General features: G+C 46.2%; 2 protein-coding genes, 1 long non-coding RNA gene, 1 other non-coding gene and 1 pseudogene across 6 annotated transcripts in view; 2 read left to right on the forward strand and 3 right to left on the reverse strand.

Annotated features, from left to right (window-relative positions):
- The first annotated feature begins 32,996 nt into the window (after nt 1-32,996).
- TRANK1 (tetratricopeptide repeat and ankyrin repeat containing 1) lies at nt 32,997-98,538 on the forward strand. 2 transcript variants are annotated; one of them, XM_027088177.1, is made up of 24 exons: nt 32,997-33,185; nt 35,410-35,460; nt 37,444-37,570; nt 39,444-39,606; nt 42,226-42,344; nt 44,902-44,985; nt 45,584-45,722; nt 47,475-47,606; nt 49,716-49,886; nt 55,693-55,854; nt 56,400-56,654; nt 58,207-58,383; nt 59,023-61,914; nt 68,547-68,746; nt 69,030-69,167; nt 74,933-75,079; nt 76,386-76,542; nt 79,445-79,533; nt 81,888-81,991; nt 82,097-82,229; nt 88,621-88,766; nt 91,974-95,023; nt 96,099-96,197; nt 97,227-98,538. In XM_027088177.1, exons 1-24 carry the CDS (start codon nt 33,055-33,057, stop codon nt 97,325-97,327), a joined length of 8,967 nt encoding a protein of 2,988 aa, XP_026943978.1. In that variant the 5' UTR covers nt 32,997-33,054; the 3' UTR covers nt 97,328-98,538. The 2 variants fall into 2 exon arrangements, with proteins under 2 accessions (XP_026943978.1, XP_026943979.1); XM_027088178.1 differs by lacking the exon at nt 35,410-35,460.
- On the reverse strand, nt 73,700-73,772 carry TRNAG-UCC (transfer RNA glycine (anticodon UCC)). Its single transcript has one exon. It is a non-coding gene; the product is annotated as a tRNA-Gly (tRNA).
- LOC113610225 (uncharacterized) lies at nt 88,763-93,630 on the reverse strand. Of its 2 annotated transcripts, XR_003429004.1 has the most exons (4): nt 93,520-93,630; nt 91,259-91,341; nt 89,815-89,930; nt 88,763-88,939 (listed from the first exon to the last, which is right to left on the reverse strand). It is a non-coding gene; the product is annotated as an uncharacterized LOC113610225 (long non-coding RNA). The 2 variants fall into 2 exon arrangements; XR_003429005.1 differs by lacking the exon at nt 89,815-89,930 and having other exon boundaries at nt 93,520-93,629.
- Nucleotides 98,539-112,989: 14,451 nt separating the features above from the next.
- On the reverse strand, nt 112,990-115,792 carry LOC113610231 (transportin-1 pseudogene; annotated as a pseudogene).
- A 3,182-nt stretch (nt 115,793-118,974) lies between these two features.
- Nucleotides 118,975-143,008, forward strand: part of DCLK3 (doublecortin like kinase 3) — a 47,676-nt gene continuing 23,642 nt past the window's right edge. The window contains exon 1 of the mRNA XM_027088201.1: nt 118,975-119,389. Within this exon, the coding sequence (XP_026944002.1) occupies nt 119,308-119,389 (82 nt within the window). The 5' untranslated portion in view covers nt 118,975-119,307. The remainder of the gene's footprint in view (nt 119,390-143,008) is intronic.

Genomic DNA, 143,008 nt, shown 5'->3' on the forward strand with positions numbered 1-143,008 from the left:
TTCTAGGTCTTTGTTAAACATTTCTTGCATCTTCTCGATCTTTGCCTCCATTCTTTTTCCGAGGTCCTGGATTATCTTTACTATCCTTATTCTGAATTCTTTTTCTGTAATGTTGCCTATCTCCACTTCATTTAGTTGTTTTTCTGGGGTTTTATCTTGTTCCTTCATCTGGTACATAGCCCTCTGCCTTTTCATCTTGTCTATCTTTCTGTGAATGTGGTTTTTTTCCCACAGGCTGCAGGATTGTAGTTCTTCTTACTTCTGCTGTGTGCGCTCTCATGGATGAGGCTATCTAAGAGGTTTGATGGGAGCGACTGGTGGTGGGTAGAGCTGACTGTTGTTCTGAAAAATGTATATCTTAATGAATTTTTTTATACATTTATTTATTTTATTTTTGCCTGCATTGCGTCTTCATTACTGCGTGCAGGCTTTCTCTAGTTGCGGCGAGTGGGGGCTACTCTTCGTTGCAGTGTGTGGGCTTCTCATTGGGGTGGCTTCTCTTGTTGCGGAGCACGGGCTCTAGGTGTGCGGGCTTCAATAGTTGTGGTGCATGGGCTGTAGAGTGCAGGGTCAGTAGTTGTGGCTCACAGGCTCAGTTGCTCTGCGGCATGTGGCATCTTCCTGGACCAGGGCTAAAACCCATGTCCCCTGCATTGGCAGGAGGATTCTTAACCACTGCGCCACCAGGGAAGCCCCTATCTTAATGAATTGTTATAAAGTAAATACCCATATAACCACCATTCAGGCCATAAAATAAAATTTTGCCAATACCCTAGAAGTCTATACCAACATTCTCACCCCCCAGCTTATACTCCCCTTCCTGATCACAATGCTGCCTTTCCCTCCTAGAGAGATCCATAATTCTGAGTTCTGTGTACATAACTTGCTTTCTTTCAAAAAATAATGTTATCGGGAACTCCCTAGCAGTTCAGTGGTTAGGACCCAGTGCTTTCACTGCCTGGGGCCCAGGTTCAATTCCTGGTTGGGGAACTAAGAGCCCACAAGACGTGTGGCAAAAAAAAAAAAAAAAAGTTATCATTTAAGTATGCATCCCAAAACACAGTCTAGTTTTGCTTATTTTAAGCTTCATATAAATAGAAGAATATAGTATATATTATATCTGACCTCATTTGCTCAATATTATATTTTGAAATTCATGTTGTTGCATGAGGCTGCAGCTCATTCATTTTCATTGCTGTATTCCATCAGATGAATCTAATACAATGTATTTAGCCCTCTACTGCTGATGCATATTTACGTTATTTCCAGTTTTTGCTACTGTGAGTAATGCTGCTATAAAATATCCTTGTCTTGGAGATTTGTAGAAGAATTTTTTATGGGTTACTAGTATAGCATTGTTAAAATCTCCCACCAGCGTTGCAAATTTCTCTTTGAAGAAAAAGTCTGACAACTTTTGCTTTAGACATATGGAGGTAGTTATTTGGTACGTACACATTTAGAATTGTTCACTCATCCTGATGACTTGAACATTTTGTCAGCATGAAGTGGCTGTCTCTAATGCTTTTTGACCTAAATTCTGTTTTTTTGTTTTTTGTTTTGGCTGCATTGGGTCTTCATTGCTGCACCCGGGTTTTCTCTAGTTGCAGTGAGCAGGGGCTACTCTTCATTGCGGCGCACGGGCTTCTCATTGCAGTGGCTTCTCTTTTTGCGGAGCACGGGTTCTAGGTGCGCAGGCTCAGTAGTTGTGGCTCGCGGGCTATAGAGTGCAGGCTCAGTAGTTGTGGCACATGGGCTTAGTTGCTCCGCTGCATGTGGGATCTTCCTGGACCAGGGCTCGAACTCATGTCCCCTGCACTGGCAGGCAGATTCTCAACCACTGCTCCACTAGGGAAGCCCCTAAATTCTGTTCTGTATGATGTTACTAAAGCGAGACCAGCTTTCTTTCTTTCTTCCTTTCTTTTTTCTTTCGGCCATGCCATGCGGCTTGTGGGATCCTACTTCTCCAACCAGGGATCAAACCCGGGCCCATTGCAGTGAAAGCACTGAGTCTCAACCACTGCACTGCCAGGGAATTCCCCTCTTTCATTTTTTAAGTTGTGGTAAAATACACATAATGTAAAGTTTGCACTTTAGCCATTTTAAAATGTACAACTCAGTGGCATAAAGTACATTCACAATCACCACTATCTCATTTCAGAACTTTTTCAATCTTCCAAACAGAAACTCTATACCCATTAAACAACAACTGCCCCTCCCCCTTTCCCCTCAGCCCCTGGTAACCACTATTCTACCTTGTCTTTATGAATTTGAGTGTTCTAGGTACCTCACACAAGTGGAATCATACAACCTTTGTCCTTTGGTGCCTGGCTTATTTCACTTGTTTTTGGAGCTTTAAACAAACTTGCTATAGGACATCATCTTCATATAAATGTACTAAGCAAGAGATTTAAAAAAAAACAAAATAAAACACCCACTGAGCGTAAGGCCCTGTGGTAAAGCAAAGATAAATAAACCACTGTCCCTACAGCGGAGGGCATGATGGATTGTGAGATGAGTGGCGTGTGGTCTTCCTTTTGCTTGACCTCAGCTGCTGTAAAGAGAAGTCTGTGTATGACATTTAGATGCCACTGAAGTTGCATCCCTAAGCGTGCGGGGCCAGAGCTGTTTTCGCTTGATGGAGGTAAATCCCGAGTCCACTGCCCAGGTGTAGTTGCTTGCTGCGGCCTCACGGTGGCGCATTTCCAAAGCAGCAAGGGTGCTCCTACCAGGGGAGGAAACAAACCCCTTCCCAAGTGTGGTGGCCGTGATCAGGATGCTGCAAGAGCTTTCTTCTTCTCATGACGCCACCTCCGTTGTCCCTACACAACCCTCACCCCACAGTCCCCCTTTACACAGTCACTGCCTTTCACCTGCGGTCTTAACATTTCCCCCTGCCATCCTCACCGTCACAGCCCACCAGGGCTGTCCTTTGAGCCCTCAGTTTCATTTCTGGATTGTTCTTCTTTTGCTCCTCCCTCTGCCATATGAGAATCAGTTTCCACATTGAATTGCAAATTTCTTGGCAAAATCCTGCTGAACTTTTTTTGTTTGCCCCACTCCTAAGCTCTTAAGATGAGACACTCGTTGTCACAAATACCAACTTGGAACTATAGTCAGCAGCTTCGAGACGAGGGGCTCGTTACTGACGTGTATTGTTTACTCATTCATTCCACAAGCATTGTGTCACTAAGTGCCAGGGAGCTAGCAGCACAGAACCAACAAGATAAAATCCTAGGGTTCAAGGTATGTGCTGTCCAGGGGTAAATAACAAGTAAACTGTTATAAAACAATGTGGTAAGGGCTGTAAGAGAGAATAAGCGGCAGTGAGCAGGAAGTGCTGAAGACGGGGAGGTGGGGCTGGTGGATGGTCAGCTTAGGCTTCCATGGGAAGCGAGGATGGAGATGAGTCATCCAGAGACTTTGGGAGTTTACCAGATGGAAGAGGGCAGCAAGGCCATATCAGGCTGCAAAAATAGCCCCTGAAAACATTATTTCCTCATGCCTGTCTGGAGTTCAAGAGGTCAGGGCAAACCACGTGTGGGGAGCTCCCTGGTTGCCTCGGCTTGCCAACTGGATCTGGCAGGGGTGTTCAGTTTTATTAGTGATGATAAGTGTGGCTGATCTATCTGGCCCGTATTGCTGCTCTCTCTCAGTAGTTTTCATCTCTTGCGCACTACCAGTTGCCCCGCCGTCCACTCTAGCCTCCAGTTTACATTACTGAGAAATGGTCTGGTACGGAAAATCGCTGTGGTCCCTGTCGGAACAGCTTTCTCACAAGTTGGGCTCAGTGGGAACTGGCCAGTTGGCCATGGCTGCCATTGGGATAGGTGCCTGCCCACCCTTGTCCAAGTAACTGTGTCCAGGGTTGGGATCTTGTTGTACAAACCATGGCCAGTTGTCCCAGAGGAAGCAGCCCCAGCTGGTTTATTAGCAAGTTGCTGAGGGCAGGACAGTTGTCCCCTGCTTCTTCAAAGGCAAGGTTTCCCAGTCTTGGCACTATTGACATTTTGGGCTGTGTAATTCTTTGTCGTGGGGGACTGACCTATGCATTGTAGGATGTTTAGCTGCATCCCTTCCCCCTCTCAATGAGTTACGATAAGTAAAAATGTCTCCTGGGAGAAAACTCATCCCTGGTTGAGAACCACTGTTCTAAGGGGATAGGAGACTTCAGGATTGGTCCTTTCAGGTGGATGTAGTCAGTGGTCAGGACTGTGAGAATGAAGTCTACTGCATATATACCTGCCTCTACAGGGCTGGCTCAGAGGCTGAGAGGAGCAGCTCCTGCTGTGGGCAGGGATCTGAATGGAGCATTGGTGGGTTCAGATGTGAACAGCTATGCTCAGAGTGGGGAAACCAAGACAGAGTATCGTGTGTGTGTGCGCATGTGTGTGTGTGTGTAGCTGCATGGATTTGAATGAGCATGTGCTTTGGTTTACTCTTTGTGTACATATTTCTGAGAATGTGTAGTTCTCAGTGTGGGTGTACGTATATGCATGAGGACATAGATATCTGTGTGTTTCGAGGTTGGACTGTACATAGTCCACACTGCCCCTCCTCCTGTGTTATCAAGATAAATTAGTGTCATATATGAGACTTAATTGGTACTCTCAGTACGCTAAGATTCAGCTCTACTGAAGTTGAAATGAAACTTGGTTTGGAGTGGTTTTTCCTATTGTGTAGACCTCTCTATCTCTAGACATAAGTAATGTGTAATGAATGGGTGTTAACCCCAATGGTCTCCAATGACATCATGCTTCAGCACCAGAATCCAGGGTGGACTGAACTCAGGGTCCAAGAAGCACAGCCAAGTCCATTCTGAGTTCATCTGTGTTCTAGAGACTAGAGTCTCAGCCCTTTGACCAACTGGTTGTACAACAAACCAGTTAACCTTTCATTTCTTTAATTTCCCTTCTTGTAAAGTGGGGTTAATTAATATGCTTCTTAGGGGACTCTCTTGAGAACAACTTACATTATCATAAAGACTTAAAAAAATAGTGCTACATAAATGTTGAGTGAAAATAAATTGTTCTTCCTCATTATATAAGCTCCTCCCTTAAAAAGTCAGCTGACGTTTATTTATGTACTCTGTGTTCCTGCTACTTTATCTAAATATTTGTCTTTCTTTCTTGGTTAGCTATGTGGATTGGGTCTGTATCTTCATTTGGTATAGTGGCCATTGTGGCCACTAGTGACTCAATTGTCATTCGTGTTCCTGATGTTTTTGACAGTGATGATTCTGTCCTGCCTAATTCCCCAGATCATCAATCAATTTGAAATGAGTTCTTGGACACTTTCAAGAGAGAAGAGCTTGTATTCTTTCAACCAACCAACCAACCAACCAACCAACCACATGTGAAAAGCAGAAAGATATGTGGGTCAAGACTCTGGCCCTGAAAACACGGTAGTAAGGGACAAGGCACAGACTTGGAGGAGAGAGACCCATGGATGCTCTTGCCAGGTGACTTTCCTGCTCTTTTAAATTAATACTATTTTTTTTCCCTCCAACTCTATTGAGGTACAATTGACAGATAAAATTGTTTATATTTAAAGTGTACAACATGATGATTTAATATACACATACTTTGTGAAATGATTACCACAATGAACACATCCATCACCTTATGTAGTCACCGTGTGTGTGTGTGTGTGTGTGTGTGTGGTGAAAATGTTTAAGATCTATTCTGTTAGCAAATTTCAAGTGGTCATTGTGGGTTTTCCTTCTTTTCTTTTTTGGCCACACTGCATGGCTTATGGAATCTTAGTTCCCTGAACAGGGATTGAACCCGCGCCCTTGGCGGCAAAAGCTCAGAGTCCTAACCACTGGACCACAAGGGAATTTCCTCAAGTGTTCAGTATAGTATAGTTAGTTATAGTCATCATGCTATACATTGTATCGCCAGAACTTATTCATCTTACTGAGGCTTATATCCCTTGACCATCCTCTCACCATTTCCCCCATCTCTAGCCCCTGGTAACCACCATTCTACTCTCTGTTTCTATGGGATTGGCTTTTTTTACTTTTGATTCCACATATAACTAAGATCATACAGTATTTGTCTTTTTCTGTGAAGCTTATTTCACCTAGCATAATGTCCTCTAGGTTCATCCGTGTTTTTTGCAAATGGTAAGATTTCCTTCTTTCTCATGGCTGAATACTATTCCATTATACTCTATCCACGTATGTATGTATCTATCTATCTCATTTTCTATATCCATTCCCTATCTTGGCTATTGTGAATAATGCTGCAATGAAAATGAGAGTACAGATATCTCCACAACGGACTGATTTCATTCCCTTTGGATAAATATCCAGAAGTGAGACTGCTGGATCATACAGTTCTCTTTTTAAGTTTTTTGAGGAAACTCCATACTGTTTTCCAAGGTGGCTGCACCAGCTTACATTCCCACCAACATTGCACAAGGGTTCCCTTTTCTCCACATCCTTGTCAACACTTGTTATCTCTTGTCTTTCTGATGATAGCTATTCTAACAGGTGAGGGGTGATATCTTACTGTAATTTTGATTTGCATTTCCCTGATGATTATTGACGTTGAGCACCTTTTCACGCACCCATTGGTCATTTGTTCGTGGCTTTTTTCAATAGTAAATACTACTACACTATCTGCAGTTGGTTGAATACGTGGAGGCAGAACCTCGGATATGGAGGAACCTCGGATATGCAGGAACCTCGGATATGAGGGCCAACTATAAGTTATACGTGGATTTTCGACTATGCGGAGGGTCAGTGCCCCTAACACCTGCATTGTTCAAGGGTCAACTGTAGTTATTTATTTGTTTTGGCCGTGCTGCGCGGCACGCAGGATCTTAGTTCCCCAACCAGGGATTGAACCTGCGCCCCCTGCAGTGGAAGTGTAGAGTCTTAACCACTGGACCACCAGCGAAGTCCCCTGTAGTTATTTTTAATATTTTCGTTCTTTAACCTTTATACTAGAATTAAATGATTAACACACCACTATGTTACAGTATTAAAGTATTCTGAATTTGATTATACACTTACTTTTATTTTATATGCTCATATTCCTAAGTAGTATCCTTTCATTTCAGCTTTAGGAATACCTTTCAGCATTTCTTGTAGGGCAGGTCTATTGGCAATGAATGCCCTTGGCTTTTGTGTGCCTGGCAAAGGGTTTATCTTTCCTTTGTTGCTAAAGGACAGGCAGCTTTGCTGGGTAAAGTGTTCTTGGTTGGCAGTTTTTTCTTTCAGCACTTTTATGTATCACCCCACTCTCTCATGGACTGCAAAATTTCTGCTGATAGCCTGTTGAGGGTTCCTTTGTATGTGAGATTCTTTTTTTTCTCTTGCTGCTTTAAAAATTCTCTCTTTGTCTTTGATTTTAGAAAGTTATATTGCAATGTGTCTTGGAGAAGATCTCTTTGGGCTGAATCTGTTTGGGGACCTATGAGCTTCATAAACTTGGATGTCCAAATCTCTCCCTAGATTTGGGAAGTTCTCAGCCATTATTTATTTAAATAAGCTTTCTGCCCCTTTCTCCCTTTCTTCTCCTTTGAGGACTCCAATAACATGTTGTTTTGTCTGATGGTATCCTATAATTCACATAGACTTTCTTCATTTTCATTCCCTGTGATAGCTTCTTTGCTTTCTAGAACAACAAAGTATCCCAGGATCAACCTGTACATTTCTGCCCCCAACATGGAATTAATGATTTTCTTTAAAGAGTCCTGGCTCCTTGTATAGATAGAAAGGAATGGTGTTTAGGGATCACCTCCTGGGTGTCAGGGATGTATGCTGTTATTAAACCCAGCAATAATGCATCACATCAAGGATGAAGAGAATGTACAGAGCCAGACAATAAACTACAAGTTCATACTGATATTTCCAATTTAGTTTTCAGATTATAGAATTTTCCCTAACTTCTTTGATTTTATATTTCTTTTCTCTTACACTGAAAATCTTGATTCTGAATGAATTTACTATAATTGATTATTTGCTTATTCTAACTTATACACATTACTGAGTAATAAAAATATTTCCAAGTAATATCTCTAAATACATGTTTTTAAGAATGTTTGTAAAACATACCAATATTACGTAGTAACAATAAGACTATGAAATTCAAGATTTCTCTGTTCTTTCTTTCCCTTAGGGTATATCCCTTTGGTAAACAAAACTGTGTTTTAAAGTCACGTGAAATAATTTTTGTTTGGTGTGCTACCCACTTGCTATACAGTTAAGTTCATTTGTCTCAGTATGGTTTCAATTTTAGGAACTACTCTTCAGAAATTAGATTTAATTTTTCAATTATATTAAAGGTTCCCATGGTTTCAAAGTCAAAACTATAAAACAAGGTGTATTTAAAGAAGCCTAGCTTCCCTATCTTTCCCCTCTACTCTGTTCCTCCTTATAAGTAACCACTTGTCTTAGTTTTTGGTTTTCCTTCCATTGTTTCAGAAAATATAAGCAAATGCATAAAAACATCCACCTCTTGTTATTACTCTAAAGGTAGCATACTATAAACACTTTTTCCCACTTAATAGTATTTTCTGCCCACTAGCCCATAGTGTTTTATCCTAGTGATCCTCCTCATGACTCAGTGCACAGTTCTCTATGGTGTGAATATATTATGGTTTATTCAATCATTCTCTATTAATGTACATCTGGTTCCCTCATTCTTAATCCTGAGCGGATAACCATCTGAGGAAAATCCATAACAAGGAAAACAAAACAAAAAACAGAAACAGAAAAAGGAACCTGGAAAACAGAGCCTATGTAGAGAAAACAAAAACTACTATATCTGCAGGGAAATTAGAAAAGTTATGTAACCATGGAAAAGAGAACAGGGTACTCCAATGAAGGAATGCTTACAGAATAAGAAAGAGCTCTTGGAAAAATCAAAGTGTGGAATCAGAAATTAAAAAAAATAAAAAACCAAAAACTTCATTAAGAAGGATCAGAAGATAAAGTTGAGGAAAGCTCTCAGAAATTAGAGCAAAAAACCAAAAAACCAAAACCCCATACAGATGGAAAATAGGAGTGAAGTGATTTGAAAATCAGGGGACTACATCATAGAGATCAGTCCTGGAAGTCCAATATTTGAATAATAGGAATTCCTAAAAGAGAGAACAGGGAAAATGGAGGAGAAGAAATAACAAAATTATTTAAGATAACTTCCAAGAACCAAAGAGCTTGAGTTTCAAGACTGAAAGAACTCACTCAGTATACAGTGGATGGATGAATAGGCTTGCATCACAGAATATCATTGTACAACTTCAAAACATTGGGGAGAAAAAGAAGATTTTTTTAGATTTCTTAAAATTAAAAAAAAAAAGAGGTCACATAAGATGAGTAATTGGATGTTTTCAGAATTTGCAACAGCAGAAGTGGAAGCTAGTGGTCATTGGAGTAATAGCCTCAAAGTCCTGAAGGAAAATGATTTCCAACCTAGAATTTTATACCCAGCCAAACTGCATTGAGGGTGAAGGTTTTCAGACAAGCACAATCTAAAAAAACATAAATTACCCGATGATGCATAAAACTGGAAAAAAAACCCCAATAAGAGCAGAATGTTATTTACAGACACAAACACAGCCATCAAAACAATCAGCTAACAGAGGTAAAAGTGGTTGCCCCTGGGAATAGATCATATGGGAGGGGGGAATTCTCTTTCAACTGTGAGAATGAGTAATTTTGATAAAAATAGCAGATAAAAAATATCAGAGAGAGAAGAAACAATTTTTTTAAAAAAGATGACTTTTGAGAACTGTTTTAAGTTGATGTGACTGTTTTGAAGACTATGATAAAAGATACAGAGGAAGAAGTATGACTCTGAGATGTTTATGGAAACTGGTTAAAGCATCAAAGTTTAGAAGCACCTTTTAAACCATCTGCACTCACCAATCTCCTGGCTTGCCCTCCTTTATTTAAGAACCTGACTAGGCCTTCTGGAAAAAGAGACTCCTTTCAGTCGGTAAAAAAAAAAAAAAAAAAAAAAAAACAAGAGAGAGAGAGACATGCTGGAAGAGGTGGCTTGGGTCTTTCCTAAATACAGAACTGGGAGATGTTGGGAAAAACATTGAAGAAAGGATATGTCAACTTTCTTAAAAGTGAAAGGACCAGTGATGCCAGGGAAATGCCAAATAACTCCAATGATTTGGAGAGTAATAGTGTTTCCCAAATTTATTTCATGTTATAATCACCAGGGGAGCCTTTAAAAATCCTGAGGCCCATATCATACCGCATACCAATTAAATCAGACTAAGTAGGAGTAGGGGCCAGACATCAGTATTTTTTTTCTTTTTTTTTTTTGGCCATGCCGGGGGACTTGCAGGATCTTAGTTCCCCCACCTGGGCCCTCAGCAGTGAAAGCATGGAGTCCTAATCACTGGACCACCAGAGAATTCCCCGACATCAGTATTTTTTCAAAGACCCTCAGGTGATTCCTGTGTGCAGTTAAGTTTGGGAACCATTGGGGTAGAGTGTGTGCATGAGGAGGATAAGACTGAAAGGATAGGGTAAAATTGTGAAGGGTCTCAAATGCCCAGCTACTAGAGGGCAATGGAGGTGCCACTGAAAGCTTTTGAACTGGAAGTGATGCAGTGTGGTATATGGGGAGATTAATACATAGAAGAAGTGGGAGGAGGTGAGTTCCAGAAGCACGGAGAACACTGGCTAGACTGATAGTCTAGTTCTTAAAGTCAGAGGAAGCAGCACAGAGAAGTATGCAGGCTGTGTATTGGTGTGTCCACGGGTCACCAAGTCCTCCCTGCCTCATTGGAAACTACTGTTCCTCTCTCTCAAGCTCCATGGGGCCCGTCTGGTGTGGTGGTCCCCCAGATGGGTGGGAAAACCACCAGGAGGCAGTGTCGGCCAAAGCCCGGCCCAAGAGAGGGCGGCGGACTCTGCTCTCTGATTGGGCCAGATCCCCGGCGTGGAAGAAAGTGATCCCCGTCCCGGAGAAGTTGAGGACCAAGCAGGGGCGGTGGGTAAGGAGGCTGTGCAGCTTTTTGCGCCAACAACCGAAGGGGCAATGACAGCCTGAGGTCGTCCTAACTGCCCCCCAACTCCTTAGCTCGTCACTGCCCTTCCTTGCTATTCCCGCCTGCGGTGAGAGGTTCACTCCTCTGCCGGCGCCATGAAAAAGCCAGTAAGGGTCTAGAAGTCGGCGGCCTCGCCGGCCTCTTCCCACTCGAATCCCCAGGACCCCTACAATGGAGGGCCGAACGCACAGTAAGTACTCCATATGCAAGGAAAGACTCAACGGAGGCAAACAGGAAGTGGGAGCTGCTGGGCACGAGGGGCATCGACCCCGGGCTTGTCCCCCTAGTTTCTTTGTTGTCGGGGACGGGAGGCCAGGGGCAGAGGCGGGCCAAGGCCGTGGGCTGACCATTTCCTTAGTCCCCCCGACAATCGCGGCGACCCAGCTAGGGCGAGAAGTCACGGTGACCGAAACCTTTTGGAGGGGGGCTGTATGCTCGCCCGGTCCCTCGTGGTGATCGGCTCGAAGCACTCGTTTTCCAAAGGCGGCCGAGAGCCACCCCACTGGATCGCTCGCCCGCAAGATGGGATACATCGAAACGCCTCTTTTGAACACACGGTGACAAAGACCCCCTCCCACACAGCGGCGACGTGCACGTGACAGTTTTCGGGCCGTCGCAACTACGTGGGAACTTGGAATAGGTCTGCGGCTGCACACAGCCGGGCGCCGGGGTCCCCGCACCCACACCCCGCTCGTCAGGGCCCGGGGTCCGAGCCACTGCGAGCAGGGGACACCCCCTGGGGACCCCCCCCCCGCCGCGTCTGTCCCCCGGGAAGCGGCTCCCGAGGCGGCGGCGCCGGCCATGTGGGACCCGCGGGCAACCAGGTGCGTAGCGGCGCGGGAAGCGCGGGGAGCGCCTCCGCCTTCCGGGCCCCGCGCCTCTTTCCGGAAGGAGGCGGACCCGCGCTGGGGCCGGCTACCCCCGAGGCTGCGGTCGGGCGGGCTGCCCTCGCGCACATCCAGGTGCAGACTCGGGTCTGTTGCGCGGGGTCGGACTCGGGGGGCGGCTACGGCCTTCCAGGCGAAGCGGGACGGGGCGCGCGCTGCGACAGGACTGCGGCGGCGTGCGTCCTGCCTCGTCCCCACCCGGGCACCGAAGATGAGGCTCCCGGGCCCACCTCCCACCTCCTTCCGGGGACCCCGGGGCCGCGAATGAAAAGACCAGGGAACGCGCCCCCGGGGCACGCCTCGGGCTGGCAGGCGCCTGGGCGCAGGGCGGGATTTGTGGGGAACTTGGGAGAGTGCTGGCCACGTCCCGGCCGGAAGAGGTTGGCGATTCCAGCTCCAGGCAGGCCTCTCCCCCAGCCTGCTGGATCGTGAGCTGGGCTTGCCCGAAAGGGGCTTCACGACCCACCGTCCTCGGCTAAACGAGTGGGAGGAGGGGATTGCAGTAGGGGCCCGGGGCTCAGAAGCAGAGTCCCCAGAAGCCCAGGCTTCTGCTTCTGAGCGTTTGCAAACGCGGACTCGGAGCCCGGAGCCTGGGAGGCGCAGTCCACCCCCTCGCCGCGCGCCCACTAGGAGCCCTAGCCGGATGAAATTGTGCCTTTCTGCAGGCCCGCTCCCAGCTGGGGGCGTTTCTGTGAGGCTGCAAGCTTTGGTGCTTCCCAGGGAAAATACTTCGGGAGATGTGCAACTTGAAAAAAAAAATTTAAAGAGGAGAGAGAATGGGGGCCTCTGAGGTCTCTAGTCCCCAGCCCAGTTGCTTGTGGTCTAATCAGTCCATACTCGGGAAGAAAGCAGGGAGCCAAGGGCCTTTTGTTCCCAGCACCCAGGTTCTGCCCCCTGTCTGGTGCTGAGCCTCCAAGGTGGAAGACGCCTTTCTGAAGAAAGGCTGTTACCCGGATGGCTTGGTCTTTTGTAGTTCACACTGTTTTGTGTTTTATAGGAAGTACTACCTTGTAGGAGAGTCAGAAGTTTGTTTCAACTGTTTTGTAGTCAACTCTGTTTTGTAGAATTGCAGGATGGATGCTTGAGTTCTAAGTACCCTGTGCTGGCCCTTGCATCCTCCACAGGGCATGGAGGTGGGATGGGTGTGTGTGGCATTCGTCCCTAGGGTCAGATCCCTCTGCTTCAGGCCTGTGATCTTTTCAGTCTTTTCCTGATCAAGATCCACAGTAGAGAAGCACACCCACCCACATACATCTATAAGTACAAAACCGCAAGAAGAGCTTCACAGGATATTTATTCTCTCTACAGGGAGAGACACAGTGATATTTTCTATCCTATTCTATTTTCTGATTTTTAAGAAAGCTAGTCATAATCTCTTAACTTGATTTGACAACTGACTAACCAATTCTAGGTGGCAAGCTTTCTTTGGGGCACCCCCAGAGGAGCTGAGGAGAGAGCATCAGCATTTCCCTGGGAACTAACTTTGGAAGGGATGAGCTGGTTGATGAGACATGAAGAAGGCTGAGATTCAAACTTGAGTAAGGAAATTCATGCTTGAGTAAGGAGAGTATTATAGGTTGTGGCTGCAAAGGTGGGCTGAAGGGTACTTCTGGTTACTCTGGCTCCATGTGTCTGGCCCCGCCAAGCTGGCCGCCTGCCATAAGCACAGTGAGTGGGGTCTTGTGTGAGTGCTGGGGAGGTAGGGGAGTAATGGCTTCTTGCCATCATGTCTTTTTTCTTTTCTTTTCTTTTCTTTTTTGGAGGAAGAAGGAAGGAGAGTGCTGAAAGGCTGCCACGAGCTCTGGATTCATAAATTCCAAAGGGGACTCTTAAGTCTCTGCACAGAATTTCACAGCAGGGTCAGGAGCAGGGCTGTGAATATTTTATAGATGAGGAGCCTGAGGCCCATCACCTGGTAGTCATTATAGCTAATTAGTGGTAGATCTGGGGTTAGACCAAAAAGAGGCTTTGTCTTTGTGGAATTCTTAAACTTCTCATTGCTGACCAGTCCTGTTTTCCTGCACTTGCTACCAAAGTCTCATGGCTATGCTGTGTACCCTCTTATTACTTTATTTTTGCTTCTTGGGATGAAGATTCTGTTAGCAGGCAAAGTAGAGCTTGCAACCCCATGTTTGGGTGGGGAAGGTAAGTGACCCTGAGGATGTTTTTAAAAACTGAAGTGGGGTTGGGTTGTGGGCCTCTGGTCATTGTCATGGTGTTGGCATTGCTTTTATTGACCTCGAGGAACAAACAAGCTCTCCTCTGCCTTTCCAGATGAAGAAGTGGAGCTGACAAATCAGTGCCCTGCCTCTGGGTTTCTAGTCAGTGACACAGCTGACCTTGGCTCCTGGCTTTTGTAATAAGTTTCCTTGAAGTGTAGCCTGAGGTTCTTAAGGCCAAGAAATCTTTGTTATGAGAAATCTTTACAAGAAAGAAGACTTTGGGGGAAATGGACAGTCTCTTTAGCAAAGATGACACTTTACGTCACTGCTGAGATTGATGGTGCGGACAGTGGCAAGGGTGGGGATAAAATTTGGGTTTAAACTTTATTTTTTATTTTTGGCCGTGACACATGGCTTGTGGGGAGTCTTAGTTCCCCGACCAGGGATTGAACCCGCGCCCTCAGTGAAAGTGTGGCGTCCTAACCACTGGACTGGCAGGGAATTCCCTGTTAGTTTGTTTTTAATATTTGTTTATTTGGTTGCGCCAGGTCTTAGTTGCAGCACGGAGCTCCTTAGTTGGGGCATGCAAACTCTTAGTTGCGGCATGCATGTGGGATCTAGTTCCCTGACCAGGGATCAAACCCGGGCCCCCTGCATTGGGAGCACGGAGTCTTAACCCCTGTACTACCAGGGGAGTTCCTCCCTGGGTTTAAACTTTAAAATAAAGGTATTGAACCAGGTAAACAGACATCTTGTGAACCCCAAAATCTCACAGTACCCAAACCAAGAGCAGTGTTCTTTCTTTGGTTAGTGAGGTTGTCCATTCTGCCTGATCAGACTTTTTTCTTTGTTTCAAATTTCCTAAGTAAGCATTGCCTTGTTTCCTTGATTTTGTGGAAAATCTGGAAGTGTGAATGAGCCTTACCTCTGACCCCCTGACCCAGCTTACCTGATCTACTCCATCTTTCGCCTGGGCGTTGAACATCAGCATCAGTGCCCACCTGCACCCCCGTGGCACATTTGTCTGAGCTTCCGTGAGCCTGGCGAGCTGGTGGGACCTCCTGTGTGTCTGTTGGAGACAAGCCACGTCTGAGTTTAGCTATGTCTATGTTTGAAGTTCCGATGACATCTAGATTGAGATGTTTTTATCTTTTAAGCACTGAGTCCTCCGATCAATGGGGTCAGCACTTGGAAAGGGGGCGGGATTGCTAGCCTTAGAAAATGGTGATGACCTTTTGAAGGTCTGGGGGCAGAAAAATGTTCCCGTCTTCTCTTTTATGTTCTTTGGCTGGTTCTAATAATTAAATTGACATAAGAGAGTAACAGGAAAAAAACAAATTTAATTTCCTGCATATGGGAGCCCCATAAAAACATGAGACTCAAAGCAGTGACCAATACAGGAAGCTTTTATACCTTTTAGGCAAAGAAACAATACATTTGTGAAGCATTGACAAGACAAAGGGGCTTGGGGTAATAAATTGGTGAAAAAGTAACAAGGTTTGTTTACACAGCTCTCTTGGCCCTAAATTCCCTGTCTCTGGTGACAAGGATGCCTTCTACCCTCCCGGTACAGGGAGGGTGCCTTTCACATGGGAAATTTATTTTCTGCTTCCAGGGGAACAAAGGAGGGTCACAGTGTCCTTTTCGCACTGGCTGTTTGTCAAGTACCTTTAATTCGAAATAATCACTATGCCAGAGGGGCATATTATTGGGTGGCATATTCAGAGGAAACCACGCCATTTTGGGGAAAACTGCACAACAACAGAAAATATAGAGAATTATGTGCTCTACTGAGCAGCTGGATTTACTGTGAAAAATACTCTGGATCACAGCCTTGAACTGGGATGACCTTCGTGTCCACCTGCGGCCCCTGGGGCTGTCTCCTTTGGTCACCCTCGGGCCAGCTCATCCTCTGCCATCAGAGTCCACTGCACCTGGAGGCTCCAAAATTGGTGACTTCCAAGGCTTATTGGCGTCTGGGGTCTGAACTCACTGTCCAGGTACTAAGGGTCCCCGTAATCTGGCCTCAGACTTTCTCTCTAATATACCCTTTCTTCCCCTGTCAGTATCTCACCTCTTTTTGCTTTTCTGTTTTCCAAGGCAGTTTCTCTCCTCATATACCTGAGGGCTCGTACTGGCCGATGAAAGGTGTAAACACCCAAGACCTAGGCGCTGCTAACGGGGTCAGAACAGAGGCAGTGCCAGGCAGCCCTGTGAGAAAGAGTGAGTGGACCTGCAGACAAGCCCTCCAGGAGGGTTCCCAGATCCTGAATCCTTCCCAGGACGAAGTCTGGGAGGTCAGCTTTGAGCTGTGCCCGGACAGATGGAGGGCACTTCCAGCAGGCAGATTGAGGGGCGCCAGGAGGGAGAGGGGACATTCCAGGTAAAAGGGGCAGCTTCGGGCTTCCCTGGTGGCACAGTGGTTGGGGGTCCGCCTGCCGATGTAGGGGACACGGGTTCGTGCCCCGGTCTGGGAGGATCCCGCGTGCCGCGGAGCGGCTGGGCCCGTAAGCCATGGACGCTGAGCCTGCGCGTCCGGAGCCTGTGCTCCGCAACGGGAAAGGCCACAACAGTGAGAGGCCCGCGTACCGCAAAAAAAAAAAAAGGAGGGCAGCTTCTTATGAAGAATAATGGCGAGCACCGTTTCCTTACATACAGACTAGAGGTAATAAGACCTTGAGAGCGTGTTTGGAGGTTCTGACTGGGGAGCGAAGCTCCTTTTAAACCCTGACTGAAACGTGGTCCTCCTCTATGGGGGAAGGGCGTCGTCTTCCACCGGGCATGCGCAGGAGGCCGTGAGGGAGGAGCCGCGGCAGATGTCATTTAAGGGTACAATCTTGCAACTACTAGTTTTGGAGACCTAATGCACAGCCTAGTGATTATAGTCAACAGTATTGTATATAAATCTCAAAGTTGCCAGAAGACTAGATCTTAACTGTTCTCACCACAAAAAAGAAATTATACTTGTGTGTCATAATAGAGGTATTAGCTAATGCTATGGTGGTAATCATATGGAAATAGATTAATATCGGGAATTCCCTGGGGATCCAGTGGTTAGGGCTCCATGCTTTCAGTGCAGAGAGCGTGGGTTTGATCCCTGGTCCGGGAACTAAGGTCCCACAAGCTGTGAGGAGGGGCCAAAACAAAAAGATAAATATCAAATCACAGTGTACACCTTAAACTTACAAAAGGTTATATGTCAGTTACATCTCAATAAATTTTTTTTTTTTAAAAGAATAGTGGTGGGCTTCCCTGGTGGCGCAGTGGTTGAGAGTCCGCCTGCCGATGCAGGGGACACGGGTTCGTGTCCCGGTCCGGGAAGATCCCACATGCCGCGGAGTGGCTGGGCCCGTGAGCCATGGCCGCTGAGCCTGCGCGTCCAGAGCCTGTGCTCCGCAACGGGAGAGGCCACAACAGTGAGAGGCCCGCGTACCTCAAAAAAAAAAAAAAAAAAAAAGAATAGTGGTGAGCAAAAGGCCTTATGCGCACCAATATAATAATAATGATAATAATAGTTGACTCTGTGCCAGGCTCTATATTGAGTGTATTTCATATATTTTTATTTAATCCTCGTAAAAATATTATAAGCAATCTCCATTGTACAGGTTTATCTGCACCAGAACGTAAGCTTCATGAGGACAGCAGAGGTTTGGGTCAGTCCTGCTTATTCCCATGTCCCAGCATCCAGCAGAGTGCCTTGCACACAGGAGGTGCTCAATACTTGTTGACTGGCTGAGGAAAGAGGGAGTCCAGTCATGTAGGTGATACTGTCCCTGTTTTGCACTAAGGAAACTGAGGCCCGGGGTTAAGGGAATTGGCTACCTGACACCAGGCCTGGAAGAGGCCCAGTGGAACTGGATCACAGGTTTCTGGACTTTCTCTTCTGTGAGGAGGAGAGAGACACTCCTATCCTCCCCGTGGTGCTGGCTGTGCAAAGGCATGTGCAAAGGCTGTGCAAAGGCATGTGACAGGGAGGGAGCCAGATGAATTTGGGTTCATGTGGTTACAACGTGGAGAAGGCTGGAAAGGGAAGTTGAAAGGTGTGTGTGTGTGTGTGTGTGTGTGTGTGTGTGTGTGTGTGTGTGTGTGTGTGTGTGTGTGTGTGTGTGTGTAACAGCTTTGTATTTTATTTAGAAGGCTGGGAGAGTGGGTGAACCACATCTTTTCAGCCTGACCCAAGTTCGTATTTTTTTCAAGGCCAAGTGCAAAGCCCTGTGTTTCAGGAAACTGTCAGCTGGTGTTAGAACTTGGGCTAGACCTCAGGTCCCCCCAGCACTGCTAAGGGATCTCCCTTCGAGGGCGTGCCCTTCAGGGACACCTGTAGTCTCTTATTTATGGGGAGCTCCTGGGCACCTTTGGATCCTTCCCATGCCCCAGTGGATGGTGTGTCAGGCTCTCCGCTGTGTTTGTCTTGCCTTTCAGACTGAGGGGAAAGCAGGTTGCTGTGGTCTTAGGGGTAGGAGGTGGGACAGAGGCCATTAATCTGCATCTAAAGTATTACAGAGGGGCTTGGGGAGGGATGTGGAGGTGAGCGTGACTGGGCTGCTGTTATCCAACTTGAGTTCTCCTCTGAATGAGGAAGCACCGTTGTTCATGGGCTGTCACAGGGGCAGGGTGGGGGTGGGGCTTATGCCCTTGTAGGGGCTGCTCCAACTTCACAACCATCTGTAGCTCCCAGGTGCTCTGAGGGAGAGCGGGAAGCCTAAATGAAGGGATTGTGGCAGTAGTTGGGCATCCTGGATTTAGCACAGATACTGAGTCAAGACTTACGAGCAGCCTGAGCTGGCCGATGTGTAACTTCCTCATTTGTCTTGGGGCAGAGTGTGGAATGCCAGCTTTTCAGGGTCGCTTTTTTCCAGGTTTGATTTTAATTTTCAAGGCCACCCTTCCTGTTTCCCCCAGTCCCCCTGACTTCTTGTTCACCTCATCTCTCTGGGGTATTGTGAACACAGATTTTGGTATCAGACTTGGCTTTGTGCCTTGTTTGGAGAAGTCCCTTTTCTTGTTTTTTTTTTTTTTTGTCCTTTTTAAAATAAATTTATTTATTTTATTTTTGGCTGCGTTGGGTCTTTGCTGCTGCGTTCGGGCTTTCTCTAGTTGCAGCAAGCGGGGGCTACTCTTCGTTGTGGTGCATGGGCTTCTCCTTGCGGTGGCTTCTCTTGTTGCAGAGCACGGGCTCTAGGTGCGCGGGCTTCAGTAGTTGTGGCTCACGGGCTCAGTAGTTGTGGAGCGTGGGCCTAGTTGCTCTGCGGCATGTGGGATCGTCCCGGACCAGGGCTTGAAGCCGTGTCCCCTGCATTGGCAGGCGGATTCTTAACCACTGCGCCACTAGGGAAGCCCCCCCACCCCTATTCTTTGATTAAACCTGTTTTCTGATCTGTAAAATTGGGATCATAATTATACTTCCCTCACTGGCATTGTCAGGGACATTTGATGAGAAAATGTCCGAGAAGGGCTTAGCATAGGGCCTGGCACATAGTAAGTGCTCCGTGAATGTTACCTGTTATCACGCAGCTGCCTGGGACTACTCTCATTCGAACTGAGCAGTGCAAAAAGGCCAATCTGTGACACCCATGGAGGAGAAATTGCGCCCACCCCCAGCCACCAACTGGGAGGGGGGGCCTCCTTATGGCCTTCCTCTTTGGAGGTCAAGTGATTGAGACTCCACTTCAGAGCCAGGAGTTGAGATGCATCCATCTTGGCCCTTCAGCGATATTTCTTGAGCATCTTCCAGGGACCTGGTGGTTTTAGGTACTTGGAACATCTGCCTTTCAGGGTCCAAACCATCTGCACTCTATCCAAGACTAACATGTGCTGGAAAGCTCTTAGCTCTTCCTTGAGAATGAATTTCTTTAGTCTGAGTTTACATTCTTCCTCCTATTTATTTATTTATTTATTGGAGTTAAAATACTCCTCTTGTGAAATTGTGGGGACAGCAGATGGTACACCTTTATTTATTTCTTTATAAAGATGGTACACTTAAAAAAAAATGTTCTGATTTGGCAAATTAAGGAGTTGGCAACCTTATTTAGATTCCCTTCGATTTCTTTTCTGTGTGTGCAAATGTTACTGTTTGTCAGTTCCAAAAGCCTACCACTGATCTACAGGATTATTCTTTGCTTTTAGCATTTCTGAATCTCTGGGGCTATCATTTCACAGGTGATACGTGGCCCTGTTTGCTGACTGTTGAATTTTCAACAGGTGCTTATAAATTTGAGTAAACATCTTTCTCCTTTGTTTTCTCCAAATTGCCAACAGCTTTGGCAGTTTTATTTTGGTTGGAGTCATCTGGTTGTTTCTGGTTTGTACTTTGTGTGGTTGGCTTTTATTAAATTTGTGTCCTTCTCTGAGGGAACAATTGACATTTCTTGGCTTTCCCCGGAGATGGCCAGAAGGCCAAACCCCCAGTGAAATCGGCTAGTTTAAATGAAACCCCCCCAAACCTTTCTTCCTCTCCCATTTCTCCCGCTTAATCTGTTTTTGATAGGTAAAGAAAGCCAGAGAATCATTTATTCAGGCAACAACGCTGAGTCCTCGGTTGCAGAAATAATAAAACTTAGTAAAACTTAGTTTCTGCCTTAAGGGTTCAGGCTACTGGGGAAAGGCAGAAAAACAGTGTCTAGCATGGAGCTTTTGAGACCTAGCACAAGGCCTGCAATATCGAGGTTATGGGGGAAATACATGTTGAAAGAATGATTAGATCCTAACTCAGAGCGTTAAGTGGTTATAAAAGCTACACACAGGGCCTGACAGAGGCGTTCGGAGCAGCAGTGGTGACTTCAGCTGGGGTGAGCGTGGCAGCTGACAGGTTTGCAGGGATGTAGAGTGTAGGGGAGAAGGGCCACAGAATCTGGAAGTCCTTTGGAACTTTCATGGAACTTGTGCTTGAGAGGAGGTGGGGGTGGAGGAGGCCTCATTCATGATCCTGGAGGCTTTTTTAACCTGCGCACAGCACATGATCTGATGGATCTGGGGAGTCTTGCTGATGGAGTTGAAGAGGCTGAGCGGGAGCTGGGTGAGTGTGGAGCAGGGAGCGCTAATTACAAGGCCGATATGGTAGCAATCCAGGCTGATGGGGGCGATATCTCTGGAGGGTATGTGTGAACCCAGCTTGGGGACACCTGTTCCGGGGCCTGCATGCCTCTTTAGGGGAGACAAAGCTGAGGGTGAGGTGGGGAAAGTGACTTGCTGTAGGACACTTTGGGTGTTCATGCTTGGATGCACAAATTGATTTTGGCCCAAGTCTTTGTTATGCAAACTAGGAGTGGCACACAGGATTCATCTGGGGCATGAAAGTGTGGCCACCTAGAATGAATGTTGCCAAAAGGATTCTGAGGCCTCCTCAGGCCCTGCGGGCATGAGTAATGTGACCAGAGGCATCGGGTGGGAAGGGCAGGACCCTGGATAGGGACGCTTGCCTAGCGGCAAAGTCGGAAGTCGTAGAGAAGGGTGAAATAGGCAAGCCATTCTCACTGCCTTCCTTTCTAGTGAATGAAAGAAAAAACTCCAATGACTTAGGCCAAAGGTGGAAAGTTCTGGAAGGCTGCTGCTGTCTTTGGCAACCAGGGAAGGTGCAGGGCAGCTGCTGGGCCTCAGAGACAGGGGAATGTGGACTTGTGGGGCCCCAGAAGGCCCTCCTTCTGCCTCTCCTCTCTCCAGGTATAGGAACTGTCATCTCTCTCCCAGAGTGGTTTCTTCTCTGGGCTGGGGGTAAGGCCATACACACTCCTCTGGAGCCTCCTACCCGAGCGGCCACCACCAGAGGAACTTTTCCCAAAGTTCCAGTCCAAACCCTCCCAGGAAGGGGGACTCTCTGGCCTGGAGGTCTGGCACCCAGAGCCCAGTCGAGGCCCTGGGCCTGCCTCCACACACTTGGGCCCATCCTTTCAAAGGAGCAATCCCAGTAGAGAAAGATTTGGGGCCATTTTCAGATGTTAACACCGCTGATCCCTCCCACCCTTCATTCAAGGCCTTGAATCACAGATTTTCCTCAGCTGCTTAACTGGTAATTTCAGGGAACCCCTGTGAAAACCGGCAAATCCTAGGGCTGTGGTTTTGCCCCCCCTCCCCTCAGGGCTATGTATATATGTTTGTGTGTGTGTGTGTGTATATATATATATATATATATTTTTTTTTTAATTGGAGTATAGTTGATGTACAATGTTGTGTTAGTTTCTGCTGTACAGCAAAGTGAATCAGTTATACATATATATATCTCCACTCCTTTTTAGATTCTTTTCCCATATAGGTTATTACAGAGTGTTGGGTCAAGTTCCCTGTGCTATCCAGTAAGTCCTTCTTATCAATACTTATCTATTTTAAGCCAGGACATGGAAGCAACCTAAGTGTCCATTGACAGATGAATGGATAAAGAAGATGTGGCACATATATACAATGGAATATTACTCAGCCATAAAAAGAAATGAAATTGAGTTATTTGTAGTGAGGTGGATGGACCTAGAGACTGTCATACAGAGTGAAGTAAGTCAGAAAGAGAAAAACAAATACCGTGTGCTAACACATATATATGGAATCTAAAACAAAAAGAAAAAATGGTTCTGAAGAACTAGGGGCAGGACAGGAATAAAGACGCAGACGTAGAGAATGGAGTTGAGGACACATGGAGGGGGAAGGGTAAGCTGAGACGAAGTGAGAGAGTGGCATGGACATATATACACTACCAAATGTAAAATAGATAGCTAGTGGGAAGCAGCCACATAGCACAGGGAGATCAGCTTGGTGCTTTGTGTCCACTTAGAGGGGTAGAATAGGGAGGGTGGGAGGGAGACGCAAGAGGAGATATGGGGATATATGTATACGTATAGCTGATTCACTTTGTAATACAGCAGAAACTAACACACCATTTTAAAGCAATTATACTCCGATAAAGATGTTAAAAAAATAGTTATCTATTTTATATACAGTAGTGTGTATATGTCAATCTCAATCTTCCAATTTATCCCTTCCCCCCTGGTAACCACAAGATTGTTTTCTACATCTGTAGCTCTATTTCTGTTTTGCAAATAAGTTCATTTGTACTGTTTTTTTAGATTCCACATATAAGCGCTATCATACGATATTTGTCCTTCTCTGTCTGACTTACTTCGCTCTGTATGACCCCAGGGCTATGTTTTTAACAAAATATTTTCTCTTTGCTGGGTAAACAAAGCAAAGGTTCTGTAAATGTTGCAGGGATCACCACAGCCCGTACTGCTAACCTGAACCTTCCTGAACTGGGGGCAAGACCAGGTTCTGGTCCTGGCTTTCCTGCCCACTCACAGGCGGTATGGCCCAGGGTGCTGGGTGGGGGCAGGAGTCAGCCCAGGTCTCACCCCTGGTGCTCACCACAGTGTGACTGTGGTCAGGCCCCCGAATCTCTGAGCCTGGGGTTCCTTGCTCGGGAAAGTTTAGTCCAGCCATCTCACTTTCTGAAATCCTTTCTCTTTATATAATTCTGGGAATATATTCAGAGAGGTGTTGTATTATGTTCCTAGGTCTGCAGGAAGTAATTGTGCAACCACAAACTGGGTGACTTGACAGAAAGGTATACTTTCCTAGTTCAGGAGCATCTTCCCCATTTTTTTCAGATCTGCTCCTCAAAGATCACCACTCTTATTCATTTCTTTTTTTTTTTTTTTTTTTTTGCGGTACGCGGGCCTCTCACTGTTGTGGCCTCTCCCGTTGCAGAGCACAGGCTCCGGACGCGCAGGCTCAGCGGCCATGGCTCACGGGCCCAGCCGCTCCGCGGCATGTGGGATCCTCCCGGTCCGGGGCACTGAACCCGTGTCCCCTGCATCGGCAGGCGGACTCTCAACCGCTGTGCCACCAGGGAAGCCCAGCCTTATATTTTTAACAACTATAGTGTTCTCTACTGAGCTGTCCATTCTTTATGTAAACGTCTCCACTTGTTGGACTTTTGGATTTGTATCCTTTTTGCTTTGACAAAGAATGAGGCAATTAACATCCTCATGTATTTGAACGAAGTAGGTCTGTAGAATAAATTCCGAGCGGCTGTGTGAGAAGTTTGTGCATTTCTGAAGACAGATGCTGCACCACTTAATCTTGCCATTTTAGCTGTATGTGAGAGTGATTCTCCACCCATAATCTTGCTACTTAGGATGTTATTAAACTATTTTCAGGGCTTTTTGATGTACAGAAGTTATAAATTTTTAATGAATTGATGGCTATCACTGTATGGTTTCTGTTTTTGGTATCATTAGAGTGGCCTTCTCAAATGTGAAGATTACATACAATTTTTTCATTGCATTAAAACCTTTTCGAATTTATGTAATTCAAGAATCAAAAAATACAAAAAGGTTACAATGAAAAGGCGGGATTAGGTCTCTCCGCTCCCTCCTCCATCCCATACCCCAATAAAGGTAAATAATTTTATTTCGGGTGCATCCTTCCAGAATTTCTTTATGCATATATAAGCAATTGCAAATATATATTCTTATTCAGCCCTCCCCTCTGTCTTTTAAAAATTTTGCACAAAATAGAACGTAATGTACACACTGTTCTAAATTTGCTTTGTGCAAATATATTTTGCAGATTATCCCAGATCAGTAAATACAAAACATCTTCTTTGGGTTTTTTTCTTTCTTTCTTTTTAAAAACTTGTGTAATACTTCACTGTAGGGGCGGGGGGGCTACGCTATAATTTATTAAACCAGTACTCTGTTGATGGGCATTCAAGCTGGTCCCAGTCTTTTATTATTGTAAACAATTTGACAGTGAATAACATTGTACATCTACCACTTCCTGTGTGTGCAATCGGTCTGTAACATTGTTTCCCAGAAGTGGAACTGCTGGGTCGAAGGTCCTATGTATGTGGCACTTGATTAGATCTGACCAAGTTTCCTCCTGGAGCAGTTGAAGATAATCTAAAATTTGTAGCTATGGTTTCTTTCTCTCAATGCTTTTTTAAAAAGCATTGGTATAAAAAAATGAGATATTTGCAGCTAATAAAAGGCACAGATTTTAAGGGTACTGTTCAGTGAGCTTTAACCAATGTATATACCTGTGTGACCACCATCCCAATCACAGTAGAGAACATTTCCATCCCCCAGAAAGTGCACTCACACCCCCTTTCCAGTCAGTCGTCCTCCCTCCTTCCCTAGGCAACCACTCTTCTGCTTTCTTAGATATGCCAGTTCTAGAGCATCAGCCAAATGGAATCACACAGTATATAGTCTTCTGAGTCTGGCTTCTCTTGCTTAACATAATGTTTTTGAGGTTCTTTACGTTGCTGTGTGTGCCAGCAGTTTCTTTTCATTGCCGTGGTGTCTTTTATTTTTTAAACTTTTTTTTTAAACACTTTAAAAATTTTTATTTATTTTATTCATTTATATTTGGCTGCGTTGGGTCTTCGTTACTGCGTGAGGGCTTTCTCTAGTTGTGGTGAGTGGGGGCTACTCTTGGTTGCGGTGCGTGGGCTTCTCATTGCGGTGGCTTCTTTTGTTGTGGAGCACAGGCTGTAGGCACGCGGGCTTCAGTAGTTGTGGCACACGGGCTCAGTAGTTGTGGCTCATGGGCTCTAGAGCGCAGGCTCAGTAGTTGTGGCGCACGGGCTTAGTTGCTCCGCAGCATGTGGATCTTCCTGGACCAGGGCTCGAACCCATGTCCCCTGCATTGGCAGGTGGATTCTTAACCACTGCACCACTAGGGAAGCCCCTGCCATGGTGTCTTTTTAACAGTAGCAATTTTTTCACTGACTTAAAACAAATTTTGGTATATGATGTGTTAGTTTTCTACCGCTACCATATTAAATGTCCACGAACAGTGGCTGAAAATCATGCAGATTAATTACCTCACAGTCTGTAGGTGAGACATCCGGGCTTGCGCAGCAGGTTTTACAAAGCTGAAATCAAGGTATTGGCTGGCCGGGCTCTTACAGGGAGGGTCTGCCAAGAATCCTCTTCTTCTTCTTCTTTTTTTTTTAATATTTATTTATTTAGTTATTTGGTTGCACCGGGTCTTAGTTGTGGTAGGTGGGCTCCTTAGTTGCAGCATGTGGGCTCCTTAGTGTCAGCACATGGGCTTCTTAGTTGCAGCTTGCTGGCTCCTTAGTTGTGGCAGGCAGGCTCCTTAGTTGCGGCTCACCGGCTCCTTAGTTGTAGCACATGGGCTCCTTAGTTGCCGCAGGTGGGCTCCTTAGTTAAGGCTCCAGGGCTCCTTAGTTGTGGCATACATGTGGGATTTAGTTCCCTGACCAGGGATCAAACCCGGGCCCTTGCATTGGGAGTGCAGAGTCTTATCCACTATACCACCAGGGAAGTCCCCAAGAATCCTCTTCTAAGCTCAGTCGTGTTGTAGGCAGCATCCAGTTCCTTGCAGCTGTAGGACCAAGGTTCCTGTTTCCTGTCACCCAGGAGCCTCTCTCTGTTTCCAAGGCCACCTGCATTCCTCCCCACGATGCCTCCCTCCATCTTCGAGGCACAAAGTGATGGGGCTAGTCTTTCTTGGGTTTCACATCTGCTGCTGCATCTCTCTTGCCTTCCTCTTCCCCAGCATCTTTCTGACTCCAGCCAGAGAAGGTTTCCTGCTTTAGAGGATTCATGTAATTAGATTGGGCTCACCCAATCCAGGATAATAGCCTTGTTTTATAGTCTGTAATCTTGATTACATCTACAAAGGCCCTTTTGCCACACAATGCATTGACAGGTTCTGGAGATTGGGGCATGGGCATCCTTGGGGGAGGGTGTGTGTGTGTGTGTGTGTGTGTGTGTGTGTGTGTGTGTGTGTGTGTGTGTGTGTGTGTGTGTGTCTGTCTATTATTCGGCCTATCAAATAGTATGAATTAGAAATTTGACTTCTTTTCCAGATATTTCACCAGTTGTGTCAATGGATTCATTCTTTCCCTATTTTAAAAGCTACCTTTTTCACACATGGAATTCTTTTATAGTGTATGTTTATTTCTGGATGTTCTGTTTTGTTCCACCGATCTGCTTGCTTTCACGTTAGTATCAAACTTTAAAAATTAGTTAAGTTTTATGAATACATTTTAAAATGTTAGAGAAGGTTTTTCTCTTGATACTTTTCTTTTTGTTAAGAATATCTTGGCTATTCTGTCTTGTGTATTCTGAGATGAATTTGAGAATTCTTGCATTAATTTCTTTAAATATCCTGTTTTTTAATTGGAATTTTGTTGAAAATACATTAATTTAGAGAGGATTTGATATTTTATAATAGTGAATTTCTCCAGACAGAATAATGTTGAGTATTAAAAGTTAAAATTCAAGACTGTTTATTGTTGTGTTTTTTTTGGCAATACGCAGGCCTCTCACTGTTGTGGCCTCTCCCATTGCGAAGCACAGGCTCCGGACGCGCAGGCTCAGTGGCCATGGCTTACGGACCCAGCCGCTCCGCAGCATGTGGGATCTTCCCGGACCAGGGCACAAACCCGTGTCCCCTGTATCGGCAGGCGGACTCTCAACCACTGCGCCACCAGGGAAACCCAAGACTGTTTTTTTGAGTAAAGTTTTATTTGTTTTTTTCCATATCAGTTTTGCAATTTTAAGAGTGCTAGTGGCTATTTTATAAGGAGATTTTTTTTTAAGTTTCTTTGAGAATTTTATGTGTAATATATACTTACATTTTTTTAGTTAAAAGTTTTCTTACTACTCTTTTTTCTTTGAAAATCTGTGTCTGTTCCCTCAGGTTGGACAGATAACAAGGTTTTTGTTTCTGCTTATTTGGGTTTTTTGTTGTTGTTGTTCTGTGTTAATTTAAGCCTGTAAACATCAAATTGTAAAGCAGTGTAAATATAACTGACTTCCCAGGAGTCCTGCTTCTGCTTTTCTGCACATAGTGACATGTTCCATTTGTAATCGAGAATTTAACAAAAAACATGCTTTGAAGTACTGGTTAGTTGCAGGACAGGAATGAGTCAGTCTGAGGTGAATCGAGTCAATATGAATATCAGGGGAAACAGGACTTTCAGTTGGCTGTATTGACAGGTCTGAACAGTAGAGATCAGGCTTGAATAGTGGACTAAAACTATTCTGTCCCCCTCAGACAGAAACCAAGCTGCTTCATGAAATCATGTCAGAACCTTTTCTTCTTTATGTTTGCTTCGCAAGGTCAATAACAGCTTAATTGACTTGTACCTTGCTTTTGCACATCTTTGCTCTGTTTAAGGGAATAAGTAGGATGGAAACTTAAGGTTGTGTATTTATGGGGAAGCTATGGAACAGTGAGCTAGTTTCTAGTTGTACTACTGCGGCCACTAAACGGAGGATATATGGCAACCTGTGACCCCACGTTCTATGCCGAAATGTGGTGCAGAAGTAATTCCATGAGAACTTAGCTCCTGATAGCAGATATTATTCATCCCAATGTGTTAGATGTTGTGTGGGATAGAAAGACAGCACGGTGCTCAGAGGTGGGAATAAGATAGTGCAAGGAGCATGGAAATTGCACCCCTTCCCCCAAGAGAAAAAGAAAGAAAAACAAAGAAAATAAATTGGAGTCCCCAGAATGAGTTCTGACTTTCGATATTTATCCCGGACTGTCTGTACCCACCTTCCTGTGGGGAGCAGGAGGGAGTCGGTTTTAAGAATTGCTGTCTCTGGCCTTGGTCTGGAATTGTCTCTACACCCAGCTTTCCAGAGTTGATCTTGGATCATCCACTAATTTGGGGGTGTTTTGAAAGGATTTTAATAAAAAAAGAAACACCACCACCAGAAACCAAAAAAAGTAAACACATTTGCTGTTAGGATGTCAAGTCGTACCCAGATAAGAGATAGGGGAAAAGCGTCTCTCTGCCCCTTTCAGCTGTCCCGAGCCCACCCCAGTTTTCAGTTTTGCTCCTACAAGTCAGTTATAGAAAACTTCATGTGTATATACACAATGGAACTATAATGGAAAAGAATTGAAAAGAAAAGTATAGATATATACATATGTATGTGTAACCCAATCACTTTACTATACACCTGAAACTAATACAACATTGTAAATCAACTATCCTTCGATAACCTAAACACACACCCACACCCACACCCACACCCACCACACACACACACACACACACAAAACTATAACAACCTGCATCTGCTCTGTTTCAAACTTGCTTGTTTCAGAACCTCCCCCGTGCGTTTGCATTTTTCTTGCATCTACTTCCTCCATTGTTGCCAGGCAGCCCTGGCCACCTCCCAACAACTGGACCTTGAATCCTCCTAGGGACGTAGTGAAACTGAGCAAAAGACAACTCTACCCTGTGAAACTGCCTTTACGTTCTAATCTTTCAGCTTTAGCCCCGCTGACAAAACTGAAAGCGCAGGGGTGTGATCGCTCCGTGCCAGCAAGTGTCACGCTCTGAGGGGTGTGACTGCCTGCTGACCGTTTAGCCTCTGCCTTGGCTCTTCAGGGTGGAGTCGAGCTCCCAAAGTCAGCCCACCTACCTTTGGATTCCAGCACTACCACTGTCCCTGGGACTATGGCAAGGCGCTTACCTCTCCTTGCCTCAGTTTCCCCATATTATGTCAAATGGGGACACAGTCAAGCCTACCTCCTGGGGCTTCTTGTAAGAATGAAATGACGTGATGCTGTAAAGCATGTAGCAGATGCTAACTACATATTCGTTCTCAAGGGTATTGGCATTATGGTAAATTATTACCACTTGTATTTAACGGTTTCATCCTATAAATAGACTGCTCACTTGTTAAAAAGAAGACTCAATAGCTGAGCCCTAAGTATTGAAAGGCAGAGATATAAAGCATTCTCCCCTGCAATGAGGATGTAACTGTAAATAAATCCTACTGAGAAACAAAAAACCTTCCCTGTGGTTGGCAATCTCCCTTTCCCCTGTCACGTGATTGCACCAAGAAAAAATAGAGATGTAAGTGGATGAATACATTTGATGTCTACTCACATAACGTTAAGAGCTCACTCTTGGTTTCTAGAGGAGTATGAAAAAAATTTCTGACGTGAATAATTTTTATTGTATTTGTAAATACAGTGGAAAGGTTTTGTGTTTGAATTCTTCAATTAAGCCCTTAAAGAGTCTCATTTTAATAACATTTATGGTCTGATTATGAAGGTGGAACATTCTTGGGCAACTGGAAATTCAAAAAGCACGAGGAGGAAGATTAAAACCCTACCTAATCCCTATGGTGTGGCTGTTAACATTCTGGCGTGTTTTCAATACATTAGATGTGTTTAAAATTTAATTTGGGATTATACGCCTTTTTATGTAGCCCATATCTTTCATTTACTAACATAGCCTATCATTAAGTGTTCTTTTACAACATGACTTTAAAAATAACTGTGTGGGGCTTCCCTGGTGGCGCAGTGCTTGAGAGTCCGCCTGCCGATGCAGGGGACACGGGTTCGTGCCCCGGTCCGGGAAGATGCCACGTGCCGCGGAGCGGCTGGGCCCGTGAGCCATGGCCGCTGAGCCTGCGCGTCCGGAGCCTGTGCTCCGCAACGGGAGAGGCCACAGCAGTGAGAGGCCCGCGTACCACAAAAAAACAACAACAACTGTGTGCTGTTCTGCCATATGGATATTGTACAACTAATTCAAATCCGTTATACATTATGAAATATTTAGGGTTATTTCTGGTTTTTCACTGTGGCAAACATACATGAGGCTAAAAATATATCAGCGATGTAGTGTATTTACCCTGTAAAAAGGATATGACTGGGGCTTCCCTGGTGGCACAGTGGTTGAGAGTCCGCCTGTCGATGCAGGGTACACGTGTTCGTGCCCCGGTCCGGGAAGATCCCACATGCCGCAGAGCGGCTGGGTCCGTGAGCCATGGCCGCTGAGCCTGCATATCCAGAGCCTGTGCTCCGCAACGGGAGAGGCCACAACAGTGAGAGGCCCGCGTACCACAAAAAAAAAAAACAAAAAAAAAAAGGATATGACTGCTCCCGCCACTTGGGGTCATTCTTTTAAGTATTTCCCAGTGATACCTTGCCATTTTAATTCTTCATTTCTTTGCTTACTAGTGACGGTGGACCTGGGTATCCACTCTCCATGTATTTAGCAATTACTTGTATTCGTTTGTGAATTTTCTGTTTAGGGCCTTACGCGTTTTGGTCAGGGTTGTTGGTCCTTTCTTGCAGTGAAAAGGTATTTATCAAAGAGGGGTATCGGGAATTCCCTGGCTGTCCAGTGGTTAAGACTCAGCGCTTTCACTGCCGTGGGCCTGGGTTCAATCCCTGGTCGGGGAACTAAGATCCCGCAAGCTGAGTGGTGTGGCCAAAAAAAAGGGGTGGGGTATTAACCCTTTGTCAGTTGTTACAGCCATTTCCTTTTTCTAGCTGTCCAAAACTGGCCAGTTTAAGATTATTCATTGGACACACTGGCCTGCAATATTTGAAAGAGAAACATGTTTTTATTCTCTATTCAATCAATTCTTTAAATTTTTTTCATGTTCTACTCTGTCATCTCTGTATAAATGTGAGCCATAAAATTGAGAGATTATCTAATGCAAAGTCTAGGTGGAATTTCATATTCTGACTTGTTTAGCAGTCACGTGCCTCATTCTGGTACAGCTCTGCCTGAGGAACGCAGGAATGCAGTTCAAAAGCCCAATAAGCTCATATGGGTTTAAAATAAGCCACCACTTCTATCTGCTTGAGTCTGCTTCCCCAGCCCCAAAACCCCTGGACAAGATTTGAAATAAGAACAATAAGAATTATTCGCTATCCAAGAATTGTGCTAGTGGAGAAGGCCTTTGGTAATCGTATGACCCCACAGGTACAGGGCCTATGCAGCCACCTGAAGTATCCTCATTTTTAAGACCCTCCCCACTGCCTTGCCTTTGCTGCTGCCATCTTGGGAGGAGAAAATTCTAAGGGGCATCTCTTCTGACCCCTACCTTTTCTTTGGCCACAGCGCGCAGCATGCAGGATCTTAGTTCCCCCAACAGGGATCGAACCTATGCCCCCTGCAATGGAAGCACATAGTCTTAACCACTGGACTGTAGGAATGAAATGACGTGATGGAAGTCCCTGACCCTCACCTGTTCCCTGCCTCGTTGGCAGCTGCTTCTCAGGGCTCTCCAAGGCCTCTCCTCTCCACTACCTTGGTTCAACAAACACTTGCTGAGGCCCATCAGCTGGGCAGGGCTCCAGGCCCTTCTCTCCAACCACCCAGAGACCACACCAGAGAGAATCAGTAACAGACAGCCTGTCTGAGTCTGGCATTCAAATTTATTACACCACAAATATTTAAGTACCCATTCTGTGTTAGGCCATAGCATTACAAAATAAATAAAGCAAGAGTCATGAAAGAGGCAGGTGCTTCCTGGGGGATGCAGACAGGTAAGCAGGCAGTGGCAGTCTCAGAGACAAATACTCCGAGGCTTATTTTACTAGTGTTTTTAGGAAGAGAGGAGGGTGGGAGAGGCAGTGGTGGTGGCCCCGTGTCCTAGCCCCTTGAGGCCTTTAGGACTGTACCTCCCCTCCCCTTTCCCTCCTTCTAAGAGAGTGGAAGGACTGTCAGCTCCTTGTATGAGGAGGTGATGCAGGACAGGGTCAAGGGCAGAAATTTGGAATTGGAGTCAGAATCGGGGAACGCCATTAGCAGATCCTTAGGCAAGTGACTTGAACCCCTTTGAGCCTCAGTTTCCTCATCTGAACAGTGAGGACAGAGCCTCCTTCTGGGCTGCTGTGATGGGTAAATCAGAGAGTAATACTAGTGGCGGTTATGGGAAGAGCTGCCACTACCTACCAGCTTTATGTCGGCTTGTGCATGGAAGCAGCCTCTTTGCTCAGAGCCTAGCTGGTCATTAACACAGAATAAATGGAATCATTCTGGCTGCTGCTCCTGAGGTCAGAAGAGAACTGAGGAAGACACCGTCTCATCAGAGCAGACATCCAGTCTGGTTCCCGGGTGGTGAGGGGTGTGGTCAGGGTGTAACCTAGGCTGGTGGGAGGGGCCAGGATGAACCACCTGCCTCTCCAGACTCAGCGATGCAGATATAGAGGGGAAGGAGACCTGTTCAGGCGGGCAGCCAGCCTTTCCTCCGTCTCCTCACAGGATGGACCCCACAGCTTACGCTGAGCAGTTGAAAGAATTTGGCAACCAGGTTTTTAAGAATGGAAACTTCTCTTTGGCCATCAGAAAGTACGATGAAGCCATCCAGATTCTCCGGCACTTATACCAGTGGGGGTAAGTGTTTGGATTTTCTCCCTGCCTTTTGTTTGTAATTTTTTTAAGTAAAGGGGGACTCACTCTCTTGCTTTTGTTTTCTTCTCATTTGTTGCCACACCACCTAGTTTCTGTTTCCTTTCTCCTCCCACTTTCTGTTTCTCTTCTCTGCAGTGTTAGCTCAGAGACTAGAGGAATTCAGGAAACGGAAAGTGAAACATAGGGGACTGTTGATAAACATTACAAACTTCCCCTTCTTTCTGGTTCCTGGGATGACTGAAGCCCCCAAGCCCCTCACTTGTCGTTCATTTCATCTTGTTTATCCATTCCATCAACCCCCTGGCCACAGGGCACACCACCAGGAACTAAGCCTCACCTCTTCCCCTAACCCTTCAACTTCTAGCAGACCTGTTCCCAAACATTTCAGGATCACGACTGCTTACAGGCAGGACCCCAGAGAGCTTTTGTTGATGTAGTTTGTAACTATCAATAAAGCCTGTATTAGAACTCAAAACTGAGAAACATTTAAAATATGTATTTATTCATCTTTTTTAAAATAGCAGTAATAAACCCATGATATTAACATAAGCAGCGTTTTTATGAGAAATAACTATTTTTCAAAATGAAAAATTTGGTGAGAAGAGTTTTACATTTTCGCAAGTCTCTTTAATGTCTGTCTCAATGGAAGATGTCTGTCTTCTCACATCTGCTTCTGCATTTAGTCTGTTGTGATACCACACGCCAAGTAGCCTCTGGAAAATTCCCCATCCACGTGAGAGAATGAATGTGAAAAAGGCACACACTGTCTTGGTATTATTGTATTAGTTTCCTGTTGCTGCTTTAACAAATGACCACCAATTTAGTTGCTTAAAACAATACCCGTTTATTATCTTACACTTCTGGAGATCAGAGGTCTGAAAGGAGTCTTACAAGGCTAAAATTAAGGTGTCACCAGGGCTGGTTCCTTGTGGAGGAGACTCCATTTCCTTGCCTCTTTTACCCTCGAATGGCTGCCTGTATCCTTGGCTTGTGGTCCCTTCCTGCATCCTCAAAGCGCATCATTCCGGTCTCTACTTCTGTTGTCACATCACCTTCTCCTCTGCTGTGGCCGGCTCTCTCAGTCTCCCTCTTATAAGGACCTTTGTGACTGTATCATAATCCAGGATAATCTCCTTCTCTCAAGATCCTTAAATTAATCCCATCTCCAGAGTTCCTTTTGCCATAAAAGAAAACATTATTTGACATATATACACTAATATGTATTAAATGGATAATTAATAAGAACCTGCTGTATAAAAAAATAAAATTCAAAACAAAAAAAAACGTCATTTGGAAACCATTATTCAGCCAACTACAATTGTGAAGATATTTTGTCCTTGGGAACTACTTGAAATAGTAGTTCCCAAGGGAACTACTGTTGTTCCCTCTGGGGGAACTACCCCCCAGAGTTTCCCAGATCATACTCTGGGGATAGCTGTAGTAGAGGAAGCAGAAGTTGGCATTTGTAGGGTGTATGCAGCCTAAACGTGTACCGAGAAGGGGCACTGACTTGAATTCCCGACACATGGCTCCCACCTCCTCCCTCCTTGGTGTCTACACTCCAGCTGGACTTGAATTGACTGCAATTGGCCTGAGCCTGTGTAGTTCTGTCATTCTGCCCCCTCAGGTCAGACTGGGCCTAGAGCTCCTCATTCGGGGGAAAACATTGACCTTTCTTGAAAAGTTAATGTTGTGTCATGGTTGTGGCCATAGACTGACCACACTGTGAGTACTCAGATCTCAGCACCACCACTTACTAGCTGTGTGACCACTAATGGGACACCTGCCTGCACCCTCACATGTCGCCTGTCATGGGACCTTCCTGACACAGTTCCCCGTGCCCATCACTGCCTTCCTGCTGCTGCCAGCTGACATAGGGGTTTAGGGAATTGTGGTTAACTGAGCAGGTGCTCTCAGGAGAAGGGGACTGAGGGAGAAGCAGGATGGGGCAGGGATGGTGTCTCCACTGGAGTCAGCTGCAGCCTGATCCCCTGGGGAGCTCTGGGGCCCCTGAGATGTACTGCAGAGCTGTCCCACTTTAGGAAAGGAGGCTGACCTTTTAATTCCCATGTCAGTCAGTCACCGGTCATAGGCTGTCTGGCCCCAGGAGTTGTCCTAGGGAGTGGGGCTGGATTAGTCAGCTCAGGCTGCAGTAACAAACTACCACTGACAGGGTGGAATAACAACAGAAATTTATTCCTCACAGTTCTGGAGGCTGGGAAGTCCAAGGTCCAGGTGCCAGCCAATTCAGTCCCTGGTAAGTGCCCCCTTCCTGGTTTGCAGCCAGCCACATTCTCACTACATCCTCACATGGTGGAGAGAGAGAACGGAAACCCTCTGCCATCTCTTATAAGGGCTCTAATCCTATCGTGAGGGACCCACTCTCCTGACTTCATCTAAACCTAATCACCTCCCCAAAGGCACCCTCTCCAAATACCATCACTGTGGGGGCTGGGGCCTCAACGTATGAATTTGTTGGGGGAGGGACACAGTCCATAACGGGGGTGTAACTTTCTGGGGAGAGGGCAGCTCCCATTAGGCTGAGGATAAATCTCTGGAGAACGGGGCATCAGGAGACCCTAGCTGCAGCCAACACTCATTCCTGCTGGGGTCGGCTGCACTGGCCAGGTGTCTGGGCAGGACACGTGGTGACTACTACACTGTGACCACGGCTCCATTGTCAGTTACCCTCTGACAGCCCCAGTGCTTCTGTGCTTCTGGGTCCTCATCCTTCACTAAGAGGGAATGATGGGCAGTGAGAGGAGCCGGATACACCAAGCACTGCGGGTAGGGACATAGTAGAGGAGACTTTTGCTTTGCTTTATTTTTGTGGGTATCTATATTAACTAACTTTTCTGTTTGTATTATTTTTACAGTTAAAGTATTCAATAAAAAAAAAGAAGCATAAGCCTTGCTTTTCCACCTTGTGTGTCTTGAATTCAGCAGTACTTGGGCTTCTGTTGACCTGTTATGGTATATTTTGTGTTTTGCTTCTTGCAGCCTGGTTTCAGCACTAACCTTGCAGCTGTGTGACCCCCTAGACCCAGGCAGGAGGGGCCCTGCCCTGCCAGGCTTTACAGGCCTGCTTTGGCCGTCCTCCAGCTGTACCCTCCCCACAGGTGGGAGTCTGGGGCCACGGGCTTTACCCAGCCAGAGCCCTTGCCTCCTCTTTCGTCCACACTGTGGGTACCAGGCCCCCCTGGAAGTCCTGTCCATGGACCCTGCTCCTAGGGCCTACACAGGCCTCTTACCCGCAGTCCATTCTTTGGAGCGCTGTCCAAGGTCAGGAGTGTGGACAGAGCTTGGGATTGTGTCTTCTGCAGTGCAGGATGAAGGCTGAGATAGAAAGAGAAGAGGGAGTGGGCAGGGGTGCCAGCTTGGCTCACCCTCCCCTGACAGTGCCTGTGTTCTAAATTTGAAGCTTGCCTTTCAGTTATTATAAAGTAGGCGGCTAAAAGATATTTTATTGAACATTTGTAAGCTTGAGTTATGGCCTTCAAATACTTAGACTAGCACTGTCCAATAGGACTTTCTGTGATGATGAAAATGTTCTATAGCAGAGAATTTGGCTATTGAGTACTTAACAGGTGGCTAATACAACTAAGGTACTGAATTTTAAATTTTATTTAATTTTAATTAATTTTAATTTAAATGGCTCCACGTGGCCTGTGGCTACTGTATCAGAAAGAGATTAGCCACATGGTGTGAGGGCCTCCTTTTGCACTCTGGCCCTGGGTTCTGCACGCATTTGGGTGGCCCTGCCTATGTAGTAGAACAGTGTTCATCCTGCATCTTTCGCAGGGCCCGTGGGGACAGTGTGGTCATGTGTTCTGATGAGCTCTGCCTCCGTGCATGTGGGGTGGCTCCCACGGTGTCTGTTCTCTGCGAGGGCTCAGTGGGAACTCCCATCCTCTCCATCTTTTCGCAGCATCTTCTCCAATGGTCTCTAAAGGATAAAAAGACCTGTGGAGATCAGTAGGAGGTAGACCCAAGGTGTTGAGAACATTTGTTGCGAAAAGTTGGGAACAGGATTTGGGAGTGAGGAAGGGAGATTGGGACATCGCAAACATCCCAGGCTTTCCAGGCTATGAGGGTCAGATGTCATAGGCATCATTGGGACGCTTCCTGCTGAAACTCCAGCACGATGGCAGCAACCAGCACCAGAATGGTGGCCTTCGAGCTTCTGTATTTGCAGGACGAAAGAACTATTTACTGACCACCAGTTGGTCCTTTCTCACAGGGTTCCCCGCAGGGACTTGGCTGTGCTGCTGTGCAACAAATCCAATGCGTTTTACAGCCTCGGGAAATGGAACGAGGCCTCCGTGGCCGCCAAGGAGTGTCTCCAGTGGGATCCAACCTACGTGAAGGTATGGTGACCACCAGATGCTGCGGCTGCTGCCTCTTCCTCTTAATCTGCCTCCTTCCCTTCCTTCTTTTTAAAATGGAAATGCTAGGAGTGCTTCTCATTCAACTTTCTCTGCACTTAAGACAGATGTGCACAGAGCACGCGTGCTGTATCTGGAGAAGAGCAAGAAGGTTGGTGGCCAAGTGTTGAAAGGCATTTGCAGGGGAGAGTGGAGCCGGGCCTTTTGGCAGATGGAGTCCAGTGGAGATCCTGGTGGAGCTCATTTTCTTCTGATGTAGTTGCACCAAAATTCATAGTCTGTTCATGTTCTTTGCAGTTTGCAAGTTTCACTGTCTTCTTTGTGGCCATAATAATTCTCCGGGAGAGGGGATTTATGGCAATCTATATTTCTTGGAGTTTTCTGCTTGTAATCAGAGAAGGGAGGCTCCAGGAAGGCTTCTTTCTTTCCTTCTTTCTTTCTTTCTTTCTTTCTTTCCTTCTTTCTTTCTTCCTTCCTTCCTTCCTTCCTTCCTTCCTTCCTTTTCTTTCTCTCTCTCTCTCTCTCTCTCTCTCTCCCTCCCTCCTTTCCTTTCCTTCCTCCCTTCCTCCCTTCCTTCCTTCCTTCCTTCCTTCCTTCCTTCCTTCCTTCCTTCCTTCCTTATTTGGTTGTGCTGGGTCTTTAGTTGCAGCAGGCAGGCTCCTTAGTTGAAGCACATGGGCTCCTTAGTTGTGGCAGGTGGGCTTTTTAGTTGTGGCATGCAAACTCTTAGTTTTGGCATGCATGTGGGATCTAGTTACCTAACCAGGGAATGAGCCCCGGCCCCCTGCATTGGGAGTGTGGAGTCTTAAGCACTGGGCCACCAGGGAAGTCCCAGGAAGGCTTCTTTCTGCATCTGTTGAATCTCAGAGGCCTTCAGCTCAAAAGAATCCTTATGCCAAAGTGTCACATTTTGGGGTGATGTATTCTGATCCCCTTCACCTTCTTCCAAAATAAAAGGTGAAACTTAGAACTGAGGAAGGTAAAGAAATGGGAAATTCTGTACCATCTTGCTTGGTTGGTGGGGGGAACACCTTTTTTTCTTTCCTTTTTCTGATTGTTATCTACTGTTTTAGACTTTTAAATGACGGTGAAAACAAATCAGTAAATAATCAGGGATTTGGTATTTAGTGGAATTTCAGGTGCTTGCTTTTTTATGAACCCAGTTGGTGAACACTTTGTGTTATCTTAGACAGAAAATTGTTTTGGTACCTCTTGATACTGATTCATTTTGATGGTTAAAGTGAGGAAAGCAGTACGAATCATTTTGTTCCTTCTCGAGAGTTTGACAGTTTGTATACAGGCAAAACTGACCATTTTCTTGTATTAATCATTGTAATTTTCCTCCCTCTCCAGAAACCAAAAAAATTTTTTGACCTCTGGTGTATGTTGCCTATAATGTGGGGCTGGGTAAACCTCAGTGCTTGTCATTACCATTGGAAATTGTGTTTACTTTGATTGAAAGGAGCAGGGAACAACTCCTGTGCTGACATGACAATCTCATTCTTCTCCAGAACACTGTATTCGTAGGATTGGTTTCATTCCTCCCTTCTTGGCCAGGCTGCGATTTGAAGCATGAATACATAAACCACACATGTCATTGGAACCAGGCCTGCTCCCTTCTCTCTGGGTCCAATGTTAGATGCTGTACATGTCATGGACTTGAAAGGGATTATTTTCTTGCCAGTTAAAAAATGGCAGGAACAATGTGGAAATCCTGTATCCAGAGCTTGTTAGAAATCTGTATGTACCTAGAAGTCAGACTCCTGCAGTCTGTTTCCTCACAGCCTCAATCTTGCCTTCAGCAGCAGGTCAGAAAAGATGGGTGTGTTAACGGTTTTGCTTTTCTTCGTTGCAGGGATACTACCGAGCTGGTTATTCCTTGCTGCGGTTGCACCAGCCTTATGAAGCTGCTGACATGTTTTTCAAGGGTCTGAGACTCTTGCAAAGCAGAGTGCAAAGCAGCCAGGACCAGACCCAGGTTGCTGATTTCTTGGTGGGAGTCTTCACCACGATGGGCAGTAAGTCAGGACTGGGGGAGGCCCACCCTCTTTCTTTCTTTTAAAGTGCTTGTGATTTCTTTGAAAGCCTCCTGGGGACTCAGGTTTCTGGGGAGATAATTACAGGGTGTTTTTCTTTGTGGCTCATTTATGTAGCTTGAATGAAACTGGTTTTTACACTAGAAAGCACATGGGAAGCTTTGTTGGCTGGGGCCTTTGTGAAAACAACTGGGTCTTTTTGCACAAATCACTTAAAGCTGTCCCAATTTTCCGGTTTTGTTTCAGACTTCTTAAGTTTTCTGTGTTGCTAGCCATAGGGATTTCCCTGCTTATACTACGTGTTTTACGTGATTTTTGCATGTATCTCTCCAGTGTGTCGAGAAAATGTTCCTGTTTGCTATAAAAACAATCTGAAAAGGCTGAGGGAGGGGCCTGTGGAAGCTGACAGTCTACGAGGGACACACCAGGTTGGGCGGGGGGGTGGCGGTTTGCATCACTTATTGGGTTATTAGTCTGAAGACCTGGCCTGTGAGATGGCTTTGTCCGTGGCCTGGAATTGGCAAAAATAGACAATTCTGAAACACAATGTAATATGCTCCCTGCCAGGGACAAAGGAGCTCTTTCCCTGGTTATCACAGCGCAGTCTAAAGTTCTGCCAGTGGTCAGGCTGTTGTTTTCAAATACTGTGTTTGGTCAAATTTAAGATTGCACTAATTTAAGATGCGCCACTAATTTATGTTCTGCCGTTGAGACAGCATCAATAGCAGCACATGCCCCGATTCTACAGATGGTAGAATGTGAACAATGACACATGTTAGAATTGCTGGAAAATGCTCTCAGCTTCAGAAATGGGGAAATTACTGCTGACGATAGATTCAACTGATATAGATCCAGCTCTTCCCATTGCAGTTGTGGGAAAGCAACTTTTGTGCTCTGTGGATGGGATCCTACAGATTTTGGGAAGTTCGGCACAGAGAAGGGGAGAGAGCAGTGTCAGGCAGTGGGTGGGAAGGGGTTAGAGGTGGGCTCAGCTGTGTCTCCTGGCAGAGAAATAGATGTCCAGACAGGTGCTAATGGGTCGCAGCTTTCCCGTCAGCCTTTTGCCGACAGTGACTAAAGCCTGCTTCCCTTTCCTCTGAACCTGATGGCTTGACCCATTCCCTACACTTCCTCATTGTTCTCTGTGTCTTTTAAAAGCCACTGTTCTGTCAGAAGCCAGGCCAGAGTTATGGGAATTCCAGACAACTGTCTCTTGGTGACTGCCCCTCTAAGAAATCTGGATCCTGAGGGGGGCAGTTAACAGGATTTCTTAGGGTAACGCATCCCAGACTTTTCTACCAAAGTATACCTGTTTGGAGGATGAATGTTATGCCCGTGGCCCAATTTCTAAATTTTGAAAAATGTATTTATGAAAATTGTGTATCTTTTTTATACAATATATGTTTTGCTATTTACTCATTTTTGGAAATTGATAATCCTAGAAGAGGTGCCATGTTATTCTGGCCCCTGACCTGTCGCCTTGGATGTTCGCATCCACGAGTTTGCAGGGTCATGAGATGCAAAAGGCCACTAGCTTGAAAGGGTGCAAATTGACCCAAAGAGCTGCTCGACCTGGGTTCCCGTCTTGGTTTTGTCATGAACTAGCTGCACGATAAGCCACGAAGCTTGATCTCATTTCTCATAGTTTCTCACTGTTGGATGAAAATGATATTTGTCACCTTTCTTTCTTTCTTTATTTTTTTTTGCGGTACGCCGGCCTCTCACTGTTGTGGCCTCTCCCGTTGCGGAGCACAGGCTCCGGACGCGCAGGCTCAGCGGCCATGGCTCACGGGCCCAGCCGCTCCGCGGCATGTGGGATCTTCCCGGACCGGGGCACGAACCCACGTCCCCTGCATCGTCAGGCGGACTCTCAACCACTGCGCCACCTGGGAAAGCCCCTGTCACCTTTCTTAAAGGAAGTGAGTTTTATAACTTCCCTTAAGTGCCCATTTCCTCCTCCATATATGGAGGTAATACACTGCCTTATTGGTTTGTTTGAGGGATTAGTATAACACCCATCACTGGGCTTGGCAAATAGAGAAGCTAAGTGAGTGTTAGGTCACATTATGCTGCCTTAGGGGACAGTTTCACCCAAACTTAAAATGATTACCACTTCAATTATATAGGATTTTATATACTTTGAGAAGGCCCTTCTTTTTAAATTTAAAGTTTTAAAAATTTTTATACAGTTTTTAAAGGTTGCTTTCCATTTACAGTTATTACAAAATATTGGCTATATTCCCTATGTTGTACAATACTTCCTTGAGTCTATCTTATACCCAGTAGTTTGTACCTCCCACTCCCCCAACTCCTATATGGCCCCTCCTTTTTTTTTTTTTTTTTTTTTGTTTTTTTGTTTTTTTGGCTGTACTACGCGGCTTGCAGGATCTTAGTTCCCCAACCAGGGATCGAACCCTTGCCCCGTGCAGTGAAAGCATGGAGTCCTAACTCCTGGACCACCAGGGAATTCCCAGTTCTCTTTTCTTTTTGATATCTTAAATTTATCATTTGTCTATGTGTGGTCTTAATTGGAGGACCTTTTCCTAGATGTTCTAGACTTTCTCTAAGTTAAAATTTCTAAATTCTGGAACTTTCTTTCAGGTGACCCTATTGTTTTGCAAAGTTTCTTGCCCTGCTTTGATTATATTTTCACTACTGGATTCTCAACTGAAGTGTGGCAATCTGTAATAGAAAAGTTGGCAAAGAAAGGATTATGGCATGTAAGTGAAAAGAGATCTTGTGGGGAAAGTACATTCTTGCTTAAACGATTTCTTTCTGCTGGCACTGGGGGATTATAATTTAGTACTTGCTTATCTTGATGCCAAAGTAACTTTTAAACTTTAACCTCATTAAAGATGAAAAGCCTCTGAGATATATTGGTTCGCCAGTTTCCATTTTTTAAGCTAGGAAAACAGTTTGTGGCAACCTCACTCTTGGCTGTGTCTCCACTGTCATCAAAGAAGTGTGAAGTCCAGATGCTAAGGGTGATGTGGAATGAGGGAGATAAACAATTGCCTATTCATCTTCATAATCCTCTCTATACGGCATTTGCTAGCCAAGGCCTGATAACGTGCCTGTGCTTCTCAGAGGGTTGCTGTATGATTTCAAGGGACTGTTACCCTCAGGAAGCAGCAAGGCTGTAGGACCTGAATCCAGAGCCGGGAATCCATAGGATGGAGGAGCCCAGTGGACTGTGGAAGCTGGGCTTCACTGCCACACAGGTGCCTCCCTGAATCCAAATCCTCCCCAGTCTAGTCTGGGCTAATTCCTTCCTCTCTGAGCCTCATTTCCTCATTTGGAAGTTGCAGGATATAAACCTTTTCCCTCCCGGTTGAGGTGAGGATTAGAAATAATGGACCAAAAGCACCTGATAATAATGTTCATTGAGGGTTTACAGTGTGCCAGACACTGAGCCAAAGGGGTTTTATAACACCCGGCACCTGTATGCTCAGTGCCCAATGAGTAGTAGCTGTCATTGACGGCAGCCTATAAGCGCTCTTGAGAATGGGCTGGCCCAGGCTGGGAATTTGGTTAGAAAGGGCCTGCAGGCTTTTTAAAGCCAGGCAGTCCAGAAAAGTCTGGACTGCAAGGGCAGCCTGTAAGGACTCTGGACCCAGGAAGGCTGGATGACTGTAGGATACAGGATTCTTCGGTTTTTGAGAAGGTCACGGGTGCTATTGGGAATCTAATGAAATCGATGGGACTCTCTTTGCACACACACATACACACAATTTACGAGTGTAGCTTCAGGGAGTTCATGGGAACCCCCTAAAGTCTGGCCACGGGCTCCCAGAAACACATCCCCATATTACAGTCTCGAGAACATGGCAGTGAGGGGGCGGAAAGCAGGCTGCACTCTTGGGGAACCAGGAATCAGAAATCCGGGGCCCTGTTAACAAGAAATCTGGGATCTTCTCTTTTCCGATAAGATGGGTAAACTAAGAGATCTTTCTAGTTTTATTTTAAAAAGTCCTAAAATTCTGTGATTCCAAGTGTTAGGGTAGATCTGTGAGTGGGAGGGCCTAGGCCTCATTAACAGGAAAGCAGTTCCATTTGCAGCCCCCAGGAAAGAACGTTTTACGTCCCCTCTTCCCCACGTGGGATGAATGTGAATAGAGCTCCGTAGTCTGTGTGGGGAGGGAGGGAGTGGGAACCCAGTAGCTGACGGGCTATCACCTGATGGGCTATCACCCAGCCAGCCATGGAGGCCCAGGAATCCAGCCCAAGTGGTGGTCCCATATCCTACCAGCAGTGGAGCCTAGGCCATTTTCAAACACTGCAGACAGAGGCACCTTATAAAAGCCAGGCCAGCCATCAGGATTGTCAGAGCCCTGAACCTGTCATCTGGGAGTGTCTGGGCAGTGGGATCTGTTTAGGGTGAGCAGTTAAGAGTGGGCATCAAACTGAAAGAAGCTGGAAGCAAGATGTAGCCACAGACTGAGTCCCTGTGGTGCCACGCCCACCGGCAAGAGCATATGTCAGGGATGTGGATTCTGAGACTGGGTCTCCAGTCATGGCCATGCCAAGCCTAGAACTCCTGGACCAGCTGGCGTACCTGGACGATCCCAGTAGGGGCCTCTCAGGATTTGCTCTCTGTGTGACCTAGGGAAAGTTGCTTAACTTCTCTGGGGTTCAGTTTAGGGTCAGTGGTTTAACAACAGACTTTCTGAGGAAAAAAAAAAAAAAAAAGTCCTGATCTGCAGCATTTGCCGCTTCCTGTAGTGTAAATTCTCTCGATTTCAATGGCCAATTTCAAGCTGCTAAGTCGACTGGAGGATTCACATTTGGGAAGAGATGTGCACAGTGAGCTCTCACTGATAGGAGCTGCCCCAGCACACCACTCGATAGGGTCTTGTGGACCCCAAATAGCAGTAATGTGCTAAAGAATTAATTGGGGTGGGCTATTTCAAAAGGATTTGATTCTTCTACTTGCTAAGCTTTAAGAACTTTGCAGGAAATTACTTCTTTACCTCCCTGCCTCTGTACTGTCCCAATGCTGCCCGCCATCGGCTGCTCCTGTCCTCAGCAGACTTTGAGGAAAGGTGGAGAGAGCTTAGCTCTCAGCACCAACAGGAAGTTTGCCAGACAGAGACACTTTGGTTATCATGGCTCAGGCTGAAGAGCTTGGCAGGTGACTTAAACAAAGAGACAGGGCTAGAGGGTGTCTTGTTCTGTTTTTTTGTTTCTGTGTTTTAAAGCTTAAGATTAATTTTGTTCTAATAACCCATGTGGAGACCATTATTGTTCCAGCTTTTTCTGTTTCTCCCCTTTCATCAGTCATTTCTACTTCTGTCAGCGAGAAAAGACCGGCTACCGAGAAATCTCCACGTCCCAAATTTATCACTGAAAAGTCTCTTTGAGGTAAGGTGGCTTCTTGACACATACGGTTTCAAGTCAGGCCACTTCTGGACTGTGGTGTTTGGGACCTTCCCCTTCAGCCACCTCACTGCAAATTTGTTATTTATAGTAATCTTAGGCTGGGGCCACAGCTAATCAGGGTTTTACTGATTCTAAACTTTATGGGTGGGGGGTGGGAGAAGGGGGAATTGGATGAAGGCGGTCAAAAGGTAACCACTTCCAATTATATGATAAATAAGTCCTAGGGGTGTCATGTACAACATGATGAATAGAATGAACACGGCTGTATGTTCTATATGAAAGTTGTTGAGAGAGCAAATCCTGAGCGCTCTCATCACAAAAAGAATTTTTCTTTTTTTAATTTAATGTTGTATCTATATGAGATGATGGATGTTCACTAAACTTATGGTCATCGTTTCACGATGTAGGTAAGCCAGATCATTCTGCTCTACACCTTAAATATATACAGTGCTGTATGTCAAACTATATCTCAATACAACTGGAAGAAAAAGAACCCCAAACTCTATGGAGAAGGAGTTTGAAGTTTCATATCGATAAGGCCACTGCCATAATTCTTCCTGTGTATTTTTTTTTTCTCCAGAAATTTGTCTTCTTCGGATTTCATGAGAAAATGGAACAGGTGCCCAGGCTAGTCCAGTGGCTCATCTCCATAGGTGCGAGCATCGAGACCATAGGACCGTACCCTCTGCACGCCCTCATGCGCCTCTGCATCCAGGCCAGTGAGTTCTCTCCTGACGGTGCGCCCTCCACGCTGTCCTCCAGCTTGGACCTCAGGGACTGTGCTTAGCTCAAGTGAAACCAGAATGTGGAATATTCAGATGATTTGAATAGTTCATGATTTGATCATTCAGATGAATGAAGGCAGCAGGGAAACAGCATCATTTTTCCTTCTCCCGGGACCTCATAGCTAGAGGCCCACACTGAAAGGATGCTGTGTTCTCAGACAGATCCTGGCAGCAGAGTGGAGCCCTGGGATTCAAGGACAGGCCTTGGGACAGACAGCCTTTGCTGGACAGAGCTCTCAGGGAAGCTGTGGAGGGAGTTTCCTCCCGGTGGCAAAGGCAGCCATGGTCTTCTTCCGAGTTCATTTTCTCTCGACTAGAGGACCAACTACTGTGGGGAGTGGGAGGGGGGAAACCCCAAGGGAAACACTGGCTATTGCTGATACAGTTTGCTTGTGGTTCTTTTAAAGGAATCCTATTTTCATAGGTGTATATATAATTTGTCTTTTTTTAGTCTTCACCACCTGGCTATAGGATTTGAATTTTAAAATATTTTTATCATTAAAACACACACATACAATATCCACATTTACACTTTAGATAGAAGTCTGTTTTTCTTTTCTAAGCATATGTAGCTTCACTGTTGGACCCTGACCCACACTATCTTAGAGCCAGAAGGAGCCAAGAGAACTTGTCTACACTGTCTTCCTCTTTTAGGCTGTAGCATCTCCTCAGGATGGGAGTGGGGGTGGCCAGTGGCTTGAAGACCTGAGCCCCCATCTTTGCTTCAGCCACATTTGCCCTATCGTGATACCTTTCATCTGTTGGAGAATCCATAAAAGGTTTCACTCTCATACAGTGGATAAAACATTTAAAAGTATGAAGTCTGACTAAAAGCAATCTGATCCAATCCTCCCAGTTTCAAATTAGGTGTGCCTCTGGGTATGAAAGTCACAATTCCTCTCTGTGTCTACTTTTTAAGTTTGCTCCTGCGGTTAGAGGCAGGTGTGGATGAGATCAAGTCTTCAAGTTTATCCCCGATTTGTCTCTCAGAGGAAAACTGACATGGTGACAAATGGTGTCCACAGAGTTGGCAGAATTATGTGGCTTTCCAGGACTTACAAGGAAGGAGTCTGGGGAAAGAGTTTGAAATCTCTGTCCTGTTGATAGTAAGGTAGTGGGGTAATGATTGTTGCCCTGCCCAGGTCCTCTTTGCGACCAGTGCCCCCAGCCCCACCTGCTGTACCACAGCTGCCTCCTTTGCCAGGGAGCTGCTCTTTGCCAATAGGCACCATGTCCCTCTCTGGAGGCGGTTCTGTAGCTCTGGATTGATTGACACCGGGGTACAAAAGGTGAGCCCCTGCCTCAAGGTGGGTCAGCACTGTAGGGCAGTGCCTGCTCCACAGCTCCCCGTGGGATCAGGCTGAAGCCGACTCAGCTGAGGCCACATCACTGCTTGCCTTCATCCCCTGCCCTGCTTCCCTCCCCGTCTTTCTCCCTCTGTCAATAAATCACACGTACAAGAATCTCTGTCTCAGGCTCTGCTTCTAGGGAATCTGACTTCAGTTTCCTATGAATAACTTTATATGACTCATTCTTTCAATGCACAAACTCTGTGTCTCCACACCTGTTTGTGGCAAGTGACAATGTGTGTTGGATGCCCCTTGGGTTCCCTCGGTGTGGTGCACAGTGATTTGCTTTGCAGCTTTTCTGTGTGTTGAAAATAACATCAGTAACTCATTCCTTCAGAGGAAAACCGTCTTTTCAAGTGGTTAATGGACTACAAGCCCGAGTGGAAAGGTCACATCAACCAGAAGGACGAGGATGGCCGTACCGTCCTGCACGTGGTTGCCGCCCACTCCCCAGGGTACCTCCTCAAGCGTAAGTGGCAGCACCCCTCAGAGCTGTGCTGTGGGTGGAGTGACTTCAGGCGCTAGGGAACCCACACAGCTGACCGCTTTACCCGTGCCATCCCGTGACAGGCTTTAATAGTCAAAAATATCAAATTATGCACTCCTTTTTTTATTGGATCATATTTTCAGTTGGCTTTTCAGAAAGAAGTTTACTCTAATATATTTTATCCTTGAAAGTCTTATCCAGTGATACTCTTCTTGAGCAAAAGTACTTACGTAGCTTTAAATTTTAAAAAAACTTTCTGTGATTTAAGACTCTAAGCATTAATTTTTTTCTGGATTTAATTATTACAAAATTATTATTACTACAGAGATCACCAAAGCAACATAAATATATTAAATTTTCTGTAAGTAATTGGTAAAAAAAATAATTTTGGAGGGAGGTGAGAGAAGGATGTGTCATGGTGCCTTTTAAAAGGGGCTTGACAGCTACTTGATTTTCCCTTAGGTTGATACTCTGGAGGTCACGAGCTTTCACCTCCTTCGGGGCAATACTTTGGTAATTGCATGAGTTCTCTATACTATGTAACCAATCACCGTAAACTTAGTGGCTTAAAATGACACTCTAACTGTAGGTTAGTAGTCTGACATGATATGACTGAGTTTCCTGCTCAGTGTCTCTTGAGACTGTAATCAAGGCACTGGCTGAGGCTGCATTCTCATCTGGAGTTCCAGCCCTTCCTTCGAGCTCACATGATTGTGGCACAATCCGGTTCCTTGTAGTTGTAGGACAGAGGTCCCGTTTTCTTGCTGGCTGTCAGCTTCTACAGATCGCACACATTCTTTGTCCTATGGCCTCCGCTGTCTTCAAAGCCAGCAGGGGAAAACCTCTAAACCTTTGACCTTTAGGGCTCATGTGATCAGGCCAGGATAATCTCCCTATCTTAAGGTCAACTGCTTTGGGACCTTAAATACATTTGCGAAGTCTCATCATAGCAGAGTTTAGATTAGTATTAAATGGGTAACTGGGAGAAGGTGTGTGTACACCAGGGGTTGGGAATCTCAGGGTCTGTCTGAGAATTCTGCCTATCACAGTGAGGTACTTGATGGGTAAGAAGTATGACTTTTTAATTTTGTCTTATTTTTGTAAAATGGGAGAAAAGCAGTTGTGACTGGGGAGATGGGGAAGGAGAGCATCACCAGCAGGACGATACCTGGAGTAGAGGTGCTTTGTTAAGGTGGTGAATTTTAGGAAAGCACGGTATGGAAGCTGGGAATTGGGCATTGATTCCTTTAACCTCTGTGCTCACATAAGTCTTGGTACCTCCAGGGATACACCTGTTACATTCTGAAATCTGTTGCACCTGTGATCACAGAGCCACCTGAATGCTTGGCAAATAGATATGTCAAAGCAGCAAATGGAGGGGCTTCCCTGGTGGCGCAGTGGTTGAGAGTCCGCCTGCCGATGCAGGGGACACGGGTTTGTGCCATGGTCCGGGAGGATCCCACATGCCGCGGAGCGGCTGGGCCCGTGAGCCATGGCCACTGAGCCTGCGCATCCGGAGCCTGTGCTCTGCAGCGGGAGGGGCCACAGCAGTGAGAGGCCCGCGTACTGCCAAAAAAAAAAAAAAAAAAGCAGCAAATGGAGCTGGCAGCCAGAGGTGGGGCTGCAAGGGTTGAAACAGTGACAAGAAGACCCTGATGCAAAAGCAATTGCCACTTTCTTGTCTTGTCTCCAGACAGGTTTTTTTCTGGGAGTATATTCTGTTTCCTCTCTAGGGAATAAAGAAATCTGAAGTCACAGCTTGCTGTCATCCTTACAGCTGTAACTGTTGCCTAGTAACCAGATTCCCCCTCTCCTTGCTTGTTGCCAAGGAGAGGGGAGAAAGGTAGAGAGGAGCACACTTCTGAACCTCTTAAAAGCTATTGTCCTTCCCACTCCACACAGGACTCCTTGCTCTGGGGACTTGGCTGAATTGCCCAAGGCCATCAGTTTCTGTAAGCAGAGAGGGACACTGGTCCCCTTGCCCCAGGCTGCTCAGGCCGGGAACTGGGTGGAAGTGCACTCATGGGGACGTCTCCTTATGGAAGAAACCATGACAAACCCCAACCCGCTTCTCACTTTGGCCTGCTCTAGGACAAACAGATGATGTGCAGATGCTCCTGAGCTTTGGGGCAGACCCCACTCTGCTGGATCGACAGTCCCGGTCCGCCGTGGATGTCCTGAAGAGGAACAAGAACTTCAAAGCCATTGAGAAAATCAACAGTCACTTGGAAAAGCTGGCAGCATGTTCTAAGGACCTCTCAGGTACAGTTTCCAGGGAATTAACTTTTTAGAGGGGGCAAAACTGGTTCTGCGCCATTAGGTACAAATCAGTTTATCTTTTCTTGGTACATGAAGATGGAAGTGAGCACCCCCCCGCCACCAGTCTTTGGAAAACTTGTTTGCTTTTTTTGAAAGATAGAATGAAGCAACTCTTACTGTGAGAGTGTCTACCACTTTCTGGAAACTTGGCAAGTCTACCTTTGGGCAGTAAGGGTGATTTCTTTTTTCCATGCATGCACACAGTAAGAAAGAAAAAATTCAGACAGAACATGAGATAACAAAAATCAAGCCCACTTTTCAGAAACCATAGCTAACAATTAAAACTACACTTATAGCTCTATTTTTTGATCTGTAAGTTTGGGACGGCATATATGGACTAATTGCTGTATAAGGTAAAGTGCAACAAGTCAGCTCTCTGTTGAATTTTGTCTAGTAAAGTTATTTGTGTCATTTACATCCTGTTCCTGAACTCTGGGTTTTCTGTGCTTCATCTATAGATTGATTCTGAACATTGAAAACCATTAAATCACATTTACATGGTAGTATGATTTCTACAAATAGTAGCATAGGTGGACCCATAAAAAAGAATCACCAAATGCCCTGAAAACTTTGCTCTTTAAACGTGATACTCTTTGAGCATCCTGGCTTGATGAAACATATACATACACATATTGTATATGTGTGTGTATATATGTATGTACACACATATATTTTTAGACTTTATTTAGACTTTAACTTAGACGGTAGCCCCAGCACATATATATATTATGCTTCTTTTAGTTCTTGTGCTCATATGTGGCTCTTGTGGCTCACACTGTCTGTCTAGATTTTTCTCTTACTCTGCTAGGTACCAACTCCAGGTACCAATATCATGGAGGAGATATGCATAGTAGACTTATGGTGTTTTTGAAAATGTCTTTATCCTTAGATTGAGAATTGGTCTGCATATAAGCACTGTATTTTATCGGTCCTCAGTTGCACTTTCCCCCCACATTTTGCCACCTTTGAAACGAATGTGTTTCACAATCAGTGACGTGTCCCAGTTTAATGGCAGCGTTTTCTGGTGTGTTTGACAATCTGGGGTCTCTTAGATTTATGAAATACTCTGTAAAACCTCGTTCCTTACAACTTGGTATTCTAGCCTCCGTTACTGATTAGATGTCAGTTTGATTTATTTTCCCTTTTAGAATTTTCTGTCCTTAGGGTTGTGGAATTTCCCTGGGATGTGTCTAGATGTGGGTCCGTATTCATTCTTCTTGTCTGGCACCTGCTGGCCTCTTTCAATCTAACTTTTTTTAGCTCAGAGAACTTATTTTCTATCATTTTGTTCCCTTCCAGCATCTCTTTGCCACCACTTTCACGTGGATGAGCTTCCTGAATCTGTAACATGTCTCTCTACTTTCCCTAATGTCTTCTATCTCCTTTTTTTCTTTCGAGATCTTTAACTAGGACTTTAGCTTTTCCTTTTATAATTCAGCTTGCCTATTGCATTTTTTAATTTGGAAACTCAGTTTTCATTTCTAAGAACTCTTATTGGTTCTCTGTTTCTTATCTGTGACAACTTGTGCTTGATTGACATTTGCCACTTCTCGAATGGCCTTTAAGAATGGTGAGAATTTTTTTAAAGACCGTTGTCCTCTCTTCTGTGAGTTATTTATGTTTTTGGGGGGCTTAGTTGATCCCTCTTCTTGCTTCTCTTTTGTGCTATTGCTTTTCCTATTTTATCTTCTGATCTTTGGATGGTTTGTATTTATGAATGAACAACTAGACTTATTAATACTTAATAGATGGTTAGTGCGCATTTATTGAAGTTATTTGGATGTGTTTCTCCAGAAACACTCCTCCACTGGAATGGGTGAGTAGGCGGCAGGTTGTAGGCAGCACATGGGGTGTGTGTGGTGGGGAGAGTGGGAGGCACCCTGCCAGGCTGGGGATCGTGGCAATTTTCAGGGTCAGGAAGGTTTTATGTGAGGGAGATTGAAGCTGCTTTTCCTTTAACACTGCCCCCTGTTTCCCCATCTATGTTTTAATTTTTATTCATTTATTTAAAATATCTCCTGTTGTTTCTGTGAGAACATGGGAATAAATGTATTTGCAGAGTCCTGTTTTCCTGGGATGTTCTTTTAAAGCTGTGATATGTCATGTTTAGTTTTTAAATGATTTCTCTTTTAAGGAATTGGTGGTGTAATTAATAAATTATTGTGAGAGGCCTCCTGAGAGCTTATACCTGTAACCTCAGTTTCGGGGTGGTTTCTACTGTTTGAGAAATTGAAACTAACCAAACAGATTAGGTTAGTTTGGCCAATGAATTTCAAAGTTTTAAAATAAACTTTTAGAGAAGGACCACCAATGAATGGTAGAAAATGGCTGACGTGCCTGCAAATTTATTGTTCATTAATTCTAATCTTAATGCTTAGAATGCTGTAGACTTTAGTATGTCATGCAGTTTTGTTGTTGTTTTTAAAGTTTTGATTTTTTTCAGTTTCCTGGTATAATAGAATCTTAAATATCTGCTGATTCTGCCTTTCTCACTAGCTGCTGGGGAAAGCCAGAGCCCACAGGGAGTGGGCAGGGTGGGGGTGTGAACCTGAGTGGTCAGGGTTACCTGTCTTTCCCGGCCTCTCACAGCCACCACTAGATGGCAGCATGTCCACCTTCTCCAGCAGCTGATGCTCTACTGTCCTCAGGACCAACAAGATTGGAGTCTTTGTTTTTCTCGCAGTTGTTTGTGATTTTCTCTGATTCACTAGTGCGTGGCCTTTCAGAGTGAGAACGAATCCAGGCCTCTGAAGCCTTTCTCTCTGGTCCTCCCCTGGGCGCCAGCTGCTTTCTGCTCTGTGAAGGCGCCTCTAGCTCTGCACTAAGAGGATGCGGACCTTCTCTGTGTGTCTGTTTCCCGCATAAACGGAGCCTGTGACTCAGAGGCCATGGTGTGTCATCCTCAAATCCTTCAGCACCACACAATGCCCTGTTTTCAGTAAATGCAGATGTGCGGTATTGATGATACTTCTTCCTCTTTATAAAGCAATAGATTCTTTTTTAAAAAAGAAAATTTACAAAATGTAGGAAAGGAAAACAAGAAAATATTAATTCTGCATAAGCCCACCTGCCTGAAAAAATTAGTATAGTTGTGATTTAGTCATTTACTCTTATTCCATGCATTTATAGTTACACATTTTTTATTTTCTTTTATAAAAATGAGATGGTTACATAAATTTCAATTGATAAAATATATGTAATAAAACTTACCAGTTTCACCTTTTTTAGCTCAAAAGGAAGATTTCATGCAAAAACAAAATCTCTTTGAAATGATTTATTTCTATTTTCTAACACTTCTGAGTGCTTGCAGCTTCAGATCTCTTGTAGTTTTAATTTTTAATTTCGAATCTGCTTGTATATATCTACTAAATATGATCATTGTAGAAAATTTGTAAAAATTTCATTTTATATAAAAACAAAAATTTATTGTAATTACACCTTGGCATATTTTTATCCAGTCTTTTGGTTGCTGTTCAGTACTTATGTAGTCATCTTTTTTAAAAACCTGTGATTATCATGTATAAGCAATTCTATATCCTGATGCTTCTTTTCTCTCTTAGTAAGCTTATAGAAAATTTAGAAAAAAAAGAAAAAAACCAGACAAGATCAGAGTAATAAACAAATCACCCGTACCTACCCAGAGATGCTGACCCAGGGCTACCATTGTCAGTGTTTTAGCACCTTTCCTTTTATACTGTTTTATGTTGTTGATATATCACTCTCTGGTTTCTTTTCTGATTTCAGGACCCTTCCCTGATCTGACCGCCTTCTTAATTATTCTGAAGCACACAACCATGCGTTTATTATACAACTGCATCTAATTGTCTCTTTTGTCAAGCTTGGTATATTTCTGTTCAGTTTCAAGTGACTTTTGTACTAAACTAACTGCCCTGGTGGAGGAATGATGCCCTGAGGCATGAGGTAGGGGGACAAGTGGCAGGTTTCCATCTGCCTGGTGGTGAAGGAAGTTCCTCCTTTACCAAGCGTCATATTCTCCTGGTTCGTGAGTTTTCATTGTTTTCTGTGTCTTCATAGGCATTCTAGGATGAAGGTGGGATGCCGAACCCAGGGGTGCTAGTCCGTCATTGTTACACCACACAGTTCATGTTCTTTGCCTCAGAACAGGCAGCTCACTGAGGTGATAATAAGTCTTCCTTTGCCAAGGTTTTCCATTTCCTTTTCTCTGGAGGTTAGTGCTAGGGTTAATGTTAGTTCTTGCTTCCATCTGGCACCAGAAGGTCTCTTGATTAGAGGGCAGTGGGCGTTTGCCCCCGAAGTTGGGGTGTGTGTGTGTGGGTGTGTGTGTTTCTGGTGCTCTGATCTGTTGAAAGGTGATCCAGGTGTGTATCAGAACGCAGGCAGCTGACATCAGAACTCTGCTTGGGTCCCCTGGGTCCTTTCCCATTGTTGTGTGCTCCCTGGTGTGCCTTCACTTTGCAAAGCCAGCACCTAAGGCTCGTTCTCAAGGAGAACAGCCTATGGGCTTATGGAGCCTGTTTTGCTCAGGCTCCTTCAAACCAGAAGTGCCTGGGAATTTACATCCTCCCAAGGCAGTCTGTGGCCGGTGGCAGAAAGAGGTGAGAATCTGAAAGCCCGGTTCCCTTGCCTTGGCTGGCACAGCTCTGAGGTGTGACTCACTCCAGATCCCCCCAGGGGTCAGGCAAGGCACACCCCTACCCTGTGGGACTCAGCCTGAGCTCACACCCTGCCTGGTTCCTCCCTGACCCTGACCTGATTCCCCCACCCTCACTGGTCTCTTCCTTCATAAACTACATGCACACAAATCCTTGCCTCAGGGTCTGCTGTGGGAGACATGGCTGATAATAGGATGCTTTTATTTTTCCATCTCTAAAGTGTTCCTATTCTGTTAGAACATGACATTGAACATGCATTCACCTGTTCATCACATGATAGCACTTATGCTGTGGGCCAGGCCCATCTCATTGGGTGTGAAAACAGATGTCCAGTTATCTGTTCAGTAGGATTCCATTTTAACCAAGAGAGCTTTCTGAGTGTATAATCTGATACCAAATAAAACATTTGCCTTTTTTCAACCTTTCTTCAGTGGTTGATTTCTAATCATGACTACTTTCTCAGTAAATTAAACCAAGGGGATAATGTTTTCCCTCTTATGGCCAGAGAGGTGGCTTCTTACTCTTGGCTTTTTCCACTTGCCAGTTAGATGCATGGGTGGCTGGCATGTAGTTGGATGTTGCTGCTGCAGTAAGCCACCCTCCTGCCATCACTTCCCTGAACTGTTGTATCAGTTATCCATTGCTGCATAACAAACAGCCCTCAAACTTAGTGGCTTAGAGCAACAAGCACTTATTTAGCTCATGATCCTGCAGCTCAGCCATTGAGGCTGGGCAGTTCTCATAGCCTTAACAGAACTCCTTCAAGTGTCTGCTTCTTGCTGATCGTAGCTGGGCTCTTTCACATCTCTGGGGCTCAGTTTGGACAACTGAACTGATTCCTCTTTGTTTTATGATGTTTCTTATCTAGCCTGGATCTGAATAGAACTAAACAAGGCCTCTTGAGGCCCAGGCTCAGAATTGGCACAAAAATCACATCTGCTGCATTCTCCTGGTCACAGCAGGTCATGAAGCCAGGCCAGAGTCAGGGTCGGGGAGGGGAACAGGCACTTCAAAGTCTCCTGGCTCCACAGAGGAGTGGAGAGGTGTGGTCATCCTTGCAATCTACGGGGCTGTGATCTCTGCAGTCACAAGCAGCACTCGGGGGTATTTTGCAGGACTGAGCAATGGCAGGGGACCAGCTAGCGAGGGCGACATTTTCCGGAAGGCCTCTGAGCAGCTAGTGACATACATGAATTCAGGAAGCCGCTTGCTGCAGAAAAACTTTTGGAAGCAAGGAGTGGTTCAGAGGTTCTTGCGCCTCCTTTCTTCTCGGCAAGGTAAGGTTTCTTACAACCTTCAGTAGTGTTCAAAGATGCTCTACGCACCTTAAAACTCTTTTCTACTATCTGTTTAAACATTGATTAAAAAATAAATGCCATGATCTACATGTAAAACATTCAAACAACACAGAACATTCTTCAGTGAAAAGTCGATCATCCACCCCTGAACTTCAGTCTCTAAATCTCATCCACAGAGGCAACCTCTGTTATTAGTTTTTCATGTAGCCTCCTGGAATTTGCATATACTATCTATCCTTATTTAAAATACCACAGATGTTTCTCTTTTCTATTGGCTAGGACTCTACACTCCTTGGGTATTTCCAACCTTCCCAAGAAGCTCACGCACCAGTGCTGACACTGAGGTTCACACGTGGTTGAGTAGCATGACCCAGATAACTAAGTACTTGTTTATGGTTTCCCCACGTCTTAAAGATACTGATCCGTAACTTGGGGTGATGATGTCCCTCTGTGTTGGGTTTTGGCTGGGGACAGAAATCACATGAACCTTTTTCTGGAGTGTGGTGTGTTCTTGTTTTTGAAAGAAATCCCTCCCGACCTGGTCTATGACATTGACCGCGACTGTGCCAACGCCTTCATCAAGTTTTTACTGGAAAAACAGAAATGGCCTGAAGTGCTTCTGCTGCTGACCCGCAAAGTGAGTGGGGAGCCACCGTCCGGGGACTGTCTCATCAAAGACTGTGACCTCTCGAACCTCAGCCTCTGTGCCATCCTCCCCCGCCTCAGCGCCTGGGACCAGCGGAGGACCCTTCTCCTGGGCCACCTGATAGACCACGGAGGTGAGTCCCAGATGCTGAGTCAGCACCGGGAGGACATCCCAGGGGAGTCCAGGTGCCACAGTTCATGGGGCTTTTCGCTTGATTTCAGAGACTCCTTTAAATTCTGCCTCATTCTCTTCCTCCTCCCTATCTTCTCATTGGAAACAGTGATAGGGTCGATGCATTTTTGTGAATTCTTCCCTTTCTCTCGTGTAAGAAACCTCAGGCCTGTGGAGGGGGCCTGGGCCCTGGTGTAGCCACAGCGGTCATTTCCTCCCAACCTCCGACTGGACTTTTCCCTGCACTCAGTATGCCGCATGGGTCCTTGTCAAACGCTGTGACATTCTTTTCTGATCCATGGATTGGGATTTGTGATGCTTGTTTTTTAAAGAAACAGCCAAATAATGGGTGGGTGGAAACATCTGCTGTTTTAATCGGCACAATCAGGCTTGGCTGAATGTATGTCTGGAGTGTGCAGACGTCTTGCTGGATCAGGTTTTATTTTAAAACAAATTTGGAAGCACTAACCTTCTCCTTACGCTCCCCCCACTTAGGCCACTACTAACTGGCCACTGTAACTACTGACGTCTCCTCATTTATAAAATGGGAATGAAACTAATCCCCCTTTCTTAGAGCTGTTTGGAATATTCAATGAGTTCATGGACGCAGACTCTCGGCGGAGCGCCTGGGCTGTGTGGTTTTCCACCTGCCTTGCCGTTTAAGGGGAAATGACCTTCAGAAGGAGTGATGCCACATTGGTCCCAACTCTCAAAGTGACTTACAACGCCTTCAGGCGTTGGCTCTACCCACGGGTTTCAGGAGATAGATGGAAGGCCGCCTGTGGTTTATGTCTTCAAACCCATTCCTTGCATGGAGTGTTACTACCTTTGCCCAGAAACGATGGCGGTTATGGAATTCCTATTTTGTTCCTGATGAAGCAAGCACTTATTGAGGGCCTCCCCGGGGTCAGGTGCCAGGGCACAAGGATGGACAGTGAACATATGGCTGCCGGTGGGTGGCAGTGCAGGAGGGCTGCAGTCCTCAGGGGGTGGAGGTCAGGGAGCTTGCAGCGCAGAGGGGAGGTGTGGACTGAGCTAAAAAGAAGGTGATGTGGCAGTGGGGATGTGTCAGGGAACATGGCAAATGAGGGCCGATGGGCATTCTCGGGAAGAAGCTTCCTAGAAGCAAAGGATGTGGGAAGCACGCTCACGTCCAGGTCACCGAGTGTATGTCCAGGACTGTGTTGGGCAAACACTGGGAGTTCCGTTGTTCATGCCATCCCTACTCCGGTGCTGATGGTGGTCCCGTGGCGGGGTGGGAGGGGGAGATGGAGAGACAGAGGAGGTGAGGCCCAGGGACAGGACACCTGAAGGGGGCAGGCTTTCCCTCCAAGGGCACTGGGAAACCCTTGCCTCCCAGAAAGGGGGCGTGGCAGGAGGCCCTCAGAAGTCAGGTCAGCACCCCCTCTTGATTTGGAATAAAGGGCAGAATCGGTCCCGCCCCCCTCAGGTGGGCCCTGCTGACCTTGGCTCAGGGATGCTGCTCACCGGTCCCTTCTCTCTGCCTCCCCCAGCCTCGCCCGAGGGTCTCCAGGGCAGCCAGGAGCAGCCGCTTGTCATGTGCCTGAAGCACGGGGACTTTGAGCTGGCCTTCGTCCTCTTGACCAAGGGTGCGGACCCCCGTAGCATTTCTCTCACGGAAGGCGACACTCCTTTGCATGCCGCACTCCACATCTTTCTAGATATCGAAGGTAGGCCTTTATTTTGTAAGCAGTCTTTTTCTTGAGGAGGAAGCTGGGTGTTAGAATGGATGCTGTGCTCCTTGGTCTTTCCTACTGGGAAAACTAACCATCTGGAAAAGGCCCATTTCTTGGCCAGGCCTGTATCTCCTGGCCCCTCACCCATAGCTTGATGGGAAGGAGTGACCATCATGGTGAACGGTCAGGGTGGGTTGATGGAGGAGGATTCTTAAGTTCCAAACTTAAGAATCGGCTGTCCATAGCTGCAAATACTTTCCATTTATTTACGCCATTTCAAGGGTCCTGACATAAAGGCTCTTACTGGAATATTTACGGTGATTTCTGGGTTTCTCCACCTTTGACAGTTGGGCAGGGTAAATCCTTTGCTGGGGGGGCTGCCTTGTGTATTGTAGGATATTTACCAGCATCCCTGGCCTCCACCCACTAGATGCCAGTAGCACCTCCTAAATTGTGACAATCAAAAATGTTTCCAGACACGGCCACCTGTCCATTGGGGAGCAAATCGCCCCCAGTTGAGAACCACTGGGTTATCAAATCCTTGGGGAAGTTCAGTGTTCTGAGGACCCCCGGCTGGCGTCTCTGCTCCCCAGAAAAGCCGTTCAGCACTCACAGGATTTTTGTGTCTTTCAGCTGACATCGGTTTTAACTTCCTCAGCCACCTGCTGGATCTGTTCTGGTCCAAGCCCACCGAGTTTGACTACCTCAACCCCAATATCCAGGACAACAGCGGTAACACGCTGATGCACATCCTCTTCCAGAAGGGCATGCTGAAGCGCATGGGGAAGCTGATAGATCTGCTGGTGAAGTTTGACATCAACCTCAACCTGAAGAACAAGGAAGGCAGAGATGCCCGGCACCGAGTGAAGAAGACAGACGCACTGCTCTTGGCCTGGAACAAAGCCCTGCAGGAGAGCAGGCGCCGGGGCCGACAGGATGCTGCCGCCCACCCAGGGAAGCCCCCACGCCGTGCAGCCCCGGCTCACACGGCTCGACTCAAGGGCTCCTCCAAGTCCCTGTCCTGCAGCAGCACTGCAAGAGCCCCACCCAGAAGAGCCGGGGTCCCTGAAAGCTGGGAGACCCTGCCGGATGCCCAGACTACGAGGCCAGAGCCTGGGGCTGCCAGGCCCTGTTCGCAGAGAGACCGCCTTGTGCAGGACATCACGGCTTTGATTCAGCAGGTGGAATTGGATCCGTCCCTCCAGGAGGACTGTCCACAGGACTCCGAGCCTCTGGAGACAGGAGCTGGCACCGTAGGAGAGAAACAGGAGCTACAGGGCACCCCGGGGGCGGAGGGCTCTGACTGCAGTGGGAACAACCCCGCAGTCCTTGAGGCCGCAGAGGGACATGCGCAGGCAGGCCTCGGGACTCCGCAGCTCGTGCCTGCTGATCGCAGGGGGACAGAGGGCAGCGACGACCAGGACGACCAGAACGTGCCGGAGACGGAGGCCTGCCTCCTGGACTTCGAGAACATGACATGGGAGATCGAGTGCACTTCGGAGATGCTGAAGAAGCTGTCCAGCAAGGTCATGACCAAGTTCATGAAGAAGAAAATTATCCTCGCCATCCAGAAGCTCGGCAATGGTGAATGGACCAGGGGCCTGCGGAAGCGGCTAAAGAACTTGAAAGGAAGCATCCAGCTCTTCGAGGCCAAGCTGGACAAAGGGGCCCGGATGCTGTGGGAGCTCGCCATTGACTTCTCCCCGCGGTGCAGCGAGAACCCCGAGAAGATCATGGCTGCGGAGCACAGTGCGCATCCCACCGAGAAGGCGAGGCAGGTCTACACAGAAATCATCCGGATCTGGGACATCATCTTAGATCACAGCAAACTGTCGGACTCCATCAGGGCCATCTGCAGCGCCTACAACCGGGGCCTGTCCTGCATCCTGCGCAAGAAGCTGAAGGGTATCAACAAGCGCCAGGTGTCCGACAGTATGAAAATCCAAAAGCGGATACCCCGCTGCTACGTGGAGGACACAGAGGCCGAGAAGGGCGGGGCACACGTGGATCCTGAGTACTTCCCCCCTGCCAGCGCGGTGGAGACGGAGTATAACATTATGAAGTTCCACAGCTTCAGCACCAGCATGGCCTCCAACATCCTCAGTGACACGACGGCCACGGTGGAGTACCCCTTCCGGGTGGGCGAGCTCGAGTACGCGGTGATCGACCTCAACCCCAGGCCACTGGAAACCATCATCCTCATCGGGCGGAGCGGCACTGGCAAGACGACTTGCTGCTTGTACAGGCTGTGGAAGAAATTCCACGGTTACTGGGAGAAAGCCGAGCAGGCAGGAAGCCCGCTGCTGGCCAGGCAGATCTGGCTGAAGCGAAGGTTGGAACTGGAACCCGGAAAGGAGGGTCCAGGTGGGGAGGAGGAGGACGAAGAGGAGGAGGAAGAAGGACCCACTGAGGTGGTAACAGTGGACAGCCTAGAAGAGGAGCAGGAGAGTGAAGCCTGTGCAGGGGGAGCCAGTGGGGAGCCAGGGGACCCCGAACAAGGGGTGGAAGGACCCACCCCAGAAGAGCCCCACCAGCTGGAGCATCTACATCAGATCTTCGTGACCAAGAACCACGTCCTGTGCCAGGAGGTGCAGAGAAATTTCATTGAGCTCTCCAAGTCTACCAAGGCCACCAGTCACTACAAACCACTGGAACCCAATGTCCACAAACTCCAGGACCTGCGGGATGAGAACTTTCCTCTGTTTGTCACTTCCAAGCAGCTGCTCCTCCTGCTTGATGCTTCTCTGCCCAGACCATTTTTTCTGAGAAACGAAGATGGCAGCTTGAAAAGATCCATCGTAGGATGGTCCATGCAGGAAGAGTTGACCGTCACCAACTGGCAGGAAGATGAGGAGGAGGCCGAGGCAGACGGGGACTATGGTGAGGAGGAAACAACCGTGGAGACACGCCCATGTGACAGTGACCCCCGGGTGTACGTGACATTTGAGGTGTTTGCCAATGAAATATGGCCCAAAATGATCAAAGGGAAAACTTCCTACAACCCTGCCCTGATTTGGAAAGAAATAAAGTCTTTTCTGAAGGGGTCTTTTGAGGCCCTCAGCTGCCCCCAGGGGAGACTCACAGAAGAAGCATATAAGCAATTAGGGCGGAAGCGGTCCCCCAATTTCAAGGAAGACCGGAGTGAGATCTATGGCCTCTTCTGCCTGTATCAGCAGATCAGGTCTCAGAAAGGGTACTTTGATGAAGAGGATGTGCTATACAACCTGTCCCGGAGGCTGTCGAAGCTCAAGGTGCTCCCATGGTCCATCCATGAGCTCTACGGTGATGAGATCCAGGACTTCACCCAAGCGGAGCTGGCGCTGCTGATGAAATGTATCAATGACCCCAACGCCATGTTCCTCACCGGGGACACGGCTCAGAGCATCATGAAGGGCGTGGCCTTCCGCTTCAGTGATCTGCGCTCTCTGTTCCACTACGCCAGCAAGAACACCACGGACAAGCAGTATGCAGTGCGCAAGCCCAAGAAGATCTACCAGCTGCACCAGAACTACAGGTCCCACTCAGGTACGTCCAGGCCTTGGGCTCTCCCTACAGGGGAGGTGCTTGGGCACTGACCTTGGGCTACTTTTGAAGCTGTGGCCTAGCTTTTGTTGGGTTCTTGTAGCTAAGGATAATATTTTGATCTACCCACATGAACAAGAGATCTTATGATTTTTGCCACTACTCATTCTTTTCTCTCTCTCTCTCTTTTTTTTTTTTTTTTTTTTGGCCACTTGGCTTGTGGGATTTTAGTTCCCTGACCAGGGATTGAACCCGAGCCGTCCGCAGTGAGAGCGCAGAGTCCTAACCACTGGACCGCCAGGGAATCCCCCTTTTTTCTCTTTTTTTATTGAAGTATAGTTGATTTACAATGTTGTGTTAGTTTCAGGTGTACAGCAAAGTGATTCAGTTATATATATATGTTCTTTGTCAGATTCTTTTCCCTTATGGATTATTACAAGATGTTGAGTATAGTTCCCTATGCTATACAGTAGGTCCTTGTTGGTCATCTATTTTAATATATAGTAGTGTGTATATGTTAATCCCAAACTCCTAGTTTATCCACTCCTCCTTCCCCCTTTGGTAACCATTAAGTTCAGTAGTCATCGCTACTCATTCTTAGGTTGATGATTTAAGCTGTGGTTGAATGGAAATGAACCTCTAAGTAATTACAGCTTAAGGTGTTGGCCATGACATGAAAACATTTCAGGGGAACATTTAAACTGCTTAAGAACTTTTGTTAAAGCACTTTGGAAGCACCTGCTTCTAAAATGTAAAGTAATACGTCAATTACAAGTCATTAATCCTGAAAGAAAGCAGCTTTTCTTCCGAAGAGAAGCAAGAAAAGATGGCGGTGGGGGGTGGGGGGTGGGGGGTGGGGGGGGGGGGGGGCGGGAGGTTGTGGGAGATAATGCACTCTCAGGTGCTTTTAATTTGTGCCTCACGTGTGCCCCTTCCCTGTGCCAGGCACGATGCCAGGCAGTTGACATAGGTACTGAACCTGGGCCACGGAGGTGAAAGCCCGGAATCCTAACCACTGGGCCACTAGGGAACCCCCATGGGTACCTGTTTTTAAGCCTCCAAAAAACCTTACAAGGTAGACATCATTCCCATTTTACAAAGGAAGAAACTGAGGCACAGAGAATACTTCCTTTGTGGTTTATAGAATGCTCACCAATTCACCTCCTATGTCCTGCATGTGTCCATGAACAACATAGAGTATTATTTCACATGTTTAAAAACTTTGTTTAATGGACTCATACCAGACGTACCTTTCTGCAACTTCGTAATTTTGCTTATAGTAATGTTTTGGGATTTCTGCATGTTGATACCATGGAGCTGCAGTCCATGCATTTCTCAGTGCTGTTAGTAGTCTAATTCATGACTGCACCACACTTTGTTATCCACTTTCCAGACAAAATTATTCTTCCTTTATCCCTCAACAAAAATATTTTCGTTTTTTATACTTCTCTTGCTGACAACGCATATCCTACTTGCTTTACATACTGAAATGCTTCCCTTATCATTTTTACATATTACAGTTTTTAACTTAAAAGACCTTAACAAAACCAAGAAACAAGTAATTGAGCTGTTTGTTTATATCAGCATTTTCTTTTTCTTTTTTTTTTTGTGGTACGCGGGCCTCTCACTGTTGTGGTCTCTCCCGTTGCGGAGCACAGGCTCTGGACGCGCAGGCTCACAGGCCCAGCCGCTCCGCGGCATGTGGGATCTTCCCGGACCGGGGCACAAACCCGTGTCCCCTGCATCGGCAGGCGGACTCTCAACCACTGCGCCACCAGGGAAGCCCTATATCAGCATTTTCTGATTGGCAAGCTTAAGAACATAACCTCTAAAAACATATATTTTTCTCATAGCACAATTTCTTTTTAATGTGGTACAAGATGCTGTTTAAGGAACCCAAACATCTTTTGTAGTTCTGCTAATTAACCCAAGGCTGAAGTCTCAGGCAAAGTGGGCTGTGTTTGTATTTCAAGGACATGATAAGCGTTAATTTCAAGCTTTCTCCTAGGCATATTTTTGTTCTCTCAGGGTCAGAATTCTGAAAACAGTATTTTATCAAGCTAGCTTTCTCTAACTGCATATGCAAAAAAGAACCAGTTTAGAGTGTCAGAAGAGTTTCATCTTAACCAATTTTCTCTGGAGTCTGAAGAATACTGTTGGCCCACAGTGTTAAAAAGAAAATCGTCTTTTTCTTAGTCATAGGTTCATAGCCAAAATTTTTCTTAATGAATTGAACCTGAATTTCCCATTTTACAAAAAGCAACAAGAATACCAATCACACAAATGGAATACACACTCACACACCAGAAGACAGAACTGTCACAAATGCACTGAGAGGATGACCGATACGGAGTCCCAGACAAACACTTCCCAACACAAATGGTCCTCAACGTCAGAAAACACGTCAGAACCAACTGGCAAGATGCCCAGATAGCACCTCATGCTCAAAAGAACATGTGCCTTGTGCTCACCAGTGCCCTTACTCAGGCTTGGAGCTCGTCAGCTCGTCCAGAGATGCATGTTTCCGTTGCACCAAGGAAAAGCATATGTTGGCAGCCAGTGCCGAGCAAGGAAGAAACAGGGAGGATCTCCGAAACCAATGGTTAGGGCAGCTGCTAGGAACGTCCCCCCAAATCTCCCTCCCGAATCCAGTGAGCCACGAGCAATGGGCTCCTCACAGCCATCCCAGTGCTTCTTCATGGCGGCAGCCCTTCCCAAGAAAACCCTGGAAGCCAGATATCGCGAGAGCGCAGCCTCACGTTGGGTGTCAAAAACTTCCCGCAAGTGGGTCCAGGTGCTCGCTGCTCAAAAGCCAATAAAGAGGCAAGGTTGGTGGAAAGGAAAGTTTGCTTTATTTCAGAGACCAGCAACCCGGGGCTGGGGTGTCAGATTCACGTCCCAAGGCCAACTCCCCTTCCCCCCACCCTGCCAATCGGTGGTCAAGAGCTTTTATAGAGGGAGGGAGGAGGCTACATGCAGAAACAGCACAGTCAGCTCTGACAGTCATCTTGAAACTGGTCATCGGTGGTCTGATGATTGTCTTACTTAAATCCTTCTGACCTGGGGTTACGGTAACCTCCTATGTAGTCTTTTAATGGTTTTAAATTGTGCTCCTTATATTTAGGTAGGTGTCAAAATTTAGGTAAATTTAATTAATTCAGTTTAAAATGTATGTGTGGTGTGACATTGTCTTTATTGAAATCATGCTTCTGTGATCTAATTTTCCTTTTTTCCATAGGGATAAACAGTTGTGCTGATGCCATTTACCTCATGGTCCATCCTTTCGCCTCATTTGCAATTCTTGCTTTTCAAATATCTGTGAGTCTGTTTCTGGGCTCACTATTTTTTTTGATTTGTCTAATTTGTCTGTTTTTGTACTATTATCACACTGTCTTTATTTACTGTATTATCAGATTTCTCCATTGACTCTTTGTAATTTTGATTGGAATTGAAGTTCTCACTCTTTGGGAAGAAATCACATCTTTACATTGTAGGGATTTCTGAACCATGACCTTGGCATATTTCTCTGTTCAGATTTTTTTTTTACTGCCTTCAATAATATTTTATAATTTTCCCCAGATATTTTACACAGCTCTTAGATTTGTCCCAGAAACCTTATACTTTTGGTTACTATCATGGCTGCACCTTTTTTCTCTTTTTAAATTTTCTAGCCATGTCTTGCTGGTACAGAGGGATGCTGTTGGTTCTTGTGTGTTGATCTGGTATCTCACAATCTTGCTGAACACTCTTACTACATTTACCATTTTGACATTTTTATGCAGGTAAGGGCAGGTTTGATCTTCTCTTCTATACTTGTCATTTCTTTTTTGTATCATATTTTATTGGTTAGGACCTTAAACAGAAACAGTAACAGGCATCCGTATGTTATTCCTGAAGTTAATGTGAATATTTTTTTAACATTTCACCATTTAAGTCTGGTGCTTATTGTAGGTTTTTGATAGATTCTCTTTTTCTGGATGCATTTCAGGTAGGCTATGGTTTGGTGAAAAGAGAAAACACACACAGACCACACACACATACATACACATACACACACACATTGGTACTCTTAACACCCTTACAGTGTAAAAGTAGATTAACATTCTGATTTGTTTAGCCAAGGATTCAGAAAACAATTAGAAGCCAGGTGGCCTCCCAGAGTGTAGCATACACCACACAGCTCAGCCCAGCTTTCCAGGACTCTCACAGTCTTCCTGATGTTGCCCATCAATTACAGGGTCTGCCTGGGTCTGAGCAGCTCAGCTTCTTGCTCTTCCATGACTTTCTACTTGTGCTGTGCAGGAAAAACTGGCACAAAGAAGTTTATGCTCGAAATACGAGATTTTATCCATTCAGGAAACATATATTGAGCTCCTCCCCTACCTGACACTGTGTGGGGGCTTGGTGACCAAGACGTTCACATTTCTCTGTCCCCAGGGGGTAGCTCCAGACGGCACCCCCTTTTTTGCTGTCGGACTCTGTAGAGGGGACCTGGCATGAGTAGTTGAATGAGCCCCTTATTCTGATGGTGTACATGGGTTCAGCACCACTGGTCTGGGGCAGCAGCCTTTATGATCAGCAAGATAGAGTATGGCAAAGGGCATTGTCCCGTGAGCAGTTGTTTTTTTGTTTTTTTTTTTATGTAGTAGGCAACCCACCCAGATGATCACTACATAAACTCCATTTTCCACCTCCTGTCAGGATAGAGGGAAGACTGTGCGTAAATGTTTCCGTGTATAGAACCAGAAAAAGCCCCAATAATATGTATTAGATTTGAGAGACTTTAGAAAACACATAAAACGTTAAAAAAAAAAAAAATTCAAGCCCCCTGTAAGGCTACTCACTACTCACATTTTGTTTCATTTCCTTCTGATCTCTTTACTGGCCATATACAGATATGCATTTATCACACACATTTATTGATTGATTATGTGTATTTACATAATCAGTGTTATGATTGATTAACATTGTTTAATCAATCATAATTTAGTGACTATTTAGTGAATACTTCCCCCATCTTTTATTCTTTTTTAAATTGAGATTCACATAGCATAACATTCACCTGTTTAAAATGTGCAATTTCGTGGTTTTTTAATATATTCATAAGGTTGTGCAACCATTACCCCTGTCTAATTCCAGAACATTTTTATCACCCCCAAAAGAAACCCCATAACCGTTAGCAGTCACCCTTATCCCCTCCTCACCCCTGTGAACTACCAATCTACTTTCTGTGTCTGTGGGTTTGCCTATTCTGGACATTTCATATAAATGGAATCACAAAATATGTGACCTTTTATGTCTGCCTTCTTTCATTTAGCACAGTGTTTTCAAGGTTCTTCCATATTGTAGCGTGTATCAGTACTTCATTGCTTTTTATAGCTGAACCATCTTTTATTCTTTGAGCATGTTTGTATAAAAAATTTTATCTAGTTCCCTAGAAGGGCATTTAAGTGGATTCCAGTTTTTCACTGAAATGAACACTTCCGTGCTTTTTTCTGATCCTCTCATTAGTGTACATCTCTGAACCACAGTCGCAGCTGATCTGCTTAAATTCAACAGTTTCCACTTGTATTCTTGATTTCTTTATATTGCATAGTGTTAATAATAATAGCATTGGATAGTAACATTTCCCTTTACTATTTGGTAACAGCAATGGGTACACATATGCCCATTTCATAGAATTCTAGCTGGTGTTGGGCAAAGGGCACATGGCCCCTAAGAATAGTGGGAGACCCAGGATGATCCGTATTCAGTCCAGCTTCTTTTGGAGGTGTTTACTAACTTCTCGGACCTTGGAGTCCCTGTTTGTAAAAGTGGGGTTGTCTGGTCTGTCTCACCGGGCTGTTGTGAGAATTAATAAACAGGTTAATCTTTATGAAGGTGCCTCTTGTTTAGTCGACATCACTGTCAGTGTTACTTCAGCGCTTAGACAAAAATGGGACCCAAGGAGAAAGCTCTTTGGAAAATCCTTTATCCAGCTCTGACAATTATTTAGTATACTCCTCTCTTTGCTAGGTATAAACCTTGTGGAAAAGGGCAATGGAAGCCGAGGTTGCTGCCCCACCTAACGTCCAGCTCTTACCATGTAGTGTTGTCTCCAGTGCTCTAAGTACCAACGACAGGGGACAGGATAGTTCTTGTTTTTTAACTGTATATTAGCCCTTGTATTAGCATTCTAACAGCTCTAAGTGTTTAGTTACATTTCTGCCTTGACTCTTCTTCATGAGGTCATTTTCTCTCACATGAATATAGTCCAGGAATGAGATTTACAAAACCTTCTTAGGACAGCAAACACATCTCTGCCTTTGTCTGCGGTACCCGGAGTAATACAGCTCAGAGCCAAAGTGATAATCTAACAGGATCTGGAAATTGGCTGCAATTGTATGTACTCTCAGGACCAATACTGCTTCTCAGGAGAAAAGCAAAACCAAAATAAAAAACCAAAATGCACGGGAGTTCCCTGGCCACCTAGTTGGTTAGGATTCCAGGCTTTCATTGCCATGGCCTGGGTTCAGTCCCTGGTCAAGGACCTGAGATCCCGCGAGCTGTGCAGCGTGGCCAAAAACAAAACAAAACAAAACAAAAACCCCAGCCATGTTGGCGTGTTGTACAGTATCTGACTTTTTTTATCCCAGGAATCCTCAATCTGGCATCTGGAGTGGTAGATTTACTTCAGTTCTATTTCCCGGAATCTTTTGATCGCCTTCCAAGGGATTCTGGCCTCTTTGATGGTCCCAGACCAATTGTCCTGGAGTCCTGTAGTGTAAGTGACTTGGCAATATTGCTTCGAGGCAACAAAAGAAAAACCCAGCCCATTGAATTTGGAGCCCACCAGGTGAGTTTCTTGAGATTGTATGTTTTAAAATAAAAGGCAGTTTGCAGTTGAAAAAAGGTTTGAGAAGCTGAGTTCTTCCACAACGTAGAATTCAGTAGCCCCTGTCCCAGAACAAGGAAGTTTCAGAGATGGGTGAGTGACGAAGTGTTATTAATATTCCCACCACGATGGCCATTCCTCATCAAAGACATTACTTGCCTCCCACAGAAATAGTCTCAGCTTTACTAGATTTCTCTTTGTACAATGTGAAGTTTTTTCTCTTCTATCCCCCTTTGTTTCCTAGGTAATCCTTGTAGCCAATGAAATGGCAAAGGAGAAAATTCCAGAAGAGCTGGGATTAGCGCTTGTGCTAACAGTTTACGAAGCCAAAGGCCTAGAATTTGATGACGTGCTCCTTTACAACTTTTTCACTGATTCTGAGGTATGTCGTACTCAATTCTTCTTCTCACAGCGCATGTGTGTGTAGGAGCTCCACTTCCACTCCAGGAAAGAGAATTTTGGAGCTGAGTAGATGAGAGTTGGTCACAGGTGACCGTTTCCCTTTTGGAGCATCATCCATTTGGTGTGGGGTTTTGTGTGTTTGGATGCGGCTTTCGACAATGTCTGTGGGTTGTTTCATAGTGTGTTGTGGGATGGCTTTCCCCGTGCCTTGCGCTTCCCTGTTTTCTTGTATTCACCTTTTCTGAATGCCTGGTACCCAAGCGCCAGCTTCCGGTTTTCACTAGCTACTGTTAACCTTGACTCCCAAGGATCCTCAAGTTGGAGCAAGGTCTAAGGAGAGCCTTACAAATGAAGGCAAGGTTAGCAATGTCCACCCTATGAGGACAGAACCGGGCAAGGTCATTCATAGGGAGACAACTGCAGGAAGACACGTGAGCCTTGGTTCCTGCCCACAGGATCAGGTAATGCAGGGGACGAGAACAGCCATCCTGCCTGAGCTCCCTCCGGGCATGGCTTTGCCACCACTGCTTGCCACCCTTGCCCACAATGGCAGCAAAAGAGTCCCCAGACTGACCCCCAGTGACCTCTGTGCCAGCCGATTGTCTTGACTTGGCTCCTGAGTCCTTGTGATGGTTTTTCTTCCCAACCTCAGTACATTATAGGTAGAGCCGCCAGCTCAAGGCCATTGTCCTCAGTTTCATAGCAACTGCCTTCTCTTCACCACCGTCTTCGGTGGAGGCTCAGGTTGGCTGCTGACCATGCTGTGGGGTCTCCTTTGGGGACATAGCTGGCTGTACCCTGGTGCCCGTTGCAGACTCCCCGCTGCACACAGTGCATGCTTGAAGGGGCTGTTTTCATACCCAAGTCACGAGCACTGTTAGCTTTGACTCCTTAAAATCTGCTCCAGAACTGACCCTTTAAATGGAGTCCTTTGTTTTTGTTTTGTTTTTTTCTGGTCTTTTTTTAAATGTCACATTTGCCTCGATAATACCTATGACTAATATTGCTATGGATGTTTTACAGTTTATAAAGTGCTTTTTGAAGGCATTGTCTCAGTTTATCCTCCACCAACCCTCTGACGTTGTGTGTATTTTTATTACTCTCATTCTACACATAAGGCTGAGGGTCATGGAAGTTACATAAGTTGCCTGTAGTCGTAATGTAGGTGGCAGAGCTCGGAGATGAACTCAGATGCTTTGAATTCCAAATCTCAAGATCTTTCCACTGTACTCCCTTCCTTTTAATACCCTGCATGCAAATCGGCTTCCAGAACCTTCCACAATGAATATATCATTACCATACCTTAAGTGCACTCCTTTTCTATTGACTTTTCTGATAAAATCAGATGCACGCTCATTAATCCTGGAACCATTTTTAATCTCCGAGGACTAACTTTTTTTTTTCTCATAATACATCCATTGGTCATGGTTGGACCGAGGCTCTCCTAAAAGAGGAAAGGGTAAGACTTTGTTGTTCGTGTCCTTTATTAAGTGCCAGTTGTATGCTTGTGCTAGTAAGAAGCTCCAGGAGCTCTGGACTTACGGATCAGTAACTTGTGGTCGACTCTGTTTGTGAAAGAAAAATCTTAATTCTCTTTCACCCTGACCCTGGAATGGCACAGTCCTGGATCCCTTGACCCTAAGCTCCCACCAATGGATCAGTGAGTTGCATGAAATTAAAACAATCACAAATTAAGTCTTGTGGTAACATCTACGTCGTCCTATACACAGAATGAGAATTCCAAAAAGACTGCTGATGTGATGCTTCCCAATTACCAGGGAATGGAATCGTGCATTCCCCAGCACAAAGCACACCCTCAGTTTATCATTCACAACCACAGGACCAAAAGGCACCAGTCAGCAAATGAGAGGAGATGCTACAATCAAAGGAGAGGAAAAACAGAGGTCACAGAAGTCCCCATGCGTCTGTGGTCTGGCTGCTCACATGGGGTTTCTTTTGGGGGTGATGGGTGAAGGCTGCTGAACAGTACTTGCTGCTTGACATGGGAGACCGTGGAGGACTCCTCTCTCCATCCCTGGCCTCCTCTTCCACCCCCGTTTATGTGTCTGGAAGGTGCTGTGTGTGTGTGTGTGTGTGTGTGTGTGTGTGTGTAGGGGGCTTCTTATTGCCCTGGCTTGTGATTTTTCTCTTCAGAGGATTCACCTGTTCAACCACATGGACACCAGGGTCATCTTCTGAGATGAGAAAGGAACCAAGGAATGGTTATGTCAAGGCCTTCTCTTGTAGGATTTTGCCTCATTTGGGGGAGGGGAAGTCATTCTCTGGTCACCTCCAAACTCTCCTCCTGTGGGGACTTGGAGGGGTGCTTGCCATTGACACTCTGCCCCAGTGGGGAGTCCCTTCCTTCACACTCATGTGTGACCAGGACAGGAGAGGCTTTCAAAACCACAACTTTTTAAGAGTTGCTGAGCTAACCTAGAGAACAGGCGCCACAAAAGAAGCCTTGCTGGTAGAGTCTAAGTCCTTTTCCTTCATAATTATTAATCCCCAGAGAAGAAGTTGGAAGACTTCTAGATGCTTCTTCCTTTTATTGCCGGGAGTGCTGCAGGCCTGTATTCTTGCCGTAAACACACGTGCTCGCTCCTAGGAGGCTCTGTCTTGAGAGTGAAATGTGTTTTATTCATGGAAACAGGTTAATCATGTGCCATACGAGCAGCTTCTGTGTCTCCTTCGAGCAGTTTTAAGATACAGGTGCTTTGGGCTACCCTGGTGGCGCAGTGGTTGAGAGTCCGCCTGCCGATGCAGGGGACACGGGTTCGTGCCCCGGTCCGGGAGGATCCCACATGCCACGGAGCGGCTGGGCCCGTGAGCCGTGGCCGCAGAGCCTGTGCGTCTGGAGCCTGTGCTCCGCAACGGGAGAGGACACAACAGTGAGAGGCCCGTGTGCCGCAAAAAAAAAAAAAGATACAGGTGCTTCACTGGCCTTCCAAGTTCAGGCAGCCTGCACCTCCCGCTGTCTGCCGGACCTCCTCAGATGTTAGCATGCGTGTCTCTTGCCTGCTTTCTTTGGCAAACGATTAAGTTGGGTAAACAGCTTTACGAAGATGAAAAGATAGTCACAGATGTGTCCTGAAGATTTTTTTTTTTTTAACTTTCAACTACTAAAATTGATTACATGACTCACATCTCTTCTCATAACCTGGTGATTAATTCCCTAATTGGTTAGTAGCATAACCACTCTTATTTAATAGATAGTATTTAAAGCATTTAACCTAATGTGTTTTTTTTTAATTAATTTATTTTATTTTATTATTTATTTTTGGCTGCGTTTGGGTCTTCGTTGCTGCATGCGGCCTTTCTCTAGTTGTGGAGAGCGGTTGCTACTCTTTATTGTGGTGCATGGGCTTCTCATTGCTGTGGCTTGTCTTTGTTGCGGAGCCCGGGCTCTAGGCGTGCGGGCTTCAGTAGTTGTGGCATGTGGGCTCAGTAGTTGCAGCTCACCAGCTCTAGAGCGCAGGCTCAGTAGTTGTGGCGCGTGGGCTTAGTTGCTCTGCAGCATGTGGGATCTTCCCGGACCAGGGCTCGAACCCATGCCCCCTGCATTGGCAGGCAGATTCTTAACCACTGAGCCACCAGGGAAGTCCCTAACCTAATGTTTATAGAGTTTACATTATAGAGGAACTGAAGGGAGGTAATGAACTGTATCCACTCCACCTTTCCATCATCCTTGAAAAGATACATAGGTGCCAAGTAGCACCATTTTATTAAAAACTGAAGGATAGGAGAATTGACTAGCTACTCCCCCAAGACACACAATAAAGTATGAAATCTGAAACTTCATGGGAATTCTTCACTATAGATACGGTGTATAATCTGGTCACGTTTGCCTCCCCAGGGTCTGCAAACTATGGCCTGGGGGCTAAACCCAGCTCACTGCCTGTGAGCTAAGAATGGTTTTTACATTTTTAAATGGTTAAAAAAATCAAAAGGAAAATCATATCCTGTGGCATGCGAAAATTTAGTATTAAATTCAATTTTAGTGTCAAAAGATAACGTTTCATTTCATCACACTTGCCCGTTCATTTACTGTTGACTAGAGCTGCTTTTGCTCTACAGTAGCGGAGTAGGGTAGTTGCAATAGAGACCATATAGCCCACAAAGCCAAAAATATTTATCATCTGACCCTTTAGCAAAAAAATTTACAGACCCTGATCTACAAGTCACCGTGGTTTTGTTGTTTGATTTGGGTAAAGGGGAAAATGGCTAAAATGTCAACTCTTTATCGAGCATTGTAGAGACACTTGACATTGATTATCTCCTTTTATTTTTCCAACAATGTGGTTAGTTCTGTCATCCACATTTTACAGAACAGGAAAATGAGACCTAGAAGAGGCATTTGTTCAAGGTCACATAATAAGTGGACAAATCGAGATTTAATCTGTTCCATCTGACCTCAGAGTCCACCTTGCACAGCCTACCCCACGGCTCCTGAATTTCACTCCATCCTTTTTTTGGGGGGACGGGAGGGCCTTGTGGCTTGCGGGATCTTAGTTCCTCAACCAGGGATTGAACCTGGGCCCTCTGCAGTGGAAGTGCAGAGTCCTAACCACTGGACCGCCAAGGAATTCCCGAGCTCCGTCCTTGATTGGATCACCTGGTTAGGAAATTTTGTCACATGTCTTTTTTTTATATCATAAGAAAATAATTTTAATTGTTTATTCTTACATTTCCTAGCATTCATATTTTCAGTGAAAATGTTTCAAATTATTTACACTTTGAATGCAATTACATCTCTTAATCCTGGGCATTTAATATAACACAAATTATGTGAAAATTCGGTTATAACACAACTAGTAATTTTGCTGACATAAGGGCAAGACTCTATTTTATAGAATAGATGTAAAAATAATTTATGAATTATTACATCTTTATTACTCATTTAAACATGGCTAAACTATCCACATGTAACAGCAGTAATTATATTTTTATTATCTTGGTTATTTGTGACTCTTAGTCATATGAAACCCAAAGCTTAACACAAATTATTTTGTATTTATATTTTTTAGACTTATTTTTTATTGAGGCAACACGGGTTTATAACATTATATAAGTCGCTCGTGTACAAGATTGTATTTCTACTTCTATATAGCCTACAGCATGCTTACCACCAAAAATTTAGTTTCTGGGACTTAGGGAACTAAGATCCCACATGCTGCGTGGCATGGCCAAAAAATTGAAGGAAGGAAGGAAGGAAAAATAAAAGGAAAAATAAAACTAAAACTTAAAAAAAAATTTAGTTTCCATTTGTCACCATAGAGTTGATATTTTGCCATTTGTGACAACATGGATGGACACCACGGGTACCACCCTAAGCGTCACTTGTGTCTTAATGACTGACCCTAAGTGGCATTTTTTAAACACATTGTGAAAAGAGGTGAGGATACTGGTTTTCTCTCTCCATTCTGCTTGTGGACATTCTTTCAACAACAGGAACCTCCAGGCCATAAACACTCGTGCTAGAAGTGAGCACATGTGCCTGCTTCTTGGTCGTCTTAGCTGAGCGTCTGGGGGGTCTTCTCGGTAGCTGCCCTGATCCCTGCCTGCACCACCTGGGCCCCGACCCCCACTCTGAGGCCATAGGATGGCCACCTCCTCACGGCTGGTGCTGAAGGCCTGGCCGCCGTGCCAGGCAAAGGGGGCTCAGTTCTCTGTGAGGCCCAGGGAGGCTGGGTGTGCACTGCAGAAGCGTATTCTGCTGGTCTTTCATTTGTCTTTGTTGTTCAGGCTTACAAGGAATGGAAGATCATTTCCTCATTTACCCCTTCATCCTCTGAGTCCAGAGAGGAAAGCCGACAGCTGATTGAGGTGCCCCTAGAGAAATGCAGCTCCTCCCAGGGCCCGGCTTTCATGGTGAATCCGGAAATGTACAAGGTGAGTATCAGCCAGGGATCCGTGAGCTTGCTTGACAGGGAGCCAGTAAGCAGCACTTGGCCAATAAGATGGGGTTAAAGATGGAGCCTGTGCTGTGAGTCTTCCTGTCCGTCAGCACTAGGGGGTGGAGGATGGAAAAGGGAATGTGGTGGACTCAGCACTGGTGACCCCCTCTTCTCAGCAGAGAGCCAGGCTTGATGTGGGGCACCAAAGGGGGAGGGTAGCACCTTCTGTTCGCCTCTGGAGCTCTGTTCAGAAACTCTGACATGGCTGACGGGGAACTCAGAAGTGAAGTCCGTGACTGTAGTCAGTGGAGACCATTGTCTTCCAGCCTTGTCTGTGAAGGGACCCTGTCTCCCTTCCCCTGGGCGTCCCACTACATCACCGAGAAGTAGGCCAGAGCCGAAAAGCTCTGTGGAGTTCTAGACCGACGAAGGCCGACAGAGGCCTCGAGAGTGAGGGCAATACCACAGAAAACCGAACCGGCAAAAACCAAAAGCTTTGGGAGAAACTGCTGTCCTAGTTTTATGTCTCCTACATAGTAGAAAACAAATAAACAGAAGAGCAGTTATCCGGTTATTTCTGTAACTACCTGGAAGGCTCTGCACATAGATGTTAAATCATCGCCGAGCTGTGCAGACCTCTGGGTAGCCACAAATCCGTTGTTTTGAAATGCATGATTTAATCAAGGAGGTCCTCCCTGAGTCTAAGACATAGTCCCCTTATACCCAGAGTCCTCAGTCATGGGGTAGGTCAGGAGTAATATAGTGCTAATAATAGTCACAGTAGCAGCGTGGGACTGCTCCATTTTTTTTATTTTTTTAAATTTTGGCCGCACTGTGCAGCTTGTGGGATCTTAGTTCCCCGACCAGGGATTGAACCCTGGCCCTTGCCAGTGAAAGTGTGGAGTCCTCACCCCTGGACTTCCAGGGAATTCCCACTGCTCCAATTTTTAAAAATAAGTTACAGTAATTGCGTAGGATGTGACTTTTGGGGTAAACTGAGTGAAAGGTACATGGGACCTCTCTGCAATATCTTTGTAACCTCCTAGGGATCTATAATTATTTCAAAGTGGACAAGTACAGCAGATTCAAGGGTGGGCCTGTACTAACACTGCCCCCCTCTCTAGAGTTCGCTTCCCTGTGCTGCGGCCACAGTGGGCTCCCCACGTCCTGCTCAGGCCTGGGCTGTACTTCATAAAACTTACTTTTTGAATATTCCTCCAAAATCAGAATAAGCCCGTTGAAGTGAGACACGTCGTATTGTAGCCTGAAGGCTCATGCCTTGGTCCTCATCTTGTCTTTAGCTCCTGAACGGGGAGCTGAAGCAGCTCTACACGGCCATCACCCGGGCTCGGGTCAACCTCTGGATCTTTGACGAAAACCGAGAGAAACGGGCTCCTGCTTTCAAATATTTCATGAAAAGGAATTTTGTCGAAGTCGTGAAAATGGATGAAAATAAAGGTAAGCGCTCATTAAAATATTCTGGCTGTTGGACAGAAAGCATGTTACTCTCAGCTGCCCTGTGGCCGAGGGTAAAGGGTATCGTTTTTGGAAAACACTTTCTTTCCACATTCTTCTGAGACATGAGTGTTCCTATTTATTGCTAAAGTGTGTGGGAGACTGAAGTTGTAATGAGAGTGGGAGGGTTAACTCCTTCAGGGAAGAACTTTTATTTGTCCTAAAAGGTAAGGATCATGGGCAAAGGATAGACAAAGTAGGCTTTGCTGGGAGAATACAAATTAACTGTGGGCTTTTGGACAGCTGTTTGGCAATATCTATCAAAATAAAAAATGCACCTACCTTTTGACCCGGTAATTCCACTTCTAAGGATCTATCCAGAGATACTCTTTTATACAATCTCTAAGATAACATGCAGGAGAGCGCTCGTTACAGCCCCGTTTGTAATGATAAGAAACTAAAAATGACTTAAGTGTCCGTGAAGGTGAAAGTGTCTGCAGTGGCTCCTCTGGTGCTGGGACCGGTGGGTGTGAGATTGTTAACTAGATGTGGACCTCTTTAACTTTTCACCATTTCTGTGCTGCTTGCAGTGTTTAAAAAAAAAAACAACATCATTATGTATTGTTTTTCATAAGTTACAAAGGCTAGCTAATTAAACAATGGAATGAAGGTCTCCTGATGGGATAACTGGGAGATAAATAATCAGCCCTCAGGAAGAAGAAAATTGTTGTGTTTCTTGGGGGTTAGCTGTTGAGTTGGCTGCTCCAGGCCATGGTGAATTTCTCCAAAGATGGGGGAAAGCCCAGGGCTCTGTGGCTGCAGAGAGGTTTGGTTTCCTGAGCATTTTCCAGCCAGTTTTACGGAGACTGTTTCTGGTTACAGCCAATGGCTCAGTTGGGGACCAGGATTAAAAGCTCTATTCCTGGGACCTGACTGTGGTGCTATAATGTGAAAAGTCTAAGGCTTGGGGTTAACCTGGCTTCTCATTAGAACTTTCCACCTGTGCAGCCATGGGACTTAATTCAGCTACCACTTTCTCCCCCTGGGCCTCCACTTCCTCTACTAAAAGGAAAACGAGTGCGTTGGCCTACCGTGGTGGTTCTTATTCCTCCCTGCAGCTCCGAGTCCTTTTATTCTCACAATATGTTCTGGCAACCCATTATAAGAGATGAAGATTGGCGATTTTTTTTTAATTTAAAAATTCAAAATGAAAAAGGATTACAATTAATATCATCTCTTGTTTGCATTAAGAATGCAAGAAAAAGTCCCGTCTTAATTGTGAATTACGAGTTGCACGTGGTAAAGTCTTTGAGGACATCTGTTCTCCCTGTTCTGGGGAGCTGGGGACGAGTGTGGTGACTTTGCATTTGGGGGTCTCTTCAACGCGGCACCAGTAGAGGTCACCGGCCAGATGCAGAGATACTGTGTGGGGCTTTGCTGTGGGAATGAGATGTCACCTGGACACTCACAGTGCACACAGCACCAGAACAAGATGCTGCAAAGTCAGCTTTGCACACAGTGCGTGCGGGGGGCTGCAAGGATTGGCATGTGTTTTTTTTGTTTTGTTTTGTTTTAATTATTTATTTATTTATGGCTGTGTTGGGTCTTCGTTTCTGTGCGAGGGCTTTCTCCAGTTGTGGCAAGCGGGGGCCGCTTTTCATTGCGGTGCGCGGGCCTCTCACTACTGCGCCCTCTCTTGTTGCGGAGCACAGGCTCCAGACGCGCAGGCTCAGTAGTTGTGGCTCACGGGCCCAGTTGCTCTGCGGCATGTGGGACCTTCCCAGACCAGGGCTCGAACCTGTGTCCCCTGCGTTGGCAGGCAGATTCTCAACCACTGCGCCACCAGGGAAGCCCTGGCCTGTGTTTTTGCACCACCTAAACAAAGCTGGCCTGTCTCCCTGGCCCCTCCGGTTGACGTCTGTTGGCTGAGGGGACTCTGACCTTTCCGGCTCAGATTTGACTTCCGCGTCGTCCTGATATTCAGCCTTTTGTATGTTTCGGAATCCCCAGAGAGTGTCGCCTCCGCCCCCACCACCGCTGGTGGTGCTCGGGGGTCCTCGGCAAGGGGGGCCAGTGCAGTCACCGCCAGCTGCTGAGGCTGACAGACGGGACCAATAGCAGGTGGTGGCAGTGGTCAACGTCCGCCAACCAGAATGTGTCAGATCGCTTGCTGTGATGAGGGCAAAGTCTGCACATTTGGAAATACTGTCACATCCTATCACCTTTTCCCTTGCTAAGGCCCCGGCATGGGAGTTTGCCAAGAGCTACATGGCTTTGGGTTTTCAAGGAGGAACTGGAAATTGCTGTCTGTCTTCTAATTCATATCCCTAGGAAGGGAAGGCAGACCAAAGTTCAAAAATCAAACAGCATCTTTTCTCACCTCCACCGCCTTCTCCCAAAACCCACTACAACCTGTCTTGGTAAGCTACACTCTACCTTACATGAACGCTAGACAGACAACATAGGTGTGTTTGTTTGCTCAGGCCACCATAACAAATACCACAGACTGGGTGGCTTACACAACAGAAATTATTGTCTCAGTTCTGGAGCCTAGAAGTCTAAGATCAATAAAGCTGTCAGTGGTTTGATTTCTTCTGAGGCCTCTCTCCTTGGCTGTAGATGGCCTTTTCTCTGTGTGAGCCCCCTGTGTCTGTTCGTATGTGTTAATCTCCTCTTCTTATAAGGATGCCAGTCACATTGGATCAGGGCCCACCCATATGACCTCATTTGACCTTAATCACCTCTTTAAAGACCCTCGTCTCCAAATACAGTCACATTCCAAGCGACTGGGGGTTAGGACTTCAATACTTGAAATTTTGGGTGTAGGGGAACAAAATAGAGCCCATAACAGGTTTCAGCGAAGGGATCCCCAGAGAAGCAAACCCACGTTTCTCTTTCATTTTAGACCTCGACGATAGCATGTTTGTTAAAACCTCAACCCCTGCGGAGTGGATCGCCCAAGGAGATTACTATGCTAAACACCAGTGCTGGAAGGTAAGGAGAGAGAGGTCTGGGTGACCTGTGGCCTCGTCAAGCCTCACCAGCAGGTTTCTCATCACTGCATTTGTCACCAGGACGGGGAGGGGGTCGGGGTCATGGTACTTGTGCTGCTGCCCCTTCTGTGACATCAGGTCACCCGCCATGCAGAGATCTCCCTGTCCCACTCCCCACCACCCCCATGCGGTCATGACAAGCCTTCCTTTTGGCCAAGTGCCAGCGTGTGATCATAGGAAGAGGAAGGGTCCTGGCCTCTGCCCGCTGAGGAATCCTTCTGTCGGGAGGGATGGGGAACAGGCTGCACTCCCGATGGGGGAAGCTGCAGAGTTGCTCCATAAGGGGGCTAGGATGGATACAGAGAGGGGTGAAGGCCTGTGGTCACCCCTGCCATCAGGTGTAAGGGAGGAGAAAACAGTTTGCACTGTTGTGTGTTTAGTCGTGTCGGGATAGTGTTTCCATAAATATGCAGCTGCAGAAGTTGACTGAGCCCTGCACTGTATTCACTGCCCATCCTTGTTGTAATTGGCAAGGAATACTAAACACCTGGCTGTTGTTATAAAACCAAGATTTTTTTTTTCGGAGAGGGGATAGGGCAGGACAATGTGGGCAGCAGGTGTGGGTATGAAATTAGAAACCTATAAAGTCTTTCCCTTTCTCGCTTCAGAACACAGCTGGTGTTTATATGTATTGCCCGTGGATTTCCAATTCTTTATCCCTTGAAAGATACCTTTTGAATGTTTGAATCCAAAATCTTTTGAGGGGAGTAGCACAGATGAGAATGTTATAAAAAGCCTCCCCCTCACCTGACTTTATTTTGACTCCGCGAAAGGGCTTTGGGACTCAGGAAGTATATTATTTGGGGCTGCATGTCAGTAAGTGTCTCAGAACCACCGTACAAGTGGAAACCCTTGAGATCCATTCATTCAGCGTATCCTGTGGAGCTGTGGGCCCAGCATTGCATTTAGGTCATGGGGATGTGACAGTGGGCAGGACAGGTATACAGAAAAGGGCACAGTGCCAGCGGTTCCCGATGTCACATGTGAATGACAAGCTGCCTCCAGAACCGCCTGTCCTAGACGGTGTGGCCAGAGAAGGCTACTTTGAGTGGGAGCCTTGAGCTGGGACCTGTAGGGTACATGACGTTAAGCAGGCAGAGGAGGGATGGAAGAGCATTTCACTCAGAGGGAAGAGTGTGTGCAAAGGCCCTGTGGCAGAAAGGAGCATTTCGCATGTCACAGGAATGAAAGGAGGCCCACGGGGCTGGGGAGGCTGGAACAGAGAGCCCGGGGGGAGAGATGCCATCCTGCCTGTGTTATCAGTAAGTGCCACTTAGTCCTTCTCTTGCCCACACTGAGGCCTAATCCCTACATGCTGGGCAGAACATGAACTTTCTGCCCTGTAGTCCATACTTGGAGACATGATGTCAGCAACTTTCTGCTGGTAGTCCATACTTGGAGACATGATGTCAGCAACTTTCTGGTGGTGGGGAGCAGCAGGCTGACTCCCCTGGGACACTTGTCTGCCCATCTTCTGTTTGCTACATACAGGTCTGCATGTGCCAAGGATCTGGTCAGTCATCTTCTGGGATGTGTTGGGACACCATCTCTGTCCCCGTTTCTACCATAATAGGTGCACTGCTGCTGCTCTGCCAACACTGCGCACTAGCCTTGGTTGTTACCAACTAGAGGGGACCTATGTTGAGCCCAGAAAAGCCATTGGGCAACCTTGGGCCAGTTTCTCCATGTCCTTGACTTGAGGTTGCTACCAAATAGTGTGGGAAGGATGAAACATCTCACATGCGGCTATTGAAGATCAGATGAGGGTGTTATTATGGTGACCTGTAAAAATATGTCTGATGTGCCTTTTCCATGGCTCCTAGGTTTCCAAAGGGAAGCTTTGAGTCCAGAGTGTTAGCTGGTAACACAATTTGGCTTTATCCTCTGGGGCTGTTTTTTCTTTTCTTTTTTAAAAATTTTTATTGGAGTATAATTGATGTACAGCGTTGTGTTAGTTTCAGGCACACAGCATAGTAAGTTATACACACACATATATCCACTCTTTTTTAGATTCTTTTCTCACGTAGGTCATTACAGAGTATTGAGTAGAGTTCCCTGTGCTATAAGTAGGTCCTTATTAGTTATATCTATTTTACATGTAGCAATGTGTATATGTCAGTCCCAACTGAGGCTGTTTTCTTTAGTGTTTCAGCACCTTCCTGCCCCTCCCTCACGGATTTGGCTGGGGTGAGACTCAGTGCTTTGTCCGTGAAAACATGGAATGCGTGCTTTAACTCTTGTTCCTGTGTCACCTCTGCGACCTTGCTGGAAACAGAAACCTTTGGTCTATTCCAGGTTGCAGCCAAGTGTTTCCAAAAGGGAGGTGCATTGGAAAAGGAGAAGCTGGCTCTGGCCCACAGCACCGCCCTGAACATGAAATCCAAGAAAGTCAGCCCCAAGTAAGAGCCTCGGGGGTCATTTCAGGTTTGCTCTGAGAGAGAGCTGCAGGTTCAGTCTACTGGTATCACATTCCATGGAAACTCTGTTCTATTTCCCCCTCCCAGGGAAAAGCAGGTGGAATATTTGGAACTGGCCAAGACGTATCTGGAGTGCAAGGAGCCAAAGCTGTCCCTTAAGTGTCTGAGCTACGCCAAGGAGTTCCAGCTGTGTGCCCAGCTGTGCGAGAGGCTGGGAAAGGTACGTCTGGCCCACGGCTGCTCCTAGGAGAACTGGGCTCCGTGGGGCAGATGGAAAGGTGGCCCCCAGCCTCCGCCTGTGTCAGGAAGGGCTTCCGTCCTCCCAAGAGGGAGAGGCTGGCCCTGTCGACTCTGTGGGTGGCCCTTCTTCCTCCATCTGCTCGAACATTTAGATGGTTTCAGGGACTCTGTGTGTGTGTGTGTGTGTGTGTGTGTGTGTGTGTGTCCGTCCATGTCTGTGAATGTTTGCGACCCATTATTAACCACAGGGAGACCAAATGTTCACATCAAAGGGAAGATGGGTTTAAGAATATTCCTGCCTTTTCTTTCTCCATGTTCAGTCTGGAGTCAGCCTGGGGGGACGGTCTGGCAGTTACATGGTGTTTTCTCTGTGTCCCAGCAATTACTCTAGATCTGCACTGACCAATCTGGCAGCCACTAGCCACATGTGGCTACTTAATTAAACATTTAGGTTAACTAAAATGTAATAAAGTCAGAAATTCACTTCTGCAGTCTCACGAGCCACATCTCAGGTGCACGTTGTGATAGAACATTTCCATTATTCTAGAAGCGCTAGTGGACAGAGTTGCTGGTCCAGAGCACAGGGCTCACAGTGTGGTCTGCAGGCTGGCACAGGCCACAGACACTTATTATCTGTAACAAGATAAACTCCAAAGAGGAAAGTAGACAGAGATTTTTATGGCAATTTGGCATGGTTGTGACATCCGAGAGGTGATGATTTTCATAGTGATTCATTTTTCTTCTTTTTATTGAGATATAATTGATGTATATAATATCAAATTGGTTTATTGGTTTTAGTTATACAGCATAATGATTCATCATATACATAAATTGCAAAATGATCACCGCAGTGTTTAGTTAATGTCCATCACAACACATAGTGATGATCTTTTTTCTTGTGATGAGAACATTTAAGATCATTTTCATTTACATGTGGAATCTAAAAAATAAAACAAATGAACAAAGATAACAAAACAGGAGCAGACTCACTGATAGAGAGGACATACCAGTGGTTACCAGAGAGGAGTGGAAGTAGGGGCAAAATAAGTGAAGAGGATTAAGAGGTACAAACTACCAGGTGTAAAATAAATAAGTACAGGATGTAATGTACCGCACAGGGAATATAGCCAGTATTTCATAATAACTTTGTATAGCGTGTAATCTATAAAAATATCAAATAACTGTGTTGTATACCTGAAACTAATATAATATTGTAAGTGAACTATACTTTGATAAAAAATAATAAAACAAAAATAAATAAAAATTTTAAAAGATCTACTTTCTTAGCAACTTTCAAATACACGCTACACTGTTATTAACTACAGTCACAATGCTGTACATAAAGCAGTTCATTTTTAAAATTTTAATTAAAAAAATTTTAAATTGAAGTATAGCTGATGTACAGTAATATGTAAGTTACAGGTGTACAATATAGTGGTTCACAATTTCTAAAGGTTATACTCCATTTATAGTTATTATAAAATATTGGCTATATTCCCCATGTTGTACAATATATCCTTGTAGCTTTTTAAAATATATATATATACTTTTTAAATTTTATTATTTAATTTATTTATTTTTGGCTGCATTAGGTCTTTGTTGCTGCCCGTGGGCCTTCTCTAGTTGCAGTGAGCGGGGGCTACTCTTCGTTGCAGTGCGCAGTCTTCTCATTGTGGTCGCTTCTCTTGTTGCAGAGCACAGGCTCTAGGCGCCTGGCCTTCAGCAGTTGTGGCACGAGGGCTCTAGAGCACAGGTTCAGTAGTTGTGGCGCACAGGCTTACTTGTTCCACAGCACGTGGGATCCTCCCAGACCAGGGCTCAAACCCGTGTCCCATGCATTGGCAGGCAGACTCTTAACCACTGCGCCACCAGGGAAGCCCCTATCCTTGAAGCTTATTTATTTATTTATTTATTTTGCGGTACACGGGCCTTTCACTGTTGTGGCCTCTCCCGTTGCGGAGCACAGGCTCCGGACACGCAGGCTCAGCGGCCATGGCTCACAGGCCTAGCCGCTCTGCAGCATGTGAGATCTTCCCGGACCGGGGCACGAACCCGTGTCCCCTGCATCGGCAGGCGGACTGAACCACTGCACCACCAGAGAAGCCCGAAGCTTATTTTTTACCTAATACTTTGTACCTCTTAATCTTCTACTTCTGTCTTGCCCCTCTCCCCCACTGGTAACCACTAGTTTGTTCTCTAAATCTGTGAGTCTCCTCCTTTTATGTTTTGTTCACTAGTTTGTTGTATTTTTTAGATTCCACATACAAGTGATATCATACTGTATTTGTCTTTCTCTGTCTGACTTTTTTCACTCAGCACAGTACTCTCCATCCATGTTACTGCAAATGGCTGAGCAGTATTCTTTTTTATGGCTGAGTAGTATTCCATTGTATATATGTACCACATCTTCTTTATCCATTCCTTTGCTGATGGACACTTAGGTTGCTTCCATATCTTGGCTATCATAAATAATACGAAGCAGTTCATTTTTACCGTATCCGTTGTGGTGGGTTGGATGTGGAACCATCTGGTCCTCACCACGGATGCTGCTGTAGGGTTCCCGGCTGCAGCTACTGCATTTCCTCCTGCGTCAGGTGTTATGACCGTCCAGTAGGGAGGGGGCTGTTCATGTCTGTATGTGAACTGGAGGAACTCCTGGACCCTCAGAGCACCCTGGGCATTGGGCTGGGTGGAGGTGGGACCTCCTGGGAAGTTTGAAGTGTGGCCCCAAGTCAGTGTCAGAGAAGATAAGGCCATCCCAAAGCTGCCCTCCCTGCCCCATGTTTAGTATGGGACGTGACTAGTTAGCATGTGGGAGAAGGGGGTGGAATGGGGATTTCAGCGTGTGAAGGAAGTTTGGGTCATAAGATTCCAGGAACTAAAATGGTTTCTGAACTCTCCATGTTCCTTTGTCCCCCGGCCTCCATCTCCAAGGCACCCCCTTGGGCCCTAAGCAGTGACAGCAACAGGGGACAGGCCTGAACCTGTTGCTTTCCCCTCTTTGCCTGACAGTGCCCATCCCGGCTAAGCCAGAGCCCCCTTCCTTGTCTGCTCACCTTGCCTCCCCGAGGCCCGCCGAGCTCCACCTCTGAAAGCGGGGTGGGGCCCAGCAGGCCAGATGTCCGGCCGCATTCCCTTCTCCAGGACCTCAGAGCCTTCAGGATATGGAGGCCGCCCTGGTCCTGGAGACACAGGCTGCTGGCCTTCCTCACGTCCCCAGGGTTGACCACCGGTGCCAGCTCCTTCCGCCTTCTCTTGCCAGCACATTCCAGTAGCTCTGAGCCCCAGCTGGGGAGGAGTCTGGTCCCTTTCTTTGCTCAGGCCCCTCCCTGGCAGGATTTTCAACCCTCAGACAGCATCAGACCTCTTGTGGTCATCCCACCAAACTAGCCAGCATGATTCAAGTTGACCACCCTTTGCAAAATCCTTAGGCCACACCGCCTCCCTGTTCACAGTCCCCAGACGTGTGCTGACCCTGGGGAGAGGGGTTTGTGAAGTGGCTGTGGGAGCAGAAGGTTTCCTTTCAGGGATTCCTCTGCCTTGCCTGCTTCCTGCCTCTCCAGAGGTCAACACTGGTTTCCCTGGAAACCTCTCAGGGCCCTTGCTCTGGGCGGCAGGAGCCCAGAGACCCGGGGTGGGGGGGCCTGCTTAGAGCCAGCCCTCCTCTCTCTCGACCCAGTTGGGTGCACGCTTGCACCTAAGGGGGCCTGCGTTCACCCTGGGGGTTTTCTTCTGAGTAGTCAGCCTTGTCAAGGAGAGGTAAAGGTGGCTAGGTGTTATGGTTATGGGGTGTGATTGATGTGGGGCAATGGGTCTAGTAGCTCCCTGGTCTGTGAGGTCTCTGGACATAGAAGAACCTCACACCTGGATCTTGTTCCTATTTTGGCATTTCGTGTAGCTTGTCTCGTTAAATAAAACCCAGCTGAGATTTATTAGAGAGTCTGGCATATGCATTTTGTTTTGTTCCATTTTGATTCTGTTTTCTCTTTGGATGTCAGGTGCAGCCAGTCGAGTTAGGAAATGAAATATTCAACAAATAGGTAGCCCCCCGCTGCCCCCCGCAGTGTGTACCAGGCACTGTGGGCACGTGGCAACCAACAGGCAGCAGAGCAGGGGCCTCTGCCTTTGTAGTTTTCCTTTCTAGTGTGGGAGAGAGGTGACAGAGCCAATAGGACAGAAGATGTCAGCGGGGATGAGGGCTGGGGGAGGGGAGAGGGGGTGTCAAGCGTTGCTGTTTTAGGTGCAGGCGGGGTCAGGGAGCTGACTTCTGCAAGGAGACCACGAGAACAGCTGCCTCCGGAGGACATGGCAGATAAAAGCCCCCAAGGTGGGAGCGTACGGGCGAGTTTGAAAACAGCAAGGAAGCCAGTTTGGCCAAAGCAGAGTGAGTGGGGTCGAACTGGTAAAATGAGCCAGAGAGTGTGGCAGAAACAAATCGGGTAGGACCTTGTGGTCCATGGTAGCGACTGGATTTGTTCCGGGGTGAGGGGGAGCCAGTGGAAGGTTTTGATTGGAGGGGTGACATGAAACGAATTATTGGGATGCTCTGTGGAGAGCTCTGTAGGCAGCAAAAGTAGAAGCGGAAAGGCCAGTTCGGAGGGGTGAACAGTGGCTTAGGCTGAGATGCTACGGCTTGGATTGCCTCCATGGTGGTGGAGGGGCTAGGAAGGGGTCCTGTCTGGGAAATGTTGGGAGAGCCAAGCCAACGCGATTAACTGATAAGCTGGGCAGGAAACGTGAGAGGAAGAGGAGTGGAATATACTCTTCTGTTCACGTAAACCCACCATTGTTTTATATTCTTCATCCTCTTCCTCCTCATGGCCATTTCCATTCTCTTCTCATTGGCTGCCATTCCAATGCAGTTAATATATGTCCCCATCCACGTGCATAACCGAAGAATAAATAGTATTGTATTCTCTGTGCATATTTGTTTTAAGCTTATCTAAATAGCATCTTGTTCTGTTTGCTACTTTTTCCACCCTCCGCTATGGTGTTAAGGCCCAGCCAGGTGTCTGACCACTGTTCGTATTCCAGAATGGGCATCCAGTGCGTTTGACTTACCCATTTCCCTCGTGGTGAACATCCAAGTCGCCACCAACTCCCAGCTGCCACACACAAGTATTATGACACAGCACATCCCCTTCCAGTGCTGTGAACTGCTAGGAGTGGTTTTGCTGACCCCAGGGGGCGCATGTGTTTAATTTCACCAAGTGAAAGTTGAAAGCCACTTTGCTTTCCAGAGCAGCTGTACCACTCCGTGCATGAGGGGTCGTTGTGCCCCATATCCATGACCACGTTCAGAGGGTTCTGATTTTCTAATTTTTGCAGACCTCATGGATGTATCTCACTGTGGCTTTAATTTACATTTCTCTGGTTATTAGCAAGGTTGAGCATCTTCATTTATTTGTTAGTCATTTAAGTTCCCCCCACTGCAGACTGCCAGTTCATACCCTTTGCCTAGTTTTCTGGAAGGTCTTTTTCTTGTGTTTGCAGGAATCCATTTTATGTTCTAGACCTGTCCACTCTAGTACAGTAGCCAGTGGCCACATGTGGCAATTTATAATAACATTAACTAAATGAAATCAAAAATACAGTTCCTCGGTTACACTATCCACACATTTCCTGTGCTCACTGTTCCCACGTGGCTAGTGGCTACCATATTGGATAGATAGATACAGAACATTTCCATCTTCACAGAAGGCTCTGTCTGACAGTGCTGGGCTAGATGTTAATGTTTGTCTTCTCTATGTTAACTTTATTTGATGTGCTCTTTGTTGAACAGTTTTGATGTATAGCTGACCCTTGAACAGTGCAGGTATTGGGGCACTGACCCTTCGTGCAGCTGAAAATCCACATATAACTTATAGTTGTCCCTCCATATCCGAGGTTCCTCTGTATCCTTGGTTTCATATCAGGAACTCAACCAACTGCAGACCATGTCACACTGTAGTATTTATTATCGAAAAAAATCCTTGCATAAGTGGACCTGTGCAGGTCAAACCTGTGTTGTTCAAGGGTCGACTGTAATCAGATCCATCAATTTCTCCCCCAAAGTTCATGTGTTTTGAGTTTTGTTGAAGACTTTCTTTACCTCAAGGTCACAAAGATATTCTCATACATTCTCCTCCAATAGCTTTCTCACTTAGACCTTTAACCCATCTGGAGCTTCCATCTGTGTATGGTGAGGTTGGTATTTCACTTTATTTTTCTCCCTATAAAGCAGTAGTTTTCCTAAATTACCTATGTTTTAGTGTTTTTCACTAGATGCTAATAAATCGCAGACATCCTCTTTATTATTCATGGTGTTGGTTTACTTTTAAGATGAAAAGTTATATTATAAATACTCTGAGTAAAATTTTACTCTGTCCTAGATAAGAGATGCCGCCTCCTTCTATAAGCGAAGCCAGTGCTACAAAGATGCTTTCAGATGCTTTGAGCAGATTCAGGAATTTGATCTAGCCCTCAAAATGTACTGCCAAGAGGAACTTTTTGAAGAAGCTGCTGTGGCGGTGGAAAAGTAAGTTGTTTTATTCTCTTCCTTTCTCCCCCCAGATCCCCCCAAGCCCTGCCGTCCTGTTGCTCCTTGAGTAGGTGTTGTCTTGCTCTTCTGAAGTGACTTGACCAAGTCACCCTCCTTCCACTTGGGTGGTGACCTCCGTGCTGAGTCAAGAACTCCTTGAATACAGCGTCCTGGGGAGAGGGGGCAGAAGAAGATGAAGGATGCGTTACGAGTGTCTATAACATGCCCAGCAATTTCGTGCTTAATGATAGTTCTGTCCTCTCCACCTTTACCTGCTGAGTTGACAATTTCACTGATGTGTGGATGGATAGAGGTCAGAGTACTAGTGGGCGGTCAGGATCTGCTTCATCGTGGTTTACTGCCAGATGCCCAGCCAGGCCCTGATACATATGTGTATGATACGTATGATATGTATATACACATGCCCTCAGTTGTAGGACACACAAGTTTCATACATGGCCCGGTAGAGCCTCCTTGAGCCTTCAGCCTAACTGATGTTCCAAAGGTGAAGTGCAGATGGGTGGGGTTAATGGATGACAAGGAATCTAGAAACAGCATGTGGTTGATGCCTGTCGGAGGTCTTCCTGGTGGAGTGTAACAGCTAGAATTGTAGAGTCTGCTGTTCTGTATTTCTGCTCAACAGCTCCTGGAAAAGTAGGCTGTGGCTTAGTTCTGTATTTTCTTTGCTTTCTACCAAATTATACATGTGACAAAATGAACATGATTGACCAGGTGTTTGAAGTTTATATTAAAGTTAGCATTTATTAAAGTATATCATATATTTTTAAAAAGCACGTAATTTTCACAAAGTAAATACACCTGTGTAACCAACACCTAGATAAAGAAATTGAGTTTTATTTTTGGAAATGGAAAAGAAGGTGTCCAGTGTCAAGGTTGGTAATTGAGCATATTCCTTTATCCAGGTCTTTGGTTCCATTATGTGGAAGATATACACAGTGTGTATGTATTAGTCAGCTCAGGCTGCCATAATGAAATGCCATAGATCGGGTGGCTTAAACAACAGAAATTTATTTTATTTTCTCACAGTTTTGGAGGTTAGAAGTCCACGATCAAGGCTCCAGTCAATTGGATTACTGGTGGGAGCTCTCTTCCTGGCTTGCAGACAGCTGCCTTCTTGCTATGTCCTCACGTGGACTTCCCCTGGTGTTTAAGCATGGAGGGAGAGAGAGATTGTGGGCGACAGAGAGCTCCCTCTCTGGTGTCTCTTCTTTTTTTGTTTTTTCTTTTCTTTTTTCTTGTTTGGCCACATTGCGTGGCTTGTGAGATCTTAGTTCCCCGACCAGGGATTGAACCCGGGCCTTGGCAGTGAAAGCACAGAGTCCTAACCACTGGACCACCAGGGAATTCCCTGGTGTCTCTTCTTATTAGGACACTAATCCTATTAGATCAAGGCTCCACCCTTATGACCTCATTTAACCTTAATTACTCCCTTAGAAGCCTCATCTCCAAATACAACCACACTAAGGGTTAGGGCTTCAACATATGAATTTTAGGGGACACAAACTGTCATCCGTAACAGGGTGCCCCCTGTGACATTGATTGGGTGCTGTGTACGCTGAGTAATCAACCAGGCCAATTCCCTTGTGAGGCCATATGACAAAACCACCTGAGAGGGTTTTATTGTACTTTCAATTATTTAGTTAATCTGTTCTCACTTTTCCAGGAGAGCATTGAATAATCATAGATTTTCCCCAGAAACATTTTTTTGGGGTCTCTCATTATTTTGTTTATCTTTATCAGCCTTCCTGAGGTATTCAACTGACTCTTTTTAATGATATGTTGAGTTGAGATCTAATGTCATCAGTACTAATTGGAGCCTCACACTTGATTTTTCTGTGTCTTTTGAATGCTCTATACAGTGTATGTAGAATTCAATTGCTAACTGGCCTGACTCAAAACGTAATGAGGACATTTTAGATTTGAAAAGAAAATACCTAAGTAAATTTTCTTAGTTTAAGATTTTTTTTTTAACATCTTTATTGGGGTATAATTGCTTTACAATGGTGTGTTAGTTTCTGCTTTATAACAAAGTGAATCAGTTATACATATACATATGTTCCCATATGTAGTTTAAGATTTTTTTTTCCTTTGGCCATGCTGCGTGACATGAGGAAAATCTTAGTTCTCTGACCAGGGATCGAACCCAGGCCCCCTGCAGTGGAAGCATGGAGTCTTAACCACTGGACCACCAGGGAGGTCCCAAAAAATTTTTTAACTTGCTGTAAATACCCCCTACTCCATCAGCCAAAACTCACAAGAGAGGCTAATCCTCAGTTACACCCCTTCACAGAGGGCCTGTTATACGAAGGGATCTGATATTTGTGAGATGACCCTGGGGCAGCAGGAGGTCCCTGGGCACCTCTCTGGTTGTGAGGAAATGTGTTTTGTCTCCTGTGAGAGTTCAAAAGTAAGCATGTTTCATTGGATTGGCCCAATGCCTTGAAAATTCATATGTGGGGTATACTCACTTGGATCAGCAGAGTCAAGAGGAGCTTGACTTTGGTGACTTCGGGGCTTCATTCATCTCACACTAACTCAACTGCTTACATTCCTGGCAAAAGAGAAAAGTCACGGGTTGGTTAATAAGAGGAAGATTGATGTAATGGCTCGTGTGTCTGCAGCCCCCATCTCCACTCTTTCTCATTAATCAGGTATCAGACTCAACAGGGTTGTGAACCCAAAGTGATTAGCAAGCTTTTATGCAAGTTTAAGGGATTTTTTTCAAGGATGATTTTGGCTATGCATAATTTCTGCCTTACAGATTGACTTTCCAACATAATTGTTACTTGCCTAGGTTGCAACTCCACTATATTTCTTTTTTTTCTTTTTTGTTTATTTTTTCTTTTTTTGTTTTTTATTCTTTTTTTGGCTTTTGGGAGGGGTTTGTTCTTTTGTGTGTGTGTTTCTTTTTTGTTTTTTTTTTTTAGTATTTTTTCTTTTTCTGCAACTCCACTATATTTCATTAATTAAGCATACTATTGCTTGGTTCCTTCGAGGAATAAAGAATTAATTTTATCAGTGTAAAATGAAGCCTTGATAAAGATGCTGGATAACTTTAGGTCCTATTCTGCAGGTCCTATCTACAAGTGGTCATTTTATGATGAGTTGTTCTGTGCTGCATTTTGTAAAGTTTCTGCTGGGTGGTACTGAGTTGACATTGGTGTTGTCTGTCTGTCATTGCAGGTATGAAGAAATGCTAAGGGCCAAGACCCATCCCATTCCCAAGCTCTCCTATTCAGCCAGCCAGTTTTACTTGGAAGCTGCAGCCAAGTACCTGAGCACGAATAAGATAAAGGAGATGATGGCTGTGCTCTCAAAGCTCGACACGGAAGACCAGCTGGTGTTTCTGAAGTCTCGGAAGCGGCTTGCAGAGGCTGCCGACCTGCTCAACAGGGAAGGTCGGAGGGAAGAGGCCGCCCTGCTGATGAAGCAACATGGCTGCTTCTTAGAGGCTGCCAGGCTCACTGCCGACAAGGACTTCCAGGCCTCATGTCTGCTGGCAGCCGCCCGCCTCAACATGGCCAGGGATTCCGATGTCGACCATACCAAGGCCATCCTCAGAGAAGCCCTGGACCTCTGCCATCAGACCAGTCAGGTGTCCGGCATCGCCGAGGCCCACTTCCTGCAGGGGGTGATCCTGAGAGACTTTCCAAAGCTCAAGGACGCCTTCCTGATGTTTGACACCCTCAACCACTCGGCAGGGGCAGTGGAGGCGCTCTACGAAGCCACCAGCCGCTGTGAGGCCCAGCCCGAGGATGTCCTGGCCCTGGCTCCGGCGGGCCTGGAGGTCCTTCTCAGTCTGGTCAGGGCCCTCAAAAGAGTGACCAACAACGCCGAGAAGGAGATGGTCAAGTCTTGCTTTGAGTTTTTTGGGATTTCGCAGGTGGATGCCAAGTACTGCCAGATAGCTCAGAACAACCCCGGACACATATCAAGAATCATTTCTGACCTGGATTTGAACTTGAGAGAGAAGAAAACGAAAGAGCATTTCTTGATAATGACGGACCAGGTGAAATTAGCCTTAAACAAACACCTTCTGAGCAGGCTGTGTCAGATCACACGGAGCCTGCTTGGGAAGACCTACCTGGGCGTCTGCACGAGGTTTATCGTGGGCTTAAAATGCGAGGATGAACACTGTGAAGATTTCCACAGGCCTTTGCGGCGTCATGAGGCCAAGTGTTTGGTTCAGACAAAAATACACCTGGTGGCGATTAGCGGATTGCTTTTGGAAGCCAAAAAAGTATTCCCTAAAGTCTTAGCTGAAGAACTTGAAGAAATCGATTATATTTTGTCTCCGGATAAATATGGCCTTTGCAAATCCCTGCTGAATGTCCTCTTCCCTAAGCATTTCCATCAGAGAGTATTGTCAGAAAACCCCATGGCATGCAAAGAAGTCCTGAAACCACGTTACAGATCCTTCTGGTCCTACAGGTCTGCCCTGAAAGAGTACATCCATGTCCTATTTCAAAACGAAAGGGCTCGAAGCCGCCGGGAGTCCACAGACCTGTGGCTGAGCGCCATGCAAGCTTTCCTTCTCTCTTCTAGCTACCCTGATGAGCTTGAAAAGCTGCTCCACCAGGAGGAGGACCAGTACAACCGGGAACTCAAAGCCCTCCAGGCTGAAAAAGAGGGAAGGAGCACGGGGAGAAGCAGCAGGATGAAAGGAATAGAAGGGAAATTTGGCATGCTGACGCCCAACAAGGATGATGAGAGCGTGGAGAAGACCCACCTGTGCTTCATCCGGCTGCTGGAGGATTCCATCCACCAGTTCTACGTGTGCAGGAACCCAGAAGACTACAAGAGGCGCTTTTTCCGTTTCATGAACGTCCTTGTCAAGAGGTGCAAAGAGCCACTCATCCCCAGCATTGGGAACACGGTGGCCCTGCTGGAGTTCCAGTTCATCCACTGTGGGGCGGTTCTGGCCCGCCTCTGGAAGAACGCCATCCTGTGCCTCCCTAAGAGCTACATCGCACTGTTGCACTACTGGGAGTTCCTGTTCAGCAAGAAGGACCGGGAGCCTGGGGATGTGTTCGCCATCATTCAGGAATACAGACCCAAGGATGTGACCAGAGCCATTCAGAATTTCCAGTTCCACCTGTCCTACCTCGTCAAGGTGCTCTGCGGCCACGAGAACAAGAACTTCAATGTCCTGCTCGATGCCTTCAGTGAAATTGACTACCTGGTGTCCGGGGAGGCAGAGCGGACCCTGGTGCTGTGCTTGGTGATGCTTGTGAACACTGAGGGGGTGCTGCAGCTGTCATGCAAGCCTCTTCTGTCAAGCCACTTCCAGGAGATCGAGGCCAGGCTGCAGCTGATGAGCAGGGACTTCCCGGGCCAGGTCCCCGAGAGGCTCCTCAGAGCAGTGAATCGGGTGCAGCTGGCGGTCAACGTGAAGTCTGTGGTGGAGGCGCTGCAGGACCTGCTCTTTGAGCGGGATGAAGAATACCTGATGGACTGCCACTGGCAGTGGGACAGCGGGCACACCAAAGGGACCACTGTCCGAGGCCTCTACCACGAGGAGGTCAGACTGAACCGCCTGTTCTCCGAGGACCCCATGGGCTACTTTGTCGAACCCGAGTGCGAGGTAGGTCAGGACGAGATGGAGGAGCTGGCCTTGGAAGACCGGGACCACCTCCTTGCCACCATCCTGTCGCAGAAGCAGCGGAAGGCCTCCATCCAGCGGAAGCTGCGGAGGGCGTACCTGGTGGTGTCCCTGTGCATCAGCTGGAGGAGGAGGATGGGGGCCCAGGCCGAGCACTTCAGAGAGGAGGGCAGGGAACCCGGGGCTGGGAGCTTCAAAAAGGCCGATGTGGACAGGACCCAGTGTGACCTGTGTGGGGTGAAGTTCACCCGTGGGCCCGAGAACTATTTTGGCTCTGATCAGGCATTTGAGGGAGCGGCTCCTGAGGCTGTGGCCCTTTCCGGGGCCGAGCTGGAAGACGAGCAAGGTCGGGAGAGGAGCAGTGAGTCTTACGAGCAGCACATCCGCCTGCAAAGCCACCAGAGGCAGCAAGCGGCCTACCAGAAGTACTCAGACTTTTTCCACAAGAAGGTGGACCCGGCTATTGATGAAGGCAAGCTGGTGGTGCAGGACATGGAGCAGAACGTGTGGGTCCGCAGCCACCTGGGCTCCAAAGAGCACAGCCACATGTTGCAGAGGAAGGTCCAGGAGAACATCAAGAAGGTCTCGGACATGGTGGAGGATCTCTACAGGCGGAAGGCCTGGGCTGGTGGTAAGGGCCCTCAGAAGTGGGGCGCAGATGGTGTCAGAACCTGGGCTTTGAGAACACATGTAGGACTCCAGTCCTTTGTAGTGATGTCTGACCTGGGGATGATGGAATCTTGGCATTAGCAGAAATACAAGTGAGGACCGTGCGTTCTCCAATTACAGCAAAGCCCCATTGTTTGGACCACCCCTCCCACAGTTAACAATGTGTCATCATCTTGGGTCAGGATGGTTTCCCCTGGCACAACAGACAAGAAAAATGTTTGCTAACCAATTCTATGTAGAGCATAGAGGGGGAATGTTTCAAATCTTGAGGAAACTTTTTTTTTTTTTGGTGGTACGCGGGCCCCTCACCGCTGTGGCCTCTCCCGTTGCGGGGCACAGGCTCCGGACGCGCAGGCTCAGTGGCCATGGCTCACGGGCCTAGCCGCTCCGCGGCATGTGGGATCCCCCCGGACCAGCTCACGAACCTGCGTCCCCTGCATCGGCAGGCAGACTCTCAACCACGGCGCCACCAGGGGAGCCCTTGAGGAAACTCTTTAAACGTCCCCTGATTCATTCATTCAGTGATTGTTTCTTGAGCACCTACTATGTGCTGAACTCTTGACTAAGATCTAGAGGTACGTAGCTGGTCTCTTCTTTTAGCAGGGTCCTCACATCATACCCAGTGTGAGCCTTTAATAAGAATTCTTATGTGTTCTGTGAATCAGATTTCCTCTGACATCCTTATTAGCTACATCTTAGCAATGTTGAGTGGAAGTTATGTATAAAATCAGTGAAATTCCATATTTTTAAATCATTCTAGAATTCAGACACTCTGGTTTAAGATAATCACAGTTTGAACAAAAGCTTCCTCGAAAGGCTTGCTACTGGCAGTGTCTCCAGACGGGCAGGACTGGTAATCAGGCTGGCATCTACTTGTGGTTTCTGCTCCTGGTGGCAGACAGTGGCCTTATGCTGCCCCTCTCCACAGGGGAAGCAGAGACGAGCTCCCAGGAGCTGGGGGCTTTGACTCTAGTACTGAGTGTCCTGGTCCCTACAGCCGCCCTTTCACTCAGAGCTCTCGTTCTTTGGTTCCCTAGCGGAGGAGGTCATGGCTCGGCTGATCAACGTCCTGATCCCGTCCTCCAGGGATGCGCGGGAGTGGCTGAGGAAGACAGAGCTGCGCTTGAAGGAAGAAGGTGAGGAGTCCTTCACCCCAGGGTGAGGCTCTGGGTCTTGTGGTCCTTGATTCTGCTGGCTCCCAGGTCAGTCTGAAGTAGGGCCGCCTGTGATGTGAGCAGTCACTGCCCCCAGTGACTCAGGTCAATAGTGATAGAGTGGCTGGGTTCCCCCATCTGACTGTGAGGGCTGTTATTCAGGGCTTGTGCCAGTTGCTTTTCCAAAAACGTTTGCCACTCATGAGCTGTTATCAGTGATGCTCTGTCACTACTCCCATGGTGGGCAAAGTGTTGCAAAGCCATCCCTAGATAAATGTTTGCCTGTGCAAACCATTCATGTAAGTCCATGAATATGTATTGAGTGTCTAGAATGTATCAGTACTGTTCTGGGCTTGGGGATATAAAACAAATTTGTGAACAAAACACATAAAATCATTGGGGAAACTTGCATACATCTTCCTTCAGAGGGTTTAAGGCTGGTGTATAGTGAGTTGGGTTTCTTTCTCGACAGTCAGCCTTATCTTGCCGAGTTCTATTTGATCTGGAAAGTCTCCCCCTCTTGGGGAGACCTTATTTCTTCTTCCTCCCAGTATCTCACCTGCCCCAGATTGCCCTTCTGTGAGTCCTCATAATCCAGAGGCTGCTGGAAAATCCAGACCCCCGAGCTGGGGAAAACTGGAAAGGACTTGACACACATGTCTGTGCCAATAAAAAATCTTTAGATTATAGTCACTTCTGGCACCATGACTTTTGTGATTGTTTCAAACAGGAGAATATAACTGGGATACCAGCTCAAGGCTGAGGTTGATTTTAGGCTTTGTTTGACAGATTTTTCGTTTAAAGGGCCTCTGAAATAAGGCCAGAGGAACTAGCCTGTAAAAGAACATTCTGGAGAAGGGTGTTTACTTTGGCTCTGCCTGGTTTTTTTTTCTTTAATTTAAAACAACGATTACAGAGACATCAGGTTTTACTAGGATGTTATATGTTGCAGTAGAGTGAAAAAGATCACCATTCTGCACTTCATTTCTGTTTTCTTTGCTTTTTAAACAGGTGTCGTTCAAGAAGATGATTACGAAAATGAAGTGGAAGACTTTGGTGAGCTCCGTCCCAGAAGGCGTTTTCGGAAATGTGCAAAGTGGAGAAAGTTGTAACGTCCACCCGGCTGCTGCTTCCTAAACCTTCAGGACGTTCCATCCTGACTTAGAATCCCGAGTGCCGGGGCAGATGAGGAGAAGAAGATACGTTAGCATAAGAAGCGGCGGGAGGGGTCTGACAACGCCTTTGCTTTTCATTCTTGTCATTTCTCTCTCTGTGGTGGCTCAGGGTCTGACTGCTCCCTCAGAGCAGGGGCCTCTTAAGTGTTTTCCAAGTTCAAGTCCAGCAGTACTGGGTCCCCCTAAAAGAGGCTCAGGCGAGAGGAGTCATAGCTGGAGGGAACATTGGGATCCACCCCCCGAGACCCCCGGGTTCTCTGGCTCATGATCACCATGACACTGGTCAGTAAGTAGCAGGGACATCCCTCACCTCAGAGTTACCACTGCCCTGGCCCGGGAACACTGCCCCCGGATCCTCTCATCTCTGTTCATGCTGCTGGCCACCCCCGACCCCAGGCCACACTCTGGTCATCTCTGAGCCCACCTGTGGCTTAATTCCTTCTGTTATATATGTTAGCCTTTTCTCTCGGTGGCAACGTTTCTGCCTGCCTTCCCCCCATTGTTTGAGACCATCCTCAGCTGCCCGTGCAAGTTGCGATTAGACTACCTCAGAACGTAGTCAAGAATTCCCCATTGTCTTCTGGGCGGCCAGCCTCAAGACCAGCCCCCTAGAATGAAAGGCTGGGGGATGTTGCCGGGAGTTCCCAGCCTGTCTCTCCAAGGTTGTCCCAACTCTACCTTGGCTCTGGTGCAGACATTCCAAACAGTGTTTTGTATGTAGCCCTCTACGTCTGGTTTCCTTGGGTCTCCCTGGCAAGTTAGCTGTCCTAGCTTAGCTTGACGTCCCGATGAGTTTTCCCCCACTGAGCTCTCCACGGGAGCACCAGGACCTGCAGAGCTGGAGGTTGGGGACAGATAGAGGAGAAGCCAGCCTTGTGGTGCCCATCCAATAGGATTTGGCCATGAATCACTGCCCTGTGGCCAGCAGGTCTGGGAAGAAGAAGGGGCCGTGGGCCTGTTTGCAGGAGGCCGTGGCTGCCCACTGAGCCTTCGGTATGTCCCTTTCTGGAAGCTCTTCCGCCTCTCTCATGGTCACTTCCCTCCCTGTCCCCCACCCTTCAGCCCGGCCTGGTGCCAGAGGTCAGGCTCACACGGGTCCGTCGCTGTTTCATCGTCACCACAGAACCAGCCTTCTCCCCGTGCTGCTGCTGCTTTGGCTACTCTTTGTTTTTTTCTTCATTGTCTTTCTAAATGACTCTGTTTCCTTGAAATGTATGGTATCTAATTTTTATTAGTTTATAGTTCTAATTTTTATTCCAGGTGTTTTTATAAACTTTACTTGCCAGGAAAAAAAAAACAATCAAATCTTGCTGTATTATCACATTTTTATAAAGTTAAATCATTTCTCTTACATTTCTCTCCACTTGTTTATTTCTCATCTCTACTTAGAGAGTGAAGGGGTAAATCGTGGAGCAGATTCTTTCTGGTCAGCTGGTGAACAGAAGCTTGCCGTGTCTTCCGAAACTGAGAAACCCAGGGGCCCACAGCTGCAGCTGACTGCACCATCTCTTGAGGGCCTGCCTGTGTAAATTATTTCCCTTTGGGTGTTTCCAAGCAGGCAGGGTGTGGACTGGAAGGGGTTTTGTCCGTGCCCCATAACAAGAACATTTCTCTTGGAGACGGGAGACCTGGAATTGAATCCTGGTCCTGCCCCAAGGAGCTGTATAGCCTGGGACAAGTCAGACCCGGTCCACAGTCCCTGAGAGCTAGAATGCGGGACCACCCCCGAGGGACAGGGGATCTGGTGTGGCAGGTTTGGGGCACAATATTTAATAACAACACAGCATTGTGCCTCTTGTGCTGGTCATTTCTCCTCACGCATCTGTCTCCTTCAGGGTTTTTGCAAGATGGGAATCTGGCCTCCATGGGTTCTCCAGCCATGACACCATCTAATCTCAATGCCTAACCTCTCTCTCTCTCTCTCTCTCTCTCTCTCTCTCTCTCTCTCTCTCACACACACACACACACACACACACACACACACTCACTCACTCACTCACTCACTCACTCACTCACACACTCACTCATTTCTCCCTGGCCGTCTCCAGCAGGCTGACTCAGGGTCTGAGTTGCCTGCAGTGTGTTCCCAGATCGATACCATGTAGTTGCCAGAAATCCACTCCTGGGTCGTCCTTAAGTTCCTGATCCAGAGGATGGGTAAATCAACACAGCAGGTAACGTTGCTCTCCCTCTGCCACAAGTATCTTTCCTCAGCCCTGAGACTGTCCCTCTAAACGTGCTTCGGAGATTCTGCCTGTAGAGTGCAAGGCAGGTGGGGACACCAGGAGCCATCTCCCCATCCAGCAGCCCCCTGTAGCAGCCGAGAGGTCGAACGTCCATGGGGGGTCTCCCTGTTGAACTTGACAGACCCGCCCACCTTACCACAGCAGAGACAGCAGGCCTGCCAACAGCAGTATAGAGCTGAGCCTCACTCCCACCCGCCGCCCAGAAAAACTTGTCTCCTCGCCTGCTAAGGGGGAGGGAAAGCCATCAGCCAGGTACTGGGTGTTCTTTAGGTGGGTTGTTGTTGACAGACCTGCCTCCCGGTTCTGCAGAATCCTAACTGTACTCAGAATCCTATGTTCTCTGCTTAAGACACAGCATCTCACCCTCCTCAGTGGTGATGTGACCTGAGCATCTGATAGGACCTTGGTGGGGGGATGGGCTGCACTAAAAGGAGAACTGTCATCACGGGATCTTGGAAGTGAGCCATTAAAATAGAAATTTGGCTTCTTTTACTGGCCATGGGCGTTCAGAGACGTTATTTAAAATCTCTGAGCCCATTTAGGCATTTATAAAATGGAAATAATGACACAAACTTGGAGCTTGCGTGTAATTACATTATCTTCCCTCCTCCCCTGCCTCCCTTCCCTAGTGGGACCAAGAATGCAAAAAAGATTCCAGGCAACTATTTCCGGGGCAGGGAGGGGGTGGTCACGAAGGATGATGAGCTCTGGGGACAGAGCTGGGTCAGCTTCGTGATGCCTGGACGGAGGTGGGGACATTTCTGAGAGGGCTTTGTTCCCAGGGGCCTAAGCTTTTTAGAGACTGAGACTATTTTTAGCCCAAGTTTTTGTGATTCTGCAGGACAGCTGTTTCAGGCATGTATGTCGGCCACCCTGTGGTATTTGGAGTCATTTTAAGGTTAGGGAGTGGGATAGGGGAAGAGAATGAGAATAACTCCCGAGACGTTTCCTTTGTGGCTACTCTGGAGCGTCTGGAGGGGCCGAGCAGGTGAACACCCGACCAGGGGTAGAACCCGTGTCCACTGCAGTGGAAGCAGAGTCTTAACCACTGGACCTCCAGGGAAGTTCCCAGATAAACATCCCTTTTTACACTTCAAGTTGAGAGTCAATGTCTGCCCACTTTTCCATTTTTCTGCCATTCCGTTTGCCAAAATGAAATCATGATGGAGAAAAGATGGTCGACACCCGCCCTGATGAGGCTGTAGGAGGTGGGCTTACCCATGGCAGCGGGAACAAAACCAGGATGGCCTTCCTAGAGGCCATACCGACAGATTCAACTTTGGACCCAGCATTCCTACATTTTGTTTTTTAATTGCTATCATTTTTAATTGTGGTAAAATACACACAACACGCAATTTACTGTCTTCATCATTTTTCAGTGTTAAATACATTCACACTGTTGTGCCCACCATCACCATCCATCTCCAGAACTTTCTTACTTTGCAAAACTGAAACTGTACCCATTGCACAACAACTCCCCACTTCCCCTCCGCCCAGCCTCTGGCACCCTCCATTCCACTGTCTGTGTCTATGATTTTGACCACTCTAGGGACCTCAGGGAAGTGGAATCATACAGTATTCGTCCTTTTATGACTGGCTTATTTCACTCAACACAATGTCTTCGAGGTCCATCCATGATGTTGCATATTGCAGAATATGCTTCCCTTTTAAGGCTGAATAATATTCCATTGTATGTATATTATCAGCATTTTTAATTTCAGGGATTTTTTTTTTTTTTTGGCCGTGGCTCGTGGCCTGCAGAACCTTAGTTCCCCGACCAGGGATCGAACCCATGCCCCCAGCAGTGGAAGTACAAAGCACTAATCACTGGACTGCCAGGGAATTCCCTAGGGATTTCTATTAGTGAAACATTCCTAGAAGTGCCCAAATAAATGTCCACTTCTGGAGCCTCAGGAGAGCACAAAATTGCAGACAACTCAAGTATTCAGCTGGGGTGTGGCTGAACATTGTAAATATTGGTCACGTTTTAGAAAGATGGAAATGCGCTGGCATGGAAATGTGGTGAAGGTCAATTGCTCCCTGAAAACTCAAGCTATGAAGAGGAGGCTCTGTGGTTCAATCCACTTTTGTAAAACAAATAAAAATTTAATTCCAAATTGTTGTTGATGGTGATCTTGAGTACTCTGTAAAACGTGGGATTTTAAAAATAGTTTGGAGTCTACGTGTGGTCACAAAAAACAAAGATATTTATGGAGGTCAAAACGGAGAGGTGCAGGAGGGCAAATATTTGTTGCTCAAAGAAGCAGTCAGAGAAGAACATGCCCCCCATCGACTCAGGTGCTTACAAAGCGGTATTAAGAGGTGATGATAATCCAGTAGGAAAGGATGCTCTTCAAGACACCCCTTGAGGCCTCACAGACCGACTCTGTCCTATGCTTCTCATCCAACTGATCCCATCCAACTGGTGTGCATCTGCAGCCAGCAGTAAATAAGAGGGCACCTCAGCTTCTAAGGTTGTCCATCAATTACACCTTGAACTTGATCACCTGACCCTGCTATGTCCTATTCTTAGTAATCTTGATTCAAGGATACTCCCCGAGAGCATCCTTGCCCTTGTGTCTCCCAAATGATGGCATCTTCCTGCTGCCTTCCCTGGCTTCTTTCCTAAGCTCTAAGGACACACTCACCTAGCTGTGGGGCTTGAGACAGAGCAAACAGCAACAAGAACAGCTGTCGTTTAGTAAGTGAGTACTTCAGTGGTGGCTTATACAGGTACCACCCTAGTGAGTACCCACAGCAACCCCATGAGGGAGACGTCATGATCACACCCATCACAGATGAGAACTGAGGAGCTCCATCTAGCCCTGTCCCTCAGGACTCTCCTCTCCAGCACTAGCCCGTGGGGATCACAGATCTAAGTTTGTTTGAACTGTACACAGATAAAAAGGGTAGAAGTTTTCTTGAAATAAAAACAGTTTTCTTCCATCTTCTATTCCACCAATTTCCTCCTCCCTTTAGTTTTCCTTCATGCAGATGTCATCGTGTTTCCAATTTTCTGGGGTCCTTTGACCATTCTGACTACCGATCTTTCAGGTGCTAATTTGGCATCGGTGGGGGGAGCATCTGGTTTTTGTCACTGCTCACAAAGTCCCTTTCCCTGGGTGAGAGCTTCAGGGCTTCTTTCCCACCATGTCTTTGGTCTCATCGGTCCAGGAGTGGGACCCCGGGGCCAGTACAGGGCTCAGCCACATCCAAGGGAGGGAAAGAGCCTCTCATGTAGAATGTTCCTGACTTACCGAGGAGGAAACAACAGACCTGGTTGCTGACTTTTTCCCTTCTACTCAAAGCTTCTGGGTTAGAGCTAGGGGGAAACACTTTATCCCTCCCTCTGGGGCTGCGAGATGTCTGAACAGCTGGACGAAAGGGAGAAGATGCCGTGTGCCTTCCTCAAGTTTGTGTGCCTGATGCCAAAAGTTGCAATCCTTGCAATCAACCACGGGATGGATGACCTTGATCATCAATTCTCTCAGCTCATCAAAACTCAGCTCTTAAGGACCCAAGTCAGGTTAGAGTTTTTAGGGACACCTGAGTTTGTAATTGAGGCATTTTCTGGAAGAACTCTAATCTTCCTCCTATCAAGGGCTTTCAAATAAAATTTTGAAAGAAGAAGAAATCCTATCAGAATAAAAGTACTCTGGAGATGTTAGTCTGTCAGGCTGTCTGTGCTGCAGGAGGGGAGAATGTGGCCGGGCCCCAAGGGCACAGCTGTGAGTAGGCAGGACACGTGTGTGTGTGTGTGTGCGCGCATGCGCGTGTGTGTGCGTGCACATGTGTATGTGTGCGCGCGCGTGTGTGTGTGTGTGTATAGGGACCAGGACACGGAAGAAGAAGGTGCATGTGGCTGAATTTCTCATCCCTTCTGTTCCTTCTTTGTATTTAACTCAAAGGAAGAAAAAATGCACAGGTTGCCCGGGGGTGTCCAGGTGGAATGAAGCCACCGCAGTTTAGTCCAAGTGAATGGCAATCCGCAAATATATCTGAGAAAGAGTCTTTGCCAAGGGACGAACACTGTTTGTCTACCCTTTTTACAGGAGATATTTTAAAAAGTCAAGTGAGAGCCTGCCATCTGAAGGGTCTACACACCCTTTTTTCACCCTGCACTGATAGGAGTAGGTGTGTGGGGTAGGGTCGTCAGGGAGGGGCAGGGGGAGTTCTGTGCAGTGCGGAGGCGGCTGCCTTTTCTACATATGGAGAGGAGAACTATAGCCCTTCTTGGCTAGGGCTGTCACCCCACTAATGATATCCAGGTATATTAGTCTGTTTATATCAGGCTGCCATAAGAAAGTACCACAGATTGGAGGGCTTAAACAATGAAAATGTATATTCTCACTTCTGGAGGCTCGAAATCTGAGATCAAGGTGTTGACAGTTTGGTCTTTCCTGAGGCCTCTCTCCGTGACTTGTAGACGGCCATCTTCTCCCTGTGTCTACACATGGTCCTCCCTCCGTGCATGTCTGTGTCCAAATTTCCTCTTCTTATAAGGACACCAATCCTACTGGATTAGGGCCCACCCTAATGACCTCATTTAACTTAATCACCTCTTTAAAGACCGTCTCTCTAAACACAGTCACATTCTGAGGTACTGGGGGTTAGGATTTTAACATACAAATCTGGGGGGCGGGGCACAACTTAGCCCATAGACCAGGTTACAGCATCAGCTTTTCTGAGCCACTCGAGGAAGAAGGAGTTTGGTTGAACCATTAGCCTCAGTTGTCAAGTCACAGAGAGCAGAGCCTGGGACAAAAGTTCTGGCTGAGCGAAGGGGACCAAAGGCTTTAGTCATCTGGTCAACTAGGATGCTGCAGGTGCTGGAGGAGCTTGGACAACTGGCTGGCAGGGCCTCAGGAACGGTAATAAATGCTGTCCTTTGAGCTCTGCCTTCTGCCTCCCTTCTGTCTTTTCTGATCTTACTCCCAAACGTCTCCATCACTCCTGGGGCCTCAGTTTCCCTGCTGTGCTCATCACTTCTCAATCAAGTCTTCCTGTCCCAACACCTCTTCCAAAGACCTGCTGATTCCTTCTGAAAGTTCAAGGTGTAGGAGGTGCTATCTTTCTGGGAACCAAGTCTTCTGTCACTGATTATGTGTCATTTGCTTTCATTTTTTAGAGAAAGCCTTCTTTCAACCATATCTTGAATTTTTCATTACCAGTAATTTCCATTTGTACTCTTCAACTTTTGTTTTCCTAAAGACTAAGATAGTGTCTGTTCCTGCAAGGCATTTGATTGATGTTAACCTTGTTTTGCACTAGAGATCTCTAGAGGTCTGAGGCACCAAGTTCTGTAGACACGAAGGAATACGATGAATCCCACCCGTCCCTTTAAACAAAAGTTATCTTGCTGCCAAGGGCTGTGGAATTATATAATTATCAGTTTTGCTTTGTTAGATAATTGTGATATTTAAATGCTTTCCTGAAAATAGCTTTTAAAAAATCTACATTTTTATACCTTCTCTGAAACTTAGGGATCATTTAAGGTTGGTTTTTTGTTTTTTTTAAATTTTTATTTATTTTTGACTGTGGTGGGTCTTTGTTTCTGTGCGTGGGCTTTCTCTAGTTGCGGCAAGCGGGGGCCACTCTTCATCGCGGTGCGCGGGCCTCTCACTGTCGCGGCCTCTCTTGTTGTGGAGCACAAGCTCCAAATGCGCAGGCTCAGTAGTTGTGGCTCAAGGGCCTAGTTGCTCCGCGGCATGTGGGATCTGCCCAGAACAGGGCTCGAACCCGTGTCCCCTGCATTGGCAGGCAGATTCTCAACCACTGCGCCACCAGGGAAGCCCCTAAGGTTGGTTTTTTTTTCCCCAATTTTCTTGTTGCTAAAATGCTGCAAGAAATGACATTATTAATAATGAACCAGAACAAAGTTAGGACATTTTTTTTCCATCCTTATTCTCTTCTCTAACACAGAAGAGGCTCTTTCATTTCCCTGGGTCTCCTGTTCTCCACCTACTCTCAGTGTAAGTGGGATGGTCTAAAGATTCATGGAACACTTGCAAAATTCTTGAAATTTCAGACTGGGAAAGTTCTATGCAAGTGTGGAAAACAAAGAACAGGACTACACACAGAACAATGGCTATCCAGACGCAGCCATGGCTGCCCTGCTTTCATAATGCAAAAATAGCTATGCTGCAGTGGCTTTTTGTTTGTTTTTAATATGCTTACTTGAGAATTTATTCTGTTTTTAAATTTAGACAACTCATGGGAATTTGGATCACACCATTTACCAACTTTAGGTTCAAAAATATCATCACAACTTCCAAATATTACAAAGCATGACATTAAAAACTCAAGATTAATAATAATAGTTTCAGATCACCCAGGAGAAGAGTATTTTTTCCCCCCACTAAGGTATCTGTATCTGCCAGCTTGAATAGTAGGTCATGCTAACTCTCCAGCTGTTTTCTTTTCTAACTCTTTGCTTCTTCTAAATCATAATTTTAGGCACACAGGACACCAGAAGGTGTATTGATAGCTCTGTTAATTGGTTTGGATATTGGAGCAATTTCTTACGGAAGGCTGTACTCCAAGGCTGCTAGGCCGACAGTTACACTGCATTGGGATCCCAGGAGGGTGAATGTTTGAGCCTGGAAGGGAACATTGCCTGCAGTCCTGTTCTGCCCTTGATTGACTTGGCCCAGGAAAGAATTTCTTCATGGTCTGGTACAATGTTTGAATGTGACTTTTTAACAGATTCAGTAATGAATCTTTCTCTGATGAATGAAGAAAATAAATGTTGAGGAAAAAATCCTGCTTGGTGATAGAGTCTTCTGTACCACAGTTCAACCTCCTTGTGAAATTCTGATACCTCTCTTTTTTTTTTTTTTTTTTTGGCCATACCGTACAGCATGTGGGATCTTAGTTCCCCAACCAGAGATCAAACCCGAGCCCCCGGCAGTGGAAGCACGGAGTCCTAACCACTGGACTGCCAGGGAATTCCCCTGCTATCTTATTTTCAATATTTACAATTGTGAGGTTTGCGATTAGAAGCTCAACCGTCTCTAAGCATGTCACTGACACTTGCCCCTTGGAATCACAGAAGAGGTCTTTCTTTACCTTATCAGCGATATGAAAAAACCATTATTATAACCTCATCCTCCTCTCCATAATTTAATGGAAGCACACCTCTTCTTGACTGCTATCATACTTGAGTATGTTTCATATAAATCATGCAAAACAGATTGTTGTTGCCCATTTCTTCTCACAGCATGCCAAGAGGGCAGAGGCTAAGTCGCTGTGATTTGAACATGCTCGTGATTTTCAGTGGCTCCCTTGACATGATACCCCAACCAGATGGCATGTTGATGACCACTGCCTGACCTCTGTCAATAAAGCTATGTATGGACTGGCCTGCAGCAGCAGGCCCTGAACTGTACAGAAATACTCTTTTTTGCTTCAGGTGTGGCTGATGCTCCACTAACCCTGACCCAACACTTGTTTTCTAGTTTACAACAGAGCTGCGCAAACAATCTCTCCTCCTGCTGCATGAAAGTCATTGAGCGCTTCTCCCTTGTGTATGTGCCATGCTTGTGTCAACAGCTAGATTACATTTTGCAGTGTTTTGTCCCAATCTAAGTTGAAGAAACTCTATCATGCACACACACACAATACAGGTTGCTCCTTCCTCTTGTATGTCCCACCGATTTTACGGGACTTCCTATGCTGTCATTTGGTAAGGACTTTTGCCAATAACCATCTCTGCTTTGTCTCTAGGCGTAATTTTGTCCTGACTACTGTGGTTGATTTTACAAGATACTTACTCCTGTTTTTGCTATAAGGAGTTCAAAGTGGAGTGATGCACGAGAGCCTTAGTCTTTCTTTCAGCCATTAATTGTTGGTCAGTTTCACACTGGAATATGTGACTTATTCTGGGGTGAGTGGGGAGGATTTGGTTTACCTGTAACTGTGGTTCTGTCACTGTGCTCAGTTTGAGAATAACAAATGTATAGATAACTTCCTGCCAACTGTGACAGTTTCAAGATAGACAGTTCTTGAGCATTAGGGGTCAGTAGATTGCTGATGCAGTGATGATCAGATTTCACATATTCACTGTTGAGGCTCCTACTTGCTTATTTATTTAAATTTTATTTTATTTTTTGGCTGCACTACCCAGCTTGCAGGGTTTCAGTTCCCAACCAGGGATTGAACCCGGGCCCTCAGCAGCGAAAGCGCCACGTCCTAACCACTGGACTTCCAGGGAATTCCCATCCTACTTGCTTTTTTAAAACAAACAACCTTTCTGACTGTGTGAAACCACATACCAGTCACTTGTTCCAGCACAGATTCACATTTGCTGTTTCTACTGGAATCTTCACTATTTACATATAAAACACTATTTAGAGTTGCAATGTGTATAATACTTTTTTTTTTTTTTACCACTTTGAGGATTCTATGAAAGGCTTCATACAGCTATGAAGATTCAGTGGAAAGAAATAATATAATCATCACTTAAGTAACCAGAGCTGTTGGAAATTAAAGATGCTCTGTCAAGATTGTAAAATGAACTTCCAATATCTTCAGCGTTAGACAAAAAAAAATTGCCCAAGACTACATTGAAGAAATAATGACACCCAAGTTAGAGACTAGGGAATAGTGACTATGTAGGTCATCACTGTCTGGTGGGTACCATGCCAACAGGACACCAGAATTAAGTCTGGTATTGTGGTTAATAGAAATTCAAAGGTAATCTAGATTTTTAAAAACTAAATTGGTTTGAGAAATTGCTTTAATTCATGAGCCAGGCAACTTCTCTGATATGATGTCAACAGTCTATATATTATGCTTATACTTCAGGGTTACAATCTAATTAGTCAACACTAGATCTTTTAGGAAGATACAATCATGGAACTATCTTTCATAAGGATATGGATACTCTTAATTTTTTAAATTAAATTATGGATTGAGGGGATTCTGACCTGTGGAAGGTCACATCAATCTTATTTGAAATGTAACCCTGGTCAATTCCTCTTCATTGTTTTTCGTGATCTTTGTGTCCTCGGGGTTTGACATAATGACTGAACATAGCAGATACCCCCAGAGTGCTCAGTGATTATTCACTGAGTGAATAAATGAATACATTGATCAGGCAGCAAGGTATGGTGGAAGGAGCATGTGCATTGGAATCAGACAGACCTGGATTCCAATTCTGCCTCTGCATATTATTATGCTATTGTGTGACCTTGGCTGAGTTTCTTAAGCTCTCTGATTCTCGGCTTTCTCAAGTGTTTAAAAACAGGAGACAGCCTCAGAAGAATGGCAAAAATGACCCTATCTCACAGAGTTCTGGGTTTTAAAAGAGGGGTCCCTCTGTGGAAGCTCCTGATAGATGGTTCAGAAATGTCCATCTCTCTTCCCATACTGGGCTTCTCCACTTGGTAGAGATTTTAAGAATATTCAGAGAAGGAGTTAAATCTACCAAGTGGGTTGGACGCCAACAGGGTTAGATTAAAGCAAAATGACTGTTGCAAACCTGAGAACGAGAAACTTTAATTTTTTTCCAAAACAGTTCTCATCATTATTCAACACATAAGGAAGTAAAATTTGGTGGCTTGCACTTCTCCATTTCATCCAAAGACAGAACACAGAATGTGCCGACACAACAGCAGGGGTCTGCAAACTTCTTCTGTAAAGGACCAGATAATAAATAGTTTTAGCTTTGTGGGTCATATGGTCTCTGTCACAACTATTCAAAAGCAGCATAGACAATATGTAAATGAATAGGCATGGTTGTATTCCAATAAATCTTTATTTACACAGATTGGCACTGAGCCAGATTTGGCTGCACTGTCTGTATAGTTTGCAGACCCCTGTCCCACAGCAGCAACTTTCAGCTAAATATAAGAATCAGGAAAGGTCTGTCTACCTTGTTTCTGTTTATCTTTGAGGACAGCACTTATATCCAAGATGAACTTCTATCCTTTATATGATACTAAGACGAACAGGAAGAATTTATTTGAGGCCAACTGAATCACTAATGTATTTATTTAAAATTTTTATGTAAGACAATTTGAGCCCTAACTGAGGAATTTCTTTATAACATGCTCAATTTCAGTGTGGCCCATACATAGGCATGAACCATACATCACACTTTGCAAACATGCTTGTGTATATGTACAGCTTTAACTGTGTGCCTATGTGTTTTATTCTGGAATCTTAGGACTGGATATCATTTACTTATTATCTCTTCCTTTTTTTGAGGGCAAGTTTGGTAATTCAAGAGAGATTACACATATTTTTGTACTACAGTCTATCTTTTTCAGACTTAAGCCCAATTTTTCTAGCTTTTATGCCTAATTATAGGCAGTGTTCTGAGAATGTCATGTCCTATGATACTTGAAATCTTGCCCTGAATCTGCTACTATACCGTAAGGGCTGGAGAATATTTCAGACTTACCTTTTATTACCATTCCACATTTGAAGATCATTTAGTAGTTTTGCAAGTGAGTTTGTTTTTATTGCTGTAATACAGAAACAATTATCTGCATCTTGCGTTTTACCGCACCGAGTGCCATATTCTTGGGCATCGGGAGGGCCCAGATGGTAAGTTTAGCAGACATCGGAAATAAACTGATTCGTTTAAAAGCAGGGGCTTGTATCCAGAAAAAGTGGTATCGTATCTTTGATATATTCCTGAAATCATGTATACACACAGCTGACACACAGTTATCTGAACCAGAGTGAGAAGAGTGATCGTATGCATTAATGTCCTCCACAGGAAATCCTTCATTTTATCTTAGGCAAGAGTTTCGACTTCTTCCTTGATTTTTGTTTCTTTGGCCATGCCGCTCGGCTTGCAGGATCTTAGTTCCCTGATCAGGGTTCAAACCTGGGCCCCAGCAGCTGAAAGCAGTGAAAGCGCTGAGTCCTAACCACTGGACCACCAGGGAATTCCCTGACTTCCTTGTTGAAAGAAGTCTACTGGAGTGAGTGGACTTGGGTCAAATGGGATGAGTCTGCTGAAGCCAACGGAGGCATTCTGACTGACTTCAATGTCGATAGGAATCACCGGCTGAATGGAATGTGCCACTGACTGGGTCACTTGTCAGTACTGGAGGGAAACCAGATTGACCATGATGCAGCCATTTCAACACCCTACTTTCCTATCTTCCTGCTGGTAGGGAGTTAGGGCTTGAATCGTGCATTGGCAGTTTACTTAGGGTGAGGAGATGATGACTGAGTAAGGGCTACACGGGGGCAGATGGAGCAGTGGATGGAAACAGATGCTGCCCGAGACAAAGCAAGGAATTTGCACTAGCTGGAGCCCAGAGCATCCCTGGGGGACTGGCAGGAGGTGAGGGCTGAGAGGTAGACAGTGAAACTGAGTCCCCCTAAAACGGAGTTCCCCTGCTAAGTTTCTATCCAAAGCTTTATTCCCTTTCTTCTCCCGCCCCTGTACCCTTCAGGATGGAGGAGTGTTAAAGAAAAGGTGGGCGCGGGTAACACTGAGCAGGTCCCTGTGGGCCCTTTCCAGATACAAAAGTCCACTGGGTCCCCTGTTTCTTGTTTGCAGAAAAAGGCTTTAGTCTCCTAGGCTTTTCCTGAGTTCCAAAGTGGACTCAAGCAATAACTAATTAGGGACGTGAGGGAATGCAGAAACAAAGGAAAAGCCGTCAAGCAAGAAAAGTAAGGATAGCTTAAACAATAGTTCAATGATAAAACAGAGCCCGGGTTCCTCCTCAAGGAATATGCATAATAATCTGACGCATATCTGTTTTTTTTTTTTAACTTAACAACGATTTATTCACAGAAATACATGTAAGTAGAGAAAAATAACAGAAAAGCTAAACAAATGAAGAGGATCCAAACCAACTTTCACTCTGTAGCTTTTTACTTGCACACTGTGTGCATATATCTAGGGCACAGAGGGCCACCAACATGTGCCAGTACAGTGTAGGAACCCTGCCTTACATCCATTAACTTAAACATATCTTTAAGATCCTGCTTTGAACCAAAAAAGAAAGCTTAGAAGGCAATATGTTGAGTGGGAATAAACGCTGAAATATAGCAATCATGTCTTCAACTTCTACAATTGTGTTTATGTGCCAACTAACATTTATGCAGCCTCTTACAGATCCTTTACCATGTAATTTAAGTTTTAGAAGTTTTGATAAAATCACTAGTAGTATATAGCCATGCAGAAAGCACATCACACTGACAGCACAGAGGCAAAGATGTTGCACAGGCATATCAGCTTTCCACATTGTGCAGGTCACACACAATACAATATCAATCTTATTCCTAACAGATCCTAAAAAGATATTTCAAGGCCTAGCTGTAAACTACAGTACTTTATATCTGTATTCTTAATAAAAATAAAATCCACAAATCTTAAAAAGGAATTTTAAATGCAGGGCTATATTGAATTGGTAAACTGCAACACAAACTGGCACAACAGAGGTAACTGAATACCAATCTCGCTCTATGTGATGCAAGCATGCTACTTTCCCACTCATTTAAAGTACTTTCAATCCCTATGAGCCAGAATGCATGCCTGAACCTTAAACTGCACTTTAAAAATGACCTCTTGGTTATAAAGCAGAAACTAACACACCACTGTAATGCAATTATACTCCAATAAAGATGTAAAAAAAAAAAATTCCTTTTAATAAAAGGTTAAAGGCACAGTGAAACAATGAAAAAAAAAATGACCTCTTGGTCGAGAAATTAAATCTAATGAAGTACAACCATCAAATTATATCCACTACATTAACGTCTTAATGCAAAGTCAAGATGTCAATCTTTAGTTTGATATGTCCAACCCCATTTATTCCTCCCTCCCTGCCCATCCCACAGAGGTAAAAAGAGTGACTCATTTGGCATTTCACAGGGTGCTTCATTGTTTAAATTTGTTTTGTTTTATTTCCAACGTTTTGGGGTACCTTAAATTGTAACTTCCAAGAACCTGCTTCTACTATGGGTAGGCAAGCTGCTTTTAACTCTTATTAGCTTTCATTTGTGTAGTTCTTCATCAGTATGCAAGAACAAGTCCCCATCATGTGGGAAATTTTATAAAAACCTTTAAATTAAAAAAAAAAAACTTTACTGTTTTCTAATCCCCATTCTTAGGCTTCCTTTATTGTGCTATAGAATTTTTCCTCTTTCTCATCCCTATGCATCATTTATATGGTTCTTGTTTTGGTACAATTCCCCACAATATTCCAGAATGTATTGTGAGTAGATTGAATAACTTTTTCTTTTTTTTTTTTTGCCTCTTCACATCTAGTGCAGCGTTGTAATTGGAGACAGATTTCCACCCACAAAGGCTCCAGATGTTAAAACGTTTCCCAACAGCGACTTAATACAGTGACGACAACACCTCCCTCCAGCCCCTCCCACTAGGGCTGGGACTGTACTGTATTCCTTACTGGTTTACCCTTCCTCCCTGTAAAGGGTAACATCTTCCCTGGGTGCAGAGGCTCCCTCATAGTCTCCAAGACTGAAGGACCCCTAATTATGGGACTGTAGCATAAGTGTATGAGATTAAACACCATAAAAAGCTGCAAGACGCTCTTTTAAGGGAAGTGGAAACTGGTCAGAGAAATGCCTCCAATTTTCATCCCCAACTTGATTTTTAAATCCATGAAGGATCTTACAGAACATGTCTCGCAGATCATCTTTTGGATTAATCCATGATGCAAGAGCATCACAAAAAGATATAAAATCTTGGATTACTCCACTGGGATTCACACTGATCATGGTACAAATCCCACAAAATGCAGAATCCTTTTCCTCATTGTTCCTTATGTTTCTCAGAGAGGTGCACCAGGGTCTTATAAACTGCTGTAGCATGGGAGCCACCTCTTGAGGACAAATGTAACCAAGATGACCAATTGTTATTGCTGTATTCTCTAACAACGTCTTTGGTGTGTTGGGTCTGGTGCAAAACTGGTGCAACACCATAGGAATATAAGGCTGCATCTCTACGCCCATTTGAATGGAGATTTCTCCAGTTGCCCATGTGGCATTATTGCAGGCTGAAATGAACTCTGGATTTAGGTAGGTTCCCAATATTGTCATGAAATCAGCTATACAAGGCTTAACATGCTGGAAGCAAGCTTTTGTCAGGTCACCTAACAGGGCGAAGGAATTCTGTCTAACCTCTGGCATTTTATCCTGCATGCACTGATACATTAGTGTTAGAATGTTACTTCGGGCTACTAGCTGTTCAATGTTGCCTCCAAGTCCTTCAGCCAGGCCACTGAGTAAATCAAGAGCCACTATCATAAAATCTTTATCTGGAGCCTCATACTGATCTCGTTGAGCACTGTTCAGCATTGCTTGTGCAAGCGTCTTCTGTACTAGGTTTACACAACGCTGATACACAGGTTCACAGTATGGAAGGAAGCCAGACTGCAGGGCTGTGGCAACTGAAGATAGGCACTCAAGTAAAAGGAAGAGATCTTTATCTTCATCCTTTAACATGTTCCATTTCTGGATCAGTGGAGGCATTAGCATCTGAATATATTCAGGTTTGTTTAAGTGACGTCCTACTGAATCTGCTAACGTTCCTGTGGCATCATAAAGAATGAGCAGGTTTTTATGCTGGTATTTACTAAATGCAAAGACCAAGGTATCAAGTATATAAGCAAGGTGAGGAACAAGTTCTGTACAAGCCTCCTCTTCCAGGGTAGCAAAGGCACTGCAGACAGCTTCTTGTACTCTCTTGTTACTATCCAGGATACGTTTTAGCAGTTCTGTCATTAATGGCTTCAGATATGTGTCTGAGGGCTGGCTGACTACCCCGTGGGCATAGCGGCTAAGAGTCCAGCACGTTATGAAACGCACAAGAGACTTTTTATCAGAGAGGCACTGAATAAGGTGAGGAATGAGCTCAGGTCGGTAGGGAATCATGCCCAGCATGCAACCTTCAGCAATTGCTCCTAAAACCAAGATGCCTGATTCTTTAACAACCCATTCATGATGAAAAAGTAATTCTTTCAAAAGGGGCAAAATATGTGGCAAAAGCTCATCACGATACACATTTGCAAGAACATCTAGGGCAACCGCAGAACATTTTCTTAGATTCCAGTCAGAAATTGTATCATCATCATCAATTTCATCGTCATCATCACCTTCCTCTTCAATTCCATCTTTGTCATGCTGCTGAGCCACTGTCCTTGATGGATGAAAACGTGGCCTTGTATCCTGTTCACTATCAGGAATTGTTTCATCTTCTTCAACATCACCCTTAAGTAGGATAATATCTATATCTGAGTACTTCATGCCATTCACTAACACAGGAATCAACTTAGGAAGATGCCTTATGAGTACATCTTTGCATATTGGTTGCTCAGCCAAAGTAAGCCAAAATTCGCAGGCTTCTAAAGCCACATTTTCACCTTGATCTTGGGGCCTCTGTAGCATGTACTCAACTACATTATGCATGTGAGGAGGCAGGCGATCCATTCGAACTTCAAGCAACATCACAAGTGCCTGGCACACATTTTTCTGTACCTCTGGTTCTTCATCACCAGCCAATGCAAAGAGATTCTCAATAAAGGAATCAAAGTGCAACATCACAGCTTGAGTTCCACTGATGATAAACTGATTGACACATGCAACAACATGAGGCCTTATTTTTGGACTACTGTGCTTGAAGAACTGTAAAAATTTAGGAATCATGATGTTGAGAGGAAGATCTAAAACATCACTATCTAAAATCTCAGCAGAATCTTCACAAATCTTCTGAAGGGCACCAAATGCTCCCTCACAAGTGTTGTAATCTTCATAATCCAACAGGCTACAGAGTTTTGGTAGGAGGTCAGGCCAATTCTGCAGTTCTCCCTTGGAGGCTATAGTTGTAATCAAAATGCCTACAGTAGCTCTAATCAGAGGAGAGGAGTCACCAATATTGTTTAAACATTCACTCTTAATAAAGTCTGTTACACCATTTGGGAAATACTGAAAGTGTGCTTTCACGTTATTCTTCAATATGAGACCACTCAATGATCTTGTGGGTTCATCTTCAGATTTTAATTTTGTAAGAACAAAAATCAGGTAGTTGTTAAAGTCTGGATATTGATTGAGTTGTTCCAGTTTCTAGAATGGTTTTCTGGATGGTGGTGTCGGGGGACTGGGACTCCAGCAGCTGCAGGATCTGCTGAAGCCCTTGCTCGTCAGGTTTCCACTCATACTCCATCTTGGTTTGCTGCCTAGGGCGCCCTGAAGGAAGTCTGGGGTGGTGAAACCCAGGGGAACTGATCCTAGCAGCTGGGCCGCTAATGTCTGTTGCTGCTGCCGCCATGGCCACCGAGCACAAGGAAGCAACACATATCTTTAAATTGTTCTGCAGAAACTGAGACCAACTACCCAGATGGAGGATGGTGACTACGTGCTGACCTCAAGCGAGTAGACCCCAGATGGGTTGGAACCAGAAGGTTGATGATTAAGATTCCTGAAACATCACTCTGTTACCTTACCACCAACTAATCAGAAGGAAGTCCACACGCTGCAACCCTCATCCCAAATGTTGCCTTTGAAAACCCTTCCCTAAAAGCCATGGAGGTGTTCAGGTCTTTTGATCATGAGCTGCCCATTCTCCTTGTGTGGTGTCCTGCAATAAACACTGTACTTTCCTTCATCACAATCTGGTGTCAGTAGATTGTCTTTGCTGGGTGGTGGGTGAGCAGACCCTAGTTTGGTTCGGTAACAAAGGGAGGCTAGAAAATCTATTCTTTATTCTAGGTTGCAGTGTGGTCAGCTTAAAATTGGGGTCTTACTAGGTCAGAAAGGGAGAATAGGAGTCGGTAACTAGCATTTTCTTCCAGTGTTGGAGAAGATGTATCATGTTTAGGGACTTCCCTGGCAGTCCAGTGGTTAAGACTCCACACTTCCACTGCAGGGGGCACGGGTTCGATCCCTGGTCAGGGAACTAAGAGTCCACATGCTGCACGGCACGCTGTGGCAAAAAAAAAAAAAAAAAAAAAAAAAGATGTATCACGTTTATCCCTCACTGCTGGGAGGTAATCTGATAACTTGAGCTAAGTTGTTCCTTGTATGTTTAATGTGTATATAATGAACATATAAATGATTATCTAGCCAGTAATTAAACATTGCTGAACTGCTGCTTTTCAAGAAAGAAAATACAAGTCATCTGAATTCTCCTCCATGAGAGTTAAACCTTACCCTAAAACTCAGTTTTTAAAACTTTTGTTTGCTCTTAAATCATAGGGCCAGGAAGAGTAGCTGCAATGGCTTCTAAAAAGGAAATATTTAAGTAGCTGAGGGGCACTTACCTCCAAGAGAAATTTCCAAATAGTTTCTTCCTTCAGGCTTTTGCTCAAATGTCATCTTGTCAGTGAGGTCTTTCCTGTCTGCCCAACTTAAAATAACAACAGTCCCCACTCCCTATTCCCTTCTCCTTCCTTTGTTTTCTCCACACCATTTAGCAACATACTTGCTATTTCATTACCTGCCTCCCCTGACTAGAGGGGAGCGACTGGGAGGCAGGTCCTTTGTCATTTTGTTCACTGTTGGTGAACTGGATTGCTGAAAATGGTCCTTGATGATCACTTTGGGTTGTCTGGCCATCAAATCAGCTGGAAGCAGAAGTTCCTTTGCACACAATGGCTTCCAGAGGTTGTTGCAGCCATTTTGTGGCCCTGAGGCAACAGTCTTGAGTCTGAGGGGAAAAGGCAATATGTTGAAGGGGGCCATGTGGAATCCTGGAAAGAGATTTATTCCTAAGGTTACCCCTGAGATGCTGAACCAGCGCGGAATAGCCTTCTCCTAGACTTCTTGTTATGTGTGAGGAAGAGAAAGACAGACCCTGACATACAGGAGCAGATCTGGCCTCAGTCTTAGTGTTCTGCGGAACGTGAACAATTTCACAGAACACCAACATCAGACAAGCCCACTCTGTGACCTGATGGATCAAGGCAACATCAAGACCATTGCTGTAATCATGTCAGTGGCCATGTGGAGAGGTGGGTGTGGGGGAGAAACAAATTTTCCTCTACCTTCTAGGATCTTCTGGCTGGTCTCAGAATTGACATGAGACAGACTAACAGGAGAAAAATGAAGCTAAGTGTAATAACATGTATACATGAGACAGCCCCAGAAAAACTTGAGTAACTTTCTAAATGGCTGAAGCCCTCACCTTAAACACCATCCTCACCTAAAGACAAAAGAGGATCTTGAGGGTGTAGAGGTTACCATGAAAAGCACAGTAAACAAGGGGAAGGTTGTGATGCAGATTTGTCATCGCTTTCTCCATTGATTAGAATTTCTAGGGAATTCCCTGATGGTCCAGTGGTTAGGACTCCGTGCTTTCACTATCGAGGTCTGGGGTTCAACTAAGATCCCACAAGCCTCGCAGAGTGGACCAAAGGGGGGGGGAAATGTCTTTAAATACCTTTCCTTAGTTCTTGCACATGAACTCTCATTTATTCCTTCTATAGAACCATTTCTTCATGATATATTAATATAACTGTGTGCTCAAATAATTTTGGAAAATAATACTTGCTCTATATCAGGGCCTTTTAAAAATGTTGAGAAATAACAATATATGTTTCATATAATAATAAAAAAAGAAAAACTCAGAAATGAGGTGACAATACTCAGGAAAGACTTAGAAATGAAAGAAAAAAAAAGAATTTTGAGAGATTTGGTCCTTCTCCTCTTCCAGGTACGGTGAAGGAGACACCTAATAAATGGAGATTTCCTTTACAAATGTAAATGTTTCTTACACGGGGGTAACTCCTACTTGGTTTTCGGAGTTTTTCCCACGTCTGCCGTTTCTCAGAAAATAACTAGCTTAAAATAATATCCCAAAGAGACATCGTTTGGGGTGGCAAATTCTGCTCCCCTACATGGGCATGGTCTTCCCTGCATTAATCATCTCTCCCAGGAGAGGCCTGGGAGCTAGTCTTTGAGGAGATGGGACTGTGACTGCAGACATGGGGGATCTATCTGCAAATGGGAGGATTAGACGTGTGGTGGGCTTGGGAGGGGTAGAACAACGCAAGGGGCACTGAGCAGCTTTTAGATGGTACCAGGAAGACGTGAGGCTGGAGGGAGGTTTGCAGGCTGTATCTTTGAGGTCACGGGTGTGGACGGCATGTGAGCAGTTCTCTGAATCTGTGGGGCAAGCAGGATATAGGACGGCTGCAGGGTCAATGTGTGAGCGTAGCGGGGATGGGGTAGGAGGAAGGGATCAGTGCGGGAAGCCTGGTCTCTGAACGAACAGGAGGGGCGAGGACTTCCCGGGTCCTGGGGACGCCTTTGGTCCGCCACCCACAGAGAACGTGGGCGAGGCTCAGTTTCAAAGCCCGACCGCGCCTGGCTCTAGGGCACGCCCTGCGATCTGACAGAGGCGGGCTGCGGAGGGGTCCCCGAGGGCCACCTCGGGCGCTCCCTGGAGAAGACTGGGGGTGTGTGAGCAAGTTCAAAGCGGGCCCCGCCCGGCTCGGCGCGCGGAGCAGGGCGGGGCGGGTGCGGGTGCTGGGAGAAAGGCTGGGCGGCGCGCTGTTGCTAAGCCGGCGCCCCCAGAGACGTTCCCCGTGGCTGTTGCCCGGCGCTGCGCGGCGCGGGGCGGGCGGCGGGAGGGAACGAGGAGAGAGGGCGGAGCGGGTTCCTCGCCGCTTGCGCCGCGCTCGCCCCGCCGTCGAACCGCGGCCCCGCGCCTCCAAGCCCTGCGCCTAGCTCCCGGGCCTCCGAGCCATGCCCGCCGCCTCGCCCGCCCCGCGCCCGCCGCCGCCCCCCGCACGACCCGCCCCCAGCTGCCCTGCTCAGCCCGCCCCGGGTAAGTACCATGCGCTCTGGCGCCCACCAGGTCGGGGCCGCCGCCGGGGTAGGGGAAGCCCTTCTGTCTCCCCAACTCGAGACCCCGCTCCGTGCGCTGTGGGGCCTCAGTGCCGGTCCCGCGGGGGTACCCGGAGCAAGCGCGGTGCGTGTGTGTGTGTGTGTGTGGCCACACCAGCTGAAGCTCGCCTGCTCGGGGTCAGGGTTAACGCTGTCCCCATCTGGGTTCCTGTCCCTCGCTGTCCAGAGGGGCTGGCCTGGGAAACGCGGGGGCATCCTGGGAGGTGCGGTGGGGCTGTCGGAGAGGGAAGGCGCCCGCGAGGGAGCCAGGCTTTATTGAGCATGTCGACATGTCAGGTGCTTTACCTAGAGTTGACCTCATTTCATCCATCTTCTCCACAGACCTGTAAGGAAGGTGGATTTATCCCCATTTGTCAGATGAGAAAGCAGAGGTTCACAAGGTCACATGGCTTAATAGCGACCAAGCTGGGATTTAAACCCAGGTTTCCACAGCTCTTGTGACCCAGCTAAAGGAAAGGAAATTCTCCTTAGAACTAGATAAAGAAACACACAGAAGAACTAAAGACTATAGGGGAAAAGGCTAGAGGCAGAGCGTCTGGGCATAAACAGAAAAAAGAAAATGAGTTCGTGAAATATCCCATCAATAATTTCAAATATAGGACCGCATTTATACTGCCTTGGGTGTCTGGCTCTGGGGGCGAGGTGTTGTGAGGTGGGAAGAAGACTGTGCAGGGCTGGGCAGAGGCGTCTGGAGACACCTTTTCGGGGTATCCGCCTGCTGGGAGTGGGGGTTGAGGAGAAGTTGTGGAGAGAACTCTGCTGTTACTCATTTCCAACATTAGTTCTCCCTCTGTCTTACCCCCTTCCCTGTGGATTCCATCTCCTTTCATTTACTTGCTGTGTTGTCCAAGATCACAGCTGCCAACTTGAAGCTGGGTCCTTCCTTCCTGATTGTCTTGGCATTAGGTGGTCCTGGGCCTTTATGGTTGTGTTAGGAGCTGTGAAGTTAGTCCACGTCACTGCTTACAGAGGTGATCTGTTGGCTAGTGTTGAGCTGACAATCACAATCACAATGAATGGGGCATCTAGAGTAGTAGCCAAGCATTGTGCTTATCCTTAAGGGGCAAGGTAGCAAGAAACAGGGGCCCCAGGAAGAAAGAAAAAAAGGAAAAGGATGTTGGGTTTGCCTGGCAGCCCAACTTCATAAAAGCATTTCAGTTTAATATTTGGATTGCTTTGGGTGGTGCCAGAAAATGCTTCCCTGGAAAAAGAACAGAGAGGCAGAAAACGATATCTGAAAGATGCTCTGTAACTCATTCCATGAAGGTCTGAAAGGTCTTTGAGCCAGGTACATTTATGGTGAGCTCAAAGAAATGTGAGAACCCCGTGAGGCCGCAGAATAGCTGAGATGGAGTCAGCGTTATCATGGTCAGGCTTTGGGCAAAACTTGGAGAAAGGAGTACTGGACCCTGGACTGTCACAGGTACTTCAGTGTGACACAGTGTCCCCTCAGAGCCCTTTGTGCACACTGGTACCCTGGGCGCTTTCACTCCCAGCCGCCAGCCCCTCCCCTTCGTTGGAGGATGACCGTCTTTGTTGGGGCTGCTGGAGTCTGCTTGGTCTGAAGGAGCTGAGAGCAAGGCGGGCCTGGGAGTTGCCATCTCCCCTGGGGGCAGCCCCTAACCAATGCCTGATGGGTGCCCGAGTGTATATAGTCCCGCTCCCTTGCCCTTGATTGGGACACAGCCAGGTGTGACGTACTCTGTCTGTAGAAATCCACTGTGGAGTGGTGTCACATTGATCTCCAGGGGTCATTGCTGGGTTTGCTTCTCTTTCTGGACTCACGTCTTCACTCCCCTACCAGTTTCTTCCTAGGAATACTTCCCAATAAAACACTTTCCTAGGGATTCCTATCTCAGGATCTGATTCTAGGGAACCCAATCAAACATTTCTAGAGTAGGGCTGTATCATCAGCACTGGGTAGCCTGCGCTAGCCTGCAGAGTGCCTTGGTGTGAATTTTCACAAGGTGCCTCCTAGCAGATGGAGCCCTGTGCCCAGGCCATTAACTTCTCATCTGGGTGCCTTCGGCAGTGCCCAATGGGTGGCATGGTGCTTGGGTGTAATGCTCAGAAAAGCAAAACAAAATGGAGAGTTGCTTCATTGTCCCAAGATCTCACTCTTGGCTTCTCTCATCCCTCTTTTAACCAGTTCAAGGGAAATTTCCCTCCTGTGTTTTCCTAAATATTTGAATATTTCAGGCAGGTGTGTTGCTTTTCTCTGGTTACATGTGGAGCTGATTAAATGTCTTAGCTTCTTTCTAAAGACAATAAAGGGAAAGAAAGGGCTGTCTTGATCAGTGGAACCACAATACCACAGACTCCAGGGAGGGTGGGTGTGTCTCCACCAGCCTGGCCTTCCAGGGGGCCTCTGCCTTGACATGGGGTCATTGTGAGGGGCTTGGACGGGCTTCGTTAGTCAGAGGCTCTTGCCTGATGATGTTTCCTTTCCTTGCATCCAGGGGGCTATTGTATCTGGTACCCAGAGTTTCCCACCTTTTCCTTTGGTGGCCTCCTGTTAATGTCTAAATTTGGCCCATCTGGTGGTAACACAGAGCCCCTTTTGAAGATGCATATATGGGGGAGTTCTTTGACAAGGATTTTGTTTTGTTTTGTTTTGTTTATTTTTTGCGGTACGCAGGCCTCTCACTGCCGTGGCTTCTCCCGCCGCGGAGCACAGGCCCCGGACGCGCAGGCTCAGTGGCCACGGCTCACGGGCCCAGCCGCTCCGCGGCACGCGGGATCCTCCCGGACCGGGGCACAAACCCGCGCCCCCCGCATCGTCAGGCGGACTCCCAACCACTGCGCCACCAGGGAAGTCCGACAAGGATGTTTTTAACTGCCTGGTAATGTAGGTCAGAAGAGGGAAATACAGGGAGAGTGGAAGGGGCTGTCCTGGGAGTCAGGGAGTTCAGTTCCATCCTATCCCCAGAGGTCTGAGGCTTCCTGGTGATCTGGTGCAAGTCATTCAGCTTCTCTGGGAACCTCAGTGTCTTCACCTTTCTTTACTTAATAATAATTATCCAGCCATCCTCAGAGGGTTGTCTGATGATGAAGGGGAAATATTTTCATTGACTCATCAAACAATCATTTAGCAAGTCCATAAAATCCTTGCCCAGGGAGAACTGGCAGTGTCTCAGGGACAGTGGTGTATGTGGAGGCATGGTGGTGTTGGAAGTAAGTGATGGAATAGAGGGAAATACTGTCCAGCGGCTGTGTGAAGGGGCACGGAGGTCTCCAGAGCTGGTCTGGAAGGCTAAGTGCTTGTGAATGGCAGGGTGCCGTGTAGTGGGTGGTGATGGGGGTTACAACTCTTGAGTCCAGCAGAACTGCCTTCAAATTCTGACTCTGACTCTTCAAAGCTGTATGATGGTGGGCAAGGTACCCAGACACGTTGAGTCTCAGTTTCCTCATTGGTAAAATGGACATGAGCAAATTGTTCTGAGGATTGAGTAATACAAAGCAGGGGTCCCCAGCCCCCAAGCTGCAGACCAGTACCGGGGCTTGTGAGGGGCTTGGACAGGCTTTGTTAGTCAGAGGCTCTTGCCTGATGATGTTTCCTTACCTTTCATCCAGGGGGCTATCGTATCTGGTACCCAGAGTTTCCCACTTTTTCCTTTGGTAGCCTCCTGTTAATGCCTAAACCATCTGGTGGTAACACAGAGCCTCTTTTGAAGATTCGTATGTGGGGGAGTTCTTTGAAAAGGCTGGTCCGTGGCCTGTTAGGAACTGGGCCGCACTGCAGGAGGTGAGTAGTGGGCCGGGCAAGCAAAGCTTCATCTGCCGCTCCCCATTACTCCCCATCGCTCGCATTGCCGCCTGAACCATCCCCCCCCGGCCCCCCCCCCCGTCTTGTCTTCCATGAAACTGGTCCCTGGTGCCATAAAGGCTGGGGACCGCTGATGTAAAGCACTTTGCAGATATTATTACGAAGAGAAAGTACTGTTATTTTTTTTCATGAGTTTTTTTCTTCTTCCAGTTTTATTGAGATATAATTGCATACATCAGTGTATAGAAGTATTGTTATTAAAGTTACCTTTCAGGTTGGAGAGATTCTGTTTGGGTGCCTTGGGCCAGTGCCTCTCAAATGTTATTGGGCATATGAATCATTTGGGGATCTTGCTAAAATGTGGATTCTGACCCAGGAGTCGGGATGGAACCTGAGGTTCTGCTTTTCTCACTAGCTCCTCAGTTCTTAAGTGTGGACCACACTTTGAGTACAAGGCCCTAGGCTGCTCCCCTCATCCCCCGACCCCGCCACCCCAGGTAAAGTCTGAGTCCTTCCTGGGGGCTGAAGAGCAATGTGTTTGGGGAGATGATGGGGAGGGTTCAGGATTCCTTGGCGTGTCTGGCCTGGGACTGGGGCAGAGACAGCTGAGACTCACTGGTCTTGTTGCTGTTGAGTCAGGTGTTTCCTCCAGGGGCGTGATGGATCTAACTTAACTTCCTTCCAGTGCCTTAGGACCAGCCCCCTGGAGGAAGCTCTTCCTGGCCAAATGGCCAAATGCTGCCTACTTCTGCTGCATGCTGGTCTTGATAGTGTGGAGATGAATAAGCCACTGACCCTGCCACAGTGTGTTTGGAGGTGGGGTAGGGACAGGCATGTAAACGTGTAATTATCACATGGCAAGATAAGCATTCTGTAGAGTTGATGGGTAATGGTGAATGGGGGAAGAGGGTTGGAAAAGGGAGGGAAATGTCCTGGTGGTAATTATATCTGAACCAGGTTTCAAAGGATGAATTACAATGGCAGGATAGGGAAGAGGGCAGAAGAGTGTGGGGAATGACATTCTAGGATTAAGGAACAGCATGTGCAAAGGTAAGGTGGTGCCATGAAACAACTTGATGTGTTCAAGCCATTGAACTAAATGTTGTTTGGAGCCTGGAGTATGATGGGAAGGGCTTGGTCAGTGAGGTAGACTGCTGTTCCTGAAGATGTATTAGTCAGGATAGGCTAAGCTCTGCTGCAGTAACAAATCAACTTCATCATCTAGTAGCTTCACACAACAACAGTTACTTCTCACTTCCACTGTGTGTCCTTCCTAGGTCAGTGGAGGGCCAAGCTGACAGAGCTTTCCCATCTTGCAGCCACACCATTTGGAAAAATTGGCCTATGTGGTCACCAGCGTAGGAAGAGATCGTGGGAGAGTTACTCTCTGGCTCTTCTGTGTTTCAGCCTAGAGCTGATGCATCGTTGCTTATGCCACAGCCCATTGGCCAGAACCAATGGTGAGGGTGCTGGGAAACAATGAGGGGTGTGTGGATGAAAGTTCAGAGAATGTCACTGTCTCTCCCACGTATGCCTTGTTTTGTAGCTTAAACCTCATTCTGAAAGCCCGAGTTTCTCAAATGGGAGTAATATGTGAATTTATTTAAAGGAAAAAGAAATCTTATAGCATCTAGTGGTGGCTTAAATTATTTTTATTATAGTGCAATTCAAATATGTCTAAGCACTTTATATTTAGAGCTCTCATATGACCATAAAACCAAAACAAATATATGAATAAAATATCAACACAGCTACAAATCGAGTAAATTCAGATTAACTCCATGAATTTAATGTGATGGATGAAGTCACTCTTGCTAAAACCAAATCATTGTTTCTGGGTCTAAAAACAGTTGTTCCATTCTTATGGGAGGCTGTGTGCCGTACCACATGGGTTATATGATGGCTTAATTTTCTCATCAGTTTCCTTTGTCTCTATTAAGCCTGACTTGTTTTCTCATTGGCCTGTGACAATTAAAATAATAATAATCATCATATTTCTTATTGCCAACTATACCATAAATGCAGGAATACACACAGTGGAATTATGTGGCAGTACTTGGTCATAACATGCTCATTTGGATGTTCTAGAATAAGTTTCTATTGATATTCTATTAAAAAGATGCTCATTAAAGTGAAAGCACAAAGTTAAACAAAAAATAATTTTGGAGAACTTGTGAACCCCCAGAATGTCTGAGGATCCCGTAGAATTTGAGAAACAGGTGGAAACCCACTGGAGTGTTTAGTTGGGGCAGAGGAAAGATGACCCACTTTATGGTTTAGAGACCTCACTTTGTCCAGGTGTGTGGGTAGGTGAGGGGTAGGAAGAAGAGCCAGAGACAGATGGTCTGGGTCCGATGTCATGGTGGAGGAGGGGCATTCAAGCAGCAAGTAGTTAAGAGAATGGAGAGGAGGTGTCAGATTTGAGAGACATTTAGGAAGTAGAGGGAGTTCCCTGGCGGCCCAGTGGTTAGTACTTGGCACTTCCACTGCTGAGGGCCCAGGTTCAATCCCTGGTAGGGGAACTAAGACCCCGTGAGCCATGTGGCGCGGCCCAAAAAAAAAAAAAAAAAAAAAAGTAAATGGAATCTCCAGGACTTGGAGTGGAGATTGACTGGATGTGGGCAGTGAAGGAAGGGAATGGGAGTCCCAGCTGACTCTTGGTTGAGGGGGGGCAGGGGACAGGGTTGATGGTGCCGCTGCCCAGGGGGAGGAGAGGGAGCACCACACGCATCCACGGGAAGAACAGATGAGCTTTAGGGCAGAGCTTTTTTTTTTTTTTTTTGCGGTACGCGGGCCTCTCACTGCTGTGGCCTCTCCCGTTGCAGAGCACAGGCTCCGGACGCGCAGGCCCAGCGGCCATGGCTCACGGGCCCAGCCACTCCGCGGCATGTGGGATCTTCCCGGACCGGGGTCACGAACCCGTGTCCCCTGCATCGGCAGGCGGACTCTCAACCACTGCACCACCAGGGAAGCCCCTAGGGCAGAGCTTTGTTCAGCCATATCCACCATCCCACCTTTGCTAACTGACTTGAGCCCTCCTGAACCAGTTTCTGAGGAGCTGTTGCATCTTGGGGTATCTGTTCTTTCCTCTCCAGGACATTTAGTTAGGGTTCATTTGGATGCTCTGAGTTAGCCTGTCTCTTGTGAGTGCTGCTTCTGACCCATGGGAGAGGGCTCGGTAACACTTTGCCTAATTAATCACACACTTGTTTTGTCTTCTGTATGTTTGAGGACAGTGAAAAACATTTGAAAAATTGGGGATGGTTTTGAGATTGAAGCTGTCATCCCATATCATGTGAGCTTAGTGATCTGCCTTCAGTATTTTTTTGTTTGTTTGTTTGTGTGTGTGTGTGTGTGTGTGTTTTTGCGGTACATGGGCCTCTCACTGTTGTGGCCTCTCCCGTTGCGGAGCACAGGCTCCGGATGCGCAGGCTCAGCGGCCATGGCTCACGGGCCCAGCCGCTCCGCGGCATGTGGGATCTTCCCGGACCGGGGCACGAACCTGTGTCCCCTGCATCGGCAGGCGGACTCCTAACCACTGCGCCACCAGGGAAGCCCTGCCTTCAGTTTTTAAGAACACCAACGATTCACTTTCCACTCTGTGTTTTTGGACAGAGAAGCTCAAAATTCTTCGAGGAGAGAGCAGGCGTGCTGCCAGGTAAATGGAAGCCTGGAAAAAAAAGAAGTATGGAAATTGCACTTTGTTGAAGCAGAGGGCAGAAAACATGAGGCCACCCAAACACACAAGTAAAAATGTCACAGAAACAAATCTCTGGTGGTTAGAGTGAAATCTTGTGTTAATGAAGGTTTTCAGCATTAATTAATTTAAAAGGTAGCTTGGTATTTCCTCTTTGTGTGAATTACTAACCTAACACACCAACGGGGCCAAGCTGCTGGAAGTGGCTTCCATCCTGCCTGTCCTCACGCCTGACAAATTTCCACTTGTCTCTTGGCGTCTTCGTAGGCATCACCTTCATGGCAGCACCTCCCAGGCCCTCCAGGGATACGTGTGCCCTTCCTCTGCTCCGTCTCTTTGGAACTTGTGATAAATGGTTTGTAAGCAAGTGCTTACCGGTCACCCCCAGAGACCACATACTACTTGTGAACAGGCTTGGAATCCCCCCAAAACTTGTGGAGCATTTTTCCTATCAGCCATCTCCACACCCACAAACTAGTCCAGGGCACCCTTCAAGGAGCATCTTTGGATCTCAGGGCCAATTGGATGAGCAGATCTCCCAGCAATAATAGCCTTGGTTTCAGGAGTATCTTTCCAGGAATGGGTTGAATGAAGCTGGTTGTTCAGTTTCATTCACGTGCTTTGTTGGTTTCGGATCGGCTACAACTAGAATCCTCTGGAGCTTGGGTGTTTATATAGAGACAGCTGGTGCTCTCCAGATATCCACATGCTTCCCTTCTTTAGCAGATGCTAAGTCCCTGCCCACAGTCCTCATTCTGATGCTTCCCCTACAATGCACTGCAATCCTACTGGAGGGCTTTCTCTGGTGGCAGGGGCATGGTTGGACCATTCTTGGGGAAAGCCAGAAGTTCTGGGTAGTTAGTGCTCCTAGAAGCAGCCCTGAACCACTGATAGAGGGGAATGGGTGGATACATATCACAGTTTCCTTGCCCCACTGGTGGGCCAACCCTTGGGCATGCTCTACCTGTTCTCCCCAGAGGTTCCCAGCAGAGCTGAGTCCAGGTTGCTCACAGCAGTAACCTGCTCATTCGTGATGCTGTACTGCCTCATTTCTTTCGCCTCCTCCAGTACATCCCAGGATCACCTCCCCAATCAACCCAAATCCTTTCCCCAGCCTCTGCTTTGGGGAGAGTCCAACCCAAGACCTTTGGGTTGGTTGGGGCCACTGGACTATGGGTGGAAGTGCTGTGTGTCACTTCTCACGAAAGCAGGCACTGCCATTGTGTCTCTCCCACCACTGCGGCAACCCAGGAGGATGTGCTATGGAGGAAGGCTGCTTAGTCCACATGAGATTTCATAGGAGCAAGAACCTTTTATTATCATAGCCACTGAGCTTCTTGGCATTTATCAGTTGAGGCACCTACCTGACACGTAGCATCAGCCCTGTCCCTGTGGGGTGCCAACACTTAAGTTAGCCCATCCTTCATTTCTCCATCCTGTTCTGATAAAGTGTAAAAAGTTACCAAATTAGATTTTAGGAAATCACTGATGATCACCAGGAACCATTCTTTCACTTACCTTTATTTATTTATTTATTTATTTATAATTTTTATTGGAGTGTAGTTGATTTACAATGTTGTGTTAGTTTCAGGTGTACAGCAAAGTGAATCAGTTATACATCTATCCACTCTTTTTTTTTTTTTACATTCTTTTCCCATATAGGCCATCACACAGTATTGAATAGAGTTCCCTGTGCTATACCTCTGGTTCTTATTAGTTATGTATTTTATATATAGTAGTATGTATATGTCAATCCCAATCTCCCTATTTATCCCTCCCCACCCCCATCTCCTGGTAACCATAGTTTGTTTTTTACATCCGTGACTCTACTTCGGTTTTGTAAATAAGTTCATTTGTACCCTTTCTTTTGGCTCACATATATTTATTGAGTGTCTACTATATGCCACTGTGGTAGGCACAGCAATTTTTATTAATTTCAATTTAAATTGAAAATAGCCACATGTAGCTGATGGCTATTGTATCAGAACAGACCTAGAGAGCTGGGGAGACAGATTAAAGCATCTGTAAATGTTGTAGAGCAAAAGCAAATGTTGTAACACCAATAGTGGTAAGTTTCCATGAAGAAGAAGCAAGATGAGTGAAGAAGGAGGTGGAGCCGGTTGAGGGTCTTCATACGTGTTACATAGACATATTCATACATATTGAGAGTGGGTTGAAGGCTTCTTGGAGAAATGATATTAGATCCATTGCAGACCTGAACAAAGGTAAGAACGGTGTGTGAAAGAAATAGCTTGAAGACACTCGAGGCATCTCTGGGTAATTCATTGCCTTTTGTTTTTAATGAAACACAAGAGAAGGAATGCCTTCTACTTACGAATTTGGAAAATGCCACGAAACACAAAAACACTTAGTGTTCATTCTTTTTAAAAAATTTTTTTTTCTTTTTTTTTAATTTAAAGACCTCTTGGGACTTCCCTGGCGGTCTAGTAGTTAGGACTCTGCGCTTTGAATGCAGGGGGTGAGGGTTCCATCCCTGGTTGGGGAAACGAGGATCCCACGTGCTGCTCAGCGTGGCCCCCCGCCAAAATAAAATAATAAAATATGAAGACTTCTCATAATTTGGGGCAGTGGTGTGGGTCTGTGTTCCCTAGAAGCAGAACTTGAGATTGGGATTCTTGTGCATGTGATTTTGGGGGGAGGGCCGGCAGGAGAAGGGGGTAGGGGAGCGAGGTGAGCGGGAGACACAGCTAAGCAAGGATGTGGTCTCAGCTGGGAGTTCTGGGGCTTGCACTGCACCAAGGAGCTGATCTTACCGTGGGCTAAGGAGCCTGTCTTTTGTACCTTTCCTGTCGCCATCAGTCATAAGAGCTGGTGAGTGGCAGCCGCTGCCTGGTAAGAGCATCTGGGTGGGCACCTGCAGGGTCCATGACTGTGCTGACCCCATAGTGTGTTGATGACTGAGTAGCTTTCGATAGATTTGGGGGCAGAAACAGCTGAAAAATCCTGAGTACAGGATTGCTTTGATCACCCGGCACATTCTGAGGATTGTGAACTCAACCACGAGGCTGTTTTCCTGCACGTTATGGATTTACTGGGTTCATTCATGGAATACCTGTTTACGGATGGTCTGCCACACATGCCTGGCATCAGGGCTGGGTGTCTGGAATCTTGCCAAGCAAGGCCCATTTACTTAGTAGACTCCACCCCTGCAAATCATATATTTTGGGGCAAACGCCAAGAGATAGCATTGCAGGGGATCCTGAAGAAGCTTAACCACAGCTAAAGAAGCCAGAGCTGCCAAGGTCTACCCCTATCAAGGCTCGGAAGGCAGCAGTCTTTGTGGAAATATTTGTAAAGGATGCTCTCAAAAAGCCTAGATGCAGCAGTCGGTCTGTTTGAGTGAACCACCTAAGTTTCTGCGCACTGAGATTGGCTTTTTTTTTTTAATTATTAATTAATTGATTTAATTATTTATTTTTGGCTGCGTCAGGTCTTAGTTGCAGCACAGGGTATCTTTCGTTGCAGCGGGCAGGCTCTTCATTGTGGCAGTTGGGCTTCTCTCTAGTTGTGGCACGCGGGCTCCAGAGTGCATGGGCTCAATAGTTGCAGCTCATGGGTTCTGTAGTTGTGGCACACAGGCTCTCTAAGTTGTGGCGCACGGGCTTAGTTGCCCTGAGGCATATGGGATCTTAGTTCCCCAACCAGGGATCGAACCCCTGTCCTCTGCATTGGAAGGCGGATTCTTAACCACTGGACCACCAGGGAAGTCCCTGAGATTGGCTTCTTAATTGAAGAGCCGTAGCCTTGGTGCTGCCGTTGTCAATCTGATTTAACCACGAGGGACTGAATGCTTACTATATGCAGGTGACCTTCTGCCTGTCATCTTGCTATGGTCTTTGTAGCCATCCTGGGAGGTGGGGCTGGTGGTGGCCATGCAGGCTCCCATGGCAGTGAGGACCACCAGGTACTCTGACAGCAGAGGTGTAGGCGAGGCCCCCCTTGACTCTGGCACTCAGGGTGGATATTGGGGCCGCTGGTAGAGCTTTACGGAACCTGTTGGATGCAGTCAGGGTCTTGGCACTGCGATTTCCCCTACTTTCCAATGAGAGGAAAACCAAACCCGGTTTTAATTCCCTAAAGGAAGAAAAGTTTGTACCTTAATCTGCTTTCCCCTAGCATCACTCTTCTTTGTTTGGAATCTTAGTTCACTTCAGGGAGTTGTTTTTTTAGATCATCCTGTCTACGAGGATATCAGGGACGAGCTCACTTGTTTATTGCCAGCTTCAGGAGCACTGGGTGACTTTATTTTGCCAAGTTGGGATGCTGGATGGCTTAATAACTGGAGTAAAGCTAAAGTGAGGCTGCTTTGCGTAGGTATTGTTGCCTGTTGAGGAGTCTGCGTCCGGCTCCATTTCCTCTGGATGATCCCGTGAGCTTTGCTTTATTCCATGGTTACAAATGACTCCCCCAAACCTGTCTGAACCATTGCTCCAAAAGATTCAGGATCTGTGGAAGAATTCTTTCAGTTCTTACTAACTAGCCGTGTGGCCTTGGGCTAATTGCTTACTCTCTCTGATCAGCAGTTGTATCTAAAAATTGAGGGTGTTGGGCTACTGGCCCTTTCAGATCGAACACGCAAAGATTTTCACCCACACAGCCTTTGCGTCCAACACACGGGTCCTTCTTAAGATCCTCCTTTGCATCTTTCTTAGATTGGATCCATGGCATTACTTTTGTTTACAAAGGATGCATATTTCCACGTAAGCAATTTATCGGTAAATCCAATCAGTCATGTAATGACCACGCCTTAAATATTTATGTAAAGTTCTTCCTCAGCCTGGTGTATCTGAACCTCAGATACTTAGGGTATTTATTTCTTCTTGAGTGAACTTTGATAATATGTATCTTCTTGGGATCCATCCATTTCATTAAGTTGTCTTATTTATTGGCTCAAAATTATTCATCATGTTCCTTTATTATTTTACATGAGCAGCCCCAGTGTTTTCCAAATGTGTCACTTCTCCTGAATATGAATGAAAACTATGTATATTTTTGTAACAGTTCCTCTTAAATTGTTTTACTCGCTTGCTATTTAATTATATTGTATGTGGAGGTTGTCTTAACCAAGAAGTCAAAATCGTTTCAAAACCACTTTCTAAAGAATCCACGAGCTCTTTGCCTCCTCTGTCCTTACAATAATGGCAGGGTTTTGTTTTTTGTTTTTTTCCACACCGCACAGCATGGGAGGTCTTAGTTCTCTGACCAGGGATTGAACCTGAGCCCTTGGCAGTGACAGTGCAGAGTCCTAACCACTGGACTGCCAGGGAGGTCCCAATAATGGATAATGGAGCTCTGTGCCTGCCCCTCAGATAAGCATCTGATAATGAGGGGTGAGAGTCTGCAGGGAGGCACTGGCGGATGGTGCAAATATTCCAGGTGCCTTTACATCAATCTAAGATCCGTCCAACCAAAGCACAGAGATGTAGAAATGAATGAGAAGTGCTCATCTCTCTACAAAAAAGATGTTGGAGGAGTTTGCTTTTAGAATGATTTCTGCAGCCTCACCTATAGGGATGGCGTGTGCTACAGCTCTGTCTAGCCCAGTGCTTGAATGTTGTTGTGACACAGTCCCGTGGAGATCAGTAGGCTGGTGAAGGCCTTGGGGTGCAATAATCAGACAGAAGAAGGAAAATAGGAAGCCTTGCAGGCATCAGGTCAGCTGGAGACAGGTCCCAAGGTGGGATGTACTTTAGTGCTCCCTCTCCAAATAAACACACCCCCTTGAGCCTCCCTGAACAGTACTGAGAAAGGCAAAACTCAGCCCACATCAAGGTTATTATGAATCTCTGATCTGTAACAGACAATTGGGATTAAAAGTCCATATCATAGGAAACCACAGCCCGGCCTGGAGCCGTGCTGTCTTGGAATTTTACTGAGTGAGTGGTGACATCCCAGGGATGCGATCGTGGGTGAGTTGGCAACTGTTGGGAGGAAACATTAAACCCAGGGGTCAGACCGAAAGAGAAGCTGTCCCCAGGGGAAGCCTCAGTCAAAGCAAATCGGTATCGGATGTCACAAAGGAGGACAACGTGAGGGACAACAGTGGCACACAGGGCAGCAAAAGCAAAAAGAGGAGCGTGCAGGCTTCGCGTGACGGAATAATCAGAGGGCGGGAGAAGGGTTCACCTGGAGGACCTGCAGTTGGAGAGAAGGTTATTGTCGTGGTCACTGGCATGTCCGAGGCCTCACCAGCCTGGGAGCAAACGAGGCCATGTTAATATTAATGCCCAGCGTGGAGTCCCAGCGGCCCCACCTGCTCTCACAGGACCTCGGCCCAAGTCCTCGGAGTCCCCCGGGGAGGACGTCACCTGCGCTCAGGTGCACCGTGGCTCCTCTTCTTCCTCCAGTCATGATGTCCCTCCTCACTTCCCCTGGTCTTGCTGTCCCCTGGCTGCCAGTGTGTCCCCAGGGCACCGCCTTGCCCCCTCCTGCTGCGCTGGGGAGGCAGGGGGCTGGTTCTCTGCTTACTCTGTTGTACCTCCGCATTTGGGTTCCAGTGCCTCGCACAGGCTTTCAAAACACATCTCCCTCAGCGTCCATCCTTAACTCTGTGTTCCAAGGCTTGGAGGGCAGGGCATAGATTCCAAGCTGTCCCCTCTTTTGTCATTGCCCCCGGGCCTGATCTCCTCCCAGGTGTCCGTTATACCTGGGCACAGAACATCTCCTTTGCCCCCTGCGCCCGCTCCCTTCCTGCCCATTTGGCAGCTGGTGCAAATAGGTCCCAGCCCTGGGCCACTGGCTGCCTTGGATCCCAGTTTGGATTTGGTTGGGTCACACTGCCATGCTCTCGGGGTTAATCAAATGGATATGTACGAGTCCAAGGACCTTCTGATCCCTCCCGTTGTGCTCTGTGTACTTTGGTTCCACTAACTGGTTGGATGAAGTAAGAGACCGTCCAAAGCAGTGCTCCTCAAACTTCAATGTGCATCAGATCATCTGGGGATCTTGTTAAAATGCAGAATCTGATTCTGTAGGTCTGGAGTGGGGTCTGAAATCCTGCATTTCTAATGATCTCCCAGGGGATACCGATGCTGCTGGTCCACTCTGGGTAGTCAAATCCTTCATCGCTCCCTCCCCCCGCTTCTGTTTGCTGTACTTGAAAGAAAACCGTTTGGCAAGGAAATCCTGAGTGGATTTTGTGTTCCACCGCACGGGTGATGTCCTGTTTTGATTACTTATCACACATCGCTTATTCACATTATGAAAATAAAGATACTGTTTGTTGTAACACTACTTTAGGGAATCGTTTATGGGCCGCTTTCAAAATGCTAATGGTTGACCAGCATTCCTGGAAGGATACTTGGAACTTCTCTCTATAGCTTAACTCTATAGCTTTGCTTCTCAAAGCGTGGTCCTTGGGCCTGCAGCATTGTATCACATGGGACCGTGTTAGAGCTGCAGAATCTCAGCCCCACCCTCGACCTGGACTGACTGAATTGGGACCTGCACTTTAACACGGTCCCCAGTGGCGTGTGTGCACATTAGCATTTTAGAAGCCCTGCCCTGTAGAACATGGTATATCGGAAATGGGAGGTGCTGGCTTTGCCACTTTAGCAGGATGCTCAAAGGAGGCAGGTGAGTGACAACAGGGAAAAGTTCATACTTCGGTCGTCAGTCATTTTTGTCTTGGTGTGACCTGGGACATCTGGGGAGAGAGGGGAATACCTTCTGGCTTGCATGGAGTATGAAGATTCTTCAGACAAAATAAAACTAGCAGAGGAGGAAGTGGAAACTGTGATGTGATTATGAGATGGGTAGAATATGCAGGACCAGATCAGGGTGAGCGGAAAACTGAGGGAGGGAGGATGAGAATTATTGAGCGTGGTCAGAGATTAGCTTTGAAAACGAGGAACGACATGTAAGCTGGTTCACTTTAGAATCCCCTTGTAAACAACAGAGGCACTGCATAAAATGCATCACAATTTCAAGGTAGCTGGGACAGTAAAGGTCATCGTTAAATCAGTGAGTAGCTTAGAAAAAATGTATCAGGTATCTGTTGTAACAAGGACTGGCAAACATCCCTCACCGAGAGACCATAGAGGGCTCTTGTGCCAACATGCTGAGAGGCACTTGGGGAATTGGCATGGGAAGGTCAGCAGGTAAAAAACAACCCAAAACTGGGGCACTTCTGAGATGAGAACTGGAAAACGTCTTTTTAATTACTCTGTTTCTGATGGCTTGGTTGATGTCCTCCTGGTAATAAAGAAGATTAGGTAGCAATGACGTTAATTAGAGTGTCATCAGTGATGACAGACAATAAATAGCATGGCATTTCATTTTATTACCTTACCCTTGTTAATTTCCCCAGTTTTGATCAATACAGCCATTGGCCAGGCCTCCCAGTTATGAAACAGTAGCATTTTCGAGGCTTAGTAAAGGGCTGCGTTCCAATTTTTTATTCGTTTAGGAAATCCTCCTTGGGATGTTTGCATAATCAAATATAAGTTCGCAAATGTTTCTCCTGCCTCAGATTTGCATATGAGCAAAATGAGTTTGTTCCCAAACAAAGCCCTGGAAAAAGCCCAGGACAAATGATTACTCAGTGAAAAGGAAAATGATTTCAGCCAGTTCCACTCCATCTCCCACAGAAGAATGGAGGTGAATCGTCTCTTAGCACTGCCTACTGAGGCCATAAGTCTGGTGACACCATTAAGGAATGAAAGGTTGATAAAAGGGAAAGTATTTCAAGTGGAGCTTCCCTGCTAGGAAGGGGGATTACATGTCATTGGATGCATTACATTGACTTTTATTTGCCAGGCATTTTTGTGTTGTTGCATTGCATATTACCAGATGTTTTAAAACACCAATTTCCATTTCTTTTAATACTCAGGATTAGTAATGCTTAAAGAGTGATTATGTATTATTTATATCCTATAGCAATTTGGGTGTGATTCTCCTATTTCTTTTTCTAGCATGTTATTATAGGAGCCAAGGCAAGAATTCCAAAGTGGATGCCGACCTTGGACGTAGTTTTTCTTTGTGGTGTAATTAGGCATATGGGTTATGGTTAAAAAATGACTAGGAAGGGACTTGGCTGGTGGTGCAGTGGTTAAGACTCCACGCCCCCAATGCAGGGGGCCTGAGTTCGATCCCTGGTCAGGGAACTAAATCCCACATGGCATGCCGCAACCAAGTGTTTGCATGCCACAACTAAGGAGGCTGAGTGTCGCAAATAAGGAGCCCGCCTGCTGCAACTAAGACCCAGCACAACCAAATTAAATAAATAAGTGTGTGTGTATATATATATATATATATATATTTAAATGACTAGGAAAATGTACACTTCCTTTGTTCTGATGAAAGAAGATAAGGAAAAGCTTCATTTTAGCAGTATATTTTCATTACTTTGTCTTGACCCTAAACTTGATGATTAGCAGCCTGAACAAAGGAATAATAAATGATTAGAAAAGAAACTGGGTTCATGTGATTTCCAGTCATTTTGGTAGCCTTTTCAGTGGAAAAACATAGAGATGACCGTTGTGAAACTGGGTTATGTTAATTCATCTGAATTGTGGTATCAGATAGGAGGCACAGTTGCTAGGAGCCAAACCCATTAGAGGTAATAACAGCAAAATGCTTATGCAGTAACTGAGCTTATTGGCTCACACCAGTCAGGTAATTCTAGGATCAGTGAACGTGAAGTTTCTCTCCCCACAGGAGCTGTATGCTTAGATCTGCCCAAGTGTTGCTCTTAATATCCTGTCCCTACTGGTTTTCTATTTCAGTCACTACATAAATGACAAATTCACCCTGCTGAGTCACATTTAGCATCGTGTACTCTTTGCCCTTGACATGTACGTGGATTTGGGGGAAAACCAAGGTTACAAGAGGTTGGAGAGGGAGAGGGAAGAAAATAAACACAGTCTGAGTGCCCACTCTGTGCTAAGCAGCAGGCAGGGGTGAGGTACCAAGTTTAGCCCATGTAGAAACTGAGGCTCAGAAATATCACATAATGTTCCCAAGGTCACACAGCTACTTAGAGCCTGGTAGGACCAGGATTTAAATTAGAGCTTCTGACCCCATGTTCACGTTCTTTGTGCAACTCTAAAATGAAGCTTTCACAAAACTCTGAAGAAATACGCTGCTCTTCCCTGCCTGTATTAGCTGTTCTTGACAAATGCTACCTTGGCACATTTACTGGTAGTCAGTGGATGTCTGTGATCGTGTTTTCTGCAACGTTACTTGTTTCATCTAGTTAAGGTCTGTTGTGGGATGTCTACCAATGTGGAAACTAATGACACTCAATTATTTACAAGGAGAGCCAGAAGCCTGAGACATGATATATGTGCTGATGTTAGGACTGAAAACGGGTTTCCCAAATCTCATGTGCTTATCATATGTACTAGGACAGAGGAGGAGAGTTTGCATAATCCACAGTCTCTGCCTTTGGAGAGCCTGAGTTTAGTTGAGAATACTTACACCTTTGAAGATAAAGTAACAGTGAGCTGAGGTGTGCAAAAGGAAGGGTCTCAAGCATTCAAATGAAATGTTTCATGAATGAACAGAGAGTCAGACGAGGGAGCTCTGACTGTGAACTTGTGAAGTCAGGGAGGGTTTGGTGGTGGATACGGGTCTCAGGTCTTACATGATGGTGAGGCTTGGATGAGTGCGAGAGTGACGGTGGAGTCGGGTTGGGATGGGTGAGGGGCCGCTGGATGAGGGAGCGCCTTCCATGTCAAGGGTTTGGCCCTCAAAGCTGCTACTAAGGAGTCACCATAGGCTCTTGAGCAGAGGAGTGGCTTCGTGAAAGTTCTGCTGCATGCATGGCCTTGATGGGTGCTGGGGAAAAACCCTGTAGACATTTGTATTGGGGGCGTTTGAGGCAAAAGCAGCAGTATTGTCAGGTTGAGTCAATTTATGTTGCTGTACGAAATTAACCAAAAAATGATGCTACAAGAGCACCTTTTTCTGTACCCTTTCCTGGAAGCTGCTGGCTAGTGGCTGAGGACTGGGGATTAGGATGTTTAATTTTTACTATCTATACCTCAATTAACTATTTATTGTTGGTGTAGGGACACAGGAGGAGTTATTATCCTAGATCATGTTAGGTTGAGCCATATGAAATTTCCATATGAAAATTCCATATGAAATTTCCATATGAAATTTCCATGGGGGTAATTGGTAGAACTACTGGTAATTTCATATGGTTCCACTTAATTGATTTTGTAAGTTGTTGTTGGAGACGAGTGGACACAGTCAGGTTATCTGGGTAGGTCCTGGGATAGCGCTGCTTACAGCCAGCCCCAGAGGCCTTGAGGGTGCCGTTTTCCTTGGGAGATGGGACTGTTCCTGGAGACTGAGCCCAGGGCCCCAGGGGCGTGCCAGGCTCTTCCTCTCCCTAATATTTGCTCTCCCTGCCTATGGACCAGGCATTCAGAATCTCCTGATTTTTTTTCTAAAGGAGAAAAATTTGCTCTGGACCAAGAACTTTAAAGGAGAAAGGAGGGCTTGTGGAAGAGAGGATAAAAATAATTGCATCTTGGGACTTCCCTGGTGGTCCAGGGATTAAGACTTTGCACTTCCACTGCAGGGTGTGTGGTTGGATGCCTGGTCGCAGAACGAAGATCCCGCAGGCCCTGCAGCACGGCCAAAATAATAATAATAATAATAATAATAATAATTGCATCTTGAGGTTGTGTTTTCCCAGGACTCCCCAGTAGCACAATGCAGACAGAACCAGAAGTGCCATTCCTGTAGCTCCTAATTATGTTGGGAAGGAGAGGGACCGAGTTCTCACTCTGGCCCCAGATTACAGAGGCTTTAAGTGAGTTTGAGAACGCCTGGGCAGTGGGCTGCGCATGCGTGACGGTGGTGATAGAGGCTGAGCAGCACTGTCTTCACATCCTTTGTGTCCGCACCCTGGGATGGGGCCACTCCTGTGGAGCCTCTCCTGGATTCAGGGATGGAGTGTGCCCAGAGTGCTCTCCTAACCGCCGGGAATGAGGACAGCTTCTGAGCTAGGGTCTGCAGAAACTGGCTGGGCACAAGCATCCCAGAGCATGCCCATCCCTCCCCCCGACCACTGCCCTCAGACTCTGGGTACCACAGGGCCTAGTCATCTGTCATTACACTCAAACTGCACAGTTTCACTATTTGGGACCCTGAGGTCTCATCACGACTTGCCTCTTTTGTCCTAAGTCACCACTCAACATGTGACCCACAGTGTCTGTCCTGTTCCAAGAGGACTGGTGTGTGTCTCCTGACATCCCATCTTGGACCTCCTTTGGGCCCCTCCTGAGCCCCCTTCCATAAACTCTCCTGCATCCCTAGGGTATTCACAGAATGTTCCTTTGTCCTCCTGATTCTCCCCTGAACCTTCCCTGGAATAGAGAATTCTTTTCCCTTTCCTTAGCCTGACAAATATGTATTGAGGGTCCCACTCTGTGAGAAGCACCCTAAGGAAAACAAATGAGAAGACTTAGTCCCTTTGCACACATGCAGCTGAAGGTTACCTTCCTTGGCATCCTTCCTGTTTCCTGAGGAAACATGAACTAGTGTGACTGCTGGAGACCTCTCTTCTCCTCTCTCAGCATCAACCCTCTCAGCCAAAAATGGAGGCAGATCAGAGAGACTATGAGAAGAAAGGAACAACAGATGTCCATAAATAAATAGTTTAGCTGTAAACAGGACTGGTAAGCTCCCTCAGCATGTGGGAAGATCAGTACCGGCCACCACTTGTCATCTAATCGGACACCTGTGTCTAGATGGAAATCATCTCAGAACAGATTGTATGTTATAATTAAAAACCAAAAACACATTCTGTGTCAATATGCTGGGCCAAATTGCCCATGCTGGCACAACTGGACTTTCTGCTACAATTCAAATGCACTTAAAAATTATCATTTTGGGGGAGACCTTCAAGATGGTGGAGGAGTAAGACGTGGAGATCAGCTTCCTCCCCACAAATACATCAGAAATACATCTACATGTGGAACAACTCCTACAGAACACCTACTGAACGCTGGCAGAAGACCTCAGACTTCCCAAAAGGCAAGAAACTCCCCACATACCTGGGTAGGGCAAAAGGGAAAAAAAAACAGAGACAAAAGAATAGGGATGGGACCTGCGTCTCAGGGAGGGAGCTGTGAAAGAGGAAAAGTTTCCACACTAGGAAGCCCCTTCACTGGCGGAGACGGTGGGTTGCCAGGGGGAAGCTTCGGAGCCACGGAGGAGAGCGCAACAACAGGGATGCAGAGGGCAAAGTGGAGAGATTCCCGCACAGAGGATCGGTGCCGACCAGCACTCACCAGCCTGAGAGGCTTGTCTGCTCACCCACCGGGACGGGTGGGGGCTGGGAGCTGAGACTTGAGCCTCGGAGGTCAGATCCCAGGGAGAGGGCTGGGGTTGGCTGCGTGAACACAGGCTGAAGGGGGCTAGTGCGCCACAGCCAGCCAGGAGGGAGTCCGGGAAAAGTCTGGAGCTGCCGAAGAGGCAAGAGACTTTTTCTTGCCGCTTTGTTTCCTGGTGCGGGAGGAGAGGGTATTCAGAGTGCCGCTTAAAGGAGCTCCAGAGATGGGCGCCAGCCGCGGCTAACAGCGTGGACCCCAGAGACGGGGCATGAAACACTAAGGCTGCTGCTGCAGCCACCAAGCAGCCTGTGTGCGAGCACAGGTCACCATCCACACCTCCCCTCCCGGGAACCTGTGCAGCCCGCCACTGCCAGGGTCCTGTGATCCAGGGACAACTTCCCGGAGAGAACACATGGCGCACCTCAGGCTGTTGCGATGTCATGCTGGCTTCTGCCTCCACAGGCTCTCCCCGCATTCCATACCCCTCCCTCCCCCCGGCCTGAGTGAGCCAGAACCCCCTAATCAGCTGCTGCTTAAACCACGTCCTGTCTGAGCGAAGAACAGACGCCCTCAGGCGACCTACACGCAGAGGCGCAGAGGCGGGGCCAAATCCAAAGCTGAACCCCAGGAGCTGTGCAGACAAAGAAGAGAAAGGGAAATCTCTCCCAGCAGCCTCAGGAGCAGCGGATTAAATCTCCACAATCAACTTGATGTACCCTGCATCAGTGGAATACCTGAATAGACAACAAATCATCCCAAAATTGAGGCAGTGGACTTTGAGAGCAACTGTAGACTTGGGGTTCGCTTTCTGCATCTGATTTGTTTTTGGTTTTATGTTTATCTTAGTTTCGTATTTAGAGTTATTGTTCTAGGGTCTGTCTGTCCGTTTTTTTGTTTTTGTTTTTTAGTATAGTTTTTAGTGCTGGTTATCATTGGTGGATTTATTTTTTGGTTTGGTTGCTCTCTTCTTTCTTTTTCTTTTTTTAATTAACTTTTTTTATTTTTAATAATTTTTAAGTTATTTTTTATTTTAATAACTTTATTTTATTTTATTTTTTTCTTTCTTTCTTTTTCTGCTCCTTTTTCTTCTGAGCCATGTGGCTGACAGGGTCTTGGTGCTCCAGTGGGGTGTCAGGTCTGTGCCTCTGAGGTGGGAGAGCTGAGTTCAGGACATTGGTCCACCAGAGACCACCCGGCTCCACATAATATCAAATGGCAGAAGCTCTCCCAGAGATCTCCATCTGAACACTAAGACCCAGTTCCACTCAATGACCAGCAAGCTACAGTGCTGGACACCCTATGCCAAACAACTAGCAAGACAGGAACACAACCCCACCCATTAGCACAGAGGCTGCCTAAAATCATAATAAGTTCAGAGACACCCCAAAACACACCACCGGACACTGTCCTGCCCACCAAAAAGACAAGATCCAGCCTCATCCACCAGAACACAGGCACTAGTTCCCTCCTCCAGGATGCCTACACAACCCACTAAATGAACCTTAGCCACTGGGGGCAAACACCAAAAACAACGGTAACTACAAACCCACAGCCTATGAAAATGAAACCCCAAACACAGTAAGTTAAGCAAAATGAGAAGACAGAGAAACACACAGCAGATGAAGGAGCAAGGTAAAAACCCACCAGACCAAACAAATGAAGAGGAAATAGGTAGTCTACCTGAAAAAGAATTTAGAGTAATGACAGTAAAGATGATCCAAAATCTTGGAAATAGAATGGAGAAAATACAAGAAATGTTTAACAAAGACCTAGAAGAACTAAACAGCAAACAAACAATGATGAACAACACAATAAATGAAATTAAAAATTCTCTAGAAGGGGGCTTCCCTGGTGGCGCAGTGGTTAAGAACCCACCTGCCAATGCAGGGGACACAGGTTTGAGCCCTGGTCCGGGAAGATCCCACATGCCGTGGAGTGACTAAGCCCGTGCGCCACAACTACTGAGCCCAAGTGCCACAACTACTGAAGCCCACGTGCCTAGAGCCTGTGCTCTGCAACAAGAGAAGCCAGAGCAATGAGAAACCCGCGTACCGCACGAAGAGTAGCCTCCGCTCGATGCAACTAGAGAAAGCCCGCGTGCAGCAACAAAGACCCAATGCAGCCAAAAATAAATAAATAAATTTATTTAAAAATATTCTCTGGAAGGAATCAATAGTAGAATAACTGAGGCAGAAGAATGCATAAGTGATCTGGAAGATAAAACAGTGGAAATAACTACCTCAGAGCAGAATAAAGAAAAAAGAATGAAAAGAATTGAGGACAGTCTCAGAGACCTCTGGGACAACAATAAACACACCAACGTTAGAATTATAGGGGTCCCAGAAGAAGAGGAGAAAAAGAAAGGGACTCAGAAAATATTTGAAGAGATTATAATTGAAAACTTCCCTACTATGGGAAAGGAAATAGTCAATCAAGTCCAAGAAGCGCAGAGAGTCCCATACAGGATAAATCCAAGGAGAAATATGCCAAGACACATATTAATCAAACTGTCAAAAATTAAATACAAAGAAAAAATATTAAAAGCAGCAAGGGAAAAACAACAAATAACATACAAGGGAGTCCCCATAAGGTTAACGGCTGATCTTTCAGCAGAAAAACTGCAAGCCAGAAGGGGTTGGCAGCACATATTTAAAGTGATGAAAGGGAAAAACCTACAACCAAGATTACTCTATCCATCAAGGATCTCATTCAGATTCGATGGAGAAATTAAAACCTTTACAGACAAGCAAAAGCTAAGAGAATTTA

This window comes from Aethalodelphis obliquidens, unplaced genomic scaffold, assembly GCF_003676395.1.
Source record: "Aethalodelphis obliquidens isolate GAN/ISIS:26980383/991018 unplaced genomic scaffold, ASM367639v1 scaffold62, whole genome shotgun sequence".
Classification (NCBI taxonomy): Eukaryota; Metazoa; Chordata; class Mammalia; order Artiodactyla; family Delphinidae; genus Aethalodelphis; species Aethalodelphis obliquidens.

Bases quoted from the DNA above. Each gene is read 5' to 3' on its own strand.
- TRANK1 (XM_027088177.1), top strand. From the start codon at position 33,055: ATGGACCCCACAGCTTACGCTGAGCAGTTGAAAGAATTTGGCAACCAG. The intron at 49,887-55,692 runs GTACAGTTTCCA...GGTATTTTGCAG, and splicing joins ATGTTCTAAGGACCTCTCAG to GACTGAGCAATGGCAGGGGA. The intron at 61,915-68,546 runs GTACGTCCAGGC...TTTTTATCCCAG, and splicing joins GAACTACAGGTCCCACTCAG to GAATCCTCAATCTGGCATCT.